The following is a 144,179-nucleotide window of genomic DNA, read 5'->3' as shown; positions in this document are numbered from 1 at the left end:
CTCCCTTTTCCTACACTCGAATTCCAGTCACCCATGACTATTAAATTTTCATCTCCCTTCACTACCTGAATAATTTCTTTTATTTCATCATACATTTCTTCAATTTCTTCGTCATCTGCAGAGCTAGTTGGCATATAAATTTGTAATACTGTAGTAGGTGTGGGCTTCGTATCTATCTTGGCCACAATAATGCGTTTACTATGCTGTTTGTAGTAGCTTACCCGCATTCCTATTTTCCTATTCATTATTAAACCTACTCCTGCATTACCCCTATTTGATTTTGTATTTATAACCCTGTAGTCACCTGACCACAAGTCTTGTTCCTCCTGCCACCGAACCTCACTAATTCCCACTATATCTAACTTCAACCTATCCATTTCCCTTTGTAATTTTCTAACCTACCTGCCCGATTAAGCGATCTGACATTCCACGCTCCGATCCGTAGATCGCCAGTTTTCTTTCTCCTAATAACGACATCCTCTTGAGTAGTCCCCGCCCGGAGATCCGAATGGGGGACTATTTTACCTCCGGAATATTTTACCCAAGAGGACGCCATCATCATTTAATCATACAGTAAAGCTGCATGCCCTCGGGAAAAATTACGGCTGTAGTTTCCCCTTGCTTTCAGCCGTTCGCAGTACCAGCACAGCAAGGCCGTTTTGGTTATTGTTACAAGGCCACATCAGTCAATCATCCAGACTGTTGCCCTTGCAACTACTGAAAAGGCTGCTGCCCCTCTTCAGGAACCACACGTTTGTCTGGCCTCTCAACAGATACCTCTCCGTTGTGGTTGCACCTACGGTTCGGCTATCTGTATCGCTGAGGCACGCAAGCCTCCCCACCAACGGCAAGGTCCATGGTTCATGGGGGGGGGGGGCCTTTTTTCAATGTATCCCAGGCATATTCGATAGCGTTCATGCCTGGAGAACATGCTGGCCACTCTTGTCGAGTGATGTCGTTATCCTGAAGGAAGTCATTCACAAGATGTGCATGATGGGGGCGCGAATTGTTGTCCCTGAAGACGAATGCCTCGCCAATATGATGCCGATATGGTTTGCACTATCTGTCGGAGAATGGTATTCACTTTATATACAGCCGTTACGGCGCCTTACATGACCATCAGCAGCGTACGTCGGCCCTCCACAATGCCATCCCAAAACAGGAGGGAACTTCCCCTTGCTGCACTCGCTGGACAGTGTCCCTAAGGCGTTCAGCCTGACGGGTTGCCTCTAAACACGTCTCTGACGATTACCTGGTTGAAGGCACACGCGACACTCATCGGTGAAGAGAACGTGATGCCATTTCTCAGCGGTCCATTCGATATGTTGTTGGGGGTCCATCTGGACCTCGCCATGGACGTCGGGAGTGAAGTTGGGTATCATGGAGCCTATCGCGCACAATTTTAGTGGTAACACGACATCCTGTGGCTGCACGAAAAGCATTATTCAACATGGTGGCGTTGCTTTCAGGTTACCTCCGAGACACAATCCATAGGTAGCGGTGATCCACTGCAGTAGTAGCCCTTGGGCAGCCTTAGCGAGGCATATCATCGACAGTTCCTGTCTCTCTGTATCTCCTCCATGTCCGAACAACACCGCTTTGGTTCACTCCGAGACGCCTGGACACTTCCCTTGTTGTGAGCCCGTCCTGGCACAAAGTAACAATGCGGACACGATCGAACCGTGGTACTATTGACCGTCTAGGCATGATTAAACTACAGACAACACGAGACGTGTACTTCCTTCCTGGTGGAATGACTGGAACTGATAGGCTGTCGGACCCCCTCCGTCTAATAGGCGCTGCTCATGCATGGTTTTTGCGTCTTTGGTCGGGGTTAGTGACACCTCTGAATAGTTAAAGGGACTGTGTCTGTGATACAATACCACCGTCAACGTCTGTCTTCAGGAGTTCTGGGTACCGGGGTGAAATATAACTTTTTTTATGTGTGTATGACGCTGAGCTTGCCACGTTGACAGTCTAAAACCCTCTGACACATGAGAACAGCATGTGCTGCTTGCGGTCGGGCATTATCTTGTTGAAAGATAATGTCACCGAGACTCTGAAGGAAGGAATATTGGGTTTAACGTCCCGTCATCATTTATTGCACTAATGAATAAAACAGTATGTAGCGAGATTATCATGGTTTCCGAATCTCAATTAATTTGGGTGAAGAGAAGCATCAACGGCGAGACAAACTTAGTAAGCAAATGCTTTTATAGACCATTTGTGTCAGGAGCTGGAGAGGTTGAACGATTCAGTAAAAACACAGGCTGTGATAGCTCCAGTGACATAAGTATTACAAGTAACGTTAACACAATATATAACATATATGTGTGTACGCTCTGCTTATAGTATTTAGTCCCCATTTGCTATTTCTGTTTTATTTGAACCTTTTGTAATTTTCAGTGTCTTAGAGCTTCCTTCTAATTAAGATAATTTTTTGCTATCGAACCTTAGGTCAAGGGATCGAATAAATCTGTCTTACGTTACTGGTTGGCTAATTTTTGCCACCCTGTCCAAAGCTATCGCTTCACAGTTGCAGTTTATAGCCATGTTCAAAATAATAGTATGGTAATTCACGGTTATAACGCTTTCTGAGGCGTTACTTTTAATGTTTGAAATGCATTAAAGAGGTCTGTGATAGCGTTTACTGCATATTTTATGGAATAGAAACTTTAAGATATCTCGGTTACATGCCAGTCTCGACGTCAAGAGATGATTCCCAGTACGTCACATCAGGCTGAAAGGGAAGAGATAGGGGGGGGGGGTTGTTGCAGGGGGGGGGGGGCTCCCTGGTTTGGCAGACAAGTAATTTTATGTTACTACATTAAGCAGCGTGATGAAACTAAGGTTGTTTTACTAGGCGGAAGAAAATTCTTGTGTTTTACTAACAGTAGACGTACGCCAATATAATCATAAACTTTCCCGGTTACTACTCGTGAAAAACAAACAACACTCGCAGGAAATGAGTCGGTAGATTTGTTGATTCTGACTAAAATGTAAACGGAATCCTACGCCAAAACAATCTGAAAACACCTGGTTTACTTAGTTGAACTGCTTCTGTTTATTGAGAGTGCACTTCACCCTGTTTGTTAAGAATCCACTGGTTCTAGAGTAGAGCGAATGTGGTGAACTTTATGAAGAAAAAATGGAACCCGCACTTCACATTACGTCTTTAGATCGACCCTTAGGACACGGTTCAAGGCACTCACGTGTGTGTATTTGTGAGCAGATACAGCTTAACTTGGAGCTTCTGTAAGGTCATTGGGCCATAATTATGCTTGAGGTATTTGGTAACCCTTTCCATGAGGTTTGCAAATCTTAACAAAATTGATAAGTAGAATTCCCCTTTGCTGATGCTGGAAAATATGCAATAAATCCATGAAGTGCAACATAAACATTCTCCGGCCACGACATATGCACTATGTGAATGTTTTGCACAACTTCGTCACAATGTCCACTGAAAGATCGTTAGATATCCAGAAGCGAATCAGTTTTCCCCCGTGCACTCTGCTAAACGTATACTTTCACGAGATGAGAATGTGGCGCTAATCCATTCATGACGATTATCATCATCTTGGCCCAAAATGTTTTTAGTAGAAACGCACAGATAAAACGTCACACTAAGTAAGTGATGTCTGACATACTACGTGGCCACGATATAGGACAACTTCGTCGGATCAGATGTTACGGAAAACGATCGTTTAAAACGGTTTTGACATAAGTATCCTCGAGGGGTGGTACACACATATTTTGGAATATGTTTGGATCTAACATATCACACCATTCTGAATACGAACACTCTGAGTATATTTTTTTCCTACATAAACGGGCACCAACCTCTGGATAGAGCAATCGGAAAGTAGGCCAAGCGACCTGACTGATTTGTATGTCAAGAATTTCTGCGATGTCATGGAAGCAGAGTTTTAATGGGGCTCCAGTTGGATACTTTCTGCTGGACTGGAATGTCGCCGGCCTACGCGACTTTCGCCTCTGTGCCTGTGGGACTCATATCTGCTGGTAGAGCTGCTAAGAAATCGCTGAGGTATTTCTCGTCGTTTCAATACTCTGACACCCCTGCCAAGAGTCAGAGCCCTTGAGACCACATGAGCTACTTGGCTCTCAGTTTAAATACGAGAGAACCAAACTACTTTAGGATGTTCTTGTCCATTATGTCTGTAGCCGTAGGTTTCGCGAATCGAATGGTCTCAACACCGCATCTACCATCACGTTACATCAAAATTTAACCTTCGGGCTGCGATGCCCATAGTCGATAGGGATGAAAGGATTATTTAAGCCTCCTATTCTAAAAGTGTGTTTGTTAGCCATTTCATCGACGAATCAAATGCGTAGAAGAAAAAAAAATCAGGAAGCACAGTTATATGGCAAATAAAGTTGGAAGAAGTTTGTCATTTAGCCAGATTTGCTGTTGGAGTTGCGGGAGAGATTAGATAAGAACTTGTTACATTGCTGTTATTTTTATTTATTTAATTCGGTGGCGTTTACTGTCAATTAAATATTTGTGAAGACTCAATCGTTCACGTGGAACATTAAAATTATGATGTTTTGTAATCTGCTGTCGCTACTTCTACCTTTAGTCATTTCCAACGACAATACCAAGCTTTAGCACTTGTCAAAATTCAAAACTTGGTGATCTGTGTACGTCGTGACTCATGTGGTGATGACATATACACGTGATTCATCATTTTAAATGACCCATTAAACGCGTTTCATGAGAGCCGTATCTTAGTTGCGTCTGTTGAGTGTAGGCTACTGTAATCGATATGTGTTTAGTATGGTGACACGTTTGTTTTGTGTGACGATCGTGATGTGAGGGAGGAGGTGTCGGCGTATAATATACTCCACCCGAATAGCGCCTAGGGTACTACAGGACTTAACGGATCACCACCAGAAGTGTCACGTGCTCTCACTCCGAAAGTCACTTGGGAGAAACCGGAATTTCTTCTACCAGCAGTTCTGATCACCACTGCACGGACATGAGTTTGCTACGAAAACGGGTTGGGAATACACATGAAAAATGGCTTGTGTTACTGAGACAAATCACGCCAGTGTTACGTGTAACTATGTGTTCAGGGAAGTTGTACAACCTATTCTTAATAAGAACTGTACTGAATGTAAGTAGTATCGTTCGTAGACAAGCATCCGAAAAATCAGACTTCACAAAGGGAGAGAATTACAAATAAACACATCCAGTAAATGCGTCATGAACACGACAATGCTTCCGATTCGGCTGGAAAATGGGCCTTCAGCTATGGACAATGAATGAAATCATCCCAAGATTTTCAAAGCCATTGCAGTTTACTTTTGACATTTCTGTCGATAGTGCTCTGTACCTTTCTTCGAATTCTAACACTTAATTCAGCAATAAACAATTATCAGAATTTCAGAAACTCAGATAGAGAATGGAATAGTAGTTAAGGCCGTTAAAAAGCCAATTACACATAATTTAAAGTAAATTTCAGTATATATCTTATTTTAATTTGACTGAGGTTTAGAGATGTGAGTTAGCAAAATTAATGACTGGCCCTAACAAAAGTAAAAAAAATGGCTCTGAGCACTATGGGACTTAACATCTATGGTCATCAGTCCCCTAGAACTTAGAACTACTTAAACCTAACTAATCTAAGGACAGCACACAACACCCAGTCATCACGAGGCAGAGAAAATCCCTGACCCCGCCGGGAATCGAACCCGGGAACCCGGGCGTGGGAAGCGAGAACGCTAAGGCACGACCACGAGCTGCGGACAACAAAAGCAGAAACTGTGCTGACATTTATAACAGGGTATTGGTGTTATAGCCGAATTCTTAAAATCTCGTTAGTTAGTAACTTCATTTCCGGCTCTCTCATGCATTTTCCCTGACCAATGAATCTGGATTTCATAACAATTGCAGCTATCAAAGGAGAAAATTACACTGATGCGAATTTGGCAGCTTACATAGCACATACACTGTATCCGTCGCTAAATTCTATTGTCATCGCTTTGATAATATCTTCCGCTGCAGCTACTGGAATAAAAGCATATTGCGGCTTAGTTAGTGAACCAAATGTCATTTTCTCCTGCTGACAGACTTCATCGCAGAGGACAGGCCCAGCAAACGTTTTGAATCAGATCAGTCAAAGATCACAGTCCTATGAACATTCAGTGTTTGCCCACTTGTCAGTTCAAGACATTGTAAACGTTCCGAGACAGAAGAAAGGTTTGTCGTAGGCTAGGAAATTTACAAGAGTAACGTGAATACAACTAGGTCTATTTTTAGCATTAAGAAGCCAGGAAATATGAGATCCGTCCAAAAAGAATGGAAGAAAGTTCTCCAGTCTGTGTGATGTCGATGTGTGATGTTTTGCAAGAACTCTTCCAGTGCTATATAGTCAGATGACTCAGTTCAAAGAAGTAGATGTGAGGAAGTCTACAAGCATTATAGGTGGTGGCTGAAGGGTGGCGCTTGTCTCCCCTAGTGCTTCCTTAACCAACAACAATCAAGTACACTCGTAGGCACCACTGAAGTATTTACGAGTTTCATGATTGACAAGGTGCCTTATAGGTTGTCAATAAATGATGTGTAGTACCTCTCCCTATGTATAAAACTTATTAGACAAGAGAACAGTAACCGCATCAGTTTCGTTTTCGTCTAGTGGTAAGTAGAGATGATTAATAAGTAATTAATGTTCCACAAGAGAAAGCTGTAATCATTTTGTAGTTTGCAGAGTTCAAGTCCTACCAGGGAAGCTGGGATAGTTCAGAACAGACTTGGACTGACAACCTCCAACTCGAAGGAGCGTATTATAATGAAAGCGGAAATGTATTAAGTGTAGTGGCAATGACTGACCGCCTATATCCAATGACTAGAGATTCCCCACGAACTTCGGAATTTATACAAAACCCCAAGAAGTTACTCTGTTCTTGAAGTTGTGAAGTCAGTATAAGATGAGAAGCATTACCGTTAACTTTTAAAAAGAAGTCATTTATTAACGACGCATTTCGACTCATTAGTGCTCATCATAATTGTAGGTAAAGCAGCAAACTCTATTTTGCATATAAATGTTTAGTATATTTTGCATTACACAAGGTGAAACTGTTTGAAACATCTAAGTTAGTTGGTTATTTAGTTAGTTACAAGTCCCATGGATCATATGAATAAATGTTGTATCGAAACGATGTGTAACAAGTCAATTTACAGGATACGCAAGCATGATTAGTGTTAACATTAATGAACATATGATCATTTTATTCCTACACCTAAAATTACTCTTAAAATAATCTTTCTTTTTGTTGGCTACCAGTTTTTAAACAGAAATTCGTCAATGGAATGGAAGCAGTTGTTCAGGAAAACTGATTTTGATTTAGGTTTTGAGACTTACTTCGTTACCTATCAGACTTTTTATATTATTGGACAAATCATCAATAATAATATTTATAGTTGCTTATTTAACTCTTCTCTGAGCCATTGACTACTTTAACAATGCCGTTGGCAGCTTTAACAATGGGTAATAAAGGTCATTATTCCATCTACTGCTGAAGATATGAACAACACTGTTCTTAAATTGTGGTGGATTATGTGTGAATAATTTCACTAGCGGAAATATGTGTTGTGAAGCGCAGTTAAAATGCCTAGCCTCTTGAAGAGATATCTACATGACGTTCCTGGGTGAACACCATTTCTTAGTCTTACTGCTCGCTTCTGGGCAATGAATACTTTCTTTCTAAGTGACGAGTTACCGCAAAAAATAATATTCCTTAGGACATTATTAAGTGGAGATATGCAAAATATGTTAACGAGGTTGACACGTTTGTTTCCAAGTTCAGCAATTACACAAGGAGCGAAAGTAACTGAACATAATTTTTTGAGAAGCTCAGAAATATCTTTCTACCAATTAACGTTTTCTCCAGTATGTAACTCCATAGATTTGGAGCATTCTACCCTACTTACTGCTATGTCAGTTGTTGTTATGACTTCATGTGTTGTACAGGACTGACTGTAGTGTTTTTTTTTAATTGTCAGTACATTTTTGGAGAACAACTTACAATTTTTTTAGAAAATATCGTTCCTTTCCTGTTGTTTCCTCTCTAATGGGATTTATTATGAATGTAGTTTCATCTGCAAAATGTACCAATTTTACAGGTTAAAAGTTAAGTGGGAGGTCTCGCATATGTAAGGATAAGAGTGGATACAAAATTGAACCCTGTGGGACTCCCTTTGCCATTTTGCCCCAGTCATCTTTCTGACATTATCTTAATTATTCAGCAGAACCTTTTGTATTCTGTTTGTCAAATACTCGTGTGATTCACACCAGATGTGGATATAAAGTCTTCAGTCTTATGAAACTACCAATTGTTTTAAGAGAATATCATGACCTAAACATTCGAAGGCCTTGTAAGAATGACAAAAGATATGAATTGGTGATACATTTTTATTTAAGCTTATACTATTTGATGAGTGACTGTATAAATAGCATTCCCAATTGAGCAAATTCTCAGGAATCCAAACTGTGGTGTGTTAAGAAAATTGTTCCCATTTACATGTGCAACTAATCTTGACTTCATTACATTTTGGAAAAACTTGTTAATAAGGAAACTGGACAATGGCTGTGAAAAATATAGTCTTATCCCTTTCTTATGAAGTGGTTTAATAATTGCATGTTTTAAACTAACTGAAAAAATTCCATGTGCCATTGATGCATTGCATATAACGCTAAGGACATTACTTGTTCAGTTGGAACAACTTTTTTTGGATTCTGTTTATTCCATCAAACCCACAAGAGTTTTTGTTCTTTAGAATTTGTATAATTGTACTAATTTCAATGAAGGACGTAGGTACTAGTTCTAGTTTCTTAAAGTTTTGTGGAATGACTTTTTAATACATTCTCTAGCTTCTCCACCTGGACTATTTAATCCTGTATTTGCTGCTACATTTAGAAAGAGATTGTTAAAAGTACTTGCAAATTGAGATTTATCAGTCACCACACTGTCATTTATTCATTTATACTTATATGAATACGGTGTCTGTTCTTTCGGGCATGTCCGGAAGAACAGACACCATTGATGACCTGCAGCCGTCTAGAACTAAATTAGAATTATATATTAATACCTTCAGCTGCTGACATGCGTGGATATATATGAACAGGGACAGGTGAAAATGTGTGCCGTGACCGGGACTCGAACCGTGGATCTCCTGCTTACGTGGCAGGTGCTCTATCCATATGAGCCACCAAGGGCACAGAGGATAGTGAGACTGTCGGGACTATCTCGCACACGCTCCCGCTAGAACCACATTCTCACCTTATATGTCCACACACTACAGTCATAGTGTCCTTACCCAACACACTCACTACTCGTGGACGCCATTCCTACCAAGTCCTGTAAGAGTTAAGGCCATATGTGCAGAAGAAGAAGGTCATGGCCGGTATTGCCAGAACTATATACTTAAGGCCGAAACCTAGGTTGTACTTGAATGAGCAATAAAACAGTCAAATGGCAGTGTATTCCTTTAAAGAATGTTGTATGACTGTTGTTCAGCAACATGAAACACTGTTTCCACCTTTTTCCATGTAAACTCTAACACCAAAAACAATCATGTCTATAATCACAGTATTTAACTTCTCCAGCGATGTGGTTTCCTAGTGCTCAGAGAGATACAGAACATCTACCCCTTCAAAATTTTCCACATTTTCTAGGAATGCAATAAGCTCGTCTATCTAATTTTGTAACCCTCCTTTTCTATGTTAACTCTAGACAAACGCTAATGAAGTTTATAATCCCGGTATTCAACTTCTTCAGCAGTTTATAATCCTGGTATTTAACCTCCTCGAGGAGCAGAAAAGTTCGTCTACCCAGTTTTTCAACCCCCTAATGTAGTGATAAAACAAATTTATTTTATTTTTCAGGAAATCGCACATCAAAGATATGAGATTGTTTCATTCAAAAGCAACCCGATCAGTTCTCTGTTTGCCGGCCGAAGTGGCCGCGCGGTTCTGGCGCTGCAGTCTGGAACCGAGCGACCGCTACGGTCGCAGGTTCGAATCCTGCCTCGGGCATGGATGTGTGTGATGTCCTTAGGTTAGTTAGGTTTAACTAGTTCTAAGTTCTAGGGGACTAATGACCTCAGCAGTTGAGTCCCATAGTGCTCAGAACCATTTAAAAAGTTCTCTGTTGACATGGCTATCAGCTGCGTTAACCCAGGGCTGGTCATGTCGCTGTAAAATGTCGGCAAACACCATAAGAGCGTGTGCTATTGTTGTTCCTATTTTCTACGGGTGACCCTTAACGCTATATTCTAAGTTGTTAGTCAGGGTGTTTCCTGCTCCTCTTACAATAAGTACCTTATCCTCACCACCAAAGACTCTACACGAGGCCCCTGTGTTCTCTGTCACCTGCCTAAGCTTGGCGCTTATGACGTAGTATTCTACGCCTAGCTTTTCCTGTAGCAATTGGCATCAAACCTCTCCCGTGACTCCTCCCTAATAGCATGATTCCTTTCTTTCTACTTGACTTTTCTACCGGCCTAGCCTTAAATTCGTTCCTACAAGTCTGCTGCATGCTATTTAGCTCAAACACTGGTTCTGGCTCTTCCCCTATTTCAGGTAACAAGCCAGTCTACAATATCTTTGAATGTCAAAACATTCTGAGAGCAACTAGTTTTATTTGGCTGACAACATATGTTCTTACAAAGATCGATTGTGCGAATCTAGCGTACTGTCCTTTCATAAGGAGCACATACACATCGAGTTATTTTGTATTCGTTCAGTATGCTTTTAAGCCTCTTTTTTAAAAATGTTCTACAAAGTAAAATTAGACTAAACACGGGCTCACAAAAGTGCTACAAGAGCCAAGATAGGTGCTCGACCAAAGCTGCAACTAGTAGACATGTACGCCTGAGTCACCAGCTTAGTCTTGTCAAAACATTAACACAACAACACGTCTGTTCACATTTCTATGGAGGGAGGAGTATGTTCTTTACCTAATGAAGACACTGGCAACACAACACCTTAGCTATAAACTAGCTATCTGTATAGCGTAAATAACATTTGTGTTTTCTGCATGCCTTGGTGTTTGATGATGAGGACTAGTGCTCGAAGTGCGTCACCAACAAATAAATGTAATAAGATCAATAACACTTAAATCTTGTGGCGGTTTGTAATACGTACATATATCCTTGGCTATACAGATATTCATGTCTTTATTTTATGCCAATTTTCCTCGTGAGCCATTCGGTAGATATTTATCACACTGCATTGTAAAAGTTCACGAATTCACTCATTAAGTTTACTCGTATTGCAACGCTTCTTTAAGAGAACGAAAATTAAAGGTAACGTGAATTTGTTAACAGCGAGACAAATTTCCGTAACCATAGTAGCGCAAAAAGAAACCGACGAATGAAAGCGAAATTTTTAGCACAAAGAAACTTTCTCTGTAAAAACGTCACACAAAGTTTCCTAACGGAGATAAAAGCATGTTAGGTTACATTTCGCCGGACTAAAGCATGTCAACAGAATGCAAAAACGCATAGTGCATCTCGCAGAGCCCTTCTTTCCTCCCAACAGCCTGCGTGCCACCCGCTAGCCACCAATTACCGCCTCACCTCTTTCTGCTGTACGGTAGTCGGAACAATGTCATTAATTTGGAAACGAAAAAGGAATTCTCGTCCTGCTCGTCTTTCATGGTCCCTTAATACCATTGTTTCTCTCGTCACTTTCTAGTAGAGAAGACAGATTTTGAGCTCGTTTCGAGACATTGTACGTTTGGTTCATTACGAAATATTAGGAAGAGTTCCTCTACATCACCGTTACCGGGACGCTTTTGCGTACAGAGTAGCATGTCGTCAGTTCCAAAAATACAATGAACACAACGATTCTGACATCGAATCTTCTCCAAGCCATAAAATATTTTATGTAACTCGGCCTCACAAAACAGGGAAAGCAGAAATGCGAGCTTCTATGTTAGGAGGGGGGCGTCTTCTGCAACTATAGACGGTTGATGGCAGGAACAACCGCTTCAGCAGCGAATTTTTTGGTTTCAAAAATCAATTTCTCTCACATAAGGCCAAGTATTCGCTTAGACATTGTTCAGCTGATTCGTCCTATCCTGATGATATGAGAATACGGCCTTTAATGAGTCGGAAATGGGTCGTGTTTTTCAATGAAGAAGTATTACGACCGAAGAAGCGTTATTGCCTTCCAGAAGTAAAGCTTGCATCAACTTGTAAGGGCTTTTAAACAAACGCTACCATCCCCATACAAGCAAAAACCTTATTCTTTCAAGCACAGACACTAATCATAATTTTAAGTAAGGTTGCACTTTTCAATAATTAATGGTATCCTCGTATTAAACGAATTGACTGTGTAGTCTATATAAAATTACACAAGAAAAAACACGTATTTACCATAAGTTTCGCAGTTTTCTTATTCTCAAGTTTCGGATATCAAGCGAATTTCCTTATTTTAATCTATCAAACGGGTTACTATAAAACATAGAACTATAAATACAAATGAAGTTATTATTCAAAATACATCTAAATGCTAACTTCATACAACACAGTAATAGGTAACATAAAATTTTAATGTTGCATAATATAACGCAGACTAAGATCAAATAAGTACTTACTCATTGCGCTGTATTGTCAATGTGGTATAGTATGCAACAATACAGTAGGCTGTTTCAGTAAATCTTACAGTATTTATGAATGGAGACTTCGGAGCAAGATACATAACTGACCAGTACATGGTTCCTTTTTTTTAATATTTCAAGTATCTGTTTTTTAAATTTACGTTTCTTTATTTCCTAACTGGCATATTTGGTTACCTGCAGAAAAAGTATGGTTGTTTACTAAACAATAGTGAGCAAGTTGAAGTTTGAATTGCGGAATTTCCAGTGTTTACGATGTACCCTCAGTCTGCAACACACCGATCACCCAAATTTTTTTGCCTAATTTTAAGCAGCATTACAGGCCATTTATCTCACTTATTCCACTTTTAATTAAGGGGAACTTCTGGGTAAATCTGTGAAATGAATTACTACAAATTGTATTTGACCTGGCTTCTTTGGCACAACGGCCTTTATTAACCCATTAGTGCCCGAATGCTACTTTTATTTGTTAATATTTTCAACTTTTATTACTTTTACCTTGTTTGTAACATTGAAAAAGAAACATGTCAGTTGAAAGAACTATGTTTATGTGCCTCATTTTAATAGACATACCGTATCATGCGTGTAATTCTAAGCGCTACTGAGGGCAAAACATACAGTTATGTGAAGAGTCTACACATGTTTGAACTGAAAGAAACAAATTAAACACGAGTCCAAATTACGAAACAAAATACATCAATTAGTTTGTATCATTAGCAACAGTACACTCACAATCCCATATTACACTTCCTGAATTGGGTACTAGCTAACATTTATAATGTATTACTGGCTACGTAGTGATCTCTTACAGTTTATTATAACACAGTGCCTTCTTTTGAGTACACTGTGAACCGTGACATCCAGTAACCAAATGGAAAGAGCCCAGTATCATGTACGGTTACAGATGTTCATCCTGTACTCGCTCACATATTGATCCATTCGATCACATCCACCACGTTCTTCTTTTGTTGCGATAGGCTGGAGGGAAAAGGTACTTTAGTAGGTGTCCTTGACGGCTGAGAATATCTTTGAACCTTAGTTAGTGGATCACACCAGTTGTATTTCATGCTGCAGAAACAACGGAGTCGTCAGGCCATTTATACAGGAAAAGATAATTTTCTTTTTGTATTTTCTTTCTGTGTCTCATGGTTCACTGTTACCTTTCTCTTTGGACGGAGGCAATTTTGGGGACACAGTTTTCTTACACAGTTGCGGTGCCATAAAAACCTTGTGCTCTGCAACCACGTATAATATGTACAAGGTTGTGCTGAGTACACATTGTGGATAACACGCTGGACTATCATCTGACCTAGTGCAAGCCGACCTTTGACTGTGGTCAGGTACGAGGGCAGTTCAATAAGTAATGCAACACATTTTTTTTCTGAAACAGGGGTTGTTTTATTCAGCATTGAAATACACCAGGTTATTCCCCAATCTTTTAGCTACACAACACTATCTTTCAACGTAATCTCCATTCAATGCTACGGCTTCACGCCACCTTGAAATGAGGGCCCGTATGCCTGCGCGGTACCATTCCACTGGTCGATGTCGGAGCCAACGTCGTACTGAATCAATAACTTCTTCATCATCCGCGTAGTGCGTCCCACGGATTGCGTCCTTCATTGGGCCAAACATATGGAAATCCGACGGTGCGAGATCGGGGCTGTAGGGTGCATGAGGAAGAACAGTCCACTGAAGTTTTGTGAGCTCCTCTCGGGTGCGAAGACTTGTGTGAGGTCTTGCGTTGTCATGAAGAAGGAGAAGTTTGTTCTGATTTTTGTGCCTACGAACACGCTGAAGTCGTTTCTTCAATTTCTGAAGAGTAGCACAATACACTTCAGAGTTGATCGTTTGACCATGGGGAAGGACATCGAACAGAATAACCCCTTCAGCGTCCCAGAAGACTGTAACCATGACTTTACCGGCTGAGGGTATGGCTTTAAACTTTTTCTTGGTAGGGGAGTGGGTGTGGCGCCACTCCATTGATTGCCGTTTTGTTTCAGTTTCGAAGTGATGAACCCATGTTTCATCGCCTGTAACAATCTTTGACAAGAAATTGTCACCCTCTGCCACATGACGAGCAAGCAATTCCGCACAGATGGTTCTCCTTTGCTCTTTATGGTGTTCGGTTAGACAACGAGGGACCCAGCGGGAACAAATCTTTGAATATCCCAACTGGTGAACAATTATGACAGCACTACCAACGGAGATGTCAAGTTGAGCACTGAGTTGTTTGATGGTGATCCGTCGGTCATCTCGAACGATTGTGTTCGCACGCTCCGCCATTGCAGGAGTCACAGCTGTGCACGGCCGGCCCGCACGCGGGAGATCAGACAGTCTTGCTTGACCTTGCGGCGATGATGACACACGCTTTGCCCAACGACTCACCGTGCTTTAGTCCACTGCCAGATCACCGTAGACATTCTGCAAGCGCATATGAATATCTGAGATGCCCTGGTTTTCTGCCAAAAGAAACTCGATCACTGCCCGTGGTTTGCAACGCACATCCGTTACAGACGCCATTTTAACAGCTCCGTACAGCGCTGCCACCTGTCGGAAGTCAATGAAACTATACGAGACGAAGCGGGAATGTTTGAAAATATTCCACAAGAAATTTCCGGTTTTTTCAACCGAAATTGGCCGAGAAAAAAAATGTGTTGCATTACTTATTGAACTGCCCTCGTACACACTCTTCGTTTGCGTCTCAGTTGTTGCGCTGCTTGCGAGTGAGCGGGCGTTTATTTACATCTGCGTAGCGGCCTGTTTCAGAGTCCAACTTCACGGACCACTATGGCGTTTCCTTGCCACCACGCCACAATTAAATTAACTTTTCCATTAGATCACGAACGACCGAAGGAGTATGAGGTCTAATGTTCTATACTAGATGAAATGCGTCTCCCGCCACGAGACAGTCTCTGAATACATTTTTCAGTACTTAGTACAAGTGTGTACATAAAGCTGGCGAATGAAGAGTTGTGCGCCGACGTTGTGCGGCGCCACGCTAACGATCTCCAGTTTCGATACCTTGACGGACTGTAGTGGTTGATCACGCTGGTTTTAGCCTCCAAAGGCTGCGGGTTTTCGAACTCTTATTGGAAGTACCATTGGACGCTATGGTGGCCCTTTTAAAACTTACGCAACGTTGTGAGCCACGTGGCTGAACGTGGAAGACGTACGAAACGTACCGTGTCCTCAATGGTGTCCGTCAGATAAAAACTGCACTACGGAAACAAGTGGCTTCCTACATGGTTAGTGCCTGCTGTGGGGCTGTCCTCATGTTCTACGGTCAGCCACGTACTTGTTTAGGCTGTGGCCAGGAAGGCCACGTCCATTCTGAATGCCTCCGACGACTGGTTCAGACGCCAATCGGAGATGTCGCTCCCGCGTCTAGGGCGGTGATGCCCGCTACGCCTCCTCTGAATTAGTTAGTTCCCGTGTAGGCTGCTCTCGACAACGCGATAGACGTTTCGCCTGTCTCTCCTGCACCCCTACCGGACACACTAAAAATGAACGAAAACCGTCAGCAGGCACAAGATGTCTATCCCGACCCCTTAGTTTTTCATAATGGTGCTGTACCTAGATCTGCCTTTCTGCCACCTAGCCACATGTCGAACGCTAGCCGCCCGCCATCCGACACGGATCAGCAAGTAAGGATGATTAGATTAGATTAGATTAATACTTGTTCCATAGATCATGAATACGACACTTCGTAATGATGTGCAACGGTCGCCGAGGAAACGGAAGAGACACGCCGTATCCTTTCTGATGACTACATCCATCGGATGTCTGCACAGGCTGACGACCCTGCAAGTGGTGGTACTCTGACGCCCTGCCACCTGGCGGCGCGACGTATTTCCCTGCCTCCATCTCAGGTCAGCGTCCACCTACGGACGCCGGCGTCTGATGCGGTTGCCTCCCTTCCTGTGTCCGATGCTATCTGTGGGCGCACCTCTGATAATCTTCCACTGAACAGGCCCGGTGACACGTCTGTCTCCTGGGCTGACGACGTTGATGCTGAGGATGGACATTCTGGAGGTGTACAGAACGATCGGGTCAGCTCCCTCCGGGTCACAGTGATGTGCCCTTCCGTGGGGGCCTAACAGGGAGTTTCCTGAGCTTGCCCCGTATTTGAGTCGCTTGTCCTCCTGTTGATGGCAGCTTTCCTGAATTATCCCATAGCCACGGTTATTGTCATCCGCCGGGAAAGCTTGAAGAGTCACAATGTCACCACTAGTCGCGTACATCACAAACTGACCAAACTCCATGACATGCTGTACGCTGCGGACGTTGATGTAGCTCTTCTTCAGGAGGTGCATGTTGCAACTTTCTGTGCTCCCCATGGTTTTCTCTCATGCATCTCCTGCTGGTATTGGGGTGGTGATCCTCTTGGGTGACGGTATCCTCGGTGATGCAGTTACCTATCTCAGAGAGGCCATAGGTATGGCTCTCGCGTTTAGTGGCGTCAGGACCGTCAATGTCTACGCGCCATCTGGTTCGGGTCGCCGCCGTAAACGTTCCACCCTCTGAGAGACAGCCAAGCCTCTCTTCCTGGGTCGGTAGGATGCATTGATCATGGGAGGGATTTCAACTGGACCCAGGCACCCAAAGACAACTACCACGCCACTGTCTGTGTGCGCCACTAGCGACAATTCTCCAGCACCTCAGCCTAGTGGATTCTTGGGAGCATATTCGTAGCGATTGCCTGGGGTTTACACATTTCACTAGCCATTCTTCCAGCCGACTCGATCGTGTTTACATTTATCGTGATGTGGTCAGTGGGGTGCAGGCTGCTGAAGTCTGGCCCACAGCGTTCTCTGACAATGACCAATATATCTGCTCCACCAATCTCTGCCGCCAGCCGCCAAAGGGTGCGGCGCGGCCCTGGGCTATGGCTACGATCTACCTTACTTCACCCGACAGCCGGCAGCTCTTTGAGACCAGCCGGCCGCTGTGGCCGAGCGGCTCAAGGCGCTGCAGTCCGGAACCGCGCTGCTGCTACGGTCGCAGGTTCGAATCCCACCTGGGGCATGTATGTTTGCGATGTCCTTAGGTTAGATAGGTTTAAGTAGCTCTACGTCTAGGGGACTGATGACCTCAGATATAAGTTCCATAGTAATCAAAACGGCCTTGCTGTGCTGGTACTGCGAACGGCTGAAAGCAAGGGGAAACTACAGCCGTAATTTTTCCCGAGGACATGCAGCTCTACTGTATGATTAAATGATGATGGCGTCCTCTTGGGTAAAATATTCCGGAGGTAAAACAGTCCCCCATTCGGATCTCCGGGCGGGGACTACTCAAGAGGACGTCGTTATCAGGAGAAAGAAAACTGGCGTTCTACGGATCGGAGCGTGGAATGTCAGATCACTTAATCGGGCAGGTAGGTTAGAAAATTTGAAAAGGGAAATGGATAGGTTAAAGTTAGATATAGTGGGAATTAGTGAAGTTCGGTGGCAGGAGGAACAAGACTTTTGGTCAGGTGATTACAGGGTTATAAATACAAAATCAAATAGGGGTAATGCAGGAGTAGGTTTAATAATGAATAAAAAAATAGGAGTGCGGGTTAGCTACTACAAACAGCATAGTGAACGCATTATTGTGGCCAAGATAGACACAAAGCCCATGCCTACTACAGTAGTACAAGTTTATATGCCAACTAGCTCTGCAGATGATGAAGAAATAGATGAAATGTATGACGAGATAAAAGAAATTATTCAGGTAGTGAAGGGAGACGAAAATTTAATAGTCATGGGTGACTGGAATTCGTCAGTAGGAAAAGGGAGAGAAGGAAACATAGTAGGTGAATATGGATTGGGGGGAAGGAATGAAAGAGGAAGCCGCCTTGTAGAATTTTGCAGAGAGCATAACTTAATCATAGCTAACACTTGGTTCAAGAATCATGAAAGGAGGCTGTAAACATGGAAGAAGCCAGGAGATACTGACAGGTTTCAGATAGATTATATAATGGTAAGACAGAGATTTAGGAACCAGGTTTTAAATTGTAAGACATTTCCTGGGGCAGATGTGGATTCTGACCACAATCTATTGGTTATGAACTGCAGAGTGAAACTGAAGAAACTGCAAAAAGGTGGGAATTTAAGGAGATGGGACCTGGATAAACTGAAAGAACCAGAGGTTGTAGAGAGTTTCAGGGAGAGCATAAGGGGACAATTGACAGGAATGGGGGAAAGAAATACAGTAGAAGAAGAATGGGTAGCTCTGAGGGATGAAGTGGTGAAGGCAGCAGACGATCAAGTAGGTAAAAAGACGAGGGCTAATAGAAATCCTTGGGTAACAGAAGAAATATTGAATTTAATTGATGAAAGGAGAAAATATAAAAATGCAGTAAATGAAGCAGGCAAAAAGGAATACAAACGTCTCAAAAATGAAATCGACAGGAAGTGCAAAATGGCTAAGCAGGGATGGCTAGAGGACAAATGTAAGGATGTAGAGGCTTGTCTCACTAGGGGTAAGATAGATACTGCCTACAGGAAAATTAAAGAGACCTTTGGAGAGAAGAGAACCACTTGTATGAATATCAAGAGCTCAGATGGAAACCCAGTTCTAAGCAAAGAAGGGAAGGCAGAAAGGTGGAAGGAGTATATAGAGGGTTTATACAAGGGAGATGTACTCGAGGACAATATTATGGAAATGGAAAAGGATGTAGATGAAGACGAAATGGGAGATAAGATACTGCGTGAAGAGTTTGACAGAGCACTGAAAGACCTGAGTCGAAACAAGGCCCCGGGAGTAGACAACATTCCACTAGAACTACTGATGGCCTCGGGAGAGCCAGTCCTGACAAAACTCTACCATCTAGTGAGCACGATGTATGAGACAGGTGAAATACCCTCAGACTTCAAGAAGAATATAATAATTCCAATCCCAAAGAAAGCAGGTGTTGACAGATGTGAAAATTACCGAACTATCAGTTTAATAAGTCACAGCTGCAAAATACTTACGCGAATTTTTTACAGAAGAATGGAAAAACTGGTAGAAGCCGACCTCGGGGAAGATCAGTTTGGATTCCGTAGAAATGTTGGAACACGTGAGGCAATACTAACCTTACGACTTATCTTGGAAGAAAGATTAAGAAAAGGCAAACCTACGTTTCTAGCATTTGTAGACTTACAGAAAGCTTTTGACAATGTTGACTGGAATACTCTCTTTCAAATTCTGAAGGTGGCAGGGGTAAAATACAGGGAGCGAAAGGCTATTTACAATTTGTACAGAAACCAGATGGCAGTTATAAGAGTCGAGGGGCATGAAAGGGAAGCAGTGGTTGGGAAAGGAGTGAGACAGGGTTGTAGCCTCTCCCCGATGTTATTCAATCTGTATATTGAGCAAGCAGTAAAGGAAACAAAAGAAAAGTTCGGAGTAGGTATTAAAATTCATGGAGAAGAAGTAAAAACTTTGAGGTTCGCCGATGACATTGTAATTCTGTCAGAGACAGCAAAGGACTTGGAAGAGCAGTTGAACGGAATGGACAATGTCTTGAAAGGAGGATATAAGATGAACATCAACAAAAGCAAAACGAGGATAATGGAATGTAGTCAAATTAAATCGGGTAATGCTGAGGGAATTAGATTAGGAAATGAGACACTTAAAGTAGTAAAGGAGTTTTGCTATTTAGGGAGTAAAATAACCGATGATGGTCGAAGAAGAGAGGATATAAAATGTAGACTGGCAATGGCAAGGAAAGCGTTTCTCAAGAAGAGAAATTTGTTAACATCGAGTATAGATTTAGGTGTCAGGAAGTCGTTTCTGAAAGTATTTGTATGGAGTGTAGCCATGTATGGAAGTGAGACATGGACGATAACTAGTTTGGACAAGAAGAGAATAGAAGCTTTCGAAATGTGGTGCTACAGAAGAATGCTGAAGATAAGGTGGGTAGATCACGTAACTAATGAGGAGGTATTGAATAGGATTGGGGAGAAGAGAAGTTTTGGCACAACTTGACTAAAAGAAGGGATCGGTTGGTAGGACATGTTTTGAGGCATCAAGGGATCACAAATTTAGCATTGGAGGGCAGCGTGGAGGGTAAAAATCGTAGAGGGAGACCAAGAGATCAATACACTAAGCAGATTCAGAAGGATGTAGGTTGCAGTAGGTACTGGGAGATGAAGAAGCTTGCACAGGATAGAGTAGCATGGAGAGCTGCATCAAACCAGTCTCAGGACTGAAGACCACAACAACAACAGTGCTTAGAGCCATTTGAACCATTTTTCTTCGAGACCACGTGGACAGCTTGTCGTCGACGACGTGGCGCCTATTAGTCTGCCCCGTCAAGGTGGTTGCTCCGTGCAAAGCCTGCTCTCCGGAAGGCCTTGTTTGGTTAAGGAGGGGAGGTTTCAGCGTGGCGACTCAGAAATTCTATCTTTCCATTCTCCGGTAATGTACTATGATGCAATATTCGCCAGAGCACCAGGAGATGGCGAATCGTGTCAAGGCACAGCTCACGTCCCTCCCTCGCCCTCGCCTTGAAGGAGTTCCTGTCAGTGCGCGCACACACGATGGTATAGTGCAAGAGCGTCCATCTATGAATCATGTCACACTAAAACGGAGAAATTTGAATAATATTTTTACGACTGATGAAGGGCGGCGTTTCGATACATAACGGGATATCGGGTCTGCCCTCCATGTACATTATGTTACGCTGTACTCTGAACAACATCACGATCCCGCCACCATTATGGCGATCTCCAGACTCTCCTTTGGCTCGGTTCCCGTGGTTGCGACGATGGGTCTGACTGCTAACGTCACGAAGTCCATGACCTAACGGCCTCCCACTGGAGTTTTATCGGACATTTCGTCCCTTCTGGCACCACTACGGACAGAAATCTGTCAGGACCTTACATCATCTTTCGTGTCTTTTTCACACGGTTTCCTCTATGGTTTCCTCATTCTCATCCACAAGCCTCTGGGTACCTCAGGAATAAGCGATTACCGCCACTTGATGTTACTGAACCGTGATAGAAAGATCTTTACCCGGATGTTGGCTGCGCGATGTATGCGGACAGCTCGGCAGGTGGGTTACCCCGATCAAACTTCATTGGGAGGTACCAATAACCTCCGCACTGCCCTCTGCCGCTATGAGGACATAATCGTTCTTGCTCACGCACGTCGTATGCCTGAATTTTGGCAGCTCTTGATTTCAGCCAGGCGTTCAATCGCATTGATCACAACTTCCTGTAAGGGATGCTCCGCAATATGCGTCGTATTGCGTCTCCTTCATGGAACTATACGTCTCGTGTAGTCTATAGTTGTCGTCTTACTCCTCCCGTCTCTCTTCGTCGATCAGTGCATCAAGGCTGCCCGCTCTCTGCACTGTTGTATGCATTTACCATAAAACCATTGCTGTGCGGCCTCCATCAGCGCCTCTCTGGGATGTCTCTCGGTGACCTTGCATCCAGTTGCACTACCTATGCAAACGAACTCGTCATCGTTCCTCGTAGCGGTGCTGAGGTCAGGGAGTCACTTCACTTACGGTGAAGCTTCCGGTAGTTGTCTTAAAGTCCGCAAATCCATAGCCATGGCTATAGGTGTGGGAGTTCTCGCGGACAGTGCTGCTCCTTTGTGTACAGCTGATACATTCCGATGCTTAGGACTCTATTTCACAAGTGATCTGCAGCGGACAATTGCCCTCAACTGCGGAAGTCTACTTTTCCAACTACGAGCTGGGCTCTTAGATCACCGTTTAAGAGCACTCTATCTTCTGCAACACACACAATACGTAAATTTATATTTGGCGTCACGTATTCCCACGAGGCACAGACACTTCATATTCCACTATTCATGCTAGCGGCATTTGGTTCGTTTGTTTGCCACGTCTTGCTATTCAAGATCAGGTACGAAACCCTCACTCTCCCGCGGTGCAGGGGCATTTTAGATCTGTATCATGTGTCTAACAGAACTGTAGCCTTTTTCACTGGCTCTCAAAAGACGTTGTTACGCCGTAGTCCTACGTGCCTTACCGGCCTATTTCTGGAGGCTCTTGCACCACACCATCTCGCGGCACCTATCCAATTTTCGGAAGTCCAGCCATCCTTCTTTTACTTCCGCCACATTTTCCTTGAACTGAGCTACGTTCTTACTGCGATACTGCCAGCTCAGTTGACATCACCAAGGCGATCTATGGTTTCCTTCAACAGCACAGGTCACCGAATGTGGTAGAGGGGAAGCTTCCCCACGTTGATTGGCGTGCCACTTGGCGATGGTTGTGCGCTTCGTATCTTGTCACTGATGTCCAGTCTGCATCGTACCTTACTGTCAATAGGAAGCAAGTATGCTGGTTACGCCTTCGCAGGATTCACCTGGCATACACCCCGTTGTGTGTTGACTGTGATATTATGGACACAGACGAACACCATCTGGTGTGCAGATCAGAGAGAGGTGTCTGGTTCTTCGTGCGACAGATGTTATCCCTGATACCCTGTACCACTCCTCATCAGATACCCACTCAACATCTCCTCTTTTCAGACGCGGAATACTTCCCGCAAGCAAAGACGAAATCTGTGAGGTGGATTTGTGGACACGCAGAACACTACTTGTTTGCTAATTGTGAGAAATGTGTTCTTGACTCTTGAGTGCCAGTGTGCGGTGGTCCGCAATCCAAAATACAGGGAATTTATCTCCAATTTCCTCTGCAGTGTCTTCCTTAAACCACCTCAAAGCTGGGGTGTTGCTGTCATAAAGAGTTGATCCCCGTTTCTTCCACACTTAGAACCAACACACACACTGGTAATAGGGATGTTCTTCTGAGTCTGACGTCTTGTTACACCCTCCTCCTCGCGTGACGCCGGTTTCCTGATACTCTTGGTGGTATTGATACCAAAAATAAACAAATATATAAATAAAATAAAAGAAGGACGAAGAAAAGAACTCAGTAGAAGAGATATGCTTCTCATTGAGGTACGATTACCAGACTGTATCGAATGATCATGCCTGTCATACCCCAGAATATAGACTATTCCTCCTGGGGCTCCATGCATGTGATTTTTGGAGTTTATAACTGCTGCTTGATTATTACAGCACACAAGTTTAGAGTCTCCAGTCATTTCTTTCAGTTAAAGTCTCTTCAGTAACTGTCTCATCCGTGCGATCTCTCTTGGTTAATCCCCCATTGACACATTCACCGCTTCCATTGTGCTCAGAGCATTTGCAGTCCAGTTCTTGCAGTACAGTGGATATCCTGCCGGTGTTGTCATATATCCGGCAATAGTTTTGTTATAATCTGTACAAGTAGCCCAAACAGTGTCGACGTATTTGATCAGCGAGATAATATTTGTGTTTGTAATATCTTGTAGCCTTCAGATATCATAGTACACTTTTTGCTGCATTTCAGCGATTCATGTTAAATTTTGTTTGGTGAAAGTCCTCTGTGAAACGTACAACAGTCCACCAATAAGCTCACGAAATGTAAGATTTTAACTTCATCATCAAAATACTCATCAAGGAAATCTGATTTCATTTCCATCGGACTCTAACCTCGGTTACCATTTTGAAGTTCGAATCTGTCAAGTAGCTGATTAATATATTGCCTCTGAGAACGATTACTTGCTTCATGTTCGCTGCTTTCAAGTTTCCTTCCTAGAATGTGTGACATTGTGCCCAAGTGCTTAATTTCAAATTAAATTTCTAGAAATGATTTCAGCTTTTACCTCATCTCCTCTTCTTTGAAGATGTAAAAACGCCATCTACATACACTAACAGAAAAGCTTTCCTTCCTTTTCACTTATGTGTATACACTCGGATCTAATTTTGAACACATACTAGTTTTTCTGGTGATTCCAGCATATCTACTTTGCCCAGTAAATACGTTTTGTTTAACTTGCAAACCAAACATTTTTGGCCCTTCTTGATGAAACCTTCTTCCAAGAACATGTATTCTATGCCTTCTATTTGTAGTCTACGCTTTCCACTTGGTCAAAGCAAGGACCTTGCCGTTGGTGGGGAGGCTTGCGTGCCGCAGCGATACAGATGGCCGTACCGTAGCTGCTACCACAACGGAGGGGTATCTGTTGAGAGGCCAGACAAACGTGTGGTTCCTGAAGAGGGGCAGCAGCCTTTTCAGTAGCTGCAGGGGCAACAGTCTGGCTGATTGACTGATCTGGCCTTGTAACACTAACCAAAACGGCCTTGCTGTGCTGGTACTGCGAACGGCTGAAAGCAAGGGGAAACTACAGCCGTAATTTTTCTCGACTGCATGAAGCTTTACTGTATGGTTAAATGATGATGGCGTCCTCTTGGGTAAAATATTCCGGAGGTAGAACAGTCACCCATTCGAATCTTCGGGCGGGGTCTACTCAAGAGGACGTCGTTATCAGGAGAAAGAAAACTGGCGTTCTACAGATCGGAGCTTGGTATGTCAGATCCCTAAATCGGGCAGGTAGGTTAGAAAATTTATAAAGGGAAGTAGACAGGTTAAAGTTAGATATAGTGGGAATTAGTGAAGTTCGGTGGCAGGAGGAACAAGACTTCTGGTCAGGTGAATCCAGGGTTATAAATACAAAATCAAATAGGGGTAATGCAGGAGTAGGTTTAATAATGACAAAAAAATTGGACTGCCGATAAACTACTAAAAACAGTGTGAACGCATTACTGTAACCAAGATGGACACGAAGCCCATGCCTACTACAGTAGTACAAGTTTATATGCCAACCAGCTCTGCAGATGATGAAGAAATTGATGAAATGTATGATGAGAGAAAAGAAATTTTTCAGGTAGTGAAGGGAGACGAAAATTTAATAGTCATGGGTGACTGGAACTCATGAGTAGGAAAAGGAAGAGAAGGAAACATAGTAGGTGAATATGTATTGGGGGTAAGAAATGAAAGAGGAAGCCGTCTGGTAGAATTTTGCACAAAGCATAACTTAATCATAGCTAACACTTGGTCCAAGCATCATAAAAGAAGGTTGTATACATGGAAGAATCCTGGAGATACTAGAAGGTATCAGATAGATTATATAATGGTAAGACATCGATTTGGGAACCAGGTTTTAGATTATAAGACATTTCCAGGGACAGATGTGGACTCTGACCACAATCTATTGGTTAAGAACTGTAGATTAAAACTGAAGAAACTGAAAAAAGGTGAGAATTTAAGGACATGGGACCTGGATAAACTGGCTAAATCAGAGGTTGTACAGAGCTTCAGGGAGAGCATAAGGGAACAATTGACAGGAATGGGGGAAAGAAATACAGTAAAAGAAGAAAGGGTAGCTTTGAGGGATGAAGTAGTGAAGGCAGCAGAAGATGAAGTAGGTAAAAAGACGAGGGCTAGTAGAAATCCTGGGGTAATAGAAGAAATATTGAATTTAATTGATGAAAGGAGAAATTATAAAAATGCAGTAAATGAAGCAGGTAAAAAGAAATATAAACGTCTCAAAAATGAGATCGACAGGAAGTTGAAAATGGCTAAGCACGGATAGCTAGAGGACAAATGTAAGGATGTAGAGGCTTATCTCACTAGGCGTAAGATAGATACTGCCTACATGAAAATTAAAGACACTTTTGGAGAAAAGAGAGCCACTTGTTTGAATACCAAGAGCTCAGATGGAAGCCCAGTTCTAAGCAAAGAAGGGTAAGCAGAAAGGCGGAAGGAGTATATAGAGGGTCTATACAAGGCGATGTACTTGAGGGCAATATTATGGAAATAGAAGAGGATGTAGATGAAGATGAAATGGGAGATATGATACTGGGTGAAGAGTTTGACAGAACACTGAAAGACCTAAGTCGAAACAAGGCTCCGGGATAGACAACATTCCATTAGAACTACTGACGGCCTTGTGGGAGCAAGTCCTGACAAGAGTCTACTATCTGGGGAGCAGGATGAATGAGACAGGCGAAATACCCTCAGACTTCAAGAAGAATATAATAATTTCAATCCCAAAGAAAGCGGTGTTGACAGATGTGAAAATTACCGAACTATCAGTTTAATAAGTCACAGCTGCAAAATACCATCGCGAATTCTTTACAAACGATTGGAAAAAGTGGTAGAAGCCGACCTCGGGGAAGATCAATTTGGATTGCATAGAAATATTGGAACACGTGAGGCAATACTGACCTTAGGACTTAGCTTAGGAGAAAGATTAAGGAAAGGCAAACCTACGTTTCTAGCATTTGTAGATTTAGAGAAAGCTTTTGACAATATTGACTGGAATAGTCTCTTTCAAATTCTAAAGGTGGCAGGGGTAAAATACAGGGAGCGAAAGGTTATTTACAATTTGTACATAGACCAGATGGCAGTTATAAGAGTCGAGGGGCATGAAAGGGAAGCAGTGGTTGGGAAGGGAGTGAGACAGGTTTGTAGCCTCTCCCCAATGTTATTCAATCTGTATATTGAGCAAACATTAAAGGAAACAAAATAAAAATTTGGACTAAGTATTAAAATCCATGGAGAAGAAATAGAAACTTTGAGGTTCGCTGATGACATTGTAATTCTGTCAGAGACAGTAAAGGATTTGGAAGAGCAGTTGAACGGAATGGTCAGTGTCTTGAAAGGAGCCTATAAGATGAACATCAACAAAAGTAAAACAAGGATAATGGAATGTAGTCGAATTAAGTAGGGTGATGCTGAGGGAATTAGATTAGGAAATGAGACACTTAAAGCAATAAAGGAGTTTTCCTATTTGGAGAACGAAATATCTGTTGATGGTCGAAGTAGAGTGGATATAAAATGTAGACTGGAAATGGCAAGGAAAGCGTTTCTAAAGAAGAGAAATTTGTTAACATGGAGTATAGATTTAAATGTCAGGAAGTCGTTTCTGAAAGTATTTGTATGGACTGTAGCAATGTATGGAAGTGAAACATAGTTTGGACAAGAAGAGAATAGAATGTTTCGAAATGTGGTGCTACAGAAGATTACTGAAGATTATATGGGTAGATTACTTAACAAATGAGCAGGTATTGAATAGAATTGGAAAGAAGAGGACTTTGTGGCTCAACTTGAAGAAAGGACCGATTGGTAGGACATGTTCTAAGGCATCAAGGATCACAAATTTATCATTGGAGGGCAGCGTGGAGAGTAAAAATTGTTGTGGGAGACCAAGAGATGAATACACTAAGCAGATTGAGAAGGATGCAGGCTGCAGTAAGTACTGGGAGTTGAAGAAGCTTGCACGGGATAGAGTAGCATGGAGAGCTGCATCAAACCAGTCTCAGGACTGAAGACCACAACAACAACAGCAAAGCAGTTTTGTAAATAGACGACCTTTAAAAATTTTCTCACCAATTGTCTCGTTCTTAAACACAAATCTGTTCTTTACAGGAACCACGGCAGACGGTTGCCCGAACAATTTCCAAGTATCAAAATTCTTAAGGCGTTATTTTCTTCTTTCATTGTAACTATCTATTCAGCTGCCGCGTCTGATTTAACTGCTTCATGATACGATAATCGTTCGTCATTGTTTCTTGAGCGTACAACGTTCGTTTCTGCTTCTTCAGAGTTAACTTTCCCTATGGAATGGGGTGCCATTCGGTAACACTTGCTTAACCCCAATTATTATTTCATTTATTCTTTCTTGGTCTGCAAATTTTTTGTGAAGTTTCGGCGCTTTCCTAAATTTCCTGATTTTGTTCAGTTAATAATTGACCTGGGATACCATAAAATTCCTTTCCGTGTTCAAATCGTCTTTTTACTTCGCTTTTCGTCTTCAGTACTTGGAATTGGTAATACTCGTTCACTGTACATTTCAGTAAATTCTTTCTGCTCTCTGTTTCCAGTTGAACATTTATCATTCAAAAATTCTTTGAACATACGTTCCCTACACTCCACTATCTGTTTCGTTCCTTTCGTACAGGTCCTGTATAGGCGGTCATATATTGGGTATCCAATACGAATGTCTTTCTCTGCGCTTGTGCAAAATTTAGAATATCATCTCCGCATGGATATGTCAACGGAAACTTCGTGTCCTATCACACGTAACCTGCGTGCAACAGGCTCCCCATCTGTCCACAATTCCTTTGGAGGTTTTTCGTTATTGTAGCTATTTGTAACACGATTTTGTTGTGGAAAATTTGAAACACGATTTCTTAAGTATGTCGCTTTCATATCAGCTTAACCAACAAACCCTTTCGTAATTCACTGACCTTGCTGTTTCCACTAACGTTCTATTGAGGCATTCAGCTATACCATTTCGCTGCGGTGAATATGTCACGGTAACGTTATGCCGAATTCCTTTATATTCACTCAATTGTGACCATTTCTCCAAAGAGTATTGTAGACCATCGGCAGTAGGGATTCTGTTCGTGTATTTACTGGTTTGGTGGTCCATTTGAATCTTCTATTTTCCGAATTTTTCAAATACATCATTATTTTTAAGAAGTACACAAATACTAATCTGTTTCCATCCTCCAAAGTACTAATTAAATATCTATTTCCTCCCAAACTTAGAATGTCAATATGTCCTATGAGATCACTGTGAACAAGTTCTACAGTGGTTTCTTGTTCTTTCGAATTTTGTAATACAGTTTTGTAAACGGAATTCGTATCGCTTTACCAGCCAAATACTCATCACACGGGTCTTATTTTTCACAGCCTATTTCTTTTTTGTCATACTGTTCATTTTACTCTTACTAACGTGCTTCACTCGTCGATGTCGCAAGTCTAATTATTTTGTGTTACATTAATTATTTCTCAATATCTTTATTTATCTTTCGTCGCCTGTACGTGGCATCGTATATATGTAATATATTAGTGTTAGTGAGCACTCTTCACGACTCGTCGTAGGCCTTACAACCATTCTTATTGAAAATAATCTGTCTATCGTTTCCAGTGAGCTGCCTCACGGATGTCGTGGTCGAATCTCAGGCACCAGTAGTATATTTTTAGGCACACATTCGTCACCTAATCATCGTTGTTAATTATCTTCACCCTTACTGCACCTTTCCCCATGGCTTGTGTTTTCCTTCTGTCATCAGCTAAAGTTATCTTTTCAACTGAAATATTTTCATTAACAACTGAAAAATAATTTTCATTTCGAACCATGTAATGAGTTGCTCCGGAACTCAATATCAGGCAATCACTGTTCAATGTAACTCTAGCAAACGCAGGTCTCATACAACATTTCGTTTCTTTTTCCTCTCTTTTAAATTTACTCTTTTCAGCGCAATTTCTCCGTAAGTGTCCGTTTTTGCGACTGTTTTAATAAACATAAGAATTTTTCCGTGCTACTTCTCTGTTCGTTTCTTCCTGTCCTTCATCACGTTGTTTCGTAAACTGTACTTTTCAACAACTTTGAATACCGATACCAACTTTAAGCGACATTGCAGAATGTTTATTATATTTATGACGTCTGACACCTTAATTGTATCACACTTAACATAATTATACGACAAACTGCACAGACCTGTAGCTAGTGCAACTGATTCGTCTGGAAGCCCACCTTGAATAGTCGTTGCTAGATCTCCATCATCAATTTCGTTACCAATTTCTGCTAGATCTGTCACAGTTTTATAAGCCATAGATAATTATCTCTAAATTCACAATTATTGATTTTCATCTCAGTTGCACAGTGTGGAATTTGCTATCATTTGGGGCGTATTGTTTTGAAGTTCTTTCCATACTCTTTTTGGGTTTCTCAAATTTCGTATATGAATTCGTTGTTAGTCGCATATGTAAAGTACAACGGTTACTAGCTCCTTACCATGACGTGATTTACATGTCTTTGTATCAGTGACTGAAGCACTTTCGAGAAGTTCTGTCTCGCGAGGCTCAGTCCACAACTCGGAATCTATTAGAAGCATTTTCGTTTGACACAACGGAGGAGCATAATTCACTCCACTTAGTTTTTCAGTGCAGTGATTGATCTCCGTCATCGCTGTATGTTTCAGAAATTGTATTACTGGTGTTAACAGAGTACGTTTACTTCTTCACACAATTCACGCACACACCTCAGCGTCAGTTAACTTTTTCCATACTCGTAGCACAAAAATAGTCGGTCGGTTTCGGCAGATGTTCCGTCTTTGCCATACATAAGATATATGTAAAAGCTTATTATGACCAAAGCAGTGCGTAAAACCACAGTTGGAAAAGGGTAAACAGCTGTCCCACAGGAGATGGTACTTTTTAAAAAATAAAAACTTCTTAGGCTGCATCAATCAGACACAGAAAGTACACTTATATTTAACACAACCAGGGCTACTGGATCTTCATTGTCTTTTTAAACAACAGCAATGTCGAAGATAATCCAGTAACAAGAAAAGAAACAAATAGAGGAGCTGCTGTAACCGGCTAATTACATTTAAGTGCAGTTGTGATCCTTGACGTCTTAAATTACAAATAATTAATGACTCGCTTAGGAATCATAATTTTGAGCTACGGTACCCCTCCCTGCGGAAGTTGCTGGGACCTCAGAAGCCTAGCGCCTGCCAGAGCCGGAACTGTGGTCGATTGATGAGCGTCTAAGCGGACGTAGCGGTTAATAACTGACGCAGTAATCAAGCACAGTCAGCGACAACACAGCGCCCCAGTCAGCACTCTCTCGCAGGGTTCTACTTAGCTGTCCCAAGTTGCAGGAGCGGCTGACAGCGTTAAAGCTGCAGCCAGCGTAAATTTCTCCCACAGTACCTGGTTCCAATAGAATGTAGGCTGGATATTATAATTACTATTTTATTCAAATTAGTACCTGCCCATACAGGCAAACACACACAGATCCACACACACAGACACACACACACACACATTAACATCTTGTCGGTTTCGATGGCCATTACCCCTCCATTCAATTACACTGCTTACAAAAGAAGAGAAACACATGGAAGACATTGTCGGATGTCACTGTAATCTACTGCACGTACACACCATCAGCGGGTATGTAAATTATTACAGCGCAAATGTTCTGTGAAAGGTGGATCCACCACCAGAATGCATTAGTGTTGTTTGTGTTACGTGTTATTTCCAGCCTGGTAGCTTATATAAGAGGCGTGGGGAGTATCAGACGTGGATTCGCTACTGGGTAGGGTACGGAGATGTCCTGTTCTCTAATGACGCAGCGCTATCAGTACCTGACCTGCTGATGAATGGCGTCGCATTGTGCCTAACGACGAATTGCGGCTCCGCACCACCACAGGTGATTATAGATGGCGAATGTGGTGGCGATCTGGAGACAGGTTCCATTCTTCCAATATTATCGAAAAGCACAGCTGTGTTACTCCTGGCCTCTTGGTGTGGGGAGCCCTCGGATGATGACTTCGAGCCACGGATGTGACAGTACAATGGTGCAATTCTTCAACAGGACGATGCGCGTCCACATATTCCACTTGTCTCTAAGACCTGCCTTTATGATGCTGAGATACGCCCGTGGTCAACATGATCCATAAATCTGTCCCTGATGAAACATGTGTAGGACCAAATCGGATATCAACTGCGTCCCAGTGACAACCAGTATTCATGAAATGAAAACCCATCCACAACTGTTGTGGGATCATCTTGTCTCAGAAGAGTACACATCTGCTTTGTGACACGCTTCCTAACCCAATCAGCACATGAATTCAGGCCAGTGTTAAGTCGGCTCTACTGCCAATTTCTTTGTAAATTTGTCTCGAGTTTGTAATCACTAAAATAATTTCAGTTACCCTGCCAGTTTGCGAAGTTTCTTTTCGTTTGCCCCTCCCCTCCCCCCCCCCCCCCCCAATACGGAGAGCTTCAACTTTTTTGTCAGCCCGCGCGGGATTAGCCGAGCGGTCGCAGGCGCTACAGTCATGGACTGTGCGCCTGGTCCCGCCAGAGGTTCGAATCCTCCCTCGGGCATGAGTGTGTGTGTTTGTCCTTAGGATAATTTAGGTTAAGTAGTGTGTAAGCTTAGGGACTGATGACCTCAGCAGTTAAGTCCCATAAGATTTCACGCACATTTGAACATTTTTGTCAGGCAATGCAAGATCAGTCAGAAAACTCCGGTTCCGATTAAGGTTTTAGGGAGGTTTCGGTCGGCTTTAAAACAAATGCCGGAACTGGTAACTTCCCTGTGGGTTAGAATACGCCTGAGGTATTCCTGCCTGTCTTAAGAGGCGGCTAAAAGGAGTCTCACACGTTTCGACTTTTATGTGATGGTCCCCTGTAGGTTTGACCTAAATTTTTCAAAATTTTTCCCGAAGAGCGAGCCAATTGGGGAAGGGCGCCTTGCATAGTGCCTCTTGTCGTTCTTCCATTGAAATCCTTAGCCCATTTTCTCGTGCTCACATTGCAGACCCACCCATGCTCCATCTCTTGGGCGAGGACACCTTCCTGGGTGCGTTTTCCACCATGCACTATGCAGTGTCACTTTCTGTGCCGACGATGACTATGGACTTTCTGCACCTCATATCCAGCCTTGTAGCCAGTCCGTTGTGGTGGTGCCACCATGTACCCTTTTGGTTGTAGCCCGCTGATACCACTGGGATCGCTCTGCTGTTCCCTGCGCCATTAGCTCCCCACGTATGCCAAGGAGTAGGTGCATTTCACCCTGGGGCTTCGGGACTCCTGGCAATGGCCATCCTGCCAGGTGGCCTTTGCTGTGGCTGGCTTCCACACTGGACATGAGGCGCAACTCACGCATCGGCTGCCCAGGTCGGGGCTAACGATTGCGGTTCGCATGAGATCCATTTTGTCTGATCTGGAGTCCTTCCCTTTACCACCTCCCATTCAGGTCCGTCCGCATATACCTCCATGGTGTACACCTAGGCCGCAGATTCATCTGGACCTTTCACATGACCCTTCAAATGGCTCTGAGCACTATGGGACTTAACATCTGAGGTCATCAGTCTCCCAGACTTAGAACTACTTAAACCTAACTAACCTAAGGACATCACACACATCCATGCCCGAGGTAGAATTGAAACCTGCGACCGTAGCAGCAGCTCGGGTCTGGACCGTATCTCCTAGAGCAGCTTGGCCACAGTTTCACATGACCCTAAGGACTCAGTTAATCCTGCCGCTCTCTGCTGTCATTTCCACTCGATTTTTGACATGTTCTGGGGCTCTGAAGTGGTTTACACCGATTGTTCGATGGCTGATGGTCGTGTTGGCTTCGCCTACGTCCACAGATGCTGAAACATCCCCTTAGAAAAATTAATGAATGACTGTGCTGATAAACCTCTTAAATTATTTGCTTTTCAAACAGGTGAGCAAAACTGAACGTACTCAGACATTACTCTCTTTACTTATTCTGATCAACACTAAAATGACACACAATATTTTTAGCGCAACGCAATCTGACTTTTAATAATCCCTACAAAAGAATGGCCATGACTAACAATAACCTATACCTTTCATGAATCGCTTACCTCACAAAAATCTTCGTTACTCAAACTACAGCAATACTGCGAGCGCCAATACTGCTAGCTAAATAAAAGATTCTAACTACTGAAGTCACTAACTACTGATAGGCCTAGTTAGCAAATGAAAGATTTTGATAAAGAACAAACAATGTATTTACCTTAATAGTGTTCAAAAGTCATATCAGTTCATGACATCCAGTCTTACAAATTTACTGTCTCTGATGGACACACGTCCAGATCATCCGCTCTCAAAACTCCGCCATATCTTTCCCCACATCCACCACTGCTGACGGCTCACCCCCAACTGCGCAACGCTACGCACTGTTAACAGCCAACTGCCCAATACTACAATAGCAAACAACAATGCAAACCAGCCACAGGCTGCACACAGCACAGCCAGTGATTTTCATACAGAGCGCTACGTGGCGTTACAAATAAAAAAAAAAACCTAAACAGCCTACTTACAATGCCATTTTGAACAACATTCCCGACGGTTGCAGTGTATTCTCTGCAGAGCTGGTGGCCATCTCTCGTGCACTTCAGTATATCCGTTCCTGCCCCAGGAAATCGTTTCTTCTGTGTACTGACTCCTTGAGCAACCTACAGGCTATCGACCTGTGCTACCCTAACCATCCTTTGGTAGCGTCTATCCAGCTGTTCACCTATTCCCTGGACCAGTCCCGTCGTTCAGTAGTGTTTGTATGGTCCCCAGGACACGTCGGCATCCCAGGCAACGAACTTGCTGACAGGCTGGCCAAACAGGCTACGCGGAAACCGCTTCTGGAGATGGGCATCTCTGAACTTCACCTGCGTTCTGACTTACGCCATAGAGTTTTTCGGCTTTGGGAGACGGAATGGCATAACAGCACACACAACAAACTGCGTATCATTAAGGAGACTGCGAAAGTGTGGAAGTCTTCGATGCGGACCTCTCGCAGTGAAACAGTTGTTCTCTGTCGGCTCCGCATTGGCCACGCTTGTCTGTCATTAAAGCGCCCGGTTGACAGTGGCCCATATTCTGGTGCACTGTCCCACTTTGACTGCCCAGCGACGAAATCTTGTGTTACTGAATTCGTTTCTGCTAATTTTATCTGACAACGCCCCATCGGCTGATTTAGTTTTACATTTTATTCGTGAGGGTGGGTTTTATAATTTGATCTATGTTTTAGCGCATGTCCTTTCACCCTCTGTGTCCTTCACTCTAGCGATTCTAGGGTGATTGTTTCAATGTGTTGCAGAGTGGCTGGCTTCTTATTTATTCTCACCGTCAGCCAGCCATGGTAATTTGCTTTGTTGTTTTAATCTCTTCATCCCGTTTCTTGTGTCTCTGTGGTTTTATTGTCCTCTTTTGTAGATTTATATATTTGTTGCCCTTCATCGTTATTGTGATTTTTCCTTTTATTTCGTTTTTAGTCGTCAGACACGTTCGTTCTATTATCACACTTCTATTACTTTATTCGGAACAAGGGACCGATGATCTCGTAGTCTGGTCCCTTTCCTCCTCGTTTAATCCAACCAACCAACCGGAACTGTCAAGCACCTCCCATCTGTTCGCAATTGTAGACTGATCTGCGTTACTACTAGTCACCTGGAACTGACTGGAAAGGGCTGCGACTCTATACTGAGCTGATTCTCAAATTGTTAGCACCACTACTTGAAGCAAGGAATTAAAAAAGAATTGCTCTACTGAAGCTGCAACCATGACATCACCTGTGGTCGAGAGTGAAACAGTTACACGTAGGCATGTCGAGTAGTTCCCTGACTTTAGCCTTAGACGAACAGTATATTTAAATGTTTCTGTTTGTGACCAAGGTTTTCCGTACATTTTCCTTGCTTGTAAAGCAGATACCATAAGTCGATACCGCTTCCAACATACTGCCTACAGGAATTCCCTCAGTACGACGGTTTGATTACTTGCTATTCATTGCAGTTACCTTTGGGTCAGATTTTCAATAGCCTCCTCTACCTTTCGGTGGAGAATGAAAAGCATGAAAAGCTGTCGTATGCTTGATGTAATGTCTATATGAGTTCTGAGAATATTACGAGAAACGAAATTTAAACGACACATTTGAGATGTGGTTGTCGACAAACAGGAAATGATTTCCATCTGATACTTGCTATTGCAGAGAAATCACAAACTGCCCGTCCCTGACTAATGAAGCATCTTCGTTACAGTGCAAGTGAAACTTAAAATCAACCAGTCATCAACCACAGCGGTACCTTCACGGGTACTTCGCTAGTACATGGTATAACACCCCTACCACTTTCACCGCTCTCTCTGCAACCGCCAATCCCATTTACTAATCTTGTGAGAAGTTATTACTGCATATTTGCATGTTTGCTATTTTTTTTCCTATAAGGGCGGCTTCCTGTTACGAGAAATGATCTATCTTTGCGCCTTTGACCAATATTGAATTCTAAACAATGGTAAACTAATACGTGGACTATGTATTGTTAAGGTAGTGCCAACAGAGCCTGTGAGGCAGGCAGGTATTGATAACGAAACACAAGCAGAAGACATACATGAGCCAGGAGTACATTGCTAATATATTTCCGACCATTAATTCCACATTTCGAAACAGTCAGTTTACAATCGGTATTATTGTGACTCATTAACATTAATAACATTCTTTCTCACATAACTCCAATGTAAAATAAGAACATCGCAAAAAAAAAACTGGGGAAATCGCAAAGGAACGTCACATTATGCAGTATTATAGATACAACACTTTATGAAATACAGTTCTAGTATCACAATCCACACAGCTCATGAAATGAACACAGAATTGTAGATCTACTGCAAAAAGTAACTGTCGTTTTGGCTAGAAAATATGAATAGCGTAGAAAATATGTATAGTAGTACACTTCGTTTATATTTGCTAGGAAATTTGTCATATACAGTGAATAAAAAGCTACTTTAGAACTTCCACGACAATTTTAAGTCAATATTTTTACTTATTTTGCCAGTGAAAAGGTACTACTGTACAAATTCAAGACACAGGTAAGGAATAAGTTACAGACAATATCCGGCCGCTGTGGCCGAGCGGTTCTAGGCGCTTCAGTTCAGAACCGCGCTGTTGCTACGGTCACAGGTTCGAATCCTGCCTCGGGCATGGATGTGTGTGATGTTCTTAGGTTAGTTAGGTTTAAGTAGTTCTCAGTCTAGGGGACTGATGACCTCAGATGTTATGTCCCATAGTGATTAGAGCCATTTTTGAACAGACAATAAGAGTTAACTTAATCAGAGCCTACCTACAGACCTGAAATAGAACAAAGTATTCCTTCACTTGAGTCTGATACTGATCTACGCTTTTAGGCGATTCGTTGCTTCAGATATCGTCCTTTCCATACCTTCTCCCGCGTATGACCTACACATAGTATCCTTTTAAACTGAATATCAGTTATTTATTTCAGTGCAGTGTCTTACAACATGCTATGGAGCTCGTTTAGTCTTTTCTTACGCCACTTAGGCAATAATATCGTCCATGCGAGGGTTTTTTGTTATTCTACTACCGCCAAACAAGCCTCCAAGGGCATTCTAACTGCCAGATAGCTGCTGTACACGTGTGTGTGTGTGTTTGTGTGTGTGCTGACTTGAAGTGCGTTCCCACCTTCCCTTCCACACTTTCTGTTGTGCCTTTGTGCCAGAGGTACACACTCCTGCTGTTTTTCCCTACCTGTCTACATCTACATCTACATCTACATCCATACTCCGCAAGCCACCTGACGGTGTGTGGCGGAGGGTACCCTGAGTACCTCTATCGGTTCTCCCTTCTATTCCAGTCTCGTATTGTTCGTGGAGAGAAGGATTGTCGGTATGCTTCTGTGTGGGCTCTAATCTCTCTGATTTTACCTCATGGTCTCTTCGCGAGATATACGTAGGAGGGAGCAATATACTGCTTGACTCTTCGGTGAAGGTATGTTCTCGTAACTTTAACACAAGCCCATACCGAGCTACTGAGCGTCTCTCCTGCAGAGTCTTCCACTGGAGTTTATCTATCATCTCCGTAACGCTTTCGCGATTACTAAATGATCCTGTAACGAAGCGCGCTGCTCTCCGTTGGATCTTCTCTATCTCTTCTATCAACCCTATCTGGTACTGATCCCACACTGCTGAGCAGTATTCAAGCAGTGGGCGAACAAGCGTACTGTAACCTACTTCCTTTGCTTTCCGATTGCATTTCCCTAGGATTCTTCCAATGAATTTCAGTCTGGCATCTGCTTTACCGACGATCAACTTTATATGATCATTCCATTTTAAATCACTCCTAATACGTACTCCCAGATAATTTATGGAATTAACTGCTTCCAGTTGCTGACCTGCTATTTTGTAGCTAAATGATAAGGGATCTATCTTTCTGTGTTTTCTCAGCACATTACACTTGTCTACATTGAGATTATATTGCCATTCCCTGCACCATGCGTCAATTCGCTGTAGATCCTCCTGCATTTCATTACAATTTTTCATTGGTACCTCTCGATACACCGCAGCATCATCTGCAAAAAGCCTCAGTGAACTTCCGATGTCATCCGCAAGGTCATTTATGTATATTGTGAATAGCAACGGTCCTATGACACTCCCCTGTGGCACACCTGAAATCACTCTTACTTCGGAAGACTTCTCTCCATTGAGAATGACATGCTGCCTTCTGTTATCTAGGAACTCTTCAATCCAATCACACAATTGGTCTGATAGTCCATATGCTCTTACTTTGTTCATTAAACGACTGTGGGGAACTGTATCGAACGCCTTGCGGAAGTCAAGAAACACGGCATCTACCCGGGAACGCGTGTCTATGGCCATCTGAGTCTCGTGGACGAATAGCACGAGCTGGGTTTCACACGATCGTCTTTTTCGAAACCCATGCTGATTCCTACAGAGTAGATTTCTAGACTCCTGAAAAGTCATTATACTCGAACATAATACTTGTTCTAAAATTCTACAACTGATCGACGTTAGAGATATAGGTCTATAGTTCTGCACATCTGTTCGGCGTCCCTTCTTGTAAACGGGTATGACCTGTGCCCTTTTCCAATCCTATCATTACATCTTTACTATAAATCGAACCCTATACATGGTAAACATCAGAAAGTATGTACAATGTACACATGACGTAGTGTGTCAGCGTTAAACTTGATAAATTTTTCTAATATGATTTATTAGCCAGTGATGCCTATGAAGTGTAAAACGTTATTTATGGTATCATTTCGTTCCCACTGAGATTGGGCAGTGTGGATTTTTTTTTGCAGTTGCAGTAGTCGCAGTTTGTGCCTGAGTAAAAGCTCCAGCCACAGGGGAGTGGGTCTGATTCAGACTGTGGTGTCAGAGAGAGGTAAGCTTCGGCCGCCGTCACCGCAGGCCGACAAAGCGACACGTCGGGACGCTTGGCGCCCGCCGACCCTCCGCCGAATGCCGGCGGCCTTTCTGCCCGCCCCCAACCCCGCCGCTCGCCGCGGTCCCACCCCGCCCCCACTGCCACCCCCGCACCGCCATCGTGCCACCCCCACTGCTTTTGATCCGAGCTGTCGGCTGCCGACTCGCCCGCGGATGCGTTCCGCTCTGCTACCCCTCAGCCCTGCAGCGATAACTGCTGCCCAACTCGATAAGGACTCAAGCCTCACTTCCCTCAACCCTCATCCCCCTCTGCCATCACCGCACGCTGTGCGATTTGCTGCGGCCGCAAGAATGGCAACCCTTGAGGGCGGCGCAGCTATCACGCAGTGGTGTACGCTCGAAAACACTTTGGTTGTGTTACTTCCTGAGGCACTCAAAATATCTTCCTCGTCACTCGCACACCTAATATCTCGATGGATTAAAGACAAATGGAAATACAAACACCATTTAACTCGAATTCACACAGTAGCACTTTATGAAACATTATTATTATTAACATAATAAAGAAAGAAATGCAGCATAAAAGACGTCAACACCTACAAACAAATATTTCTCCTACCAGAAGTCAAGAGTTCTTCATTTGTGTAACTATATTGCTCGTATGAGAAGACAGCGTCAGAATAGACATTCAATGTCAAATACATGCCCTGTCAAAGATGTAACTATAACACTGTAAATTTAAAAAAGGCATTTGACACTGTAAGTAGGCTGTTCAGGTTCTTATGTCGGTAACGCCACGTAGCGCACTATATAAAAATCACTGACTGTTCTGTGTGAAGTCTGTGGCTGTGTTGGAATATTCGCTACTGTAGTGTTGGACAGTTGAATGTGAACAGCGCGTAGCGTTGCGCAGTTGGAGCTGAGCGGCCAGCATTGGTGGATGTGGGAAGAGAGATGGCAGAATTTTGAGAGCGGACGATCTGGACGTGTGTCCATCAGAAAGAGTAATTTTGTAATACTGGATATCAAGAACACTACTAAGGTAAATACATTCTTTGTTCAAAAAAATGGTTCAAATGGCTGAGCACTATGGGACTCAACATCTATGGTCATCAGTCCCCTAGAACTTAGAACTACTTAAACCTAACTAACCTAAGTACATCACACAACACCCAGTCATCACGAGGCAGAGAAAATCCCTGACCCCGCCGGGAATCGAACCCGGGAACCCGGGCGTGGGAATTGAGAACGCTACCACACGACCACGAGGTGCGGACACATTCTTTGTTCTCCTTGAAAATCTTTCATTTGCTAACTATGCCTTTACTTTACTTTTCCGTGTCCAGATCAAATTTTATTTTTCCAATAGTTAGCCACCGCTACGGCTTTGTCGTTGGCTTGTAGCAGGTCACTAAAACTGCAGGGCTCCGGCAGTAGTCGGCATATGAGCAGGTGTGCCTCGTCTTGTACCTCTCCGCATCCGCAAGGAACGTCGTCATCGTTAGTCACCAGTCCCCACTTGCACAGATTAGTTTTGCATCTGGGTACCCCAGCCCTCAGCCTATTTAGTGTTCTCCACACTGTGTAAGGAAGTTTGTTTCCAGGTGCCATTTCCTCTTTTGCTATTATCTGCAGTGCGGTTTGTTCATTTTCCCATTTACGGACTCTATTATCTTCCTGTGAACCGTCAAGGATCTTGGTTCTTGCAATAAAGCTATTTCTAGACTTAAGCCTGAGTGACGTGCCCGTTCAGTGGGTGTCGAGAATCTGTTTCTTTCTTAGTTCTCTCAGCGTCTGCTGCCACCTGCCTTCTGATCTTGGGTGAGGCAATTCCAGCAAGTAGGTACAAATTACCCGTTGGTGTGGGTCTGAGGCAGCCTGTAACAATTCGCATTGTCTCATTTACACTTACATCAACCTGTTTAGCATGTGCAGATGCTTCCCATACTGGCGCTGCATAGTCTGCTGCAGAAATACAGAGAGCAAGTGCTGACGTTCTCAGTACTGATGGTTGAGCTCCCCATTCATAGTTTGTCAGCCTGCGGATGATGTTATTCCTGGAGCAGACTTCAGCCTTGGTGTTTTGGCAATGCTGCTTGAAGGAAAGCGTTCTGTCAAGTACAATCCCAAGGTATTTAGGTGTTGGACAGTGCTTTAGCTTCTTACCTTTCCATGTAACGTCGAGCTCAACTCCAGAATCTCTATTGCGCAGATGGAAAGCACATACTTGGGTTTTGCCAGGGTTTGGCTTGAGGTGATTGGCGTCGTAGTACTGAGCCAGTTCTTCAAGCGCTCTAGAGAGATTTCCAGATGTTGCATCAAAATTGGACCCCTGGACCACCACAGCTGTGTCATCAGCATATACGAACAGTCTTGCATCTTGAGGTATAGGTTGGTCATTAGTGTACACATTATAAAGGATGGGAGAAAGTACACTTCCTTGTGGTGAGCCATTCTTCTGCAGTCGCCATCTACTGTTCTTACCATTTAGGGAGACATAAAATCTTCAATTCTGCAGAAGACTACCAATAACCATCGTCAACCTACAGTCCCCTGTGAGGTGATATAATTTGCGCAATAGCTTTCTGTGGTTTACCGTGTCGTATGCAGCAGTAAGATCTATGAAAGCTGCTCCAGTTATTAATTTTTTTTCAAACCCATCTTCTATATGTTGCGTCAGATTAAGTATTTGCCCACAACAAGATCTTCCCGGTCTGAAACCGGCTTGTTCCTTTATGAGCTTTCCATCTACAGTTTCTGCCACCCGGTTGAGAATCATCCGCTCCAGTATCTTATAGAGATGGCATAGAAGTGACACTGGTCTGTAACTTTTGGGGTCCTTTAACTCCTTGCCAGGTTTTAGTAAAGCCACCACTCTCGCCTGTCGCCATAGCTTTGGAATATGCAGCTCTTTAATACAGGTGTTCATCATTTGTAGTAACCAGTTTCGAACTTTGGGCCCAAACTGTTTTATCTGCTCCGTTCTAAGGTCATCAGTTCCTGCGGCCTTATTCAGTTTCATACTCTGAATGACGTCTTCCAGTTCGGTTGCTGTGAATGAAGCATTGAGGAGTCCGTAATCTTTTTGTTCTTGGGGTATAACTCTTCCCCTTTCTCTTTTCCCTTTGGTTTTCCCATTCTTCAGAAGTTGGCTAGCAATCTGATTTGCTGTTACCCCGTTGTTCTTCTGCTGGTGGTCAGTTAGATCTACACTTAAGTTTTTCAGTAATTTCCATGCACGTCTGCTGTTTTGTTTCATGTCAAGATTCTCGACTAGTTTGCACCACCGTGATCTCTTATCCTCAGCAATAGCCTGCATTAGTTCCTCCCCAGCCTCCATCGTATCTTCGCTGAAGGGGTCCTGAGTGAAAAGCTTTTTGTACCTGTCAAGTAAGACCTTGCTGCTGGCGGTCAGACCCTGGATGTACTGGGTACGGCAGCCCCTTGGGATGTTTTTCCTTGAGATCCTTTTCACAAGATCGATAAATCTACCATATTCATCTGGTCGAGGAGGGATTTTCTCAATCTCTTCATCCAATTGCTCTTTAAATTTCTGCCAGTCTGCCTTTTTGAAATTAAATCGTCTTCGGAAAGGCACCTGCTCTGGTTTAACCATGGCATTCACAACACAAATGACGGGTCTGTGTTGTGTACTTGGGATAGGTTCTTCAACAAGCTTCATGCCCTGTGCTCCAACTTCCTACTCAAAAAGATGTTGTCAGGATTATATCCCCTTCTCCATCTTCTGCTGTTGAACGATGCTGGCTGTTTTGGGTCAAGAATGAGTTGTAGGTCATTAGTGTCAGCCCAGGATTCAAGCTGTACACCATTCTCATCAGTCTCATTATATCCCCATGCTTCACCATTGCAGTTGAAATCGCCCATGACTAAATTATTATGGTCATATGTAAAATTGTTTGGGTCATGGAAAACAAAGTCCACATCTGGTGGTTTGTACACAGACGTCACAGAGAACTTCTGAGCGCGAATGGTAAGTACTTCAATGTTATTTGCTTCTGTCATTGCGGCTGATGTTACGATGAGCCCGGGTCTGATGAAAATCGCACTCCCATACTTGTCGTGAGGTCTTTCAACGGCCAAATCCATTCCTGCTATTTTAGGTCTGTGGCTGGTGGCTCCCCGGTGTGTTTCCTGCACCGACAATACGTCGCATTTATGCTTATGGCACATGTCTGCTAATAAAACACTCTTATGACTAGAGAATCCCTCAATATTTATCGAGATCGTCACAAGGGGTGGTCTTGATAAAGGCCGTTGCATCTTGATGTTAATTTGGTTTTGGACTTTAACTTGATCTGGTGTTAGAAGGATTAGCCGGTGAAATTTTTCACCGTTTCCAGGGTACGCCCGATTGTGCATATCTTCAGTCTTTAGGCTCACGATCTTCTAGGAGGCTCCTTCTTTGTACCCCGCTAACTATGCCTATCAGTAGTTAGTGCCTTCAGTAGTTAGAATCTTTTATTTAGCTGGCGGTAGTGGCGTTCGCTGTATTGCAGTAGTTCGAGTAACGAAGATTTTTGCGAGGTAAGTGATTCATGAAAGGTATAGGTTATTTTTAGTCAGGGCCATTCTTTTGTAGTGATTTTTGAAAGTCAGATTGCGTTGCGCTAAAAATATTGTGTGTCAGTTTAGTGTTGATCAGAATAAGTAAAGAGTAATGTCTGAGTACGTTCAGTTTTGCTCAGCTGTTTGAAAATCAAATAACGTAGAAGTTTATCAGCACAGTAATTGATTTATTTTCCATAGGGGACGTTTTAACGCTTCTGATGTTGTACTGTAGATATAATACTACAATTAGGTGACCGAATTGAGAAATGTAATCCAAATCGCTTAGAGACAAAGCCTCAAAAGTAAAGCTCATAGGCTAGACATGTGTAAGACAAATGAGGACATGTCCCGAGACAAATGTATAAGAGAAAATCGTATGAATTTCGAATGAAAATTTAAGAAAATGCCAAGTACCACAAATAAAATTGTGAAATATTAGCAGTGTTTTGAAGCAAATGGGCTCCCATTCGTTGACGTCGTTACTATCTGAAAGTCTAAGAGACCCAGAGTATCAAGCCAATCTCATCAAACAGCCAGCCAGCAGATAATAGTTACTCTCTACAGAGAAGGCCAAATATTTTGCTGACACAAAACAGCACCAAAATTTTCACCAAGATCGGTTTAATAGAAACTGACTAAAAGTTCAAACATAGATATTTCACGAATTCATTTCTGCAAAACTGTCGTAAGTGAAAGTGTACACAAAATGGGAAAATCACATGCAATAGGAAACAATATTCTTGTGATTACCTGACATTGTCAGCTGTATTGGAGGTGATCTCAGAAGATAAACACGGTTTTTCTATTAATTGTTGCCGTTTATATGTCCAGACCGCACAAAAATGCGCAGTGGTTACTGGTCTCAGAAAAATTAAATGACCATATTCAGCCCATTTGTATAGAAACAAATTTTATAGTGCCAATCCATTTCGTCGACTGTTCACTAAAAGTTGTGGCCCATTAACTTGAACAGTCGACAAAAGAGATAGATCCTGCAAAAAGTTTTCCATACAAATCATCTGAAAATAGCGATTTAGAGTCGTTGAATCTAGCAGTATTGTGTAATTCTGCGCCATCTGGGAGAATAAACCTCTCTAAGAAGAACAGCGGTGTTCAGTAACAAACATTTAAAATAAAAAGAGCATATCAAGAAATGTAAATGTGATGAACTGTATACAGTAGTGAAACTGAAATGCCTCTACGCTAGTAAACACCTGACTTTTGAGTCTAGCTCAGACAAAATAAAAATACAAGGCACAAGAATTATGATGAATGTTTTAGGTTCAATGAGAAATAAAGCAGCGTGTACATAAATAATAAGATAATATATATAAATTGGAAGAAAAAATTTACAGAAATAGTGAGGAAAAGCGGAGTGGTATTTATTGAATAACTATAGGGGATGAATGACAGTAAGCTGACAATACAAATCTTCAAATGTTTCTGGGGACAAGACTTATCAACAAGAAGTTAAAAAGAGAAATACATAACATAAAGCAGAAGAAGGAATAGGAAGATATATTTTGAAAAGGAAAATCTCAAATTTAGAGGAATGTGAAGACATAACAGTAAGAGAACAGAGCGACGTGTTGAGGTGCAGAGTAAACTGGGTCGCGATGCGACGTACTGAGGTACTCAGACTGAGGCAGCTAGGTTGGCAGCGGCGGCCTATATGCACGCTGCACAAGGGGCGTTATCGGCGCGTAGCCTGGGGGCGTGTCGTGGTATTATCGTGTCATACGCGCGCCTAGTGCAGCGCCTGCTATACAATGCTTCCTAGTGCCAACAGATGTGCTGGCGAAGGCGTACTCAGCACACGAGGACGTTCAATAAGTAATGCAACACATTTTTTCCTATACACCGTATTATTCCCCACTCTTCCGGCTAAAAATCCTATTTTTCAACACAGTCCCCCTTCATTGCGACGCCCTTACGACTCCTTAGTGGGGTGTTGCGCATGCCAGCGTAACATCAGACAACTGGCTCATTAAGGGGCAACGTCATGTCACATCAGTAACTTCCCTATCGTCCACGCACAGCTTCCCGCTGAGCACATTGGGCCAAACTGATCCCGCGCTAGCCTATAATACACACATCAAAAAAAAGTTTTGCAGCACCCCGTTTCCCAGATCTCCTGAAGATAGACGTCGACTGTGGATATTGTATCACAGACAACCATGCATGAGCAGCGCCTATTAGACGAGGGGTCCGACTCCCTATCAGTTCCAGGAAGGAGGTAGACGGCTCGACTTGTATGTAGTTCAACCATACCGCAGTTCGATCGCGTCCGCATTGTTACTTCGTGCCAGGAAGGGCTCTCAATAAGGGAAGTGTCTAGGCGTTTTGGAGTGAACCAAAGCGATATTGTTCGGACATGCAGGAGAAACAGAGACAGGAACTGTGGATGACATGCCTCGCTCAGGCCGCCCGAGCGGTACTACTGCAGTCGATGACCAATACCTACTGCGGTAGCGTTCTCGCTTCCCACGCCCGGGTTCCCGGGTTCGATTCCCGGCGGGGTCAGGGATTTTCTCTGCCTCGTGATGGCTGGGTGTTGTGTGATGTCCTTAGGTTAGTTAGGTTTAAGTAGTTCTAAGTTCTAGGGGACTGATGACCATAGATGTTAAGTCCCATAGTGCTCAGAGCCATATATGAACCACCAATACCTACGGATCACGTCTCAGTAGAACCCTGGCAGCAACGTCACCATGTTGAATAATGCTTTTCTTGCAGCCACAGGACGTCGTGTTACGACTCAAACTATGCGCAATACGCTGTATGATGCGAAACGTCACTCCCGACGCCCACGGTGGGGTCCATATTTGCAACCACGACACCATGCAGCGCGGTACAGTTGGGCCCAGTCGCATGCCGAATGGTCCCCTCAGGATTGTTGTCACGTTCTCTTCACCGATGGGTGTCGCATATGCTTTCAACCAGACAATCGCTGGAGACGTGTTTGGAGGAAACCCGGTCAAGCTGAACGCCTTAGACACTGTCAAGCAAGTTGGCATTCTGGAGGGTTGAAGTACGCCGTTTGTGGTCATGGAAGGCGCCGTGCCGGCTGTACGATACGTATGCCTTCCTCCGACAGATAGTGCAACCATATCAGCAGCATATTGGCGAGGCATTCGTCTTCATGGACGACAATTCGCGCCACGATCGTGCATATCTCGTGAATTATTTCCTTCAGGATAACGACATCGCTCGACTAGAGTGGCCAGTATGTTCTCCAGACATGAACCCTATCGATCATGCCTGGGATAGATTGAAATGGGCTGTTTATAGACGACCCACCAACCACTCTGAGGAATCTATGCCGAATCGCAGTTTAGGAGTGGGACACTCTGGACCAACAGTGCCTTGATGAACTTGTGGATAGTATGCCACGACGATTACAGGCATGCATCAATGCAAGAGGAGGTGCTACTAGGTATTAGAGGTACCGGTGTGTACAGCAATCTGGACCACGACCTGTGAAGGTCTAGTTGTATGGTGGTACAACACGCATTGTGTGGTTTTCATGAACAATAAAAAGGGCAGAAATGATATTCATGGTGATCTCTATTCCAATTTTCTGTACAGGTTCCGGAACGCTCGTAACCTAGTTGATGCAAAATGGTTTTTTGATGAGTGTAAATGACAGGAAACTAAATGTAAGCAACTAAAGTCATCTCGTATTTGATACCTTCTGTGTTATAAATTGCATGCCATGAAGGTATATCGTTTCAACGCCACGGTCCATAGATGAGTTATGAAAAGTGCGTCGTTTTCGGTACAGTTCGTTACAGTTAAGTATCATGACATTTGTGGTTTCAGCCCTCAGACTTTGATTCATATAACTGCGTGATTTAGGGTAAATTGGAAGTATGGTATAACACAGTTAACTACGAATAGAAAGCAGATTCGCGTCCGACTATATGCTTACGATTCTTTTTCACCTCATGTTTTCTAAAAGATTCTGGATGTTTCTTATTAGTGTATCGGAAGTATGCGATGTTAATTATTATGGAACATGGACCAGTGAATTGAAAGATTGCTATCAACGTTATGGGTCGATTCCCTCGCACTTCGGTACAGTTTAAACTACACTGATTAAGGTGGACACAGCCCTTTGCAACATATGTCTGGAATATTCCCCTGGAAACTTTCCTCGACATGGATGTGTTTGACTATTGTTCTGACTTCCACAAGAAATTCGTCCACTACGTGCATTGGAAGGTTACCACTGACGCCTGCGACCTCGACCCTCGTCGCCTTGGCGAACCATGAAGAAAGACCTTCACTGACGTGTTTAGTCATCCGCTGAGAAACAGATTTCGTTCGCCTCAGGACACCTTATCTCACTGTCACCTGTCTGTTCCATGCGTCTGAAAACTTGTGACCCGCAAAAGTTATGATCTAATATGTAATTAAAATTATTAACATTTTATGATCTGACATGTAAATAAAAATGGTAACATTTTGTATGGTGATGACGAACACTGAGTCCAGAAGCAGCTAACAACAACACTACTGGCCATTGAAATTGCTACACCACGAAGATGACGTGCTACAGACGCGAAATTTAACCGACAGGAAGAAGAAGCTGTGATATGCGAATGATTAGCTTTTCAGAACATTCACACAAGGCTGGCGCCGTTGCCGACACCTACAACGTGCTGACATGAGGAATATTCCAACCGATTTCTCAAACACAAACAGCAGTTGACCGGCGTTGCCTGGTCAGACGTTGTTGTGATGCCTCGTGTAAGGAGGAGAAATGCGTACCATCACGTTTCCGGATTTGATAAAGGTCGGATTGTAGCCTGTGGCCATTGCGGTTTATCGTATCGCGACATTGCTGCTCGCGTTGGTCGAGATCCAATTACTGTTAGCAGAATATGGAATCGGTGGGCTCAGGAGGGTAATAGGGAACGCCGTGCTGGATCCCAATGGCCTCGTATCTCTAGCAGTCGAGATGACAGACATCTTATCCGCATGGCTGTAACGGATCCTGCAACCACGTCTCGATCACTGAGTCAACAGATGGGAAGTTTTCAAGACAACAACCATCTGCACGAACAGTTCGACAACGTTTGCAGCAGAATGGAGTATCAGCTCGGAGACCATGGCTGCGGTTACCCTTGACGCTGCATCACAGACAGGAGCGCTTGCGGTGGTGTACTCAACGACGAACCTGGGTGCACGAATGGCACAACGTAATTTTTGCGGATGAATCTAGGTTCTGTTTACAGCATCATGATGGTCGCATCCGTGTTTGGCGACATCACGGTGAATGCACATTGGAAGCGTGTATTCGTCATCGCCATACTGGCGTATCACCCGGCGTGATGGTTTGGGGTGCCATTGGTTACATGTCTCGGTCACCTCTTGTTCGCATTGACGGCACTTTGAACATTGGACGTTAGATTTCAGATGTGTTACGACCCGTGGCTCTACCCTTCATTGGATCCCTGCGAAACCCTACATTTAAGCAGGATAATGCACTACCGCATGTTGCAGGTCCTGTACTGGCCTTTCTGGATACAGAAAATGTTCGACTGCTGCCCTGGCCAGCACATTCTCCAGATCTCTCACCAAATGAAAACGTGTGGTCAACGGTGGCCGAGCAACTGGCTCGTCACAATACGCCATCTGCGGTATCGTGTTGAAGTTGCATGGGCACCTGTACACGCCATCCAATCTCTGTTTGTCTCAGCGCCCAGGCGTATCAAGGCCGTTATTACGGCCAGAGCTGGTTGTTCTGGGTACTGATTTCTCAGGATCTATGCACCCAATTTGCTTGAAAATATAATCCAATGTCAGTTATAGTATATTTGTCCAATGAATACCCGTTTATCATCTGCATTTCTTCTTGGTGTAGCAATTTTAATGGGCAGTAGTGCTCCGGTCTTTTATCACGATGTAGAGCACTTTCCGTGAGATGTAACAGGTGCTTTCAGAGCGTCCAGCAAGAAAACGGACATCACGTCTGGCTTAGCACTCCTGAAAATGGAGAAAGTAAAAGAGATAAGACCTATCATTTGCAAAATTACACCACTTATGAATTTAGCAGTACTCCTCGACATTCCTTCAAAATGGTTCAAATGGCTCTGAGCACTATGGGACTCAACATCTTAGGTCATAAGTCCCCTAGAACTTAGAACTACGTAAACCTAACCAACCTAAGGACATCACACACACCCATGCCCGAGGCAGGATTCGAACCTGCGACCGTAGCAGTCCCGCGGTTCCGGACTGCAGCGCCAGAACCGCTAGACCACCGCGGCCGGCTCGAAATTCCTTCAACTACTTTCTTGGCGGAAGTATAGTGATTCCCGAACGTTGGAGCAGACGTTTCCGCGTTTTCCACACGGTCGGAGTGACGCAGTGGCGGGGCGCTCTCGACGCTTCCTGCGGAAGAGCCGGGAGAGGTCTAGCCTGCAGGTCTCGCCTCCAGTTCCCAGCAGGCTGTGTGGCATGGCTGGGCTGTCGTGCGGCGTTTGTCATCCCTGAAAGCCGGGCGTGTGAGGTGCGACGCGTGCGGGATCAACGGCCCGGCGCCGCCCCTGCAATCGCCGGCGTGGGGCGACGAGCGCCGACTTACAGTTTCTGCGCCACCCTGCTCCATAACAAGCGCGGCAGCCGCTACTCTTCTCCACTCAACACTCCCCACAGCCTTTAGAACACCTTTGTTACAGTTGGACACATACCTTGGTATAGTAACAACTTTGGCAAAAGACAGGCGATTATGGTGTTTGTGACCTTGCGTCACATAAATATTTTTATCGGTTGTAAACAGTGAACAATATTGTGAAGTTTGAAGGGTGAACCAACACTTATCGTATTTTATGAACATAATTAGTATAAAAGTATACAGTTAATGTTCTTGAAACAACTGATATGCAGCGATAATTTAAAAGTAGCATCTTTATTTAATGTCTGTGAAGCTAAAAAAGGATCGTTAAGAGACGCGATTGTACGGCCGAGGAGGAACGACATACTTTATCGTACTCACACTGTTGGGTTTCGCGATAGGGAAGGCAGCCATTGAGCGACTACAAATATTTTATGTAAGTTATTCGGTATTCTGCTAAAATAAACTAATTGTTGTTATCACAAAAGAAATTTCTTTGTAATAGTTGCCACCTCATGTGGTTGCAGCGGCTAATTATTTTTAATAAGCATTTTTGTTAGTAATTTGCGCTGCAGGAAGCTCATCTTCCGATGCAGCCTCTCGTAGGCCATTACGCGCCGAAGTATTGATTTATTTTTCAAAGTGTTAACAGTAACTGTAAATGCGAAAGATTTCGTTGTAAGAAGCTTTCTAAATTGCAACAGAAAATTAATTTTCGTTTAAGTTCATTTTTTAAATTGCACAGTTTCCATCAGTTCATTAAGTTTTATCTTGACCGCTCCACGGCAACAATCGAAATTCTCTCGAGCCTTGCTTTGCAATCAATACATAGAAATTAACAAATTTACATTCAGTTCAGTTAACGGCACTATATTTTAGTCATGACGTCCAAAATCTAAAGTTGGTACATGAATAACAGTGGCCCTTCAAGAACCCGTTTCATATTTACTTATGAACGTAAGCAAAAGTGATAAGAAAAGATAGTATCCCTGAGAGAAAGAATCGTGCTCTAATAAAAGAAAAATTCACCTGAGATATACAGGATGAGTCACCTAACGTTACCGCTGGATATATTTCGTAAACCACATCAAATACTGACTTATCGAATCCACAGACCGAACGTGAGGAGAGGGGCTAGTGTAATTGGTTAATACAAACCATAAAAAAATGCACGGAAGTGTGTTTTTTAACACAAACCTACGTTTATTTAAATGGAACCCCGTTAGTTTTGTTAGCACATGTGAACATATAAACAAATACGTAATCAGTGCCGTTTGTTGCATTGTAAAATGTTAATTACATCCGGAGATATTGCAACCTAAAGTTGACACTTGAGTACCCCTCCTCCGCTGCTTGATCATGTGTATCGGAGAGCACCGAATTACGTAGGGATCCAAAGGTAACTGTGATGGACCTTCCGTGCATTTTTTTATGGTTTGTATTAACCATTTACACTAGCCCCTCTCCTCACGTTCGGTCTGTGGATTCGATTCGTCAGTATTTGATGGGGTTTACGAAATACATCCAGCGGTAATGTTAGGTGACTCAACCCTGTACATAAAAAAGTTATATATATATATATATATATATATATATATATATATATATATATATATATATATATATATATATATATAACGTAACATGTTCCATGAGTATCGACGAGGTGCGTTCAATAAGGAATGCAAAGCACTTTTTTTGTTCTCGACCAGTTTCTGTTGAAAAATTCGAAATTTGCTGTGGAACGTAATGGAATACTCCTGCTTCCCCCCCTGTACTTTAATGAACGTAACATGTTCCATGAGTGTCGACGAGGTGCGTTCAATAAGGAATGCAAACCACTTTTTTTGCTCTCGACCAGCTTCTGTTGAAAAGTTCGAAATTTGCTGTGGCACGTAATGGAATACTCCTGCTTCCTCCCCTGTACTTTAATGAAGTTCCTGTTGAAGGTGACGCTATACTTAATGTTCAAAATGGGATCTGAAACGAATGTACATTCCAGTCATAGAGCTGTCATTGAGTTTCTTATGACGGGTAACCAGAGCATCGTGCATATCCATAATCGCTGGCAAAATGTCAACGGAGACATGGCACTGAACAAAAGCATGTTGAGTCGCTCACCGAGACATCTGTCGTCATTGCAAGAAGGGTGCGCGAAGCTGCCTGATCTCCCTCGTGCCGGCCTGCCCTCACACAGCTGTGTGTGACCCCTGCAATGTTGGAACGTACGGACACTCTCATTAAAGCTGATCAATAGAACTGAACACCTCGCTGCACAACGGGATGTCTCTGTTGGTGTTATTCATTCATCCACCAGCTGGGCTACTCAAAGGTGTCTACCCACTGGGCTGCTCGCCGTCTAACAAAAGACAATGAAGTGCAACGGAGGACCATTCGTGCAGAACTGCTTGCGTGTTTCGAGGCTGATCGTGTCAATTTTTGGCCCGACATTGTCACAAGCGTTGAAACAAGGATTTATCACTGCGAACGGGAAACAAAACGTGGAGTGGAGCCACACTCCTCCGAAGATCAAAGTCATACTATAAGACGATAATGTCATGGCGATCGTTAGTCTGTTTAATGTCCTCCGTTATTCTGCAACGATCAGCTCTGAAGTGTTTATGCCGTATTCAGGAAATTGAGGAACTGACTTCAGCACGTTCGTCACCACAAAAATTCCAGCGAATTCCCCTCCTCCATCACAACGCAAGGCCTCAGACAAGTATACGCACCCGAAAGGAGCTCAGAAAACAACATTCGACTGTCTTTGCTCATCCACCTCACAGCCCAGAACTCGCACCTTCTGACTTCCATTTGTCTGGTTCAATGAACAATGCACTCTGCGGCCGGCTGCGGTGGCCTAGCGGTTCTAGGCGTTCAGTCCGGAGCCGCGCGACTGCTACGGTCGCAGGTTCGAATCCTGCCTCGGGCATGGATGTGTGTGATGTCCTTAGGTTAGTTAGGTTTAAGTAGTTCTAAGTTCTAGGGGACTGATGAACATAGATGTTAAGTCCCATAGTGCTCAGAGCCATTTGAACCAATGCACTCTGCGGGAAATAGTACGTCGATGATGCGGAGGTATTTATGCAGCAAGACAAACTACGGCAGAAACAAACCACGGCACGACAAACAGCGAAAACAAATAGTGACTGCCATTTGTGATACTGTTTTGAAGACTACAAGACTACACGCTACTCTTAATGGTCTCCCGCCCCCCCCCCCCCCTCCACCGCCTATTTGTTTGCAACGGATGCTAACTCACCTATTAGGCAGACCGGTGCGAGTTGTTGGTTTCGAGATGCATATTCCAGAGTAGCCGGAATCCATACAGCTGACAGCTGAGAAATCCTTAGAGACAATGGTCACAAAAAAAAGAAGTGACACAAATGAAGCTCAGAGTCCTGATGTACGATCAGTATAGGCCTATCCAGTATTTATCCACTGCAAAATATCATCGATCTACAACAAAGAAGAAAACGGGTGAAAAATCCGAGATTTTGTCCGAATCTCCGAACAAAAATGCATTCTTAGAAAAACAAGCTACACCAGACAAAACTAAGAATTTCGAGAGCTATTCGGGACTTAACAGTGCCATCATCTTCAGACACAACGAGATCCAAATCCAAGGAGCGCTCTAATGTTTTGAACTGTCGAGGTTGTGGTGCAGTCTTCAAGCAGCCAATCTCTGAAGATGGGATTAAGTTGATAATTGCTCCCAACGGTTTCAGGAAGAATGAACAAGTTACGAAGGACATGGTGGATTTTCTTGTAATTTATGTTTGAGCGTACTCTTTGACTACATGTCGCATTCTGTTCTGATAATAAATTATTGCTGTAACAGAAACTTCCGTCGGTTCTTTGTAGAACATCATTATAATAAGTGAAAAGTACCAGTATACTTTTGTTCAAAAGTGGTTCAAATGGCTCTGAGCACTATGGGACTTAACATCTATGGTCATCAGTCCCCTAGAACTTAGAACTACTTAAACCTAACTAACCAAAGGACAGCACACAACACCCAGTCATCACGAGGCAGAGAAAATTTCTCACCCCGCCGGGAATCGAACCCAGGAACCCGGATACTTTTGTTTCACAATATCTTAGAATATTGTAGAACAAAGGCAAACAGGTTCTTTTCATTTACTAAATTATTGGTGATTTATTTAGCTACCCATTCCTCTTCTACTGTATTTCTTTCCCCCATTCCTGTCAATTGTTCCCTTACGCTCTCCCTGAAACTCTGTACAACCTCTGGTTCTTTCAGTTTATCCAGGTCCCATCTCCTTAAATTCCCACCTTTTTGCAGTTTCTTCAGTTTTAATCTACAGGTCATAACCAATAGATTGTGGTCAGAGTCCACATCTGCCCCTGGAAATGTCTTACAATTTAAAACCTGGTTCCTAAATCTCTGTCTTACCATTATTTAATCTATCTGATACCTTTTAGTATCTCCAGGGTTCTTCCATGTATACAACCTTCTATCATGATTCTTAAACCAAGTGTTATCTATGATTAAGATGTGCTCTGTGCAAAATTCTACCAGACGGCTTCCTCTTTCATTTCTTAGCCCCAATCCATATTCACCTACTACGTTTCCTTCTCTCCCTTTTCCTACACTCGAATTCCAGTCACCCATGACTATTAAATTTTCGTCTCCCTTCACTATCTGAATAATTTCTTTTATTTCATCATACATTTCTTCAATTTCTTCGTCATCTGCAGAGCTAGTTGGCATATAAACTTTTACTACTGTAGTAGGTGTGGGCTTCGTATCTATCTTGGCCACAATAATGCGTTCACTATGCTGTTTGTAGTAGCTTACCCGCATTCCTATTTTCCTATTCATTATTAAACCTACTCCAGCATTACCCCTATTTGACTTTGTGTTGATAACCCTGTAGTCACCTGACTAGAAGTCTTGTTCCTCCTGCCACCGAACTTCACTAATTCCCACTATATCTAACTTTAACCTATCCATTTTCCTTTTTAAATTTTCTAACCTACCTACCCGATTAAGGGATCTGACATTCCACGCTCCGATCCGTAGAATGTCAGTTTTCTTTCTCATATTTAAATTGGGAACAGCAAAACCAAATTATCCACCTTGAAAGACGAGCACTTCATTCTCATTCACTACCCACGCATTTCATATTTTATTCTTTTAGTAGTGAAGCTGTTTTCCATCAGTGTGCTGTTGAATGCCTATTGATTAGTGAGACTGGATGGGCGCAGGATATTTCTCTTTGTTTATACAGTGAATTCAGCAGCCCCCCTGTAGCCATGGTGGCTCCATCTTTCCCGCCTCACCGTTGTTCTAGGAGAGGGGACGTGGTGAGGGGAGGGGGGAGGGGATGAGTTTGAATGCTTGATGGTGGCCAAAGTGGCCCCTAGTCTTAGTCTCTCAGGCTGTCGTACCAAATCTGAAATTTGACCTCTCACTGTTTTTTAACGCCACAAAGTAGCCTCCCAGAGAATTACGGGCCCTCGGATTGGCCGGTAAAGGAGCGCGCCAACGTTCGCTACCTAAAGCCCCCATCTTCCCTCTGGAAACAAGGAATCTTCGGTCAGTGCTAGTCTGTTTGTGCTAGTGACTGGAGGCGCAACGTCGAGATCCCGTATCGGTAAGCATGAGCGTTCTTTGAGAACTCCAGCTTAGTTGGTTACAATGTCGTGTGTTAGGAAATCCTTGCTTTAAAGGGTATTCGTAGTTTTAGTTTTCTTGCGATGTTTATCCAGTAAATCTACTTATTTGGCTCCATGCACTATGGGACTTAACAACTGAGGTCATCAGTCCCCTAGACTTAGAACTACTTAAACCTAACTAATCTAAGTACATCTAAACATCAATGCCCGAGGCAGGATTCAAACTGCGACCGTAGCAAAAGAGCGGTTCCGGGCTGAAGCGCCTAAAACCGCTCGGCCACAGTGGCCGGCCTTACGTATTTCTTTGTCATGCTGGGTTTGGTATCCGTCTTCTATCCGGCAGATCCGAGAAGTAGATTTTAGTTTATATTAGAGTACAGATCGTCACTCTCAAGGTTACATTTGCGCCTTCTGCATTCTTCCTTTTTTTCCCTGCGATATGCGAGTGGTATTAAAATTCTTTAAACTGAAACCTTTGTGACATGGGCTTTATCCTCTGTATTAGACAACGTGATAACGTGGCGAGCCGCTGGCTTTGCGTAATTTGATCCTCTTTCCTGAGAGGTAAGTTATTATCATGGACAATGATAAGTTTTACTTGGTTCCTGGGTGGGAGGCCGCTGCGGTGTCCTCTTATCCTAATACTCAGCACTTGTTGTGTTTAGACTACAGCAGTGAAGGTTGCTTGCTAATGACTTCATTCTCTCACTAAGAAGTAACATAACTTATAGCCACGACGACCAGGTTCTCCGTTCCCTTGTCCGCCATCCTTTTGTTTCCTCCTCATTGTGGAAAAGGCAAGCTGCGGGATTAATTCCCTCCCCCCCCCCCCCCCCCCCTTCCACCAATCCCTATGAGATCATGTTTAACGCTATCAAAGCGAGTCAGAATAACGAGGTTAGCATTTTGCACTTGTAAAGGATTCAGTTTCTCTTCTTTTGTTAATTTTTTTTTTTTTTTGTTTGTCGTCAGTCTACTGACTGGTTTGTTGCGGCCCGCCACGAATTCCTTTCCTGTGCTAACCTCTTCATCTCAGAGTAGCACTTGCAACCTACGTCCTCAATTATTTGCTTGACGTATTCCAATCTCTGTCTTCCTCTACAGTTTTTGCCCTCTACAGCTCCCTCTAGTACCATGGAAGTCATTGCCTCATGTCTTAGCAGATGTCCTATCATCCTGTCCCTTCTCCTTATCAGTGTTTTCCACATATTCCTTTCCTTTCCGATTCTGCGTAGAGACCTCCTCATTCCTTACCTTATCAGTCCATCTAATTTTCAACATTCGTCTATAGCACCACATCTCAAATGCTTCGATTCTCTTCTGTTCCTGTTTTCCCACAGTCCATGTTTCACTACCAAACAATGCTGTACTCCAGACGTACATCCTCGGAAATTTCTTCCTCAAATTAAGGCCGGTATTTGATATTAGTAGACTTCTCTTGGCCAGAAATGCCTTTTTTGCCATAGCGAGTCTGCTTTTGATGTCCTCCTTGCTCCGTCCGTCATTGGTTATTTTACTACCTAGGTAGCAGAATTCCTTAACTTCATTGACTTCGTGACCATCAATCCTGATGTCAAGTTTCTCGCTGTTCTCATTTCTACTACTTCTCATTACCTTCGTCTTTCTCCGATTTACTCTCAAACCATACTGTGTACTCATTAGACTGTTCATTCCGTTCAGCAGATCATTTAATTCTTCTTCACTTTCACTCAGGATAGCAATGTCGTCAGCGAATCGTATCACTGATATCCTTTCACCTTGTATTTTATTTCTACTCCTGAACCTTTCTTTTATTTCCATCTTTGCTTCCTCGATGTACAGATTGAAGAGTAGGAGCGAAAGGCTACAGCCTTGTCTTACCCCCTTCTTAATACGAGCACTTCGTTCTTGATCGTCCACTCTTATTATTCCCTCTTGCTTGTTGTACATATTGTATATGACCCGTCTCTCCCTATAGCTTACCTTTACTTTTTTCAGAATCTCGAACAGCTTGCACCATTTTATATTGTCGAACGCTTTTTCCAGGTCGACAAATCCTATGAAAGTGTCCTGATTTTTCTTTAGTCTTACTTCCAATATTAGCCGTAACGTCAGAATTGCCTCTCTCGTCCCTTTACTTTTCCTAAAGCCAAACTGATCGTCACCTAGCGCATTCTCCATTTTCTTTTCCATTCTTCTGTATATTATTCTTGTAAGCAGCTTCGATGCATGAGCTGTTAAGCTGATTGTTAATAAAGACTCAATATTAATGTAAATCTACCTTTTTTAAATCATTACAAATTCACCATTTCACATGAAAATAGCTTGCAATCCACTATAAAATCCTTCTGGATACAAGGTAATTAATTAATTAATTAATTAATTAATAATGTGGGCAGTCTAAGTAGCGTAGTGCGGATTTTGCGTCTCTTCCTGTTAGCTTCAAGTTGGTTTATGCAGAACCGTTTCGGTCATTGCACTTCCACTAATCGTCAAATCAAGATCTTCCCCTTTAGAGCAAGAAAGAGGTCATGGCTTACTGTTGGTCACGAATAAAATTCCACTCGATAGGGTGAAAGTAAGATGCTTTTTTCTGAATAGGTGGCAATGATTGTTAGAGTTACTAAATTGGGATTACTTTTATGGGAGTAATTTTCCATGGTTAGATGACTATGACCAAGATACTAAGCCGAAAAAGCTTTGTCTATTCAGTAGTTGGTTACAAGATCTTTTATCAGTTCCCATACCAATAGGGAAGTTGAGACACCGCTTTTAACCTTCACGTGTTTAGAGATCAAAAATACCTCAAGGTATAACTAAAATGTGTATCCATAAGCCACTAAATGAAATGAAATAAAATGATAGTATGGCATTATTGGCCGGGAGGCCCCATTCGGGTTCGGCCGCCAAGTGCAAATTTCAGTCGACGCCACATTGGGCGACTTGCGTGTCGATGATGAGGATGAAATGATGAGGACAACACAACACCCAGTCCTCGAGGAGAGAAATCGGGAATCGAACCCGTGCCCGCTGCATGGGAGGCAAGCTCGTTACCACTAGGCTTAGCAGGTGGACACAAAATACATTCATTCTTACACACACGTGTGAAACGTGCACCATGGAAAAATAGTGACAACCACAAGATATTCAACAAATGTGCTACGCAAAATGTTTAGAGCTGTGAAGAAACATTTCTGTGCAGAATAGTAAATTTAAAATACACAGGGTGATTCAAAAGGAATACCACAACTTTAAAAATGTGTATTTAATGAAAGAAACATAATATAACCTTCTGTTGTACATCATTACAAAGAGTATTTAAAAAGGTTTTTTTTTTCACTCAGAGATGTTCAATATGGCCCCCTCCAGACACACGAGCAATATCAACCCGATACTCCAACTCATTCCACACTCTCTGTAGCATATCAGGCGTAACAGTTTGGATAGCTGCTGTTATTTCTCGTTTCAAATCATCAATGGTGGCTGGGAGAGGTGGCCGAAACACCATATCCTTAACACGCTGAACAACTGTCGTCGATTCACTTCTGCCGTACTCAATAACACAAATAGCTTTCTGTTGAGCGGTCGCCATCTTAGCATCAACTGACGCTGACGCCTAGTCAGTAGCGCCTCAAGCGAACAAATGTACAACTAAATGAAACTTTATAGCTCCCTTAATACGCCGACAGATAGTGCTTAGCTCTGCCTTTTGTCGTTGCAGAGTTTTAAATTCCTAAAGTTGTGGTATTCTTTTTGAATCACCCTGTATATATTATCTACATCAGAAACCTGAGAATACAGCGGAAATAAAAGTATTAAATGAAATAGATATCCACTAACATCATAAGACTACAGTGTCATTGATACATTAGATTCTTCAGAATGCTCGCATTCGGGAGGACGACGGTTCTATCCCGCGTCCAGCCATCCTGATTAAGATTTTCCGTGATTTCCCTAGATCATTTCAGCAAATGCCGGGATGGTTCCTTTGAAAGGGCACGGCCAATTTCCTTCCCCATCCTTCCCTAATCCGAGCTTGTGCTCCGTCTCTAATGACCCCGTTGTCGATGGGACGATAAACAATAATCTCCTCGTCCTTTTCAGAATCAAAAATACCAAATCTTTCAAGAACAACATCAAAAACTTTTTAAGATTATCTATACGTAGAAGAAGCAATGACAGAAATAAGAAAGATTCAAAAGTGGGATATAAATTCAAGATGAAAGGATATCAATGATAAAACTCAAAGATGACATTGCTGTCGTCAGTGAAAGTGAAGATTTATAGGACCTGTTCAACGGATTGAACAGTTTAATGAGTAGATTATGTATTAGGAGTAAATCGAGGAAAGACGAAAGTAATGAGGAGTAGCAGATATGACAACAACCATGGACTTAATATTAGAGTTGGAGATCTTGATGTGGACAAATTTAAGGAATTCTGCCAGCTAGACAGAAAATTAACCCATGATGGACGGAGCGAGGAGGACATACAAAGCACAATAGCACTGGCATAAAGGGTATTCATGCCAAGAGAAGCTCACATCAAATACAGATCTTAATTTGAGGAATGGTAGTGAAACATGAATTGTGGTAAAATCAGAAGAGAAGAGAATCGAAGAATTTGAGATCTGATCCCACAAAAGAATGTTGAAAAGTAGGTGAACTGATAACATAAGGAATAAGGAGGTTCTATGCGGACATGGCAAGGAAAAGAAAAATGGAGAACACTGACAAGAAGAAGGGATAAGGTTACAGGACATCAAATGGTTCAAATGGCTCTGAGCACTATGGGACTTAACTGCTGAGGTCATCAGTCCTCTAGAACTTAGAACTACTTAAACCTAACTAACCTAAGGCAGGATTCGAACCTGCGACCGTAGCGGTCGCGCGGTCCCTGACTGAAGCGCCTAGAACCGCTCGGCCACCCAGGCCGACGACAGGACTTCAGTTCATATGAAAAATTACGAGGTACGCCATGGTTTAGAGTTCACAATTAAGTGTACATCACTCTATAACTTTCTGTGTGAGTCATTTCAAAGATCGGAGAAAGGCAGTGTTCATCCACTGAGATAATTCATAGTAAAGCAGTACTGTGTTCGTTTTAACCTTAGGACTCACGACAGCCTTTTCGTATTTCGCCTTTTAAGGCAACACTGTTTTATTATTATTTTATGAAAATGGTTTACATGTTTTAGTGCAAATATTTGATTGTCACATATTTCGCGGATAATAAAATTGTCTCTCGACAAAACGTGCTGTAGACCTGGCAGGAGAGGGAACTAGTTTGGTCACATGCCTAGGTACAGCCTCATTTCACTTCAAAGAAAGGCGCGCCGTTACCTGACATTGTAAACACGGAAAGCGAACCTGGAAAATGACTACCCTAACACCCGTGGCGACAATTTGATAACATCATTTGACTTACTGACAATGAGACAGATATGAGAGTGACTGTCCTCACAGTGGTGATGAAAATCGCAAGAAAAGTCAAATTTTTTTGCTGTGGGACTGCAGCTTTGATAAACGTATTATACATGATGATTTCCCCTGACGGCTTTTCGGAATTATTTTTACTGCTTTATTGACCGGAAGTGGATAGGCAATACAATGGGTGTGGAGCTGAGTTGTTACCATCAGGAGGCCATTATTCGCAGCCCTAGATGGGGTAGCAGTGAAGCTGTGAGTGGATGAGTAGTAATCTGACGTATCAACATGAAAACAGCATCGTTAACATATCCACTTATCTGTTAGATAACTATAACAATAGTGACGATAGCGAAGCAAACGTCATCTGGAAGCAAGTGTTAGGCGGCCTGTGAAGAGATACAGCAGTAGCCGGCGGCGTGCAGCGTCATACAACTGATGGAGTGTCGATGGCAGTGACTCGCCATCTAGACTGAACGCAGCAGCAAGCTACAGCCTGCAGTGCAGACTGCACAAGACGTCGGCGCACAGAATCAAGCCGTTCACCAATCGTAGATGATATGCCTCACAGCAGCAATAGTGTCTGCCTACATGAGCAGAGGCAGGCAGCAAGGAGTCTGCCCGCAGAAGTTACGTCCGCTGAATGATTGCACTGCGCCGCGCTCCAGGACGGCAAGCCAGCAACGTCAGAAGTTTGCCCGCAGGGAGCCCACCGACCGGAGGGTGCAAAGTCAGCAGCGGTGGACTCAGTGTGCATGGTAGAGCCACAGCTATCAATAATGGATTCTGGAGACGGTGACGTGTTGATCTATGTCCATATAGAAGCACAGAACATTGCATTTCGTCTTTGGAGCTGGTGGCTGACAGACTGTGACGCCTATGGCCAGAAATTACGAGTGTTCATACGGACTTAGCTCAACCTCGTGTAGTTACAGCGTAGGTTTCTTTCACACAAGGCGTAATAGAAACCTGTTTCGGACGCGAAGCAATCAGTTCAGCCAAGCTACAACAGCTCTGCCTTTCTGCTTGCCTGTAGCCCCTATGCTTTGCTGTAGCAGATGGTACCTCTTTCGAAGTCATAGTGTTTCATAGCATACCCATCAGTGTGGCTGGAATGCTAGCGCCACTGTTTGCTTGTTGTTTATACTTTCATTTTTATGTTCATCAATCGGTAAAAACGGAACCCTTATTACAGCGCTTTGGTGTCCATCTGTCTGTCTATGTGAGTATACCAACAACTGAAAAGCAATTTTCTCAGGAAGAAGCAAACGTATCACCCTGAAATTTATGTCAGTTACTAAGGCCAGCGATTCCTACCAGTTGTAAGAAATTGAACCTTCTAAGTCACTATAATCGAAATACATGGCCGCTTATATCACGTGTTTTGATGCTCACATACTCACTCATCAAAACATATATGGTAGTTCCCGTTGACCTAGAATAATGAAGTTCGACAGGAAGCAAGATTTCACAACACAAGGAAAGGTAAAAAAGGGAAAATTGTGAATTTTTAATTATATCAGTCGGTTTTTTTATTTGTATCCAACTGTTTGTCTATCCGTCCATTGGTTAAGACCACTTTCCCTCTTAAATAGTAAGAGCATCAAGATGAAATTTATGACACGTTCTAAGGTCTATGGTCCCTTGGTGTTTTAATGAATGTAAGCTTCCAGGTAAATGCAGTCGAAGAATACGAAGATCTATGACACATACACTCTTGGAAATGGAAAAAAGAACACATTGACACCGGTGTGTCAGACCCACCATACTTGCTCCGGACACTGCGAGAGGGCTGTACAAGCAATGATCACACGCACGGCACAGCGGACACACCAGGAACCGCGGTGTTGGCCGTCGAATGGCGCTAGCTGCGCAGCATTTGTGCACCACCGCCGTCAGTGTCAGCCAGTTTGCCGTGGCATACGGAGCTCCATCGCAGTCTTTAACACTGGTAGCATGCCGCGACAGCGTGGACGTGAACCGTATGTGCAGTTGACGGACTTTGAGCGAGGGCGTATAGTGGGCATGCGGGAGGCCGGGTGGACGTACCGCCGAATTGCTCAACACGTGGGGCGTGAGGTCTCCACAGTACATCGATGTTGTCGCCAGTGGTCGGCGGAAGGTGCACGTGCCCGTCGACCTGGGACCGGACCGCAGCGACGCACGGATGCACGCCAAGACCGTAGGATCCTACGCAGTGCCGTAGGGGACCGCACCGCCACTTCCCAGCAAATTAGGGACACTGTTGCTCCTGGGGTATCGGCGAGGACCATTCGCAACCGTCTCCATGAAGCTGGGCTACGGTCCCGCACACCGTTAGGCCGTCTTCCGCTCACGCCCCAACATCGTGCAGCCCGCCTCCAGTGGTGTCGCGACAGGCGTGAATGGAGGGACGAATGGAGACGTTCGTCTTCAGCGATGAGAGTCGCATCTGCCTTGGTGCCAATGATGGTCGTATGCGTGTTTGGCGCCGTGCAGGTGAGCGCCACAATCAGGACTGCATACGACCGAGGCACACAGGGCCAACACCCGGCATCATGGTGTGGGGAGCGATCTCCTACACTGGCCGTACACCACTAGTGAGCGTCGAGGGGACACTGAATAGTGCACGGTACATCCAAACCGTCATCGAACCCATCGTTCTACCATTCCTAGACAGGCAAGGGAACTTGCTGTTCCAACAGGACAATGCACGTCCGCATGTATCCCGTGCCACCCAACGTGCTCTAGAAGGTGTAAGTCAACTACCCTGGCCAGCAAGATCTCCGGATCTGTCCCCCATTGAGCATGTTTGGGACTGGATGAAGCGTCGTCTCACGCGGTCTGCACGTCCAGCACGAACGCCGGTTCAACTGAGGCGCCAGGTGGAAATGACATGGCAAGTCGTTTCACAGGACTACATCCAGCATCTCTACGATCGTCTCCATGAGAGAATAGCAGCCTGCATTGCTGCGAAAGGTGGATATACACTGTACTAGTGCCGACATTGTGCATGCTCTGTTGCCTGTGTCTATGTGCCTGTGGTTCTGTCAGTGTGGTCATATGATGTATCTGACCCCAGGAATGTGTCAATAAAGTTTCCCCTTCCTGGGACAATGAATTCACGGTGTTCTTATTTCAATTTCCAGGAGTGTATTTTGATACACGAAAATTCACACTTCAAAACAAATGGAGCGCTTCCCTTTGGCCTAGACTCATGAAATTTCACAAGAGGCAAAATTTCACACTGCAAGTAGAGAAAATAAGTCGGGAAATTATTCGTTTTAAATCATATGACACGAAAAAATATTTCTTTTATCATTGTTTATCGACTTTAGGCTTTAAATTAAACCATTTTCGGTAATTTGGAACTCCCGGGACCGATATCTCGCCGGTGTAAACATCGATAACAGGCATAAATCTTCGAAATTCTCTACTCCGGGGTGGATGGACTTACTATGTACATAGTTAAGTTACGAAATACACTCCTGGAAATGGAAAAAAGAACACATTGACACCGGTGTGTCAGACCCACCATACTTGCTCCGGACACTGCGAGAGGGCTGTACAAGCAATGATCACACGCACGGCACAGCGGACACACCAGGAACCGCGGTGTTGGCCGTCGAATGGCGCTAGCTGCGCAGCATTTGTGCACCGCCGCCGTCAGTGTCAGCCAGTTTGCCGTGGCATACGGAGCTCCATCGCAGTCTTTAACACTGGTAGCATGCCGCGACAGCGTGGACGTGAACCGTATGTGCAGTTGACGGACTTTGAGCGAGGGCGTATAGTGGGCATGCGGGAGGCCGGGTGGACGTACCGCCGAATTGCTCAACACGTGGGGCGTGAGGTCTCCACAGTACATCGATGTTGTCGCCAGTGGTCGGCGGAAGGTGCACGTGCCCGTCGACCTGGGACCGGACCGCAGCGACGCACGGATGCACGCCAAGACCGTAGGATCCTACGCAGTGCCGTAGGGGACCGCACCGCCACTTCCCAGCAAATTAGGGACACTGTTGCTCCTGGGGTATCGGCGAGGACAATTCGCAACCGTCTCCATGAAGCTGGGCTACGGTCCCGCACACCGTTAGGCCGTCTTCCGCTCACGCCCCAACATCGTGCAGCCTGCCTCCAGTGGTGTCGCGACAGGCGTGAATGGAGGGACGAATGGAGACGTGTCGTCTTCAGCGATGAGAGTCGCTTCTGCCTTGGTGCCAATGATGGTCGTATGCGTGTTTGGCGCCGTGCAGGTGAGCGCCACAATCAGGACTGCATACGACCGAGGCACACAGGGCCAACACCCGGCATCATGGTGTGGGGAGCGATCTCCTACACTGGCCGTACACCACTGGTGATCGTCGAGGGGACACTGAATAGTGCACGGTACATCCAAACCGTCATCGAACCCATCGTTCTACCATTCCTAGACCGGCAAGGGAACTTGCTGTTCCAACAGGACAATGCACGTCCGCATGTATCCCGTGCCACCCAACGTGCTCTAGAAGGTGTAAGTCAACTACCCTGGCCAGCAAGATCTCCGGATCTGTCCCCTATTGAGCATGTTTGGGACTGGATGAAGCGTCGTCTCACGCGGTCTGCACGTCCAGCACGAACGCTGGTCCAACAGAGGCTCCAGGTGGAAGTGGCATGGCAAGCCGTTCCACAGGACTACATCCAGCATCTCTACGATCGTCTCCATGGGAGAATAGCAGCCTGCATTGCTGCGAAAGGTGGATATACACCGTACTAGTGCCGACATTGTGCATGCTCTGTTGCCTGTGTCTATGTGCCTGTGGTTCTGTCAGTGTGATCATGTGATGTATCTGACCCCAGGAATGTGTCAATAAAGTTTCCCCTTCCTGGGACAATGAATTCACGGTGTTCTTATTTCAATTTCCAGGAGTGTACATCCATCAAAAAGAGTTTTGCATCACCTCGATTCCTAGAGTTCAGAAACCTGTACAGAAAACTGGAATATAGATCAAAATAAACATCATTTCCTCCCTCTTTAATGCTCATGAAAACCAAACAATGAATGTTGTTCCACCACACAGCGAGACGAGAGGGGGTAGTCCAGATTGCTGTACGCACTAGTACCTCTAATACCTACAAGCACGACCTCTTGCATTGATGCACGCCTGTACTCGTCGTGGCATACTATCCACAAGTTCATCAAGGCACTGTATGTCCAGATTGTCCCACTCCTCAACGGCGATTCGGCGTAGATCCCTCAGAGTGGTTGATAGGTCACGTCGTCCCTAAAGCCATTTTCAGTCCATCCCAGGCATGTTCGATAGGCTTCATGTCTACGGAACATGCTGGCCACTCTAGTCGAGCGATGCCGCTATCTTGAAGGAAGTAATTCACAGGATGTGCACGATGTGGGAGCGAAATATCGTGCATGAACACGGTTGCCTCGCCAGTATGTTGCCGATATGGTTGCACTATCTGTCGGAGGATGACATTCACGTATAGTAAAGCCGTTACGGCGCCTTCCATGACCACCAGTGGCGTACGTCGGCCCTACATAATGCCACGCCAAAACAGGAGGGAACCTCCACCTTGCTACACTCGCTGGACAGTGTGTCTAAGGCGTTTAGCCTAACCGGATGCCTCCAAACACGTTTCTGGCGATTGTCTGGTTGAAGGCATATGCGACGCTCATCTGTGAAGAGAGCGTGGTGCCAATCCTGAGCAGTCCATTCATCATGTTGTTTGGTCCATCTGTACCGCGCTGCATGATGTCGTGGTTGCAAAGATGAACTTCGCCATTGACGTCGGGAGTGAAGCTGCGCATCTTGCCGCCTATTGCGCACAGTTTGAGTAGTAACACGACATACTATGGTGGCACGAATAGCATTATTCAACATGGTGGCGTTGCTGTCAGGGTTCCTCCGAGCCATAATCCGTAGGTTGCGGTCATCCACTGCAGTAGTAGTCCTTTGGCGGCCTGAGCTTTGGTTCACTCCGAGACGCCGGGACACTTCCCTTGTTGCGAGCCCTTCCCGGCACTGGCCGCGGACGCGATCGAACCTCGGTATTGCCCGTCTAGGCATGGTTGAACTACAGACAACACGAGCCGTGCACCTCCTTCCTGGTGGAATGACTGGAACTGATCGTCTGTCGGACCCCCTCTGTCTACTAGGCATTGCTCATGCATGGTTGTTTACATCTTAGGGCGGTTTAGTGACATCCCTGAACAGTCAAAGCGACTGTGTCTGTTATACAATATGCATAGTGTCCGCCCCCGGTAGCTGAGTGGTAGTGTGGACTAACGTACACCAGCCCTTACTCCCTACGAACGTCCGGGTACTGCGGCATCACGTAGTCAACAGGAAATTTGCCACGAAGCAGTGACAGCACAACATTAGCTTGTCAGAATCCCCTCTTTGTCTCCTTTGCCAGCAACTGGAGACTGATGAACACCGTCTGACATGCGCCTCTTCGCAAGATGTATGGCGCTTCCTGCAACAAATCATTGCATGCTATCTCCCGTCGCAACCAGACATAATCGAACCTCGAATGTTCCTATACCCGGAGGACAAACATTTTCCCGCCGCCAAATGTCATGCTATTACGTGAGTCAAAGGGGGGGGGGTGCCGCTTATCTCTTTCTTGAAGGACGTAAATCCCGCCTCGACTACTGGACCTATTTACGAACAGCCCCTGCAGCTCTTGAAAACACGCCACGTTACCGAACATTATTTGCTAACTATCTTCGAGGGGTCTTTGTTAGACATCCCCTAAGTTGGGTGGTGCCTGGAGCAGAGGGCACCTTCCCCTCCTCCCCCGGCGGTGTCTGAGTTCAAGCCGCCTACGATCAATTATACTTCTGACCTCCGCAGATGGGAGAGCGCGTCACAGATTTGGCAGATTTTATTTCTTTTGCTTTTCCCTTTTCTTTTTCTTTACCCGGAATATAAATACAGGGTTTTATAAAAAGGTACGGCCAAACTTTCAGGAAACATTACTCACACACAAAGAAAGAAAATATGTTATGAGGACATGTGTCCGGAAACGCTTACTTTCCATGTTAGAGCTCATTTTATTACTTCTCTTCAAATCACATTAATCATGGAATGGAAACACACAGCAACAGAACGTACCAGCGTGACTTGAAACACTTTGTTACAGGAAATGCTCAAAATGTCCTCCGTTAGTGAGGATACATGCATCCACCCTAAGTCGCATGGAATCCCTGATGCGCTGATACAGCCCTGGAGAATGGCGTATTGTATCACAGCCGTCCACAATACGAGCACGAAGAGTCTCTACATTTGGTACCGGGGTTGCGTAGACAAGAGCTTTCAAATGCCCCCATAAAAGAAAGTCAAGAGGGTTGAGGGCAGGAGAGCGTGGAGGCCATGGAATTGGTCCGTCTCTACCAATCCATCGGTCACCGTGTCTGTTGTTGAGAAGCGTACGAACACTTCGACTGAAATGTGCAGGAGCTCCATCGTGCGTGAACCACATGTTGTGTCTTACTTGGACGGCCGGAGTGGCCTAGCGGTTCTAGGCGCTACAGTCTGGAACCGCGCGACCGCTACGATCGCAGGTTCGAATCCTGCCTCGGGCATGGATGTGTGTGATGTCCTTAGGTTAGTTAGGTTTAATTAGTTCTAAGTTCTAGGCGACTGATGACCTCCGAAGTTAAGTCGCATAGTGCTCAGAGCCGTGTCGTACTTGTAAAGGCACATGTTCTAGCAGCACAGGTAGAGTTTCCCGTATGAAATCATGATAACGTGTTCCATTGAGCGTAGGAGGAAGAACATGGGGCCCAATCAAGACATCACCAACACTGCCTGCCGAAACGTTCACAGAAAATCTGTGTTGATGACGTGATTGCACAATTGCGTGCGGATTCTCGTCAGCCCACACATGTTGATTGTGAAAATTTACAATTTGATCACGTTGGAATGAAGCCTCATCCGTAATGAGAACATTTGCACTGAAATGAGGATTGACACATTGTTGGATGAACCATTTGCAGAAGTGTACCCGTGGAGGCCAATCTGCTGCTGATAGTGCCTGTACACGTTGTACATGGTACGGAAACAACTAGTTCTCCCGTAGCACTCTCCATACAGTGACGTGGTCAACGTTACCTTGTACAGCAGCAACTTCTCTGACGCTGACATTAGGGTTATCGTCCACTCCACGAAGAATTGCATCGTCCATTGCAGGTGTCCTCGTCGTTCTAGGTCTTGCCCAGTCGCGAGTCATAGGTTAGAATATTCCCTGCTCCCTAAGACGCCGATCAATTGCTTCGAACGTCTTCCTGTCGGGACACCTTAGTTCTGGAAATCTGTCCCGATACAAACGTACTGCGCCACGGCTATTGCCCCGTGCTAATCCATACATCAAATGGGCATCTGCCAACTCCGCATTTGTAAACATTGTACTGACTGCAAAACCACGTTCGTGATGAACACTAACCTGTTGATGCTACGTACTGACTGTAGAGCAATGAGTCGCATGTCAACACAAGTACCGAAGTCCACATTACCTTCCTTCAATTGGGCCAACTGGCGGTGAATCGAGGAAGTACAGTACATACTGCCGAAACTAAAATGAGCTCTAACATGGAAATTAAGCGTTTCTGGAGGTATGTCCACATAACATCTCTTTATTTGTGTGTGAGGAATGTTTCCTGAAAGTTTGTCCGTACCTTTTTGTAACACCCTATATATTTCTCTTTCGCCGATGTGTTCATATAATTTCATGATAATAGTGAATATTACAAAAACACAATGCAAATAAATAAATAACAACGCCTTCCACACTGTGGCCAGGCCTCGGTTTTGGACCCCTGCCCACTTTGCCCACAGAGCCCTCACTGGTCCACTACCTCACAAAAATAAACAAAAACAAAAAATATAAAAAAAAAGAAAACAAAAAAAAGTGGTCAGCGCGACAGAATGTCAATCCTAAGGGCCCAGATATCGATTCCCGGCAGGATCGGAGATTTTCTCTGCTCAGAGATTGGGTGTTATACTGTTCTAATCATCATCATTTCATCCCATCGACGCGCAAGTCACCGAAGTGGCGTCAAATCTAAAGACGACCACCCGGCGAACGGTCTACCCTAAGGGAGGCCCTAGTCACACGACATTTACATTTTTACAATACGCACAGTCAACGTCTATCTTCAGGAGTTCCGGGAACTGGGGAGATGCAAAAGTTCTTTTGACGTGTATTTGATTAGGTAAACATCGGCAACTACAGCAAACATATCCGCTTCACTTGCCAGTCATTTATTTAGTTTATTCTGCGACCGGTTTCGAAGCCTAGTGCTTCATCTTCAGCTACCGCCAAATGATTATAATAAAATAAATGTCTGCTTCAAATGGCTCTGAGCACTATGGGACTTAACATCTGTGGTCATCAGTGCCCTAGAACTTAGAACTACTTAAACCTAACTAACCTAAGGACATCACACACATCAATGACCGAGGCAGGATTCGAACCTGCGACCGTAGCGGTCGCGCGGTTCCGGACTGAGCACCTAGAACCGCGAGACCACCGTGGCCGGCATAAATGTGTGGCGGTCGGGCCAGTCACTCATGGGAGATCACACCCAAAGCAAAGAAACGCGTGTGAGCGTAGGAGCAGCAAACACAGCGTCCGCCCAGACACCATGGCATGGAAATGGCCAACCCAGCTGGTCGTTGTGACTGCTGAACCTAAGCTCCCATGCATGTATTTGACGTGGGTGTGCTCTCCATAGCCGGCCGAAGTGGCCGTGCGGTTCTGGCGCTGCAGTCTGGAACCGCGAGACCGCTACGGTCGCAGGTTCGAATCCTGCCTCGGGCATGGATGTGTGTGATGTCCTTAGGTTAGTTAGGTTTAACTAGTTCTAAGTTCTAGGGGACTAATTGTAGTGGGCTGACAAGGCAGCCAGTCCACAGTGACGGGTAGCCGAAAGGGCACACGTACACACACGCCGACTGGCGCGAAGTCTGGAACAGGATTCGTAATGAATGTGATAAAGAAAAGAACGTAGCTACTAGAACACTTAACTTTTATATCGTCCTTTGGTATACAGCATTCTTGATGATACAAGTGAGACTATCTTGAGATACATGCAATGGTACAAATGGCGCCTTGCTAGGTCGTAGCCATTAACTTAGCTGAAGGCTATTCTAACTGTCTCTCGGCAAATGAGAGAAAGGCTTCGTCAGTGTAGTCGCTAGCAACGTCGTCGTACAACTGGGGCGAGTGCTCGTACGTCTCTCTAGACCTGCCGTGTGGTGGCGCTCGGTCTGCGAAAACACAGTGGCGACACGCGGGTCCGACATGTACTAATGGACCGCGGCCGATTTAAACTACCACCTAGCAAGTGTGGTGTCTGGCGGTTACATCACATTAATGACCTCAGCAGTTGAGTCCCATAGTGCTCAGAGCCATTTGAACCATTTTTGCTCTCCATAACTGACTGACCCGACCTCCACACACAGATAGTCTCAGAATTATTTCGTGGGTCCTGAAGATGAAAAGTTTCAGGTTCGAAACAGGTCGTGGAATAAATTAAGAAAAATACTAGCAACGTAAGCCGATTTTTATTCTATAAATAATTAAGTTTGTACAGAACTCTCAGGCGCGAGTCCACCTTGTGCCTCACCAATCCATTGTTTTCATGTCTAGTTTCACAGAAAAAAATTTAAGAACCAGACTTCATGGTCATGGAACGAGTCAAGTGTAATAAAGCAAGAACGTAACAAACTTGGGCGAGAGCTGCAGATGCAAGCGCTTCAGCAATGCAGGCGTTCCTTCGCCCCGGGTGGATCTCCGCCGCCAGGGGAGCGCCTGTGTCTGCCCGCAGGAGACACCCTGAGCCCCCTGGGACGGCGATTACCGGCTATTGATTTGCGATAGGCCATTAAGACGATGAAAGTCGGCCCGGGGTGGCGCTGCGCGGTTCGTTTTATCGCAGCGCCAGCTCCTCCGCCTCCGGCAGCGCCGCCGGCGGCGGCGGCGGCGGCGGCGGCGGCGGAGCCTACTTTTAAATTCTCTTTGGCAATTTGAGGGCGAACGAGCGAATATCTGAGCGGCGAGAGAGCGATACGCAGGTCTGGTCGCCGCGTGGCTCTCGCCGATTCCTCGGGGAACAGCGGAATGCACAGCAGCGAATGACGTCTACCCCCGTTCCCCTTTCCCTCTGGGTTGTACGTTCCTGGAGATGATGGAATCCACGTGGAGCAGGCGCCGTATCCGCCATGTGTAGGAAAAGTACTCCTCCAAATACTTGGCTGTAGAACAGACCAGTGGACACGGGGGCTCTTGTAGCCCCAGAAATCAAGAAATCCTAGAGATGGCATGTTGTAAGTCTCCTCCTCCACACTCCACTCCGCTTTGGCCTGGTGCAGTAGCAGCGGTTCAGTGTTGCAAAAAAATAGGAAACAGCCTGTTGCAAGTGTTTCATTAATAATGACGCTTTTCGGCGGTTAGCGCATTTTCAGCTTGTCTGTAATTGGTTACAACATTGTTATGTAAGAGCGAACGTATCTATCATCAGTCACAAGGAAAACCGAGATAATGGTGAGAAGTAAAGTGATTCACTTGTCTTGAACTGTGGAGACCGTATTAGTTACTTTAAAAAACCACTGATGCGAAACCGTTGAAGCGAAAATCTGATTCGTCAAATGTGGACAAAAACCTGAAATAGCAAGTGTAACTTAAAAAGAACATAAACAGTCTCAACAGCAAGAAAATTTATTTTTATGATTGCCGATTTCGGTCAGTTACTCACCATCTTCAGGCAGCATGTTATGTTGGTAGGCGCTGGCAGAGAATGGAGCAGTCGTTACGAACTCCACGAACATCAGCTTCTCACGTTCATAGAGTTCCTAATGCCTGTTCCGCTCTTTGCTACCACCTACCATCATGGAATGACGTCTGAAGATGGTCTGTAACTGACAGAAACCGGTAACCATAAAAGTAAAGGTTTCTTGCGGTCGGGACTGTTTCAAATGGCTCAAATGGTTTTGAGCACTATGGAACTTAACATCTGAGGTCATCAGTCCCCTAGAACTTAGAATTACTTAAACCTAACTTACCTAAGGACATCACACACATCCATGGCCACGGCAGAATTCGAACCTGCGACCGTAGCGGTTGCGCGGTTCCGGACTGAAGCCCCTAGAACTGCAGTTTATATTCATTTTAAAGTACAAAAAGAAACTGCTGATCTCCACGAGAGACGTTCTCAAAAATTAGCAAGCGCAGTTCTTTAAGATAAAGGTGTAAAACTGCAGTACTAACAATAAATTAACTAAACGCAAGCGCAGGATTCCGAACCGAGAAAGCACCTCACCAAGGCATGGCAATATGCGGAGCGAAGACAGGTTAACGACTACAGCCGTATGTCACAGTGATAAACAAATACTGCTCTAGACAACATCTATGCTGAAGCGAGAGGGCTGCACAGTGGGTTGACCTGAGAACGTAACCTAGTGAAAGCGCCGAGTGGTGGCGCTAATAATGAAAAGGGTCGGCTCCGAGCACTATGCGACTTAACTTCTGAGGTCATCAGTCCCCTAGAACTTAGAACTAATTAAACATAACTAACCTAAGGACATCACACACATCCATGCCCGAGGCAGGATTCGAACCTGCGACCGTAGCGGTCGTGCAGTTCCAGACTGTAGCGCCTTTAACCGCTCGGCCACTCCGGCCGGCTAATGAAAAGGGGATTCAAATAAAACAAGTACGGAACAGAGCCAGTAACAATGACGGGATGTAATAACATACTATTAAAAATTTAATAGTAGACGAACTAATAGTAACATAGGAAATAATTATTCCAGTGTACTGCCAACTATTGAGATGGACCGAAATAATATTTTGAATGGCAGGAAGAAGGGGAGGATGGGGGCCATGAGAGAATATAGATGGTAAACATATGGAGGGGGGGGGGGAAGGTATAAAACAATGGTTTAACAGTACTGGGGTAATGGGAAAACCGGACATGAAACTACGGTAGTAGGAGACAAAAAGCTGCAAAAATGAGTAGCTGATACAATAGTCTCGAAAAATGAAGAGAGAAAATTACCTAAAATTTGTCAAACTTGACATTCTGTTATCATAGGAAATTTGGTTCTGAGTGGCCAACTGTTCATAAAAGCTTCAGTTTTCCGAACGCATGACTAATAATTGCGTGGGACGAGGGCCTCCCGTCGGGTAGACCGCTCGCCTGGTGCAAGTCTTTCGATTTGACGCCACTCCGGCAACTTGCGCGTCGATGGGGATGATATGATGATGATTAGGACAACACAACACCCAGTCCCTGAGCGGAGAAAAATCTCCGACCCAGCCGGGAATCGAACCCGGGCCCGTAGGATTGACAGTCCGTCGCGCTGACCACTCAGCTACCGGGGGCGGACTTCGAACGCATAAAAAATTTCGTTACGTCGAACTCCTCCAATACGGTTTACTTTTTCCCTTCATATGCTACAGGGTCTGGAGAGAAACGAGAGTCGGTTGACTGTGACCACCAGGTGTAAGATGTTCAACGAAAGTAGAATTATTTTTTATAGCGCTCTTTTCAGCGAGAAGGTGCTCGGGAAACCTTATTTTAGCGTTGAGGCCTGTTTTTCCAGTATCTGTTGGAGGACAATGAGTACAGATGGGTCTATATACTTCTGAATTGGAAAAGAAATATTTGACTAATAGTTCACAGTGAATGAGTTGATATTGAATTCGATCACGGGTATAAAAGGAGAATTAAACAACATGGCGTTTGAGGAAGTCTGCGAGTCTGTAAGATATGTCATCGACAAAAGCGAAGATGGTATAGATTTACATAGAAGGGGTACTTTCGAGCACCAGCTGTGTTATTAACTTAGGCTGATTTCAAATGGAATAGGTTGTGTGGTGTCACCGCCAGACACCACACTTGCTAGGTGGTAGCTTTAAATCGGCTGCCGGCCATTAGTACATGTCGGACCCGCGTGTCGCCACTGTCTGTGATCGCAGACCGAGCGCCACCACACGGCAGGTCTCGAGAGACGGACTAGCACTCGCCCCAGTTGTACGGACGACGTAGCTAGCGATGCACACTGTCGAAGCCTCGCTCATTTGCAGAGCAGATAGAATAGCCTTCAGCTAAGTCCATGGCTACGACCTAGCAAGGCGCCATTAGCCTTACATAGCAATTGATACTTATCGTATAAAGCATGTCTCATCAAAAAACGATGTATACAACAAGGATGGATTAAAGTTAAGTATTCCAAAAGCTACATACTTTTCTTTATAGCATTCATTACGTATCCTGTTTCAAACCTGACGCCATCCTTCGTGTGTTTATAACGTGCATTGCGGTCCCCTCAAATCACACTGTGTCGGCACTTCTGTCGACACATCAGGTTGAATACTAACTTTACACTAATCATTGGACTGGACGATGTAGTTCGACTTAACTAACTGGAAAACCTACAACAAGCGATGTAATCACATACGCGCCGCCTTGTCATCCCGCCACAGGTAAACATATTTTTTTCTCATCAGTTACTGATCGGACACTCATTGTTACTTTAAGCCCTAAACGTTAGAGTTCGAATTATGTAACTTATAATATACACTAAAGAGCCAAAAACTGGTACACCTGCCTAATATCGCATAGGGCCCCCGCGAGCCCGTAGAAGTGCCGCAACACAACGTGGCATGGACGCTACTAAAGTCTGAATTAGTGCTGGAGGCAATTGACACCATGAATCTTGCAGGGCCGTCCATAAATCAGTAGCAGTAGGAGGTGGAGGAGATCTGTTCTGAACAGCACGTTGCAAGGCATTCCAGATATGCTCAATAATGTTTATGTCTGGGGAGTTTGGTGGTCTGCGGAAGGGTTTAAACTAAGAAGTGTGTTCCTGGAGCCACTCTGTAACAATTCCGGACGCGTGATGTGTCGCATTGTCCTGTTAGAATTGCACAAGTCCGTCAGAATGCACAAGGGACATGAATGGATGAATCTCCGTTGATCCATTATGGACAGTGGGGCAGCGGCTTGCATGTACTTCTTGATGCAATAATTTACCAACAGCCGTAGGTACTGTAAAAATTTATTTTATTTTATGTGTTACCTGGCCACCAAGAGCTGTTGCATAACGATTTGATTCACGGATCCAGTTATATGCCTCCTTCCGTGTATAGCGATTTAACGACTATGACGTGTGGGGCCTGAAGATTGCATCAATGTAATGACGAAACTGGTAGCACATAGAAGTTCATAAAATAAAGTAAATTTCTAAAATACATACGTCTGTTGGTAAATTATTGCATCAAGAAGACGAATGGGAGAAGGGGATCAGACAGGATGCTTTGGAACATGTCACCTGTCAAAGACGTATCTTGACGTATTAGGGGTCCCATATCACTCCAACTGCGCACGCCCTTCGCCTACAGAGCCTCCACCAGTTTGAACAGTGAACTGCTGACATGTAGAGGCAATGGATTAACGAGATTGTCTCTATAACTCTACACGTCCTACCGTCCGATGCAATTTGAAACGACACTCGTCCGACCAGACAACATGTTTCCAGTCATCAACAGTCCAATGTCGGTGTTGACGAGCTCAGGCGAGGCGTAAAGCTATGTGTCGTGTAGTCATCAAGGGTACACGAGTGGGCCTACGGCTCCGAACGCCCATATCGATGATGTTTCGTTTAATGGTTCGCACGCTCACACTTGTTGACGACCCAGCACTGATATCTGAGCAATTTGCGGAAGGGTAGCACTTCCGTCACGTTGAGCGATTTCCTTCAGTTGTCGTTGGTCCTGTTCTTGTAGGATATTTCAAAATGGCTCAAATGGCTCTGAGCACTATGGGACTCAACTGCTGAGGTCATTAGTCCCCTAGAACTTAGAACTAGTTAAACCTAACTAACCTAAGGACATCACAAACATCCATGCCCGAGGCAGGATTCGAACCTGCGACCGTAGCGGTTTTGCGGTTCCAGACTGCAGCGCCTTTAACCGCACGGCCACTTCGGCCGGCTGTAGGATCTTTCTCAGGTCGCAGTGATGTTGGAGACTCAATGTTTACCGGATTCCTGATATTCACGGTATACTCGTGAGTGGTCGCACAGGAAAAACCCCCTCATCGCTACCTCGGAGATGCTGTGCCCATCGCTCATGCGCCGACTACAACACCACGTTCAAACTCACTTACATCTTGATAACCTGCCATTGTAGCAGCAGTAACCTATCTAACAACAGCTCCAGACACTTGTTGCCTTATACAGGCGTTGCCGACCGCAGCGCCGTATTCTGCCAGTTTACGTATCTCTGTGTTTGAATACGCATGCCTATAACAGATTGTTTGGCGTTTCAGTGTCTATTGCCCACTTCAACGGTTACAGTCATAATTTAGTAGGTAGGTTGTTTCATTTCCAGCCGGCCGAAATGTATAACACAGCTGGCATCCGGAGTGTTCCTTCTGAATGCATCTGTATCACTTTACTCTTGCCGGTGACATATGTTACACATTGGTCAACCTCCTCAAAGGCCGTAATGTTAAAATCTTTTCTACCGGTGATCGAATACAGTCCCAACTCATTCACAATGAGCCCCCCCCCCCCCCTCAACGATTTATTTTCCAACTCAGAAGTCTCTAGACTCACTCGTGGCCAACGTCCTCGTTCATATATTGGATATTACTCCAGTTATCACAGACATCTTCACCCTGTCTCTTGTCAGTAGTACATATCCTACTGAGTGGAAGCAAAGTTTAATTCAACCTATACCCAAGACTGACAACCCTAAGTCGCCAGGTGACTACAGGCCGATCAGCATACTTCCTGCAATATCTAAAGCCCTAGAATACATCGTCCATGAACAGCTGACGGATTACCTCAAAACTCATAACATCCACGACAAATATCAGTCAGGCTTTCGAAAGCACCATAGTACAGCAACTGCATTAATCAAAGTAACTGATGACATCAAACATGCTATGGACAGACGTGAAGCTACCATCCTAACACTGCTTGACTTTAGCAAGGCTTTTGATACAGTTGACTTTGATATATTACTAATTAAAATGAAGCAGCTGAATTTCTCAAACAGCGCAATACACTGGTTCGACAGCTACCTCAAAAACAGAAGTCAACAAGTCATTTGTGGGTCGGAAAAGTCATCAAGGAAAAACATGCCCTCTGGAGTTCCCCAAGGCTCCGTCCTTGGTCCATTACTCTTCTCACTGTACATTAATGATATTTCTTCAGTGATTCACTCCTGCAACTACCATCTATATGCCGACGACATCCAACTGTACATAAGTGCAAGCCCCAAGAACATTGCTGACGCAGTAGCGAGTATGAACGCAGATCTTTGCTCTGTTTCTCGATTGGCACAGAACCTAGGTCTGAAACTAAACCCCAAGAAATCCCAGGTCATACTTATATCTCATCCACAGTTCATCAGTCGGTACTTTCGCGAAACAGTCCCTCAAATACTCCTCAATGGTACCCAACTACCATACCAAAAACCAGTAAAAGACCTTGGAATGATCTTGGATGAACACCTAAACTGGGAAGAACAAACAGTCACAGCTTGCCGGAAATCGCTCTCCTCCCTACATGCAATTCAAAAATTTAGAATAATATTTCCAACCCATGTTAAACAAAAATTAGTCCAAACACTAGTCTTGCCTAATCTTTACTACTGTGATGTAGTTCAACACGGCACAAATAGTGAAAATTCGAGATGCCTCGAGCTAGTGATGAATGCTTGCGTTAGATACGTATGCAATATACGGTTGTATGATCATATCAGTCCTTCATACTCCCAGCTAGGTTGGATACGCCCACATAAGGCACGCGATCTCCACACGATGTGCTTACTTCATCGATTTCTTAGCCACTGGTGCCCCCAATACCTGTCTTCTCACATTAAACACCTCTCATCATTCCACAAGCGCAATACCAGATTGGATACGTCTAGCATCTTGGCTGTACCTTTATATAACACAAAATCTTTCTCCGTGTCATTCTCCATCTCAGCCATACGACTATGGAACGCGCTCCCCTGTGATCTGCGTCTTATCCAAAACCACTCAGCATTCAAGAGGGAACTCAAGACTTACATATTAGGGACGGTATAGCCACCATTGTTGTGCCCCTCTCATCTGTTTCTTTCTCCTCTTCATCATAGCTTCGAATTTTACCATTCTATTTCTCTTCCTCTAACCTATCTACCTCTTCTATATCTCTTTCACCCCATTCCACCGTCTTATGTCTCTGCTTGATGAGAATAACTCACAAGCTGCAAGAATATAACGAGAAAATTCCCAACTAGCAATAGGACTGACATTCATAAAAGAAAAATATGTTTACTTTCATATACATAGTCATTATTATTATTATTATTATTATTGATTGTTATAATTATTTTTTGATTGTTACAATTATCATTGTACTCCTTTTATAATCTCTATTTTTTTCGTTAACATTAATACTGTATAACATGTTATATGTCCTTAATGTTCTGTAGAAACTGAAATTTGTTGAATCTGAGTATGCCTGGTTAGATGTAAGAGAGGGCCTGAAGGCCCTAATCTTGCCAGGTAAAATAAATGCATAAATAAATAAATAAATAAAAAGGTCGCGAGGATAAAAGATTTTGAGAGCACCTCCTCACTAAAAAGGGCGCTTTAAGAAATTATTTTCCTTTTGCTGAAATCCTTGCGGCTAGTGACCATTTAAACCGACTATCGATTCTGTCCTGATCCTACACGTAGTATCTGAAAGGAAAACTTCCCCCGTTTGAAAGAGTTTTTTTTTCCAGGCAGTCGGAAAATTTAAGCTTAAATGACCAATTCGTCATTAGAAACCAAATTTACCATATCAAATACACAGTGATACCCAACACAATATCAAAAGATGAACACAGAACTAAATTCAGAATTAGTTTTTATTTGTCTAAATTCGAGAAAATAGAAAATAAGAAAATATGTTGGCTGACAGACTACCAAAATACCATAGAAATCAAGTGCAGATAATAGGAAACTAGAATTACACTAATCTCTGTAAGCAGGTGTAACTTAAAAGCCCAATACGTGCAGAAGAAGACGATGATAAATCTTCCTGCTTCACTAATTTTTAAATGCCAGCTTCTATAGGGGTAAAGTAAAAAAAAAAAGATAACGTAAGTGAGATACGGAGACGTAGTCAGACAGGGAATGGAAATTTGTTTGCACGTGGATGTATTATTTAGCGCAACTGGTGTTATCTCTGGAGTCCCTTACGACTCTGGGGGCCAGAGAAGTGGAGTGTGTTCTCATGGCTCCCCCCTGTGTGTCGTGGCTGAGCAGTGACTCAGCGAAGCAAGTGTCTCCTCCTTGATGTCACCAGGGATTAGGCCGGAGAGCGACCACGGCCGGCCAATCCCGCGTGGAATATTGTCGCCGCATTTTACGACTCTCGCCACCTGCGTCTGGGCCTCAATAATGGAGGACTCGTGCTGCAGCAGGTGTTCCCGGCCCTGGCCGTATCTCCGACTGGCGGACCGAGCAAATATAGATGAGCTGGCCACGGCGCGGACACCACAGCAGATTCCGCTTTCACGCCCCCCTGTGCTGACGTCTCCTTGGTGCTGTCTTTCGATCGGTAGGTGGCCTGCGCGCGAAATGGCTTTGTGTGTGCGTGCGAGTGCGTGTGCGTGTCTCCAGGAATGGCTGGTCCGGTCAGCTACTGTATAATTCAATGCGGGACCCGAGTCACACACGTTCTGTTCGTGTCAGGATTCTTGCGCAAAAAACCAGAAGATAGGGACATCTAACAGCGTTAGAAAACCAGAGTCTCTAGTGTCTTTATTTTGTGTTTCTCGTCGTTACTTAAGTGGTAACTCTCCGTTTGAGCTAATTACAAGGGAGACATCCGTGTTGCTATAATAAATATTTTAAATATACCGAGTGATCAAAAAGTCAGTATAAATTTGAAAACTGAATAAATCACGGAATAATGTAGATAAAGAGATACAAATTGACACACATGATTGGAATGACATGGGGTTTTACTAGAAACAAAAAAAAAATAAAAAATACAAAAGTTCAAGTCGGATGTTGTCTTTCAAAATCCCTAGAGATGTAGGTCGATCACGATACACTTGCGACTTCAGGTAACCCCAAAGTCAATAATCGCATGGATTGAGGTCTGGGGACCAAGCATGACGAAAGTGGCGGCTGAGCACACGATCATCACCAAACGACGCGCGCAAGAGATCTTTCACGCGTCTAGCAATAATGGGTGGAGCGCCGTCCTGCATGAACATCGTACGTTCCAGCAGGTGTTTATCAGCCAGGCTGGGAATGATGCGATTCTGTAACATATCGGCGTACCTCTCACCCGTCACGGTAGCAGATACAAAACCAGAATCACGCATATCCTCGAAGAAAAAAGGCCTGATAACGGTAGATGTGGTAAATCCAACCCATAACGTGACCTTCTCGTTGTGCAATGGAGTTTCCACGACAGTTCTAGAATTTTCGGTAGCCCAAATCCTGCAGTTGTGGGCGTTGACAGACCCTCGGAGCGTGAAATGAGCTTCGTCGGTCCACAACACGTTACTCAACCAATTGTCATCTTCCGCCATCTTTTGAAACACCCACACCGCAAATGCCCTCCGCTTCTCGAAATCGCCAGGTAACAGTTCATGATGCCGATGGATTTTGTACGGATAGCATCGGAGGGCACGCCTCAGTGCCAACCAAACAGTAGTGTATGGAATATCTGTGCGACGTACGACTGCACGAACGCTTCCCCGTGCATAGATAAACCCGCTAGATTCTCCATTTCTTCCTGAACTGTCTCAGCAGCATTACGCCTTGTGCTCGGTCGGCCACTACGGGGTCTGTCGTCTAAACAAGCGGCGCCGCCGGCCGGAGTGGCCGAGAGGTTCTAGGCGCTACAGGCTGGAACCGCGCGACCGCTACGGTTGCAGGTTCGAATCCAGCCTCGGGCATGGATGTGTGTGATGTCCTTAGGTTAGTTAGGTTTAAGTAGTTCTAAGTTCTAGGGGACTGATGACCTCAGAAGTTAAGTACCATACTGCTCAGAGCCATTGGAACCATTTTGAACCAACCCGCGGCTTCGAACTTCGAAATCATTCTCGCCACAGCTGCATTTGTCAACGGACATTCTGATAATACAGCTTCACTAAAAGCGTCTTTTCAGGTAATGTCAACATGCTGCGACTGCTGGCCCATCTGATTCTCTCTCTTTTTTTTCCTTTATTGGTATTTTAATACCTGAACAATCAGGTAGGCTGTCTGCGGCATGCTACGCCGCTCTTCAGCCATAGTGTTGACAATAACAGTACACAGAATGGAGAATTAGAATGAACATATTGACGGGCAAAAAAATAGTGGTCACAGATACACAAAAAACACGGAGCCGTTCACACTCGACGATAACGACACTGAAAACACGTTGACACGGCGCACATAACACTGATGAATCCGACGGCACAAGTGAACGTAGAAGCGTGACGGCGGACACTAAAAACATAAAACGACGTCACACACACGAGAAACAGATGGCGATGACCTCCGGCGCGCGAAAGTCCACGTGGCGTGTGCGAGTCCGGGGACCTGCCAAGAGGGGAAGAAGGGTGAGGGGGGTGGAGAGGGTGGAGAGGGGAGAACAAAGATGCCAATGGCTGAGGAGATGGGAGGAGGAGTAGAGGGACAGGGGAGGGGAGGCCCAGGGGAGGAGTGGGGAGAAAGGGAGGAGGGAGGGAGGGTGCCCAAAGGAACAGACACAGGAAGAGGGTGGGAGGATCAAAGTTGGTAGGAGGGATAGTTGGAGGGGAGGAGGACATCATCAGGGAGGGGGAGCTGGCGGAAGCCACTTTGGGAGAGGGTAAGGAGGGTGGAGAGATGGAGACCGGGTGGGACGTGGGAATACAGGCACGGCAGCGGGCGGGGGTGGGAGAGCATGGGTGTGACAAGCGGATGAGGAGGATCGAGTTTGCGGGAGGTGTACAGGATCCATATCCTTTTAAGGAAAAGGAGGAGGTGGGGGAAGGGGATGAGATCATAAAGGATCCGCGTGGGGGAGGGGAGATGAATGCAATAGGTGAGGTGGAGAGCATGGCGTTCAAGGATTTGTAGGGATTTATAATAGGTAGGGGGGGGGGCGGAGATCCAGGCCGGATGGGCGTAACAAAGGATAGGGCGGATAAGGGACTGATAGGTGTGGAGGATGGTGGAGGGGTCCAGACCCCACGTACGGCCGGAAATGAGCTTGAGGAGACGGAGTCGGGAGCGTGCCTTGGCTTGGATTGTCCAGAGATGTCTGATTCTCTCTCTCATTACAGCTTCTTTTATACACGATTGTCATGCGCAGTCACTGACGTTTTGCTGTCCAGCGCCATGTGTCGAACATTTTGTCAACTTTGTTTTTTGGGGGTCTAATAAAACCCCATGTGATTCCAAGCATGTGTGTAAATTTTTACCTCTCTATCTACATTATTCCGTGGTTTATAAAGTTTTCAAATTTATACTGAATTTTTGATCAACCAATATTTAAAAGGCATGCCCAATAGCATCTATATGTGCACCAGTGTTTTGATACACGAGATGACTAATTCCTAAAAGTGGAGACTGACAAGGTCGAAATACACTATAATAGAAGCGAAAACGTTCCAGCAAACATGACTTCGCGGTCGAGTCCTTTGAGCGATTGAACGATAAATGCCGATGTGTAGTTACAAGCGGATACTAATTACAGTATGATATATTCTGCTCCTTAAGACGTAAATTTTTCGATCAAGTCCTCATCTGTCTGGGCTCAAATTTCGTCCATGGCCTATCTTTAAAAGAGACAAGATGATGATGATGATGATGATGATGATGGTTTGTGCGGCGCTCGACATCGAGTTCCCAGTCTTTCTAGTTCCAATCTCGCCACTTCCCAAATGACGATGAGATGATGAGGACAACACAAACCCCCAGTCCCCGGGCGGAGTGCCGGCCGGAGTGGCCGTGCGGTTCTAGGCGCTACAGTCTGGAACCGAGCGACCGCTACAGTCGCAGGTTCGAATCCTGCCTCGGGCATGGATGTATGTGATGTCCTTAGGTTAGTTAGGTTTAATTAGTTCTAAGTTCTAGGCGACTGATGACCACAGAAGTTAATTCGCATAGTCCTCAGAGTCCAACCCTGGCGGAGTAATCGCCGACCGGGCAGGAAATCGAACCCGCGACCTCGTGATCCAGAGGTAGTAACGGTAGCCACTAGACCTTGAGCTGCGAACTTTACAACAAATGCATTTCTACATCAGCGCATTAAATGTTACAATTTACTGTATCTCTTAAAGGAGGTGTCACTCCGTCTGTTCTCGCATATGCATGCAATACTGCACACTGCAGTGAGTTGTGAATTCTTTGAAACGGGTGATCGTGGTGGTAAAGTTCGTCGGCCTACTTGACGTTCCCTCTTCGACCATATTCTCGCCTTAGATGTAGTGTTACGGCACTAATAATATATGCAGGTGTTCTATCACATTTATCAAAGTTATGAGAGGCAATATCCTCAAGCGATTTTTGAAAATAAAGCGCCGAAACCGAAGCTCGTCTATCAAATTTTCTTGAAAGGACGCCTGCTAAGATGAGACGATCATCTGGTAATTCAGCAACGTATTCAATTAGGAACATTGCTGGCGTTGTGACTCATTAACAGCACAGTGGTTTTGTTAAGTCTGCGCTCAATCAGACGAGAACTTAACAGAAACGTGCTCTGAAATGGGGATCTTACGAGAGGAAGTTGGGTTTTTGAGGCGACTATTTATTTGAGGATGATCCAGAGGGACAAAATGGTTCAAATGGCTCTGAGCACTATGGGACTCAACATCTGTGGTCATAACTCCCCTAGAACTTAGAACTACTTAAATCTAACTTACCTAAGGGCATCACACACATCCATGCCCGAGGCAGGATTCGAACCTCCGACCGTAGCAGTCGCGCGGTTCCATCCAGAGGGACAGAAACATGTCATGTAATTCAAAATATGCAACTGAGACTGAATATGAAGTGCAGGACGTAGGTTGTAAGTGCTACTCTGAGATCAAGAGGTTGGCACGGGAGAGGAATTCGTGGCGGGCCGCATCACAATAGGGACAATAGGGACAAAATGAAGATATGTTCACTGGTTGAGAACTGATGTGAAGTTATTTCAGTGTTTACAAAATCACTTCAAATTTACAAAGAATTTGGCAGCGAAAACTTTGGCAATAAAGAGTTTGCCAGTATGAGCTCACTTATCGGTATGATGTTCCACATCATCGGAACTGGATGGCTCACTGATTCGAATGGGAAAGGTGTCATAAAACCCTTGCATTCTCTCCGGAGGCAAGCTGGTTCGCAACTGTTGCAACTCAACATGACGCAGTCAGTTCGTAGAGACACGAGGGATGTTTACCCTCTTCCATCCCGAAACCATAGTACTATCAGAACGAACATAGGTAAGCAAAGAACCAAAGAAAACCGGAAATCTTTCACAAAACTGGGGATACTTAGCCTTGAGATGAATGAATCAGATGTTGAGGATCTGCTAGAAGAAAAAGGTTGATGAAGCAGTACCTGGGGTACGAAAACCTTCCAACAACTTGCGAGCTAACATCTCAAAGACGTTCAGGCTGACACGCGGTTCCCTTCCATCGACATGTCTTGGCTCAAAGTCGTCTATGGGTTGAACCGCACGTGTCGCATTACACGCCCTAAATTAGACACTTGTGACTTACTTGTCTGGCTGATGGCAGGTCTGCGAAATACCAAGTTAATATAACGTATAACAACAGTAATAATAACATCGGGAGCTAAATTAGCGGCGCATAAATGATGTAGGTTACTCAGTTTCCGGCCGTTGTGGCTGAGCGGTTCTAGGCGCTTCAGTCCGGAACCGCGCGACTGCTAGGTTCGCAGGTTCGAATCCTGCCTCGGGCATGGATGTGTGTGATGTCCTTAGGTTAGTTAGGTTTAAGTAGTTCTAAGTTCTAGGGGACTGATGACCTCAGATGTTATGTCCCATACTGCTCACAGCCATTTGAACCATTTGAACCAAATTAAATGAAACAACAAGTTCACTGTTACCAGTCACCGTTTTATTTATTTCCACGACGCGTTTCGAAGGTTTAAACCTCCATCATCGGGTGGATTTACATTTGATCAAAGAGTGTAATGTATGTATGATTTTACTGTTGTAGCCAATATGATCATTGTAATTATAGTCTGTAACATTTCACCTAATTGTTATCAATAAGTATGAAGTTTAAGCCATTTTAACATTTCACCTGATTGTATAAACGAGTACGAATGTTTGCTGTTTTAACTTGTCAGAATTTGATTTATATACCAGCTAAAGGACACACATATATATTTGACACCTCAAAACAAACACCCCTAAATGCTTAAAGCAATTATTCTGTAATAATATTGTTATGATGTATATTCTTTGCACTTTGCGATTATGTCTTCACTTCTGCTATACGAACCTTGCACCCAGCTGATTCCAGACGCCATATTTGTTTACAAATGTGGCAGTATACAAGTGATGTGTTACGACAGCAAAAGGAACCTGTGATCACTGAAGGTACTGTAGTTTACTTATTTAATGTTTACCACTAGAAATCAGTTTAATTTTTCGTCAAAAGTAATCCTAAACCATATTCTGAAATAGCGTCTCGTTTCTCCACTAGGCAGTGCCAAAAGTTCCTCCAAAAATCGTAACACAACACACACACAAATGTAATACTTACTAATGTAAATCCACCCGATGATGGGGGTTTAAACCTTCGAAACGCGTCGTGGAAATAAATAAAACGGTGACTGGTAACAGAGAACTTGTTGTTTCATTTAATGGCAGTAACAGTCACGGTAAAGCCTAAACTAAAAATGTTCGCATTTAAAACATTTGAACCAAGATTGCGATTTGGTTAGAGTAATGCTTATTCAAGTAGCAAACTAACACCGAAAGTGTTCGTATTTAGAATTACTGTTACACTCGAGCGCATATCCATTTGACACAGTTCGATCATTCACAATCTCATCGCGAAAGGCAAGTGCGATACTCCACCTCGTCATTGACACGAAAATGTAGAGTTCACACTAGGCGCACGGCTGCTCACCGCTCAGAGACTAAGTCCACAGATACCACACAACGCACAATTTTCTAAGTCGTCCCACTTCCTAGCTGCCTAAAGACCGACCGTCCGCTTTCGCGTCTGCATCCGAACTGTACCCTTTGGTGTCTCCAGCCGAACTGTCCGCTTTCGCGTCTGCACCAGCACTGTCCCACTGCCCGTCCCCGGCTGCGCTTCCCTCGCGCCGAACGTCCTCGCTCAACTGACTAGGGCAGTTCCCTTTCTTGAAGCCATCCTTCTGATTGGCTACAGCTTATTCTACATTATTTTACAATCCAACATATTTAAATGATCAAAACTTGACCACTTTCACGTTGTAAATAAAGTAACGATAATTTTCATTACATAATGAACGTTAAATTATTCTGCATAAAACAATACAATTTCCTTCTTACCTTTGAATATCACTGCAAGTGGCCTAGCACCAATGTGCTTTCTGATAAATAAATAAAGAACAAAAGTAATTCTAATGCAGTAAATTTTACAACAAATTTTCTATTACCTAATGACTCAATAAGGTGTCATGATGTCATCGTTCAATGTGTTTTGTGAGGAGGAAATGATGATCTAATGCTTAACCGAAAATACTGATAAATAAAATTTAATGTATCTTTTATACAAATAAAGTTACAGAGTTGATATTTACAACATTTGTCATTTTATTGATGAGCTTCAATATGAATTGTCGTTCGTTAACATCGACTAAAGCATTCAGATCTTAGGATTCACGCTTTGTTACAAAACTTGTTAATTTCAGTCTAACAGTAAACCGTAAACTATTATAGATATGATCAATATTCATGTTTTATTGGGATCACCATGAAAATTTATGAAGGATGGTAGATTACTACAGAATCAAATAGTTTTCATAAATGTTTCCTTTTATGGCCCATCTTAGGTCCGCCATATTAAACACTTCTACATCTCCTTGGCCACAAACGCCTTCTGCTTGGTTTCCCTATGACGTAGGTTCTTGTCTGTCTCACTCGCACAGTACAGCACTTAGGCATCAATAGACAATAGACACCTGTGAGTTTCTCCATCTCATGGCGTATCTGCGCTCCTTGTGGCGTACGGTCCTGGACGACAGGGTTCGTTTCACAATTCCTGAAGGCTGACTCTTTCGGCTATATACTTAAACGAAAGTGAAATGCTCGTTAACTCACAAACTATAGATAGGAAGAGATTATCTCTAATTAGTAATAAAATTTTTGTAACGTAATCGTTTTATTCGGAAAGCTATCTACAACCGGTCAACAGAAAAACTGTGCTGAATGTGAGAAGTAGAGTGGTTCACTTGCCTTGAACAGTGGAGACTGCATTGGTCATATTAATGATGGTGCTGAAGCAAAAACCACACTCACCAAATATGGAAATAAGAAAGTCTGAAACGGCGAGTGAAGTTCTGTAATATAAGGCCGCAAAAATTTCATTATTAACAACAAATTAATGGCGCCGATGCGCAGAATAAGGAAACAAAAAAGACACTCCTCAAACCCTGGCAGTATGCTGTGCCAAGACAGATTAACGTCTTAGCGATGTATCAAAGTGCTAAAATGTATCACAGACAATGTTATGTTGAAGCGACTTTGCGCTCAGTAGAGTGACCTGAGAACGAAACTTCGTGAAAGCATCTAATGGCGGCGCTGATAGTAAAACGGGGATTGAAATAAAATGGAGGTCAAACTGATCCAATCAAACTCGACAAGATGGAACAATATGATTTCAGAATTTAAATGTGGGCAAACGAGTAACAACAGTGAACTGCCGACTATTTACATGGACCGAAATATCGTTTTGAACGACAGAAAGAATTGGGGTGGGAGGGGTGGGGGGGTGGGGGGAGTTTCGGCGTGGTAAGGATAGCAGGTGGTAAATATTTTGAGGGAAGGGGAGGAAGAAGGGAAAAACCAACGGTTTAAAAGTATTGGGGTAATAGGAAAAACGAATAAGAAGCCACTCTTGGCAGGAAACAAAAGCCGCAAAACTGAAGAGCTGAGCTAATTGTCACGAAAAAAAGAAGAGAGAAAACTTCCTGAAGACTGATACTAATACTAAATACAATTCAGCTTTTAGTTCCATGTTCATGTTTTGATATTGTGTTGTTTATCATTTGTATCTGGCAAATCCTAGTTCCACTCTCCGCATTCTTTATGTATATTTTCTTTTCATTATGTTATCCAGGTTTCGTTTACGTACATTATAATTAGAAGCTATTCAGAACTCCGGTAGTATGTCTCTCCTTACCTTCGTTCTTAAAAATAGAATGATATAACAATGACTGAAGTTACATTTCTGTGTCTTGGTATGAAAGTCAGATTCGTCTCCATGTGATATATTTCATCCTAAGCATTCAAAATGTGTTATCTCCTCTACTACTTATTCATTTACAACAATTTTGCACCTAATTCCGCTTTCCTCATAAGCGTTCGTCACATTTATGTACAGACATTTGAAAGCACTGGTGATAAACCACACCCTTATCTTAAACCAAGGTTTCGATTATCTTTTCCTGTAAGACACATATATGTTGCTCTTCATACACAGATTTTACGTCTCACGATAAATGCTTACGGTAATCCCAGTAGCTAAGCAACTGGAAAATATATTTATATATTGTTTTAATCGCACTCTCTATTGTAGTGGTTCTTCAGCGATCCAGCCCGCATCTCGTGGTCGTGCGGTAGCGTTCTCGCTTCCCACGCCCGGGTTCCCGGGTTAGATTCCCGGCGGGGTCAGGGATTTTCTCTGCCTCATGATGGCTGGGTGTTGTGTGCTGTCCTTAGCTTAGTTAGTTAAGTTTAAGTAGTTGTGAGTCCTAGGGGACTGATGACCATAGATGTTAAGCCCCATAGTGCTCAGAGGCATTTGAACCATTCTTCAGCGGTCCCCTATAGGTAAACAATTTTCTCGTGACTTTCTTGTTAAACTAGCTGTATCAGTGGCTGTTGAGCGTAAACCGACTGAAGATAAACCAACAACAATTAAATGTCTCGAATTTGGCACAGATTGAATGAAGGAAAAGCAGGTAATAGGGAAACAAATACGTCAAGACAAATATTTGTACTGCTACATGTACTGTCAAAGGGACAAGGACGTAATATTTGACATGTACCTCTCTGATACCAATCCCGGCTTGGAGACGAATAATAGATAATCATTCCATATTGACCTCTGAATGCTGTTGTGTGATGAGTCTCATGGCGCTTCGAGTGAGTGGGGGACAAATTGTACATTAATTATTCTGTATGGGTCGCTGAATGCAGGTGCATGAAGCGTTACAAATGTCCATCAAGCAGCTAATTGCACTGTCGCCCTCCACTGAGAAGCGACACCTCCAATCTCGTGTAGGTAACCATCTTTGTGCAACACTTCGCCAGGCCCAGCTGGGCTGTCGCAAATTTAATAAGTAGCTGATAATCGCCGCTTGGCGTCTCTGTGTATTTCCACCAATCATTTCGAAGAATCCGTCAGTGAAACATACATGCGACAGCTCAGTGGCGAGAGACTTCTGAAAACTCGTAACAGCCCTTTTTGTGTTAACAGTCCTTTGTAATTCTTTAGTTTCCTTTCTTCAAATCCCTGAGTTATAGCTGGTGTTTTATTTACAAAAATGAAATATGCGAGTCCCCATTAGCATATGGTCGAATCCAGAGTTCCCGTTTAACACTTTTGTCGTTGTTTCCCTAGAATTGCATATCTTCAGGTCCATTTTATATCTCAAGTGATCTTAAATTTATAAGTTACAAACAAAAAAAACTTCGTGTAATGTTTCTTTATTATTGTTTAGTAGAGAAACAGTAACATGAGTACGATGCATTGAAACAAAATTTTTCCTCAGTCTTGCGACCCTCATATAAGGTAAAAAAATACAGCGTCATCTTCGAAACACTCACATCTATAGCGGTCAAGGAGTCTGCTATCTAGAAACAAGAATATTGTGTCAGGATTACCACCAAAACTAACCAAGTGCCCACCTTAAGACGATTGTTCTGCATTTACATCTACACTTACATTAGTTCTCCACAAGCCATCTGACCGGATGTAGCGGTACCATTAAGTCATAGGTCCTACCCTATTCCACTCACAATGGCGTGTGGGAAGAATCATTGTCGGTAAACCGCTGTAGTATCTCTAATTTCTCTAATATTTTCATCGTGACGACATGTATGTGCCAAAGTAGCTTACTTTGTCGAAATTTCAACAGTAAGCCCCTCCCTGATGCACAGTACCCCTCTTCTAGCGTCTGCCACTCAGTTTGTTGAGCATCTGTGTAAAGCACTAGCTTAGATTAAACGATCTCGGGTAGAAAACCATCTCTCTTCGTGGGATATTCTCTTTCTCGTCTATCAGTACTACCTGGTAAGGGCTCCAGACTGGTGAATAACACTGGACCGTCGGTCGTACAAGCGCCTTGAAAGGCACTTCTTTCATGGATGAGTTACATTTCCTGAAGCTTCTTCCTATGAATCTTAATGTGGCTACTATTTCTTTTAAGTGCTCATTTCACTTAAGATCGGTCCTGAAGGAACCTCTTCTGGATTTTAGTTTCTGTCAGCCAAGAACAAGAACCCAGGACACAGCCACGAAGAGCAAAAAGGAGAACAAGTACCATGGCGCCATACTGTCAGGAAACTCAGTAGTCATACAGCCAATAGCCAAAATTGACGTGTTTCTCACTCGTATTGAGCCCTGCAAATCAGCTACCCCGTACGTCCATGAAATATTACTGAAAGCTTAAATTCATATGTAAGGAATGTGAATGGAGGTGAAAGTAGAGGGCACTTTCGCCAACTAAGTAGCTGATGTGTCAATTTATAATCTATAGTAATAAGAAAACTGTGAAACCATCTCGAAAACTATTAGACGAATTTTCGTGGCGATTTTCATAGGTAAGTAAATTTGGGACAACATGTAGGCTTTATTTCATCAAAATCGATATACGGAAGAACAGGGTATCGTGATTTAAGGTTTCATCTAGAATCGTCTGCTCAGATTAGTGTTCGGATGTTTGACCATCATGGCGTAGTACATTTACGAACCAATAGATGGTGCTGTTAGTTTTATAATGCATAAAATAACCAATACATTGCGCTGTTAGTTACTTTAACCCAATAAAAAAATTATTTTCGGGAGTTTATGTGAATGGCAGAATTAATCACCATGGTATTATCTTTGCAAATACACACTTACGCAAAGTATACTTGGCTACAACATACGGTTTTAATGATTTCAGTTTGTGTATTAAAAATTTAACGACATTCTTTTGCTTCTTTCGATAGGCTTTATTTATTGTCTTTGCTATGCAAAATATATTTTTAAGTTTTGTTTGTGATTTGGGTGCCTATTCATAATATTTTAGTTTGTTCTGTTTGCAAATAAAATGCCTAGAAAACGGTCAAACCTTTCTGAATAGCCAGGACGAGTAACGGACTAGGATATGTGGCTACAAGAATTGAATGAAAATCTTGAAGCTCAAGTAAATCTGGGATTAACTTGTTTATTGGGAATTCCTTCTGAAAGCGAGACTTGACGTAACTGTGATCCAGAGTGCCATGCATTGTCTCACTCCTAAGAACCTTCGACTCACAACGCTTAATGTTACTTCTCTCCCAAGTATAATCGTAAAGCGGAAATTCTGATGGAAAATAGTGCGAGTGAGAGAGATTATGTGCCTCGAACCACGCCTATTCCTAACAAATTAACATTTTACTTTGAACGTGTACAATTTCAGGTGAGCTTATGTTATGCCATGGTCAAAAATAATGCACACGGCCTCATGCTGCGTGTTACGAATATGTATCTTCGTATCAGTTGCTTTTCGCGCAACTAGCTGAACGTGGATCCTTCAGTGTTAGCGAATCAAATGAGCTCTTAGTTAATGTACTCAGTAATGCTACCTCAAACGTTGTGTACAAAGAAACTTTGTAAGGCAAAAATAAATTCCATACGTAAATAAATTCCTTACCAACAAAGACTCGGGCTTTATAAATCAAAACTAAATTGCCTACGTAAATAAATTCCATACCTACAAAGACTCAGGAACAGCTGTAAATACCCGGGAAATGCCGAGTATTTTAGCTTGTAGTGCAAGGCTATTCAAAAAGAAGCATCAGATTCAAATATTTATTGCTGCCTAACTACAAAAGATACGAACCGAACACAATTGAAATGATCCTGGAAAGAGAAAAGTTCAAATTTTTATTCACACTATGTGAGCACTATTTCTTACGCGACAAATATCAAAACGGTGGCTCATTTCCTGCCACACATGAAGTAGCTGGTCTCTCATAATGAACCCTGAGCATCAACAATGCCATGTCGCAGAGTTTCAAGATGTCAGACATACTGGGGTTAAGAACGCCGGTCTCTTACGTTGCCCACAGACAAAAGTCACAAGGTGAGGTTTGAAGATATGAGAAGCCACGGTCGATGTTCATCTTCTACTACTTTTCTTCCTAGATAAACATCCCAGAACTCACACCTTGTGACTTTTATCTGTAGGGTCACATAAAAGAACGCGTTTTGGTTCCCCCTATACCTGAGACTCTTGAAAGTCCGTGACATCGCATTACTGAAGATGTGAATTTGATAACGAGAGACCAGCTGCCTCGTGTGTGGCAGGAAATGAGCCAACGTTTTGATATTTATCGTCTAACTCGTGGTCCTCACTCTGAGTGCATAAAAATTTGAAGTGTTCTCTTTCCAGAAACGTTAGAATTGTGTTTATAGCTTTTGTAATTTGGAAGCGATAAATGAGTCAAATTTGTGCCTCCTTTCGGAATAGATCTATATTTAATATAACTCAAGGTTAGCAGTTGAGTTATAGACATTATCATTAAACTGCGTCACAGGGATGGCTTCATCATGTGTCACTCATTCCCAACTGTGTTTGATAATTTACTACTTATTTTAATATTTTAGTTTTAGCATTTGAAAGAGAGCATCGCAGGTGCTACCTCCCAAATCAGGCTCTGGAAGGGGAATGCTACAGTTCGTATGGAAATTTCTGCAAATAGAACAAGGCAATACAATTTGTACCACGGAAAATTTTTGTTGGGATCTGCCCCTTATCTTTTCCCACGTCCCTCTACCCCCCAAATACAGTATCCGCCCAACGACGAAGCACACGTGGTTTGGGAGGACGCCTGTCGCAGATGCGCTGGACACACAGCGCCTGCTGGGTCAGAGGGCAGCGAAGTCCAGACAGGGCGTTATTTTTTCATTTCCGCTGTTGTGGTTCCAGGTGCTCTGTGACAGCGTCAACAGCAGTCGATCATTATCGAGTTACCACGCCGTTAACAGCGGCGGCGCTGCCAGCAGGTAGCCCCATAAATTGTCGTGGCCGCCATAAATAATGCCCGGACGTGCCGCGGGCGGCCGGACAGCGCCGGCAACAGGCGACGACCGACCGACGCAGTAGCAGCCAACGTGTTCCTGCATTCCGCCTCGTCCGTCTCCTGTCCGAGCCGCGTCGCTTCGGATATTCACTGCCCTTGGACGAAATCCAAAAACCAATGCCACAGAACTAACAGGCGATTCGAAATTTTTTGTAGGCTGACAAGTTTTTATGTCAGCTGGTTTCACAGTTTCAAATTTAGAATCCAATTAAAATTAATTGTAATAAAAGACGTTCAGTTTCACCATTACTTACATTTCTGTTCCTCTCGTAAAACACACTACTTGAGGATTACATGATCAGTAGAACGGTTGAGACACTTCTACTGAAATGTGAAAAAAAGATATGGTTCAAATGGCTCTGAGCACTATGCGACTTAACCTCTGAGGTCGTAAGTCGCCTAGAACTTAGAACTAATTAAACCTGACTAACCTAAGGACATCACTCACATCCATGCCCGAGGCAGGATTCGAACCTGCGACCGTAGCGGTCGCTCGGTTCCAGACTGTAGCGCCTAGGACCGCACGGCCACTCTGACCGGCAAATGTGCAAAAACTCTGTGTAAATTAGAGTACACCAAGCAAAGATTTTATTCAAAAGATCCATATTGAGGAGTCCCTCAGAGAGTAGAACACGTTTGTTAACTGACGGCAGTATACTCAAAAACATTACACCTACATTTACGCTATTTACATGCTAATAATAACAGCTCTTACAAGTGATATGTTTTTAGGTTAGTTAGTGTATCCAAGCATACGAGGCAAGAGACAGCCATTGATGTTTATTTTTCCCTGGGCAGCTGGTCAAGTATTCTTTATTTCCACCTGGTCAACCAGTTAGGTGATAAACCTGGGATGCATGGACGAAAAACGGTTAGTCTATACTTAATGGGGCAACGGCCTTTCCGCAGTGGATACAACGGTTCCCGTGAGATCACCGAAGTTAAGCGCTGTCGGGCGTGGCCGGCACTTGGATGGGTGACCACCCGGGCCGCCATGCGTTGTTGCCATTTTTCGGGGTGCACTCAGCCTCGTGATGCCAATTGAGGAGCTACTCGACCGAATAGTAGCGGCTCCGGTCATAGAAAACCATCATAACGACCGGGAGAGCGGTGTGCTGACCACACGCCCCTCCTATCCGCATCCTCCACTGAGGATGAAACGGCGGTCGGATGGTCCCGATGGGCCACTTGTGGCCTGAAGACGGAGTGCTATACTTAATGGCGTAGACCACGTCACTCTGATTTTGTGACGTGTAGGTGGTAAGACAAAAACGACCAACACACTACAGTGTGTACATGTACAGGATGGTCCATTGATAGGGGCCAAATATCTCACGAAGTAAGCATGAAACGAAAAAACTACAAAGAACGAATCTCGTCTAGCTTGAAGGGGGAAACGAGATGGCGCTATGGTTGGCCCGCTAGATGGCGTTCCCATAGGTCAAACGGATATCAACTGCGTTTTCTTAAATACGAACCCACATTTTCTATTACATATTCGTGTAGTACGTAAAGAAATATGAATGTTTTAGATTTACCACTTTTTTCGCTTTGTGATGGACGGCGGTGTAATAGTCACAAACGTATAAGTACTTGGTATCACGTAGCATTCCTCCAGTACGGACGGTATTTACTTCGTGATACCCGTGTTAAAGTGGACCGTTTACCAATTTCGGAAAAGGCCAATATCGTGTTGATGTATGGCTATTGTGATCAAAATTCCAAACTGGCGGGTGCTATGTATGCTGCTTGGTATCCAGGACGACATCATGCAAGTGTCCGCACCGTTCACCGGATAGTTACGTTATTTAAGGAAACAGAAAGTGTTCAGCCACATGTGAAACGTCAACCACGACCTACAACAAATGATGATGCCCAAGTAGGTTACGGAAGGTGAACTACTCGCTTTCGAGAGGAATGTCGTTACCCGTATTGCCAAATGCATTGAGGTTGACGGACATCATTTTGAACAGTTATTGCATTAATGTGGCATTTACAGGTAATCACGCATTAACAACATGCGTTCTCGGAATTGATAAGTTCACAAAGGTACATGTATCATATTAGAACAACCGAAATAAAATGTTCAAACGTACCGACGTTCTGTATTTTAATTTAAAAAACCTACCTGTTACCAACTGTTCGTCTAAAATTGTGAGCCATATATTTGTAACTATTACAGCGCCATCTATCACAAAGCGAAAAAAGTGGTCCAACTAAAACATTCGTATTTCTTTACGTACTACACAAATATGTAATAAAAAATGGGGGTTCCTATTTTAAAAAAACGCAGTTAATATCCGTTTGATCTATGGCAGCGCCATATAGCGGGCGAACCATAGCGCCATCTGGTTTCCCCTTTCAAGCTGGACAAGTTTCTTTCTTTGTAGTTTTTTCGTTTGACGCTTATTTCGTGAGGTATTTGGCCCTGTCACTATCAATGGACCATACGCTGTATAAAAGTATCTGCATTTATAGAACTCACAGAACTCGTATATAGGGTGAGTCACTTAACATTACCGCTGGATATATTTCGTATACCACATCAAATACTGACGAATCGATTCCACAGACCGAACGTGAGGAGAGGGGCTAGTGTAATTGGTTAATACAAACCATACAAAAATGCACGGAAGTATGTTTTTTAACACAAACCTACGTTTTTTTAAATGGAACCCCGTCAGTTTTGTTAGCACATCTGAACATATAAACAAATACGTAATCAGTGCCGTTTGTTGCATTGTAAAATGTTAATTACATCCGGATATATTGTAACCTAAAGTTGACGCTTCAGTACCACTCCTCCGCTGTTCGATCGTGTGTATCGGAGAGCATCGAATTACGTAGGGATCCAAAGGGAGCGGTGATGGACCTTAGGTACAGAAGAGACTGGAACAGCACATTACGTCCACATGCTAACAACTTTTTATTGGTCTTTTTCACTGACGCACATGTACATTACCATTAGGGGTGAGGTACACGTACACACGTGGTTTCCGTTTTCAATTACGGAGTGGAATAAAGTGTGTCCCGACATGTCAGGCCAATAGATATCAATGTGGTGGCCATCATTTGCTGCACACAATTGCAATCTCTGGCGTAATAAATGTCGTACACGCCGCAGTACATCTGGTGTAATGTCGCCGCAGGCTGCCACAATACATTGTTTCATATCCTCTGGGGTTGTAGGCACATCACGGTACACATTCTCCTTTAACGTACCCCACAGACATAAGTCCAGAGGTGTAAGATCAGGAGAACGGGCTGGCCAATTTACGCGTCCTCCACGTCCTATGAAACGCCCGTCGAACATTCTGTCAAGGGTAAGCCTAGTGTTAATTGCGGAATGTGCAGGTGCACCATCATGCTGATACCACATACGTCGACGTGTTTCCAGTAAGACATTTTCGAGCAACGTTGGCAGATCATTCTGTAAAATCGCGATGTATGTTGCAGCTGTTTGGGCCCCCGCAATGAAGTGAGGACCAATGAGGTGGTCGCCAATGATTCCGCAGCATACATTTACAGTCCACGGTCGCTGTCGCTCTACCTGTCTGAGCCAGCGAGGATTGTCCACGGACCAGTAATGCATGTTTCGTAGATTCACTGCCCCGTGGGTTTTGAAACCCGCTTCATCGGTAAACAGGTAGAACTGCAACGCATTCTCTGTTAATGCCCATTGACAGATTTGCACTCGATGATTAAAGTAATCATCATGTAATTGCTGATGTAGCGACACATGAAACGGGTGAAAGCGGTGACGATGCAGTATGCGCATGACACAACATTGACTCAGTCCACCGGCTCTCGCAATGTCCCGTGTACTCATGTGTGGGTTCATGCCAACAGCAGCTAACACACCAACTGCACCCGCTTCTCCTGTGACGGGCCTGTTACGGACCCGTTTGCGTGCTACGACCATACCTGTTGCATACAGTTGGCGGTAGATGTTTTGCAATGTGCGGCACATTGGATGCTCTCTGTCCGGGTACCGTTCTGCATACACCCTGCAGGCTTCAGCTGCATTTCGTCGACACTCGCCATAGATGAGTATCATCTCCGCCTTTTCAGAGATCGAATACACCATGGTCACAGTTCCTACAACACTACACTATCACAGACTTCTGGTAACACGGTGTACTACAATTGGTCTGCGTGCGGAGACGAATGCAGAATAACAATAGCAGCAAGCGGTACATGCGGACACTGCGACAGCTAGACCAAACCACAACAGTGCACTACAGCCACACTCGTAAACACGGTCGTCATCGTAAACATGTCCCTGCAGATGATGCTCGCCGACCGTGGCCCGTGTTTGTTACAACACTCAACTGAACGTCGGAGGTTTCAAGCGTCAACTTTAGATTACAATATCTCCGGATGTAATTAACTTTTTACAATGCAACAAATGGCACTGATTACGTATTTGCTTATATGTTCAGATGTGCTAACAAAACTAACGGGGTTCCATTTAAAAAAAACGTAGGTTTGTGTTAAAAAAGGTACTTCCGTGCATTTTTTTATGGTTTGTATTAAACACACTAGCCCCTCTCCTCACGTTCGGTCTGTGGAATCGGTTCGTCAGTATTTGATGTGGTTTACGAAATATATCCAGCGGTAACGTTAGGTGACTCACCCCGTATATAGCTACTGGAAAGCCTCGTCAGATACGAGGGATTCAGGGATATGACAGGAACGATGATTTGAAGCAAAAAATTCTAGTAAACGTGCGCTATAAAATACATATTGTAAAACCTATGAGCATATCATCTTCGATACTGTGAAACAAATGTGTTCTACTGCAATGTCTTTGCTTTCCGCAGTCTGAGAAATGGTACTATGGACAAGAAAAAAATCCAGTAAACATTGTCTCTAATGTGCATACCATAAGAACTATGAGTTGTGCAGTAGAAGTGTTCCACAGTAGCGGAGATGCACAAGTACTTTTAGCTCTTAAGAATGCAATTTAAAGCCCTCGTTTACCTGACATTTCTGGCTCAAAATATGGAATGCCAAAAGCTTGAAGAAGAGGAGATTTGTTTCGCAGTATCGAAGACGAAGGAGTGCTCATAGCTCTTAAGGTATCGGTTCTAGACCCCACGTTTATTGGACATTTTTGCTTCAAATGATTATTCTGATCATATCCCTGAAAATTGACCATCCCTCATTGGACACCCACTTCTGCGTATCCATTCTAAGAGTCTTAAGGTGTATTTCCTCTGGTGTTTCGGGGGATATTTGCGGTTTAGTTTTTCAAACGTACAGCTGAAATCATCCCGAACAAATTCTGCTCATCATGTCTTTCATATAAGGTCCAGTGTCTACGAAAAGCATCAGTTTCTTTGACATTACGAACCAAATGATCTTTAAAACGGAATATTCTGTGCCCATTAGAATAGGTTGATGTGTTATACATATAGACACAAAGAAATTTCAGAGAAATTGGGTGATTTGATCAGGAGAAGTAGTTTCACAAATTGAGCAAGTCAAATGTGCGTTGATCCGCCTCTGCATCTGGCCCTTATGCAAGCGGATATTCAGCTTGCTGTATATTGACAGAGATGCTGGATGTCTTCCAGAGGGCTGTCGTGCCCAGTTGTGTTCAACCTGATTGTCACCCGCCATACGGCGCAAGCGCAACAACCAGTAGTGATGTTCCTGGGTGCCATTTCATTCCATAGCTGGACCCCTTTGGCTGTCATCCGCGGCACCCTTTACAACACAGTGGAACGCTGACGATATTCCACTCCCAGTTTGCTGCCCTTCACGACAAGCCATCTCAGGCTTGCATTCCAGCAAGATAACTCTCGCCCGCCCCCACATGGTGAGGGTTTCCGGTGCTTGTCTTTATGCCTGCCAAATCCTACCTCGTGCAGCAAGGTCGCCGGATCTCTCGCCGGTCTAGAACGTTAGGAGCATTATAGTCAGGGTACACAAATCAGCTTGGAATGCGTACGATGTAACGGTCGAATTAGTCAAATCTGGTACGATACTGCTTAACAGGACATCCAAAAACTCTGCCAATCGATGCCAAGCCAAATAGCTGCTTGCATAAGGGACAGAGGTGGAGTAAGTTGTTATTAACTTCATCAGTTTAGGAAGCACTTTCTCTTGAATAATTAGTCCATTTTTCGGAAATTGTAATCATATGTATGTCTGTACAACTACGTCACTTCTGCCGATTTCTGTCCCATTCAGATAATTGTTTTGTGATGCGTCGTTTTGGTACAAAGGGAACCCTGCTCAGAATGAAATCAAACTTGAACAGCACCACTATTGACCCAGGGGTATAGTCGTGGAACAAAAATTTAAAAAAACGATAAAAAATTTTACAGCAGATGCGCGATACACGGATGTTCCTCAGTGTGTTCCCAAAACGCCCATCATGATTGTCTCTACGAAGGATCTCGGGCTGAAAGGTCTTTCACAAGAACGTTGACTGTATGCCAGTAGCCCTGCAGGAGTTCGGGACGCTAAAAGACATGAACAAAGGCATTGACCTGAAGTCCGCGATGGGTTTGGAGAAAATGATTACAAAATTCGAAAATGCAGGTTCTTTTGGAGTGGGATGTGGCAGATGGAGAAAAACAGCTGATCCGATTTTTGTAGAAAATCTGGCCACAGCATTACAGATCGGATCGAGCGGTGGTGGGCAAACATGCAGTGCATGGAGAAAGAGCCTGCGGGCATTGTGCATAAAATCCTATGAACCATCTTGCATTGCTATCCATCCCAAATCACCGACTTTCAGTAGTTGCTCCCTGCTGACCTGTCACCTGCAAGCAGGACATACGTTTACTCTGTAATTTCTTTCTGACAATGAATGTCCATGGAACATCCTGTGGACAGACAAAGCCCATTTCCATTCCAAGGACATGTCCATACGCAGCACTGCAGAATACATCATCATCATCAGTTTTCTGCTATATTAGCAGGTCCTTTGCCTCTCCATTTTCTGCGATCCATTGCTTCCTTCTTAAGGCTGCTGTATGTTTTAGCGTCATCCAGTATCTGGAATCTCTTCATCCTCGCTTCCTTTTCCCTTCTACATAGCCTTCTAAAACTGTTTTTATCAGTCCGTCATTCTTTCTTCATATATGCCCAATTCAATTTCTTTTGCTTCCAGCGTTTTCTTTTCTTTGTTCGAGCGTTCTCGCTTCTGAAGGGCGGGGTCCCAGTTCCAGTTGACGGCGGGGTCAGCGATTTTCACTTGCCTCCAGATGAATGAGTGTTGTTGTGTCGTCTTTATGTTCGTTATTCAACCACATTACGGTCGGAGGAAGGCAACAGCAAACCACCTCCATTAGTACCTAGTACGGCGGTGCGGGTCTTTCGCGTCGTTCGTTTCTTCTGCAGAATACAGGCAACGGAAAATCCGGACCCACATTAACCAGTGCCACTTCATTTTGCAAAGGTGACTGTCTGGTGTTGGTTCGTTATCGCAGGGTCATATTTTTCGATAGATGAGTCCTGCGCGTTCTGTTACCTGTACTGTTACTGGCAAACTCTGTGGAGTCTTCAATAGTGTGCATGTGTGAATAGGATCATTTTCATCCACGACGGAGCTCCTCTGCACCATGTACAGCCAGTGAAGTGGCTGTACAGAGACATTTCGGAAATACCAGTTGTCAGCCGTTATTCCCCGACAGCCCGGCTGTCAAGAGGGCGGGATATTAATCTCAGTGACTTCTGGCTGTTGGGCTATCCGAAAGACGTTTCGTTGAGTGCATCAATTACGAACGTAACTAAACCGAAGGCATGCATTGCGCAACGCATTCTGAACGTGATCCCGACACATTGCCTTGTATAGATTCATGTTCATTACGTACACATAGAATGTGTGTTATGCCATGTAGTTACTTGTTAATTCATCCACATATGATTTACACATCGACATCGGATGGATACGTCATCTTAATTGACAAGGGAACTAAATTTAAAAGATTATAACTAATTGATGGGTGCAGAAATATTGTCTGAAGTTGGACTAGATTAACATGATGTGTTGTTAATTAATTGTCTCACATCTTGGTCACAGGCCACACAATGCAACAATACACACTACATTACAGACCGTACTTAAGACGCACGCACACAAGCACACAAGCACTCACACACACACACACATACACACACACACACACACACACACACACACACACACACACACACACACACATAAACAAACACTGTAAGCTCGCATTTCGACGATACTTCCGCCATTCTGATAATCTCTTCGTAAAATTGCGTTTCCTGTCTGAAATAGCTGAGTCAAGGTCCCAGTAGTAATCCGGCGTGTATTTCAATACGATTTTATGTACTGTGATGTGGTGGTGGGTTTAGTAAATTATTTTGTTAATGCACTGTGCATTGCAACAATAACAATTCTTAGGGTGCAGGTAATATGTCAAAACGGCAACTGTTAAAAAATCTGCATAAAATATTTTACTTTTCTTCCTTTAGTATAATTTTAGATTGATCCTTCGACCTTTTTTACAAATGCTTAGAAAGACCCTGTAGACATAAGGTCAAAGAATCAAAGAGGAAGTACGCTAGGCCGTTGGTACCATTGGGCAAGACAAGGCAGCAGCCTACGACGGCAAAATGTTAGAGGCGGCAAAGCGGCAAAAAAATTAAGTACAAATCGAACAGCGAAAAAATTGAGCAGATGAGGAGAAAAAATGAAATACACGAAAAATTTAAAACGCCAAATTATTTTGAAAAGCATACGGAACAGTTAGTCTTTACTTACCCTGACAGAAGTAAACGCATTGCCTCCACCTACCTCTAACATAAAACAGCCGCTGCTAATGCCTTTGCCTTAGTGTTCAACGACCACCGTGAGAACTCATTCCAGGGAAGGGTAAAAGCCAGTGTCTTTAGACAAACGCTGCGTCCATGCCTCTCCAGGGTTCGAATCCAGACATATCGCGGAGGTATGATTAGAAGCCAGTCGCACCACAAGGCATCGCATCGTTTATTTATATATTCTCAATAATGTTGATTCTGAAAAGGATAAGATTTATTCCTTCTGCTAAAAATATTCCAATTACAACAGAAACGAAATAACTCCACAATTATTCAGATGACCTAGTTTGATGATTTGGCCTGTCTCCCATCAGTATATAGCACAATTTCTAAATTGAGGGAAAAATTCATTCGCATTTAGTCAATTTTCTTGCCATTAAATAAAATAAGTAATGATGGCAAATTCGGTTGCAATGGTATACTCCGTTGAGTTCCAGTATAAAATGTTCAGCACAATCTTCTATATCAATTATTTTGTGAAATTTAAAACACCGAGGAAAAAGTTAAAAATCGAGGACATTTGTTGTTCTCAAACAAATTTAAAGGGACTGAGGACAAAGTATGAAAAGTGAACACTTTCCGCAGACAGTGAGAACATGTAGTCACAATAATTTAATGACTGAAAGCACAATGGAAAAAAAATGGCTCTGAGCACTATGGGACTTAACTTCTGAGGTCATCAGTCCCCTAGAACTTAGAACTACTCAAACATAACCAACCTAAGGACAGCACACACATCCATGCCCGAGGCAGGATTCGAACCTGCGACCGTAGCGGTCGCGTGGTTCCAGACTCTAGCGCCTACAACCGCTCGGTCACTGCGGCTGGCGCACAATGAAAGATTTTTCATTGATGTCCCGTTGGATTTTGGTAGTGGCGGAGGGGTGGGGGGAAGGAATGTCGAAGAGACAGATGTCAGTAAAAAAGAGGGAGCGCTATTTTTCAGTTCGCGCCTAGGGCGGCAAAACACTTAGAAACAGCTCTCGAAGCAGTATCAAAGAGAACGTTTTCACTGTTAATGCCACCTGTTTTTTCTAAGTTCAAGTCCACATCTATTTATTAATTAATTCTTTGTTTAGCAAGAGCCTTATTTCAAAATTACATTGTTTGAATTTCACAAAATAGCAAAAGTTTAATGAAAGAGGATTTCGTTCCACAGTAGAATACGGGATCTTAATCAAGTAAATGAACACCAAGTACAGACGCTTTCATTTTTCCATTTTCTTAATGAGTCAGAATATCTAATTATTAGTAGACGATGTAAATCGAATGGGCATAATTCCTGCATTCTTCATTCCTATTATTTCATGAAGTCTAATTTCGAAGGAATGCGCCGAACAGGGAACTTTTGCGCACGGGCGACCCTAAAGACAATGCAGTAGTTTCGAGAAATCCACGCCCAGCATCGCCAGCTTATGTAAGAAGAAGTGAGCGAGGAGCAGCGGTACTAAAACAACCAGCTGGGTGTCAGAAACAGGGGGACCTGATGTAGAGATTCTAGGAACCCATTGTGCAGTATCCGAGGATTGTTCTAGGAACTGCCGCATCTTTCTCTGGTGGCGTCACCTTCCAATTTGTGTGTGACGTGCAGACAGTTTGCCATTACGGCAGGTGTTTGCTAACGTTGAAGCCAGTTGGCAAACAGAGTAAGAGGTTTCTCAAAACTTATCATTGTTTCAAAATAAAACGTACTCTTCTCACCTGTGTGCATTTCACATTGTATACAACGCAGAGCTTTCAGATATTTAGAATTATCGCCTCCATCTAACACTGAAATTAACGTAGTCGATATTCGTCAACTGTTAACATTACGCTGTAAAGTTCTTCCCTCTTAATCTATGTCATAGCTTACATTGAGTCCGCATCGCGTGTGGGAAGTAATTACTTCTTTCATGAAGTCAATTCGTAATTACGAATGATGACTACCATCAACTGTAGGATGGAATTTTGTTCGTTGTATTTGGTAGTAGCGGACGTCACATGACATCCATTGAAGTTCGTTGTTGATGCTTTCACTCAGTATTTTTTTTATTTTTTTATTTTTATTTCAGAGACCAGTCAGCTCTCCAACCGAACACGCTGAGCTATCGTGCTGGCAATAATTTGGCTATGCATGCACGACTCACGGCCACACCAAAACTTCCATATGTCGTCAACCATGCGTCGGCGACCTGTCCTCGTACATCCATTATTCATATTCCCGGACAGGTCAGACGTTGTACTTGAAAATCATTTGCGCGGTATTGGCAGATAAATATGATATTGCAGTCCTGTGTTTTTCAGATAACGATGCAAAGTTTGGACATGCATGCACGTCCAAAGGAACTTTGCATCGTAATCAGAATAACACAGGACTGCAATATCGTAATTACTTATGGCCGAGGTGCTGTGTAAGACTAGTGAGTTCAATAATACTAAATTCAGAACAGTTTAACAAAGATAAACTGACACGTCTTTGGCGTGTTATAAACAATGCGCTTCCAGCGGTTTCATTCATGTCATTAACACGATATCATCTTGACAAACACTAACATGCAGTCTAATGCAGTTACTCATTACGAAATACTTTTGAATATTATATCTGTTTAAATGGTATTAAAAATTCATGATCGGCACAAGCTTATACCAATGGTCTTGTGTGCCTCAGAAAAGTCGAAATGGTAACGAAATCAAGCATAACTATTTCCTACTTACGTCACAAAGGCTACCTTCTCCGTAACAAGTCACTTCATTTCCTACTGTAAGCTATATTTTTTATTTTTAACACATGACTGTGTTTAAAAACTGTAACAGCTTACGAATACATGGAAATCCTAATAAAAATGCTTATCTCATGTAAGTTAAGTAAGAAAAATGTAAAAAGAGGATAAATGTTATTTATCGGTACAATTAATTTGTTTACAAACATAGTTTCTTCTTCTAATGTATATTGCTTTTTCCCCTACTTTTGGTTCACTGCGTCTGTATATTATCCTATTCCACGTTTGCCAATGTTATTTCCAGTATGCTGACAAATAATCTTTTTAATGTTACCGATTCCCCTTGGTTATCCAGTAGCACATTTCCACGCAAATAACAAAGCTGGTATAATTAACAACCCCTCATAAATTAATTATGTAACTGTGGTAATGTCCCAGTAACGACGCTGCATTGTTGTGTGTGTGTATGTGTGTGTGTGTAGAAGGAAACACTCAGGTTGCAGGTAGAAGTAGGTTGTCTGTCGTGTAGTTGGTTTCGGATATACTTATCAATAGGGAAAGTCTATTCCTGGTCCCTCTCGAGTTGTGGAAACCACAGCAAGTGAATAGGCGAAGAGGGGAATCAATTAATCAAACTAACCCACATGAGAGGTAATTATCTGTTCACTACGTGTTATATTGTGGAGCTTTTGGTTTGTTGTAAGGGTATTTTTAACAACCCTGTATTATCTGGATTCAACGTGAAATGCATGTATTTTGAGGGTCGTATTTGCCCATACAGTCTCCCAGTTGGAGGCTCGTTGCTTGTGTTTGACACTGTTGAGCTGTGTATCCTGTTTCCAATCACTCTCAAAATTTCATCTTATGCCTCTCTAGGGTATCAGCGTGTATGTAACTGGCTTAGAGTTAGATTTCTCCAATATGTTTTGATTTGGAGTTAATTTTATTAATGTCGATCTGGCGATGCATTCTTGCTGGGAGCACTGTTTGGAAAAGCTTTGTTGTGATACTGCCTGTACGTTCGTTCAGCAGTTTTATAATTCTCTTGGGCAGCAACGCAATTAATTTTCTGTTGATGTGAACCTATTCAAGTCCGCCACACTCCAGTTTGGCTAGCATGTCATATGGCACCTTGAATATGCTTCCCCTGCATATGTATCTCCTAGTTAGAAACAATATCCTGCTGTCTTCCATTTTTGGAATGGGAAGAAACTCAGCGCAACAATTCATAAGTGCTAATGATTCTAATTTTTTTTTTCAGTTAGGTTCACGACGCGCCGGTAATTTTCCGTAATTGCCCCTTGAAAATTGTTTATGACGGATCTCCAATTTTTTTTGCTGTCATACTTCGTTGGAACCTGTCTAAAATGGCTTACAGCGTCATTTAATTGTCCACAGTTTGTATCAACGATATGTCTAGGTTGCTGAATACACTAATGTTTACTATTTTGCATTTGTTGTCACTGAATTCTGCCGAAGACGCGACACTATTTTTGTCAGTGTCTCATTTCATGAGAGTTATCACGTCTTCATTTCTTACTAGGACAGCAACATCTTCAGCATACGCTGTCAACAGGAAAACAAGCGTAGAGAGTAGATATCCATGGCACAGAGTGAAAATGTTAAAGGATATTGTTATCATCCAATAAATTTTACCCTAGCAGATCTTCCAGTAATCATATTCGAACGTAGTACACTCTCTTCCAGACTGAAGAGCCATATTGTTATTATTCTTTTCTCTTTTCGTCCTCTCGTTCTTTCCTATACATATATGTACAGGGTGGTCCATTGATCGTGACCAGGCCAGATATCTCACGAAATAAGCGTCAAACGAAAAAACTACCAATCACAAAACTCGTCTAGCTTGAAGGGGGAAACCAGATGGCGCAATGGTTGGCCTGTTATATGGCGCTGCCATAGGTCAGACGGGTGTCAACTGCGTTTTTTTAAAATAGGAACCTCCATTTTTATTACATATTCGTGTAGTACTTAAAGAAATATAAATGTTTTAGTTGGACCACTTTTTTCGCTTTGAGATAGATGGCTCTGTAATAGTTACAAACGTACAAGGTTATTTATTTATTTATTTATATATTTATTATTCCGTGGGACCAAATTAAGGAGAAGTCTCCATGGTTATGGAACGACTCAATACATGAAATTAAAACACGATAGTAGAAACAGAGAAAATGAAATATAAGAAACATATTCAGGCAGCAAGTCGTAAGTTTAAATAAAGAAAATGAACGATGTAACACTGGAATTTGCTTAATTTTTCAGCTCTTCCAGGAGCTCCTCGACAGAGTGGAAGGAGTGAGCCATGAGGAAACTCTTCAGTTTAGATTTAAAGTGTTTGGGCTACTGCTAAGATTTTTGAGTTCTTGTGGCAGCTTATTGAAAATGGGTGAAGCAGAATACTGCTCTCCTTTCTGCACAAGAGTCAAGGAAGTGCATTCCACATGCAGATTTGATTTCTGCCTAGTATTAACTGAGTGAAAGCTGCTAGCTCTTGGAAATAAGCTAATATTGCTAACAACAAACGGCATTTAACAAAATATATATTGTGAGGGCAATGTCAGAATTCCGAGACTATTGAATAGGGGTCGACAAGAGGTTCTCGAACATACACCACATATAGCTCGAACAGCCCGCTTTTGAGCCAAAAATACACTTTTTGAATCAGAAGAATTACCCCAAAAAATAATACCATATGACATAAGTGTATAAAAATATGCGAAGTAGACTACTTTTCGTGTTGAACTGTCACTTATTTCAGATACTGTTCTAATGGTAAATAAAACAACATTTAATTTCTGAACAAGACCCTGAACATGAGCTTTCCAGCTTACTAACCATCCGAACGCCTAGGCACTTGAACTGATCCGTCTCTCTTATAATATGCCCATTCTGTCTGATCAGAATATCGGTTCTTAATGAATTGTGAGTCTTACTGTGATTTAACATCAAATTATTTTTTACAAGCCACGAACTTATTTCATGAACTACATTATTTGATACTGTTTCAATATGACATACAAGATTCTTGATTACCAAGCTGGTGTCATCAGCAAACAGAAATATTTTTGAATCATCTGTAATACTAGAAGGCATAAAATTTATATAAATAAGAAACAGCAGTGGACCCAGCACCGACCTTTGGGGAACGCCCCACTTAACAGTGCCCCATTGAGACTGAAAATCACTGCAACTCTCAATATTACGGAGAATTACATTCTGCTTTCTGTTCTTAAACGTAACATTCCGCCAGTGCCGACGGTATATTGGTTGTTCCAATGTGATACATGTACCTTTGTGAACTTATTTCTGAGAACGCATACTGTTACAGCGTGATTACCTGTAAATACCACATTAATGCAATAAATGCTCAAAATGATGTCCGTCAACTTCAAGACTCTGGCAGTACGTGTAACGACATTCCTCTCAACAGCCAGTAGTTCGCCTTCCGTAATGTTCGCACATGCATTGACAATGCGCAGACGCATGTTGTCAGACGTTGTCGGTGGATCACTATAGCAAATATCCTTCAACTTTCCCCACAGAAAGAAATCCGAGGATGTCAGATCTGGTGAACCCGCGGACCATGTTATGCTGCTTCGACGACCAATCCACCTGTCATGAAATATGTTATTCAATACCACTTCAACCGCACGCGAGCTGTGTGCAGGACATCCATAATGTTGGAAGTACATCACCATTCTGTCATGTAGTGAAACATCTTGTAGTAACATCGGTAGAATATTACGTAGGAAATTAGCATACATTGCACCATTTAGATCGCCATCGACAAAATGGGGGCCAGTTATCGTTCCTCCCATAATGCCGCACCATACATTAACCCGCCAAGGTCGCTGATGTTCCACTTGTCGCAGTCATCGTGAATTTTCCGTTGTCCGTTAGTGCATATTATGCCGGTTTACGTTATCGCTGTTAGTGAATGACGCTTCGTCGCTAAATAGAACGCGTGCAAAAAATCTGTCATCGTCCCGTAATTTCTCTTGTGCTCAGTGGCCGAACTGTACACGACGTTCAAAGTCGTCGTCATGCAATTCCTTGTGCATAGAAATATGGTACGGGTTCAATCGATGTTGGTGTAGCATGCTCAACAACGACGTTTTTGAGATACCCGATTCTCGCGCAATTTGTCTGCTACTGATGTGCGGATTAGCCGCTACAGCAGCTAAAACACCTACTTGGGCAGCATCATTTGCTGCAGGTCGTGGTTGACGTCTTACATGTGGTTGAACACTTCCAGTTTCCTTAAATAACTTAACTCTCCGGCTAACGGTCCGGACACTTGGATGATGTCGTCCAGGATACCGAGCAGCATACATAGCACACGCCCGTTGGGCATTTTGACCACAATAGCCATACATCAACACGATATCGACCTTTTCCGCAATTGGTAAACGGTCCATTTTAACATGGGCAATGTATCACGAAGCGTAGTCCGCACTGACGGAATGTTGCGTGATACCACGTACTTATACGTTTGTGACTATTACAGCACCATCTGTCACAAAGATGCTGAATATACGTGTTAAAATTTGAAGGTTTGTTTATATTAGTGCCAGTTAAAGTTCACCGAGAATATGAGTACTTTCCAACTTTTTTCATTTATTCTTTCGAGATTTTCCTTTTAATTATTTAAGCAGCAGATTTTTTTATTAGGATTTCCAATATATATTACATTTCTTTTCCCCCCGCCACTATTGGAAGCCCGCTTTCACCATTAATCTCATTACATATTGATGGTCGACAATATAAAATTCATCAATAATACAGCGCATTTGATTGAACAACTACTGAAATGACGTCTCAAATTTCCGAAGCAGCTGACATTATAGTCCTTCTAGGAACGCAAATATATTAATTTTTGACTACCTTTTCAAGCAGCGGGGCTATCCTGCTATTAATAGCTATGGCGACATTTTTGTAGCCAAAATTGGAAATTGGAACGTTAAGATCATATGGGACCAAACTGCTGAGATCATTGGTCCCTATGTTTACACACTACTTAATCTAACTAAAACTAACTTACGCTAAGGACGACACACACACCCATGCCAAAAGGAGGACTCGAAACTCCGACGGAGGTAGCCACGCGGACCATAACCGGATGCCCTTAGACCACGCGGCTACCCCGCGCAGCAGAGTTTTTAGCTAAAGTTCAGCAATGTAATGGGCTGAAGGTTTTCAAACTTTTCTGAACGCTATTCGTAATGAGAACAATTCTGACCTCTTTCATGTCCTTAGGCACAGTCCCGACACTAACTCTGTCTTTCAAATAGCAGTAAAAGTAGTTCCTATCATATCCCAGAATTTGTGACAAAGCTATTTCGGAATCCGTCCAGTCCTGGAGATTCTTGTGCAGATGATTTAACAATGAATTCTAGTACTTCATCTACGCTGAAGTCAGCTAAAATTCTTTACTGTCCTCTTCAATGACTTTTCTGTTTACCTGACGTGTGCCTTCAGTTATCAAATCCTTATCGGCTTCACTCCCCGAGTACAGCTTTTTGCCGTGTATTTCACTCACGATCTCGTTTTGTGAGGGAGTCTATTTCCGTCCAGTGTTTACAGCTCGTCTATGATAGTACGTTTGTGGTTGGTTTGATTTTTGATGAGGTGATACATGGAAGCTGTCTCGACTTTTACTATCCAGCTTGCTTTGGATCTGATCATCTAGACCATGTAACTGTTGCCTCTTGATGGTGATGAGTTTTGTCTTAATTATCTTTACGTCTTGCATGTGCCAGTTTCTAAAATTGAGTTTTTCGTTCAGTTCTGTAAGGATGGTGAAGTAAAATACCACGGTTTCCTTCACTTCATTGATTTTATGAGTTCTGTGAGTTATTAGACACGTTCGTAACCGTCTTTTAACAAGCCTAGTCCACCATTTGGCTTTGACGTGAAGTTGTCGAGTGAACGTAGGCAGTAATTCAGTTCTGACAACATCGTGCATGTCATCTAGGTGGGAGTAGTAATATCCACTAGCCTCAGTCTCCTTTTCCAGCCTGTTTGCTAGGTTTAGCGTTACAGTGATCTGAAAATGGAGCGAGAATGACCGCTGTAGTGAGTACTTGCCGAATGTTCATGTACTAGCTGTTACGTTCGTTCGATCGATTCCGTAGAGCGAAGTGTACCGCGGAAAAACGTATATTTAACAGTTTTGGGGTGTTTTAATTAGTTTACCTGCATCCCTCAGCTGGAAGTTTTGACAATGCCCTGTGATTCTTTGTAACAGCTGAAAGTCGGTTTCTGGTCTTTCGCATAGCGTACACAGTTACAGCACAGATTAGGCAACCACTGTCACAATATATCACACTATTTCCTACGTCAGTAGGAGAGTTCCCGACAAACATTAACTTTAAAACTCACTTTTGCTCGTTAATGAACACCAACTGCCAAAATATATACCTGTGCATTGTTAACAGGAGCTAGATAACGCACTCTTATTCGAAAATTCGATGTGTTGCAGAAAACAGTCTAACAAACCAGTACTACTAACGTAAAGACAGGACCCGGGGTTTGATATAGGATGGGTATCGCTGCGTTTAAACATTTCTTAAGCTACTTTTAGTTCTCACAGCAGTGGCATGAATACTAGAACTTGGCTGTTTATTTATTTTATTTATTTATTTATTTATTGTTCCGTGGGACCAAATTAAGTAGAAGTCTCCATGGTCATGGAATGAGTCAATACATGAAATTATAACACGATAGTAGAAACAGATAAAATGAAATATAAGGAACATATTCAGGCAGCAAGTCGTAAGTTTAAATAAAGAAAATCAACAACTGAACACAGGAATTTGCTTAATTTTTCAGCTCTTCCAGGAGCTCCTCGACAGAAGGAGTGAGCCATGAGGAAACTCTTCAGTTCAGACATAAAAGTATTTGGGCTACTGCTATGATTTTTAAGTTCTTGGGGTAGCTTATTGAAAATGGTTGAAGCAGAATACCGCACTCCTTCCTGCACAAAAGTTAAGGAAGTGTCTTGAAAACTTGTGAAAACAGTTACTAATTTTGGTCATATCACTACTAGCGAAACACGTTTGTTTGAAACAATCATTAGATACGTCTTCCGATTCACAGAGGCCTTCAATGTATTCTTTCCCCGTATCCGCTCTCTCCTCTGCAATTAACAGTGCAATTCCCATTCCACGCTTAATGTTACCAGCCTTGATTTTAATTTCACCGAAGGTTGTTTTGACTTTTCTACACATTGAGTCAGTCCTTCCGACAGTAATTTGGATTACACACACATGGCTCTGAGCACTATGGGACTTAACATCTGAGGTCATCAGTCCCCTAGAACTTAGAACTACTTACACCTAAGGACATCACACACATCCATGCCCGAGGCAGGATTCGAACCTGCGACCGTAGCGGTCGCGCGGTTCCAGACTGAAGCGCCTAGAAACGCTCGGCCACAGCGGCCGGCGATAGCAATTTCCTCCCTTCTTTTCATACGGCCATTTCGCCTTAGCTTCGCTACACTTCCTATTTATTTCATTCCTAACTGATTAACTTAAGCAGAAGATACAAACAAAGCATTCTTAATACAGGGTGTATCACAATATTTGCATCAAACATCTAAGGTACAGATTTCGTCATAGGGAAGAAATTCCGTCAGAGACAAAAAATTGCTTGTGAATCCCGACAACGATAGGCGTCTTTCTTTAGTGAATTGGCCAGCCCTGATACAAGATTTCACCGAACTTGCAGTTGTGCCACATAGTATACTACCTATCCCAGTAACTTGATGGCGATTTTCGACAAATAAATCTTAAGAATGAGTGCCTCTGAGTGGAGAAAGAAGTGTTATGAGCCAATGGAGGACTTTAATTTTGGTGGACCTAAGTCCTTTCACGTGGAGCAGATGACTGCATTATAGACACCACATGCTGCTTGCGTATCTGACGAGTGCCTACGAACCGCCAGTTAAGGAGAATGCGCAATAATAATAGACACAGAACTACAACGATAGCAAAGCCAAATAAGTGCGAAAAGTAACACACAATCAGCTTAACATCTCATGCATCCATGCCGTTGAGAATAATGACATAAAGAAGAAAGGAGTGGAAAACTGAGGATCTATTACATGACGATCAATTTGGTTGCATGAAAGATAAAAGCACAAGAGAAGCAGTTCTGTCGCGCTTGATAATAGAGGCAAGGTTGAAGAAAAATCAAAATTCTCATAGGATTTATCGACCTAGAAAAAATGTTCAACATTGTAAAATGGTGCAAGATGTTCCAAATTCTCAGAAATAAGGCATAGAGAATGGCGGGTAACATATAGTATGTACAAGAACCAAGAGGGAACAAGACTGGAAGACCAAGAACGAAGTGATCGGATTGAAATGAGTGTAAGACAAAGACGAAGTCTTTCGTCCCTACTGTTCAATCTCTACATCGAACACTCATGGCGGGAATGAAAGAAAGGTTCAAGAGTTGGAGAAAATGTAAAGGTAAAAGTATATCACTGATGAGATTTGCGGATGACATTGGTATACTCAATGAAAGTGTATAATAATTAAAGAGTCACTTGAACTGAATGAAACGTCTAATGTTTACAGAATATAGATTGAGATAAAACCGGAAGAAGACAAAAATAATCAGAAATATCAGAAATGAGAATGACGAGAAGCTTTACATAAAAACTGGTAATCACAAAGTAAACGAAGTTAAGCTCTGATATCTTGGAAGGAAAATAGCCCACAAAGGACGAAGCAAGGCCGACACAAAAGTGAATCTAGTAGATGCGAAGAATGGTATGCCAGGCCATGAGATGTCTACTGGTATCAAGCATAGGGGAGAAATTTTCGAGTATCTACGTTTGAGCATATCTTGTATGGTAGTCACTCACGGGCAGTGGAAAAGCGGAATAGAAGAGAAGTGCTTCGGATGTACAAAAGAATGATGAAAAATTAGGTAGTCTGATAAGATATAGAATGCGGAGGTTCTCCACAGAATCAGCGAAGACGGGAACGTATAGGAAACACTGACAAGAAGAATGGACAGCGTGATAGGACATGTGTTACTGTATCGGGGTATAACGTCCTTGGTACTAGAGAGCGCTGAAGAGGGTAAAAAGTGTAAGGAAGAGAGAGATTAGAATACGTCCAACAAATAACTGAGGACGTAGGACACATGCGCTTCTCCGAGGTGAAGAAGTTAGCGCAGGAGAGAAAGTCGTGACAGGTCGCATCAAACCATTCAGACTACGGGTAACTTAACAAAATAATAAATAAATACATACATCAATAAAGAATAAAAAGAAGAATAGAAGCCTAGCGTCGGCGATAAAAGTCAGCAAATATTTTGTTCTTTTACACATGTTGTTGCCTATGAGGTGGTCTACACGTTTGATGCAAAGTCTTTGAAACACCGTGTATATGGGTTTAACGTCTGTAAATACAAAGATCTCTCTTCTGGCATTCACTTAACGTGACATTTTTGATATGCAATTCGCTTGATAAACTGAACATTATAGAGGGTGACGCGATATGATAATTTTTTTGATGTCTATGAGCAGCCACAGCAATCGTACTTAAAATTTTAAGAAAAGAAGCAATTCAGACTGCCATTGAAAACAAATAATTATTACAATTTGAGGTGTTCTTCTGTTAAAAATTCTATAATTAAAAGCAAAAATAATTAATTATTGTGATTCTGACACCTTTCTTTTGTTGAAAGCAGAGGAATGAAGTTATAATGAGAGCATTTATTAGAATTTGTATACACACACAGCAATCACTTTACGCTGCACTAGAGTTTATTTAAAATTCGTGGTATTAATCTTCGTGTGGGTAATGCCATCGCATTAACCGCTATAAACTACGCTGTCAAAAACCTGTGTTCAAAATACAGCGCTCGGCATGGGATAACCGTCTATCACACAATTTTTCCACAAATTTATTCCAGATTAAAGGGAGCCAGGAGAGACGTCTAAACAATATTAACATACAGTCCCGAAATTATAAGGCTTTATGAAAAACTGGGTTTAAAACTTAGGAAGAGCAGTCGTGTAATGGCGGTATTACCTTATTAAAAATTCTGGATTACATTCATTAGACAAAAGGCATTTTTAACACCGCCGAGCGGTTAAAAGACCGATGACAATGGCGCCGTCTCTTTGTACTCTCGGAAGAGTCCCTCATTTCCGCGGCTATAAAATGTTTCGCACCCTTAATTAAACTTCAGAGACGGGCCACGAGTCATGAATAAATTCGCGCTCACGGCCGCAAAGGATGCTGGCGCCGCGGTGTCGGCACGCTGGCTCGTCACAGCTTGGCAATTTGTCTGACTGTCCCAAGTTTACCCCGTTCCGTGACCAGTCAGCCGCCTAGTTAAATGCAGAGCCGCGGCGCCTTACACAAAGAAGGGAAAGGGGCACGTGGCGAAAATCCTGTCCCCAAACTTTCCTAACAAGTACGTACTTGAACAATAGAATATCTCCACTACATATTTTTTGGGACCTTTCCAAGGGGTCTTACTGCGTAAATCATCTTACTTCGGAGAAAAATCCTTTTATGGAATTGATGACGATACACACAAATGGGCTTGAATCGTAATAATAAACAAAAAACACAGCGCTGGGCTGAATAACTCAAACAATAATCCTACGGTATAAAATTTTTGTGACTGGTAAGAAATCACAAAGGAATTGCCTCTGGGCTCATCTTTTGTCCAATACTGTTCCTTAAACATGAGAATGACCGTCGACTTAACATACAACAAGCATAATTGGTATTTTTGCTGACGATATTAATATTTTAGTAAATCCCATATGAGAGAAAGGAACAGAAAAGATTGTTGATATGTTTCATATAATAATCAAGTGGTCCTGTATTTGAGAAAACACATTGTATTAGTTCTTCACAACATATAAAATCATACAAAAAACTGATAAAGATAATGAAACACGGCAGAATACTCCAAATTTTTGGGTCTGCATATGGATGAAAACTTGAACTTGAAAAGATATATTACCGTGCTTCTTAATCAAATACAATTCTGTTACCTTTGATCTTTCTGAAATTGCAGGTTTTGGAAACAAACAAATCAACCATGTTATCGTATTTCTACTCAATGTCCTATATATATTTACTTGATAATTTAAAATGCACTAGTGAGAGTTACGTGAAAATTTCTCTTCTGCGACGGTAATTATAATGCTGAATATAATTTTGTTGTAAAAAGTAATTTTACCTCTTAAAGTGGTAATATACCATTAGCTAACACATTAAAATGCTCGGACTACCATCGTACGCCAAAGTTTTGACTACAAACTAATGTAGAAATCCTACACGCTAATAATACATCACAAAGCCCTCACTACCTTGGGGAACGTGGAGGTTACATACCTATGCCACCATCCACACCTAAAAAACTTAGGTTTCACACATTCTCTGCTACGCTAGTGTTGTACAGATTTTCACTCCAGCAAAAATTCTGTCACTCTCTGCTATTCATCGAACGCTATGCTCTTCTCTTTGCTTTCCGCATCCGACTACCCCCTGCCATGTCGTCCTCTCCTATGACACCTGAGCATCTCAGTCTGGCACATACATTGAAAGTCCTTAATTACACTCTCTGATCAAAGGTATCCGTACACCCGCATGTAATGAGGAATTGAGCACTATATAGGTGGAGTGACGAAAGGCGTAATAGCCTTTTTGTTTTGTGAACGGTTACACTTATCGAAACGCGATATTCAACAGATGCTAGAGAGTCGAAGGGCACTTATGTTATTTTTTTGGTTACTATTCTTAGCTCTGGTATCAACTAAGACGTAGAAGTAGGTACGATTTTTAAAATGGAAAGTTATACTCTTTATAAATGCATTCGATAGCTATTGAGAAGACAATAATAGGAACCAGCGTTTGTTATTGTTGACATTAAAGTACAAAAGTTCGAGAATGTCCTAGGATTTGCACGATGGCTGGAAACGGTTCACCAATGTGCAAAGGTTTTTCTGATGATTTGACAGAAGTTACATTACAATAAACTTTTTAATTTACTTATCTTTTCTTGTAGAGCTGGATCCAGTTGTTCTTGTCTAGGCGTCTGATTCTTGAAGCTGAAATTCTCACATTGTAGGTTCTCATGGTTCAACTAATCTCAATAATTTTGAAGAATGTCGTTGCAGAACATTTGTTTTTACGTTAATTTATTTTGTCGTAGTTTGACATATCACAGAGTCTTTTGAATTTTCACATTAACAAAGACGAAATCACATTGTTTGCTCAAAAAACAAAAATACGTCCGATCACATTAGAGGCAAGCTTACTACTACCTTCTCTCTGCGGTAATAACAGTATTGCAAAGGGTTTACAATTTTTTTTTTTGACAAATGAATGTCTATTAGTTTCGAGTATTATTTCGTACATTAACGCAGAAACATAATAAACAGAGCTGGACTACGTAGTTAACAACAGATATTATAAGTTTGTCAAATATTTCGTGATTTCACATTAAAAAAACAAAAACAATTTTAACTCTACATTCAGAATTAGTGCCTATCGATTGTCACATCGAAAACAAAGTAATTTCTCTTCATAAATTTTAGCTTGAAATATAACATAATGTGTATAAAATTATATGAAACGTTTCAGAACAACAGATGAGATAATATTGACCTGTCAATACTTTGAAAAATGTTACTCATATCGACTACTGCCGATGATGAAAAGTAATGCCAGAGGAGGATGTACCTTTACAAGGTGGAAACACAGTCAAGCAGGCGCCTCAGACCAGGCTGCGTAGTTTTACACCGTAAGGTAGGCCTGTGCCACGAGAATAAAGCTTTATTTCCCTTTGAACCAAATTGCCACCTATATGCAGGTATATGGAAATACGAAATACGCTAGAATCTAGCGTATCACAAAGGGATTAGGGCAACTATTTCACATTTGTGCATCCTCCCAGGCTTAAGTGAGCTGAAAAAGAGAAATCAATTGTTCATTCTTCAAAAATAAAGGGGTCTTATACGCTGCGAAAAGCAACTACTTTATTAAATATGTAAGTGTTAGAAGGAAGATTTGAGCTACCTTTCCTGTGCTTCTTAGAGGTAAAATTCACTGCTGGCCACCGTAAATGCAACACCCTGAAGGAAGCATCCGAATCAAGTGAAATTTACACCATGGGTTTGCAGCGATGAGATATGCAACTGATTAGAATTTCAGCGCAGACGCACATCACGCGCGCCTGTGGCGCCACCTCATAGCGCCATTTAAGCCTTGGCGATTTCGACGAGTGTACGTTCGGCACGTGTGTTGACCCTGTGGTTGTTTCACAAGACGATCAGTTATGCCTAGTAGACAACAGCGAACATCTTTTGATCAAGTATCAGAGTTCGACAGAGGAAGGATAGTGGCTTACCGAGATTGTGGATTATCATACAGAGAAATCGCTAGTCGTGTTGGACGAAACCAAACAATTGTAATGCGGATATGTGACCGTTGGATGCAGGAGGGTACGACGGACCGACGTGGTCGATCGCATTCACCTCGGTGCACCACTGCACGTGCTGATAGGCAAATTGTGCGCATGGCAGTGACGGATCGCTCAGTGACATCCCGAACCATAGCACAGCACATTGCGTCTGTAACGCATCATCCAGTGTCTGCGCGTACCATTCGACGCCGTTTACAGCAGAGTGGTCTGTCCGCGAGACGTCCATTGCTTGGTCTACAATTGACACACAACCACAGACGTCTCCGTCGCCAATGGTGTGATGACAGACGGATGTGGACGGCAGAATGGAATGACGTTGTCTTTACTGACGAGGCACGCTTCTGTCTGCAGCACCACAATGGTCGGATTCGAGTGTGAAGACACCGTGGAGAGAGGATGCTGGACAGCTGCATTATGCACCGGCACACTGGTATTGCACCGGGTATTATGGTATGGGGCGGTAATGGATATTACTCTCGCACGCCTCTAGTACGCATTGCCGGTGCTTTAAATAGCCGGCGCTATATATCCGAGGTGCTGGAGCCAGTTGTCCTTCCTTACCTTCAGGGCTCGGCCACAGCCATATTTCAACAGGATAATGCGCGACCACACGTGGCACGCATTGTCCAAAGGTTCTTCGTCAATAACCAGATTGAATTCCTTCCCTGGCCGGCTCGCTCTCCGGATCTTTCGCCGATAGAAAACATGTGGTCCATGGTTGCTCAACTAGTGACCCAGATTACATCCCCAGCTGCCACACTGGATGATCTTTGGCAACGCGTGGAAGCTGCTTGGGCTGCTGTACCCCAGGAACACATCCAACGTCTCTTTGTCTCAATGCCGAGACGTGTGGCAGCGGTGATATCCAACAATGGCGGCTACTCTGGCTACTGATTCTGGCAGGAACCACATGTCACAGACGTCTATAAACGTAATCATTTGATACTTGGTCAACATGTTATCTACAAAATAAATCTTGTTGTGCTACCTCTTGTCTTTCTTGGTGTTGCATTTACGGTGGCCAGCAGTGTACATACTGTCTGACAACTGTCTCTACCTACACTGCTCTAAATTACATCACATGGTATACATTCCTTGAACCAAACATTTTATTAAAAATGCCTTGGTGACCACCTGTACACTGCGAAATAAATACTCTTCTGAATAAAACGTCGTTTCATGCTAAAAGTATGCGCGTAATGACAGTGTTACCAGCTACGTGCTACACAGACAGAAAACTTACTTGTAACATTGTACACACGTAATTGTAATAAAGAAGTTATTAACCGAAAGAACGATGAACAGATGTACTTGCAGTGGATGATATAATAGAGCCTTCTCCGGCGGTTTGACGACACATATCGTCTCACATAGTGTGACCTTCGTCTTAGACAGCATCTTTGAGTGCTCCCCAAAGAAAGAAATCAAAAGGAGTCACATCGGGGAAATTCGCAAGCCATTTGGCGACAGAATTTCGTCCTATACAACGTCCAAGAAAATTCTCATTCAGTATTTCCTTCGAAACATGGGAACAGTGAGATGAAAATTGTCGTATTGCAGCCACGTGCATTGTCGAATATCTAGTGGTTCCTCTTGAGGACTTTCGTTGGAAAGGGTGCGTATGAATGACTATTTAGAACGCCTGAGATGAGGTAAGCTCCCACAATGTAATTTTCTGTGATGCCGCACGCTCGTTGATGTTGTACCTGACGAAACCAGTGTCAATTTTCGGTTGGTAAACGTTGCTTCGTGAGTGAAGCGCACACCTTTGAAAAACATAGGGTCGTCTCTCAGCTGCTGAAGGACAAAACGATAAAATTTTGTACGACGTTCGCAATGTCGATCCTCGAGTGCCTGATGTAGTGCCAGATGATACGGATAGAAATTGTGTCGTTGGAGACCTGCTAATGGCACTCACATGCCAGATTCCACATTCTTTGGCAATATGCCTGGTACCTCCATGCGGATTCATGAGTGTCGCACTAAGGAAAGCTTCTTCGAGTCCTCTGTCAGTCGCAGGCTTCTTTCTTGTCCTCTTTTGGACGTTCAAGCAGCCTGTCCGCAATAGCGTATTAATAATTCGTGCAATTGCCTGGCGCGTCGGATATTGGCGATGAGGACAGATGGCTCTGTCCCACTGTACTGTTCTTACGGCATTTCTTTTAAATTCACCATATAAAAGAAGTATGTTGAACTTCTCATTCGTGTACACGGCTGCACGCAATCAATGTTGAAGCAAATATGAGCGGCCTGCAGTGCAGACAAGTAAACAGGCAAATGCGTTGACATTCTGACAGAGTGTAGCACGAAGTTCTGCTCGGTTGTGTTTCCACCGCTGACGTCGATTACGGCCACTGTGCTATCAAGTTCATGGAGGGCGCTGATGACCTCGATGTTGAGCGCCCATAAACCCCAACACACACACACCTCAAGTTCATGGACATTTCACGAACTCTCTTATGGCTGGTTTCAAGCACAACATTAACACACGCTGTATCACTGTTATGGTCTTCTCAACAGCTATCGAATGCAGTTATAAAAAGTGTTCTGTTCCATTTAAGGAGACGTAACTACTTCAGTAATTTCGTTGATGCCAGCGCTCAGAACGACAGCCAAACAAAAAACCACGTGCTTTTTGATGCTTTAATGTTTACCGAAAACCATGTTTCGGTATGTGTAGCCGTTCATAAAATAAAATGGGCGTTGCATCTTACGTTAGTCACATTGTACACAGGGCCATTCAAAAAGAAGCAATAGATTTCAAACTTTTATTGCTTCTAAACTATAAAAGATAGAAATACAATTCATAAGTTTGTGGAAAGAGAAAAGTTCAATTCTTTATCAATTCAATTTGAGCAGCATGTGTTACGTGACAAATGACAAAACGGTGGTTCATTTCTTGCCACACACGAAGCAGCTGTCTCTTGCTATCAAATTCAAAACTGCTTTGGTGGTTTGAAAGCAATAAAAGTTTGAAATCTGTTCCTTCGTTTTGCATAGCCCTTACAACGAGAGCTAGTGTTAAAGGGTGTGAGGAGTGCTACATTTTCAGTAGGAAATAGTAACAGAAGTGTGGTATCGACGTTGGATACCACACTTGTTAGGGGTTGCAGTTATCGACCGCGATCCGTATTACACTCCTGGAAATGGAAAAAAGAACACATTGACACCAGTGTGTCAGACCCACCATACTTGCTCCGGACACTGCGAGAGGGCTGTACAAGCAATGATCACACGCACGGCACAGCGGACACATCAGGAACCGCGGAGTTGGCCGTCGAATGGCGCTAGATGCGCAGCATTTGTGCACCGCCGCCGTCAGTGTCAGCCAGTTTGCCGTGGCATACGGAGCTCCATCGCAGTCTTTAACACTGGTAGCATGCCGCGACAGCGTGGACGTGAACCGTATGTGCAGTTGACGGACTTTGAGCGAGGGCGTATAGTGGGCATGCGGGAGGCCGGGTGGACGTATCGCCGAATTGCTCAACACGTGGGGCGTGAGGTCTCCACAGTACATCGATGTTGTCGCCAGTGGTCGGCGGAAGGTGCACGTGCCCGTCGACCTGGGACCGGACCGCAGCGACGCAAGGATGCACGCCAAGACCGTAGGATCCTACGCAGTGCCGTAGGGGACCGCACCGCCACTTCCCAGCAAATTAGGGACACTGTTGCTCCTGGGGTATCGGCGAGGACCATTCGCAACCGTCTCCATGAAGCTGGGCTACGGTCCCGCACACCGTTAGGCCGTCTTCCGCTCACGCCCCAACATCGTGCAGCCCGCCTCCAGTGGTGTCGCGACAGGCGTGAATGGAGGGACGAATGGAGACGTGTCGTCTTCAGCGATGAGAGTCGCTTCTGCCTTGGTGCCAATGATGGTCGTATGCGTGTTTGGCGCCGTGCAGGTGAGCGCCACAATCAGGACTGCATACGACCGAGGCACACAGGGCCAACACCCGGCATCATGGTGTGGGGAGCGATCTCCTACGCTGGCCGTACACCACTGGTGATCGTCGAGGGGACACTGAATAGTGCACGGTACATCCAAACCGTCATCGAACCCATCGTTCTACCATTCCTAGACCGGCAAGGGAACTTGCTGTTCCAACAGGACAATGCACGTCCGCATGTATCTCGTGCCACCCAACGTGCTCTAGAAGGTGTAAGTCAACTACCCTGGCCAGCAAGATCTCCGGATCTGTCCCCCATTGAGCATGTTTGGGACTGGATGAAGCGTCGTCTCACGCGGTCTGCACGTCCAGCACGAACGCTGGTCCAACTGAGGCGCCAAGTGGAAATGGCATGGCAAGCCGTTCCACAGGACTACATCCAGCATCTCTACGATCGTCTCCATGGGAGAATAGCAGCCTGCATTGCTGCGAAAGGTGGATATACACTGTACTAGTGCCGACATTGTGCATGCTCTGTTGCCTGTGTCTATGTGCCTGTGGTTCTGTCAGTGTGATCATGTGATGTATCTGACCCCAGGAATGTGTCAATAAAGTTTCCCCTTCCTGGGACAATGAATTCACGGTGTTCTTATTTCAATTTCCAGGAGTGTAGTATCGTTGGACCCGCGAGTCGCAACCAGCGATGCTAGCGCCGCTTACTTCGGAGAAAAATCCTTTTATGGAATTGATGACGATACACACAAATGGGCTTGAATCGTAATAATAAACAAAAAACACAGCGCTGGGCTGAATAACTCAAACAATAATCCTACGGTATAAAATTTTTGTGACTGGTAAGAAATCACAAAGGAATTGCCTCTGGGCTCATCTTTTGTCCAATACTGTTCCTTAAACATGAGAATGACCGTCGACTTAACATACAACAAGCATAATTGGTATTTTTGCTGACGATATTAATATTTTAGTAAATCCCATATGAGAGAAAGGAACAGAAAAGATTGTTGATATGTTTCATATAATAATCAAGTGGTCCTGTATTTGAGAAAACACATTGTATTAGTTCTTCACAACATATAAAATCATACAAAAAACTGATAAAGATAATGAAACACGGCAGAATACTCCAAATTTTTGGGTCTGCATATGGATGAAAACTTGAACTTGAAAAGATATATTACCGTGCTTCTTAATCAAATACAATTCTGTTACCTTTGATCTTTCTGAAATTGCAGGTTTTGGAAACAAACAAATCAACCATGTTATCGTATTTCTACTCAATGTCCTATATATATTTACTTGATAATTTAAAATGCACTAGTGAGAGTTACGTGAAAATTTCTCTTCTGCGACGGTAATTATAATGCTGAATATAATTTTGTTGTAAAAAGTAATTTTACCTCTTAAAGTGGTAATATACCATTAGCTAACACATTAAAATGCTCGGACTACCATCGTACGCCAAAGTTTTGACTACAAACTAATGTAGAAATCCTACACGCTAATAATACATCACAAAGCCCTCACTACCTTGGGGAACGTGGAGGTTACATACCTATGCCACCATCCACACCTAAAAAACTTAGGTTTCACACATTCTCTGCTACGCTAGTGTTGTACAGATTTTCACTCCAGCAAAAATTCTGTCACTCTCTGCTATTCATCGAACGCTATGCTCTTCTCTTTGCTTTCCGCATCCGACTACCCCCTGCCATGTCGTCCTCTCCTATGACACCTGAGCATCTCAGTCTGGCACATACATTGAAAGTCCTTAATTACACTCTCTGATCAAAGGTATCCGTACACCCGCATGTAATGAGGAATTGAGCACTATATAGGTGGAGTGACGAAAGGCGTAATAGCCTTTTTGTTTTGTGAACGGTTACACTTATCGAAACGCGATATTCAACAGATGCTAGAGAGTCGAAGGGCACTTATGTTATTTTTTTGGTTACTATTCTTAGCTCTGGTATCAACTAAGACGTAGAAGTAGGTACGATTTTTAAAATGGAAAGTTATACTCTTTATAAATGCATTCGATAGCTATTGAGAAGACAATAATAGGAACCAGCGTTTGTTATTGTTGACATTAAAGTACAAAAGTTCGAGAATGTCCTAGGATTTGCACGATGGCTGGAAACGGTTCACCAATGTGCAAAGGTTTTTCTGATGATTTGACAGAAGTTACATTACAATTAACTTTTTAATTTACTTATCTTTTCTTGTAGAGCTGGATCCAGTTGTTCTTGTCTAGGCGTCTGATTCTTGAAGCTGAAATTCTCACATTGTAGGTTCTCATGGTTCAACTAATCTCAATAATTTTGAAGAATGTCGTTGCAGAACATTTGTTTTTACGTTAATTTATTTTGTCGTAGTTTGACATATCACAGAGTCTTTTGAATTTTCACATTAACAAAGACGAAATCACATTGTTTGCTCAAAAAACAAAAATACGTCCGATCACATTAGAGGCAAGCTTACTACTACCTTCTCTCTGCGGTAATAACAGTATTGCAAAGGGTTTACAATTTTTTTTGTGACAAATGAATGTCTATTAGTTTCGAGTATTATTTCGTACATTAACGCAGAAACATAATAAACAGAGCTGGACTACGTAATTAACAACAGATATTATAAGTTTGTCAAATATTTCGTGATTTCACATTAAAAAAACAAAAACAATTTTAACTCTACATTCAGAATTAGTGCCTATCGATTGTCACATCGAAAACAAAGTAATTTCTCTTCATAAATTTTAGCTTGAAATATAACATAATGTGTATAAAATTATATGAAACGTTTCAGAACAACAGATGAGATAATATTGACCTGTCAATACTTTGAAAAATGTTACTCATATCGACTACTGCCGATGATGAAAAGTAATGCCAGAGGAGGATGTACCTTTACAAGGTGGAAACACAGTCAAGCAGGCGCCTCAGACCAGGCTGCGTAGTTTTACACCGTAAGGTAGGCCTGTGCCACGAGAATAAAGCTTTATTTCCCTTTGAACCAAATTGCCACCTATATGCAGGTATATGGAAATACGAAATACGCTAGAATCTAGCGTATCACAAAGGGATTAGGGCAACTATTTCACATTTGTGCATCCTCCCAGGCTTAAGTGAGCTGAAAAAGAGAAATCAATTGTTCATTCTTCAAAAATAAAGGGGTCTTATACGCTGCGAAAAGCAACTACTTTATTAAATATGTAAGTGTTAGAAGGAAGATTTGAGCTACCTTTCCTGTGCTTCTTAGAGGTAAAATTCACTGCTGGCCACCGTAAATGCAACACCCTGAAGGAAGCATCCGAATCAAGTGAAATTTACACCATGGGTTTGCAGCGATGAGATATGCAACTGATTAGAATTTCAGCGCAGACGCACATCACGCGCGCCTGTGGCGCCACCTCATAGCGCCATTTAAGCCTTGGCGATTTCGACGAGTGTACGTTCGGCACGTGTGTTTACCCTGTGGTTGTTTCACAAGACGATCAGTTATGCCTAGTAGACAACAGCGAACATCTTTTGATCAAGTATCAGAGTTCGACAGAGGAAGGATAGTGGCTTACCGAGATTGTGGATTATCATACAGAGAAATCGCTAGTCGTGTTGGACGAAACCAAACAATTGTAATGCGGATATGTGACCGTTGGATGCAGGAGGGTACGACGGACCGACGTGGTCGATCGCATTCACCTCGGTGCACCACTGCACGTGCTGATAGGCAAATTGTGCGCATGGCAGTGACGGATCGCTCAGTGACATCCCGAACCATAGCACAGCACATTGCGTCTGTAACGCATCATCCAGTGTCTGCGCGTACCATTCGACGCCGTTTACAGCAGAGTGGTCTGTCCGCGAGACGTCCATTGCTTGGTCTACAATTGACACACAACCACAGACGTCTCCGTCGCCAATGGTGTGATGACAGACGGATGTGGACGGCAGAATGGAATGACGTTGTCTTTACTGACGAGGCACGCTTCTGTCTGCAGCACCACAATGGTCGGATTCGAGTGTGAAGACACCGTGGAGAGAGGATGCTGGACAGCTGCATTATGCACCGCCACACTGGTATTGCACCGGGTATTATGGTATGGGGCGGTAATGGATATTACTCTCGCACGCCTCTAGTACGCATTGCCGGTGCTTTAAATAGCCGGCGCTATATATCCGAGGTGCTGGAGCCAGTTGTCCTTCCTTACCTTCAGGGCTCGGCCACAGCCATATTTCAACAGGATAATGCGCGACCACACGTGGCACGCATTGTCCAAAGGTTCTTCGTCAATAACCAGATTGAATTCCTTCCCTGGCCGGCTCGCTCTCCGGATCTTTCGCCGATAGAAAACATGTGGTCCATGGTTGCTCAACTAGTGACCCAGATTACATCCCCAGCTGCCACACTGGATGATCTTTGGCAACGCGTGGAAGCTGCTTGGGCTGCTGTACCCCAGGAACACATCCAACGTCTCTTTGTCTCAATGCCGAGACGTGTGGCAGCGGTGATATCCAACAATGGCGGCTACTCTGGCTACTGATTCTGGCAGGAACCACATGTCACAGACGTCTATAAACGTAATCATTTGATACTTGGTCAACATGTTATCTACAAAATAAATCTTGTTGTGCTACCTCTTGTCTTTCTTGGTGTTGCATTTACGGTGGCCAGCAGTGTACATACTGTCTGACAACTGTCTCTACCTACACTGCTCTAAATTACATCACATGGTATACATTCCTTGAACCAAACATTTTATTAAAAATGCCTTGGTGACCACCTGTACACTGCGAAATAAATACTCTTCTGAATAAAACGTCGTTTCATGCTAAAAGTAAGCGCGTAATGACAGTGTTACCAGCTACGTGCTACACAGACAGAAAACTTACTTGTAACATTGTACACACGTAATTGTAATAAAGAAGTTATTAACCGAAAGAACGATGAACAGATGTACTTGCAGTGGATGATATAATAGAGCCTTCTCCGGCGGTTTGACGACACATATCGTCTCACATAGTGTGACCTTCGTCTTAGACAGCATCTTTGAGTGCTCCCCAAAGAAAGAAATCAAAAGGAGTCACATCGGGGAAATTCGCAAGCCATTTGGCGACAGAATTTCGTCCTATACAACGTCCAAGAAAATTCTCGTTCAGTATTTCCTTCGAAACATGGGAACAGTGAGATGAAAATTGTCGTATTGCAGCCACGTGCATTGTCGAATATCTAGTGGTTCCTCTTCAGGACTTTCGTTGGAAAGGGTGCGTTTGAATGACTATTTAGAACGCCTGAGATGAGGTAAGCTCCCTCAATGTAATTTTCTGTGATGCCGCACGCTCGTTGATGTTGTACCTGACGAAACCAGTGTCAATTTTCGGTTGGTAAACGTTGCTTCGTGAGTGAAGCGCACATCTTTGAAAAACATAGGGTCGTCTCTCAGCTGCTGAAGGACAAAACGATAAAATTTTGTACGACGTTCGCAATGTCGATCCTCGAGTGCCTGATGTAGTGCCAGATGATACGGATAGAAATTGTGTCGTTGGAGACCTGCTAATGGCACTCACATGCCAGATTCCACATTCTTTGGCAATATTCCTGGTACCTCCATGCGGATTCATGAGTGTCGCAATAAGGAAAGCTTCTTCGAGTCCTCTGTCAGTCGCAGGCTTCTTTCTTGTCCTCTTTTGGACGTTCAAGCAGCCTGTCCGCAATAGCGTATTAATAATTCGTGCAATTGCCTGGCGCGTCGGATATTGGCGATGAGGACAGATGGCTCTATCCCACTGTACTGTTATTACGGCATTTCTTTTAAATTCACCATATAAAAGAAGTATGTTGAACTTCTCATTCGTGTACACGGCTGCACGCAATCAATGTTGAAGCAGATATGAGCGGCCTGCAGTGCAGACAAGTAAACAGGCAAATGCGTTGACATTCTGACAGAGTGTAGCACGAAGTTCTGCTCGGTTGTGTTTCCACCGCTGACGTCGATTACGGCCACTGTGCTTTCAAGTTCATGGAGGGCGCTGATGACCTCGATGTTGAGCGCCCATAAACCCCAACACACACACACCTCAAGTTCATGGACATTTCACGAACTCTCTTATGGCTGGTTTCAAGCACAACATTAACACACGCTGTATCACTGTTATGGTCTTCTCAACAGCTATCGAATGCAGTTATAAAAAGTATTCTGTTCCATTTAAGGAGACGTAACTACTTCAGTAATTTCGTTGATGCCAGCGCTAAGAACGTTAGCCAAACAAAAAACCACGTGCTTTTTGATGCTTTAATGTTTACCGAAAACCATGTTTCGGTATGTGTAGCCGTTCATAAAATAAAATGGGCGTTGCATCTTACGTTAGTCACATTGTACACAGGGCCATTCAAAAAGAAGCAATAGATTTCAAACTTTTATTGCTTCTAAACTATAAAAGATAGAAATACAAATCATAAGTTTGTGGAAAGAGAAAAGTTCAATTCTTTATCAATTCAATTTGAGCAGCATGTGTTACGTGACAAATGACAAAACGGTGGTTCATTACTTGCCACACACGAAGCAGCTGTCTCTTGCTATCAAATTCAAAACTGCTTTGGTGGTTTGAAAGCAATAAAAGTTTGAAATCTGTTCCTTCGTTTTGCATAGCCCTTGCAACGAGAGCTAGTGTTAAAGGATGTGAGGAGTGCTACATTTTCAGTAGGAAATAGTAACAGAAGTGTGGTATCGACGTTGGATACCACACTTGTTAGGGGTTGCAGTTATCGACCGCGATCCGTATTACACTCCTGGAAATGGAAAAAAGAACACATTGACACCAGTGTGTCAGACCCACCATACTTGCTCAGGACACTGCGAGAGGGCTGTACAAGCAATGATCACACGCACGGCACAGCGGACACATCAGGAACCGCGGAGTTGGCCGTCGAATGGCGCTAGATGCGCAGCATTTGTGCACCGCCGCCGTCAGTGTCAGCCAGTTTGCCGTGGCATACGGAGCTCCATCGCAGTCTTTAACACTGGTAGCATGCCGCGACAGCGTGGACGTGAACCGTATGTGCAGTTGACGGACTTTGAGCGAGGGCGTATAGTGGGCATGCGGGAGGCCAGGTGGACGTACCGCCGAATTGCTCAACACGTGGGGCGTGAGGTCTCCACAGTACATCGATGTTGTCGCCAGTGGTCGGCGGAAGGTGCACGTGCCCGTCGACCTGGGACCGGACCGCAGCGACGCAAGGATGCACGCCAAGACCGTAGGATCCTACGCAGTGCCGTAGGGGACCGCACCGCCACTTCCCAGCAAATTAGGGACACTGTTGCTCCTGGGGTATCGGCGAGGACCATTCGCAACCGTCTCCATGAAGCTGGGCTACGGTCCCGCACACCGTTAGGCCGTCTTCCGCTCACGCCCCAACATCGTGCAGCCCGCCTCCAGTGGTGTCGCGACAGGCGTGAATGGAGGGACGAATGGAGACGTGTCGTCTTCAGCGATGAGAGTCGCTTCTGCCTTGGTGCCAATGATGGTCGTATGCGTGTTTGGCGCCGTGCAGGTGAGCGCCACAATCAGGACTGCATACGACCGAGGCACACAGGGCCAACACCCGGCATCATGGTGTGGGGAGCGATCTCCTACGCTGGCCGTACACCACTGGTGATCGTCGAGGGGACACTGAATAGTGCACGGTACATCCAAACCGTCATCGAACCCATCGTTCTACCATTCCTAGACCGGCAAGGGAACTTGCTGTTCCAACAGGACAATGCACGTCCGCATGTATCTCGTGCCACCCAACGTGCTCTAGAAGGTGTAAGTCAACTACCCTGGCCAGCAAGATCTCCGGATCTGTCCCCCATTGAGCATGTTTGGGACTGGATGAAGCGTCGTCTCACGCGGTCTGCACGTCCAGCACGAACGCTGGTCCAACTGAGGCGCCAAGTGGAAATGGCATGGCAAGCCGTTCCACAGGACTACATCCAGCATCTCTACGATCGTCTCCATGGGAGAATAGCAGCCTGCATTGCTGCGAAAGGTGGATATACACTGTACTAGTGCCGACATTGTGCATGCTCTGTTGCCTGTGTCTATGTGCCTGTGGTTCTGTCAGTGTGATCATGTGATGTATCTGACCCCAGGAATGTGTCAATAAAGTTTCCCCTTCCTGGGACAATGAATTCACGGTGTTCTTATTTCAATTTCCAGGAGTGTAGTATCGTTGGACCCGCGAGTCGCAACCAGCGATGCTAGCGCCGCTTCGCGGCTTGTATCGAGTTTCTAGCGAGCTCTCGTCCACCCTTGCTCGGGACTTCAATTAGTAAAGTAGCATAGCCTACAGCTGATAGGAAGGAACTTCTAACAAGGCGCTTAGCAACATATGGCCCAAGTGAGGCTTCAATAGCTATCTAATTATATGTCTGCAGCCATGAAGAACCCTGCACAACCAGTTATTTTTTACCAACGCCTTCTAATTACACTACTGGCCATTAAAATTGCTACACCAAGAAGAAATGCACGTGATAAACGGGTATTCATTGGACAAATATAATATACTAGAACTGACATGTGATTACATTTTCACGCAATTTGGGTGCATAGATCCTGAGAAGAATGGAAAAGAAAATTGAGAATGCGCTAGGTGACGATCAGTTTGCCATTAGGAAAAGTAAAGGGACGAGAGAGGCAATTCTGACGTTACGGCTAATAATGGAAGCAAGGCTACAGAAAAATCAAGACACTTTCATAGAATTTGTCGAGCTGGAAAAAGCGTTCGACAATATAAAATGTTGCAAGCTGTTCGAGATTCTGAAAAAAGTAGGGGTAAGCTGTAGGGAGAGACGGGTGATTTGTCGAGCTGGAAAAAGCGTTCGACAATATAAAATGTTGCAAGCTGTTCGAGATTCTGAAAAAAGTAGGGGTAAGCTGTAGGGAGAGACGGGTCATGTACAATATGTACAACAACCAAGAGGGAATAATAAGAGTGGACGATCAAGAACGAAGTGCTCGTATTAAGAAGGGTGTAAGACAAGGATGTAGCCTTTCGCCCCTACTCTTCAATCTGTACATCGAGGAAGCAATGATGGAAATAAAAGAAAGGTTCAGGAGTGGAATTAAAATACAAGGTGAAAGGATATCAATGATACGATTCGCTGATGACATTGCTATCCTGAGTGAAAGTGAAGAAGAATTAAATGATCTGCTGAACGGAATGAACAGTCTAATGAGTACACAGTATCGTTTGAGAGTAATCGGAGAAAGACGAAGGTAATGAGAAGGAGTAGAAATAAGGACAACGAGAAACTTAACATCAGGATTGATGGACACGAAGTCAATGAAGTTACGGAATTCTGCTACCTAGGCAGTAAAATAAACAATGACAGACGGACCAAGGAGGACATCAAAAGCAGACTCGCTATGGCAAAAAAGGCATTTCTGGCCAAGAGAAGTCTACTAATATCAAATACTGGCCTTAATTTTAGGAAGAAATTTCTGAGGATGTACGTCTGGAGTACAGCATTGTATGGTAGTGAAACATGGACTGTGGGAAAACCGGAACAGAAGACAATCGAAGCATTTGAGATATGGTGCTATAGACGAATGTTGAAAACTAGGTGGACTGATAAGGTAAGGAATGAGGAGGTTCTACGCAGAATCGGAGAGGAAAGGAATATGTGGAAAACACTGATAAGGAGAAGGGACAGGATGATAGGACATCTGCAAAGACATGAGGGAATGACTTCCATGGTACTAGAGGGAGCTGTAGAGGGCAAGAACTGTAGAGGAAACAGAGATTGGAATACGTTAAGCAAATAATTGAGGACGTAGGTTGCAAGTGCTACTCTGAGATGAAGAGCTTAGCACAGGAAAGGAATTCGTGGCGGGCCGCATCAAACCAGTTAGTAGACTCATGACCAAAACAAATAAAGATCTTGAGAAATGAATACCCAGAACAACCACCTCTGGCCGTAATAACGGCCTTGACACGTCTGGGCATTGAGTTAAACAGAGCTTGGATGTCGTGTACAGATACAGCTGCCCACGCAGCTTCAACACGATACCACAGTTCATCAAGAGTAGTGACTGGCGTATTGTGACGAGCCAGCTGCTGGGTCTCCATTGACCAGACGTTTTCAATTGGTGAGAGATCTGGAGAATGTGCTGGCCAGGGCAGCAGTCGAACATTTCTGTATCCAGAAAGGCCCGTACAGGACCTGCAATACGCGGTCGTGCATTATCCTGCTGAAATGTAGGGTTTCACAGGGATCGAATAAAGGGTAGAGCCACGGGTCGTAACACATCTGAAATCTAACGTCCAATGTTCAAAGTGCCATCAATGCGAACAAGAGGTTGTAATATCCCCACGGAAAATTACCCTCTACCACGCACTAATTAATAATGATTAATCAAATCATCCATATTTATTTACGTTTGAAAAGTATCTGATCAGATTTTCTAGTAAGATATGCGCCGACAGCTCGTCGACGCCAAGGTAGTTTTCTAGTACGTTTATTCTCTGGAACAACAGAGGGAGAGATATGTATGCTCCATGGTTATTATAGTTGGGATAGAGAGAGAGAGAGAGAACGGAACTTTTTCCAAAATCGGATTGTTAAAGAAGTTTTTGGGTACTCTTCTTCGCATTAAAGCGAACAAGGGAAATTTGTGCCGCTAGTGGGAGATATAAAGAAATAATAAACCTGTGAAAATAAATCTCTTGAGATTTAAAATACCAGAAAACGGAAGCTGTACAACAAAGGATTTAATATAAACCGTTCATCTGAAATCAGGTTTGTGAACATTTTATTACAGAGTGAATGAAGAATGAGTTCTCTGTATGAATCATTGATGATTGTCTGGGCCTGTAATTAATTGGGAAGTTTCAGCTGTGACGAAGAGAACCTGCAATCTATGACTTTTACAAATCGTCCAAAAAGGCTTCGTCCACATCTGAAATATTAGATCTGTCGTAAATTGAACGAATTGTTCAAACGATCGATTTTCCCAACTGAATGCAGCGCTTAATAATAATAACAAACGTAAAGATCTTTTCTAGCAAAACTGCCGCTGAATATTAAGACGAGGGGCTCTACCAGAGATTCGACGAGGCTGATCTCAAGTAATATATATCTTTATTGTACACAGATAAATTATAGAGAAAGAGAGAGAGAGAGAGTGAATGTAATTCTAGAAATTACTTAGAATCCTCCAGTAGTATAATTGTTTGTCTGTCCTTTTACGGATCAGCCAATCATAAGACACGAAGCCCTGACTTTACTGTACTGATTCAGGTGTGAGCGTGAAGGAGCGATAAAGACGACAGATACACTTCTGTACCGACAAACATTACACGAAGTTAGCGGCAAGCTGCATTCAACACACAAAGACTTTCATCAGCAACAAAACATCACAAAACAATAATAAGAAGATCAGTTTTAATTAGAATGGCCAATCCGTGACAGGACACGTTTTTGGACGTTGTTAAAATAATTTTGTTCTTTGTTTCATGTGAACGACGATGCTGGAAGTAGACGTAGATTTGAACATTGACTAATTGTGTTCATACCAGCCAGACGTAGTTTGACCTGCCCTAGTTGCAGATCTATAATTTTTTTTACTAAAGCTTGCTTGTATGCTGGAAGTAGACGTAGATTTGAACATTGACTAATTGTGTTCATACCAGACGTAGTTTGACCCGCCCTAGTTGCATTTAAATATATAAGTAATATATGAAACTGTTATTGTGTGGAGGGAAGATCTATAATTTTTTTTACTAAAGCTTGCTTGTATGCTGGAAGTAGACGTAGATTTGAACATTGACTAATTGTGTTCATACCAGACGTAGTTTGACCCGCCCTAGTTGCATTTAAATATATAAGTAATATATGAAACTGTTATTGTGTGGAGGGAGATATATATAAATCTTGACTGTAGAACATTTATATGGTTTTAACTAGGGCAATGTTTAAGATGAGTCAAGCAGAGCAGAGCAACACGCAACAGCCTTCAGCTGTGAGCACCGACGATAATGAGGTAGTAAGAAGTGTTGTAGAACCGATCGCTACAGATAGCGCAATAGAACGCCCGGTAGACACGGCTGGAGATGTAACAGCAGGGATGCAACATGGATTAGATCCATTAGTAATTATAATGAGACAGATGCAAATGATAACCGAGAGTATGAATAATATGAAAACCGATATTAACGCGAGATTAGCCTCAGTTACTGAAGGGCAAAACCAATTGAATACAAAATTAGCTTCAGTCACTGAAGGGCAGGAAAATTTGAAAGCTGAGATTAAGCAGCACTTACAGGCCAGTTTTTCCGAATTAGAGCAGCGGATAGAGGAAAAGACAAAGGAACTAAAAGATCAGGCCGAAGAGACGGAACGAAAATTAACTGCACAAATAGAATTGGTTAAAGCTCAATGTGAGGAATCTACTCAACGTGTACGTGTAGAAATGAAGGAGTATGTGGCCATTAAGATAGATACCGTACGCGAACAGGTGGAAATGGTTCCGCAGTTAGTACAAAAGCAAGATGCCATGTCATGTGCAATTGCGCAACTTCCTGAATTGGCACGTACGCAGACGAACCTAAAGGAAAGTGTGGAACATCTGACAGAACGTCAAGACGTTATTGACCACCAGATTAATGTATTAACGGGTAAATTATCCGAAATCACATTAGAAAACAAAAGGCTAATGTGTGAAAACGTTGAGCAAAATGCTAAAGCAGCATTCCAGAGTCTACGCGCCAAACACGAAGAGAATTTGTTTGCGAAAGGACTTGAGGAAGTGCGACAGCAGTTAGGTGATGATCTCGAGCATTGGAAACAAACGATCGAAGAATCGATACGCGTTTCACAACAAGGCTCAGAACAAATGAATACAGGTCGACAGCAGAAGTGGTCAGCGACTATAGACCCAGTTACTGCACATTCGCACACAATACCGACATATGTAAGTAACTCGAATATCAAATTGCCACGAGCTAGTTGTTCGCGTGATGTCCTAGCGGATGGAGATTACGAAAGCCTTTGTCATGCCGAAGAAAAAATGATAAAGCATCGGCAATTTCAGATTTTTAACACTGACAAAAGGGGGGTCCATCCGATTGTTTTTATTCGAAGTTTTAGAGGAGTGCTACCCAGAAATTGGTCGGAGTGGCAGAAGATCAGTTTCGTTACTGGGTATATACAAGGTTCGGGGGCGATCTGGGCCTCGGACATGACTTATGTTTGCTCTACGTATGAAGATTTTGAAAAAGCGTTTTTAGCGAAATTCTGGTCAGAAGGAGTACAGGAACGCCTAAGGCAGGAGGTGCTCTACCCCGAGCCTTTCTCTTTTTCGAAGGGAAGCCTTAGGAAATATTTTGAAAAATATATAAATAAAACAAGATATTGGGACAGACCTATGCCTTTGCCAGACATAATAAACATACTTAAGGCAAGATTACCAACTAGCATCCGGAATCAATTAATTTACGGCAACGATAAAGACCTGGAGTCGTTCCTCACGACGTTAGATCATATAGACATTATAGAAGAGAACAGCCAGAAAGCACGTAATAGCAGATTCCAATATAGGGAGATAGAACCTCCGGCTAATGGTAGGCAAGGGAACGCACAGAGATCGATAAATAATGGAGAAACTCATCAAAATCTCAACAATAATACCGGTAATAGTCTTGCGAGGGGCTATCCAAGGAATAACAGGAATGGGAAAAGATACAATCCCGTATGGGGAAACGAAAGGAATTTTAGACCGCAAGCTTGGAACAATAACGGTAATAGAAAGTGGAATCAACCGGGGGGAATAAACTCAAACAACCAACATCAGTGGGGACAGACATCTACGAATCAACCGGTAATTACCGAAGTGACGGACGATGTCAACCACCAGGCGAATCAAAATCCAACAAACTTGTAAGGACCCACTCGTGCCCCGGAGGAGCGGTCAACAATAGGTTGAGGGGCAACAGGATATGTGTACCCATGCTGACGTATAATGATGGAAGATTACTGGCAGATGAATTGACCGAAGACTTAGAACCCCAAGATGAGGATAAGGAACAGGTGGCAGTAGCCGAAGTGCAAGTGATTTTGGAGACTGTACCTATAGTGGCGGTTTTAGACACAGCTGCAACCACAAATGTTATTTCAGAGGCTCTATTCAACAAGATCAGAAATATAAGAAGAGTACCAATTTTTCCAGTTCAAAATTGCAAAATAATAGGCGCCGTTGGGGCTCGATCGGCGAATGTAAAAGTGCAGTCACTACTTAGTGTAGAAGTAGGAAATGTAGCAATATTAAGCACATTCCTTGTTGTGAAAAATTTGGTGGTAGACTGCATTATCGGAGTCGACAGCCTACGTCAATACGGATGCAGAATAGATTTTAAAACAGGAAAAATTTGGTTAAATATAAATAAAATAGAAATTGAGTTGGACTTGTTGAAAAAGGAAGGCCTTACCAGAAAATATAATAGTGGGATCAGTGTGCAAGTAATCAGGACTGCACAGAATTCTAAACGGCACGTAAATAATGAGTTCCAAGCCAAAGGAGATTTCGGTCAATTAGTGTATGAGAAGTTAAATGAATCTGACTGCATCATTGAAGATCAGAAGAAGCAGCTCAAAGAATTATTATTAATGTATGAAAACGTGTTTGATGAAAGGCCAGGAGTGATTAAAGGATACATATGCCATCTTTACGTTAAGCCACACGAAACATATTGTCGAACTTTCTATCCTGTTCCCTGGAGGTTAAAGGCTCAAGTTCAAAAAGAAATAGATCGCATGTTGAAATGGGGTTTGATCGAACCCTCTACAAGCCCATACTGCTCCCCATTGTTGGTAGTGCCAAAAGCAAATGGAACTGTGAGACTGGTACTCGACGCCCGGGAAATAAACAAAATCATAATTCCAGTGAGGACACATCCAGAAAACATAGACGAACTGATACAACGGTTCCAGGATGTCCAGTATTTGACGAGCATCGATTTGCGGAGTTCTTATTGGCAAGTCAAGCTGGATGAGGTATCAAGGAAATATACAGCTTTCATTTATGCAGGAAGAAGTTACCAATTTAATGTAGTTCCTTTCGGACTCAACATTAGTGCTGGAATCTTTATAGCAGCGCTAGATTATGCATTAGGCCCAGAACTAAGAAGCAGGATAACAGTATTTGTGGATGACATGCTTATTGCATCGAAGACATGGGAGGAGCATATCACCTTACTGAGTCGGGTATTGGACGTGTTCAAAACCATGGGAATAACTGCTAACCTACAGAAATCCCATTTTGCACTGAATAGAATCAAGTTCCTGGGGCATATGATTGACGCAAAGGGAATTTTACCGACCAAGGAGAAGCTAATTGCGATTAGTAAGTTTCCAACACCAAGAACTAGGAGGCAATTAAAAGGGTTTATGGGTCTTGCCTCATTTTTTAGAAGATTTATAACGAATCAGGCCATGAATGCGGCAGCTCTAAATAGTTTGCTGAAGAAGGATGTGCCATGGCTCTGGACATTAGAGTGTCAAGAAGCCTTTGAAGAGATAAAGAAGCAATTAGTAAACGCACCGCTTTTGTACCATCCGGACATGCAAGAGGAATTCTACTTGTCAACAGATTCGTCAAATGTGGGTCTTGGAGCGTGCCTTTTCCAAGTACGCAAGATAAATGGACAGCTTACCTTTTGTCCTATTGCGTTTGCTAGTCGTGTTTTGTCCAACTGTGAGCGAACGTATACGACGACAGAATTAGAGGCTCTTGCGGTCGTCTGGGGATTTAAAAAATTTCATTATTATTTATATGGGTCGAATACTATCGTATATTGCGATCACCAATCATTAACATTTTTACAAACGTGTAAACTGTTACACCCCTGACTTGCTAGATGGACTCTCGCTGTGCAACAATACCAATTTAAGATTGTACATGTCTCAGGGCAGCAAAACATTATTGCTGACGCTCTATCAAGGTCACCACAGGGTTTAACCAAAGAGATTGAAGTAAATAATTACTCAGAATTCCCTGTATTGCTGCTGCAGGAAAATCCCTTTAAGACGTACTATGTCAATCTGTGTGTTCATATGGCCCAGTTACAGAAAAAGGATGCTCAATGGGGAAGTGTCATTCAAAGGGTACAACAGCAACCTTCGGATCAAATCACAAATTATTATAAGTTGGTAAACGGCGTATTATTTTTCCGCTGTGGAAGGACAAACAAAGTCCGTTGGTGTGTTTGTATACCGGAGGCACAAATAGAGAAACTGGTATGGTTCACTCATTTAACCTGGGGACATTTTGGTGCGACAAAATGTGCAGACAAGATAAGTGGATACTGTTATTTTCCCAACATAAAGCGCAGAGTGCGTGAGATCTTAAAGAGGTGCATAATATGTCAAAAAACAAAGCCAGATTCAAAAGGGACTAAGCACCCATTATGCTCTATATTAGTACAAGAACCAAAAGGATTAATTTCGTGCGATCTGTGTGGACCGTTACCGACTTCAAGAGGTGGTATTAAATATGTGTTAGCATTTCTTGATGTGTGCACGAAATACGTAAAGCTATACCCAATAAAGACGGCTACAGCCAAAGTAATTGTATTAAGATTGATAAGAGATTATATTCCACATGTTGGTACACCAAAGGCGATCATAACTGACAATGCTAAAATATTCACGGGACTCCGGTGGAAGCAGACTTTGTCTCAAATCGGTGTGAAACACATATTAACATCATTTTACCACCCACAAGGCAATTTGGTGGAGAGGATTTTTAGAGAATTCAATCGATTTATGAGGACGTATTGCCATAATAAGCAAACTGCGTGGGCAAATTATGTGGAAGAGTTTGAGCAAATATACAATAACATGCCCCACTCCTCAACTGGATATACACCTCGTGAATTGATGTTCGAAGCAAAAGAGGAAAACTTCTGGACAGACCATATCCCCAAAACTCAGGAAACTGAGATGCCTTGGGAAGAAAAAATAAGACAAGCTATCATAAATATGACGAGAAAGGCTGATCAAAGAAAACAACGATATGACAAGTTGATCAAGAGGGTACAAACATACCATGTCGGAGAGAAGGTGCTAGTAAAACGACATACCAAATCATCCGTAATAAAGAAAAGTATAAAGAAATGGGAGTTACTATATACTGGACCGTACCTTATCCTACAAATTCCGAATCCTGGAGCTTATCTATTAGCATACCCGGGATCGAACAAAATAAAAGGGTTATTTCCTCATAACGACTTAAAAAGATATAATGAAGAATAGAAGATAGGGAGGAATGATGTTCCGAGTGCCAGAGATGAACACTCGTAAAAAATATAACCATAAACTGTGTGTGTGTAGTGTTAAAAACATTTAAAATGAAATAGTTAATCAATGACATAGAATATAGAAATAGTGACTAATTATTATTATTGGATGTTGTAAAAAGGATAGTGGAGATAGGCTTCACCTGTGGTTTGAGTGAACATAGGACTTTAGCTTTGCTAATGTGATCAAGATGTATAAAGTATCTGACTGACCTGCGAGAAAAATGAAATGTTTCCCGCAAAAGGACGCTGAATAATCAAAAAAAGGTTCAAAGTGAATATTCAGATATAATCTCATGTGAACGCTTAGATGTATAAACGTGTGAAGGGATGTGTTGTGGTAGTGAATCGTGAGTGACAGTTAACGCCGCAAAGACAATTTCCCGCGCAAAACAGTTGACGTCGGCGCGAGAATTAAAATCGATAGAGACGTCACAGATATGCTTTATAAGAGACTCGCACCAAGCGCGAGAATAAACTCATTCAGGTTGAACTTTAAAAGGAATAAGTGTCACAATTAGGAGTTAAGAGTTTTTAAAATTATTAATATTTATAGAATTAATAGTTGTTAAATGGTTTGTGTTCGTTTGGGAATTCTGTTTGAAAAATCCAGTTCCATAGATGCGCATGGATGAACGCAGTATGAATCAGAGAGAAAATGAAAGAAGCGAATCCGCATTCCTCAATGCTAATAAATTTTACAATTCAGCACTAAAGCGAAGAATATATGTGTTTAGAATAAAAAGTTTTGAGGATAGCTAAAGTATATGACTTCTTAAGGAAATATGGATGATGTCTGGGTATAAAATGAACTACACTTTCCATTATTCGATGATTTGAATCCAAAATCTATAGTAAGTTACATGAATCCTTTAAATTACGAAGGACAAATCAGTCATAGAAAATCTGTTAAAGCGTTTGGACTTATAAGTACCAGTGGGGAGGCAAAGTCAAAAGGAGTATTCAAACGAAAGTAAATCGTATGATGCTTTTGGCAACATCATTAATTAAGAGTTAAATTCATTGAAGTACGTCGTAACAAAAAGGATCCATGAAGCCATAAGGATTTTGCTTTCAAAAAGGAGAATCTTGGACGGTGCAACCTAATCAGTTCTCTTACAGGAAGAGTTTCCTTTTTGTTCACTGCTAATTCTTTTGGGAATGAATGTTGCATGTCAATTCGAGTATCCCGGTTCCTTCTACTCTTCCCATTGTGGGCCGCGTAGAAGATCTACTACAAAGGGGGCCGCGTAGAAGACCGACTAGAAATGTGGACGTCGGGGACATGCAAGACCCGGGGGAGTTTAGCACCGCAAGATATTGTACTAGGAGCAAGATTGTAAAACGCAAATTCACGTTATTTATTGTAAAAAGTTTTTTGCTAGAGGCACAAACTACCTTTTTCCAAATTGTGAGACAAATTGATCCCTATCTTTTCTTTAAAGACAAATGTCAAAATTAATTTTGTTCTTCTATAGGCTTTCCTATCTCCTATGTATCGTAGGCTGGGGGTCTAAGCTTAAGAGGTTTTCCAAGGTTTCCCTGCTTAAGAAAGTTCCCGAATGGGTAGACCCTGACAACAGTTCATGAAAGATCATCTTCCTTGGTTGTGCACAGCAAACATAACACCGAGATGCACGTAAAAGCAATACAGCCGCGGTACCTGTCTCTTCATTTCTTCTGTTTTCCACATTTCTTTTCTTCGTCTGTCTCAAACATAATATTCTTTTTCAGTCGGAGGACTGACAATCATCACTTCCGGGTTATCCACATTCATAGATAGCTCGCGAAGTGTGTTCGGTGAATCAAAATTGAGCTCACAAACTTCGCTCGCTGCGAGGGGCATTGTAATATCCCCACGGAAAATTACCCTCTACCACGCACTAATTAATAATGATTAATCAAATCATCCATATTTATTTACGTTTGAAAAGTATCTGATCAGATTTTCTAGTAAGATATGCGCCGACAGCTCGTCGACGCCAAGGTAGTTTTCTAGTACGTTTATTCTCTGGAACAACAGAGGGAGAGATATGTATGCTCCATGGTTATTATAGTTGGGATAGAGAGAGAGAGAGAACGGAACTTTTTCCAAAATCGGATTGTTAAAGAAGTTTTTGGGTACTCTTCTTCGCATTAAAGCGAACAAGGGAAATTTGTGCCGCTAGTGGGAGATATAAAGAAATAATAAACCTGTGAAAATAAATCTCTTGAGATTTAAAATACCAGAAAACGGAAGCTGTACAACAAAGGATTTAATATAAACCGTTCATCTGAAATCAGGTTTGTGAACATTTTATTACAGAGTGAATGAAGAATGAGTTCTCTGTATGAATCATTGATGATTGTCTGGGCCTGTAATTAATTGGGAAGTTTCAGCTGTGACGAAGAGAACCTGCAATCTATGACTTTTACAAATCGTCCAAAAAGGCTTCGTCCACATCTGAAATATTAGATCTGTCGTAAATTGAACGAATTGTTCAAACGATCGATTTTCCCAACTGAATGCAGCGCTTAATAATAATAACAAACGTAAAGATCTTTTCTAGCAAAACTGCCGCTGAATATTAAGACGAGGGGCTCTACCAGAGATTCGACGAGGCTGATCTCAAGTAATATATATCTTTATTGTACACAGATAAATTATAGAGAAAGAGAGAGAGAGAGAGTGAATGTAATTCTAGAAATTACTTAGAATCCTCCAGTAGTATAATTGTTTGTCTGTCCTTTTACGGATCAGCCAATCATAAGACACGAAGCCCTGACTTTACTGTACTGATTCAGGTGTGAGCGTGAAGGAGCGATAAAGACGACAGATACACTTCTGTACCGACAAACATTACACGAAGTTAGCGGCAAGCTGCATTCAACACACAAAGACTTTCATCAGCAACAAAACATCACAAAACAATAATAAGAAAGAGTTTTAATTAGAAGGTGACCGAGACATGTAACCAATGGCACCCCAAACCAT

At 43.2% G+C, this 144,179-nt stretch overlaps 1 pseudogene; it reads left to right on the top strand.

Moving 5' to 3' along the window:
• The first annotated feature begins 95,864 nt into the window (after positions 1-95,864).
• LOC126212811 (5S ribosomal RNA) lies at positions 95,865-95,982 on the top strand (annotated as a pseudogene).
• Positions 95,983-144,179: the final 48,197 nt, after the last annotated feature.

This window comes from Schistocerca nitens, chromosome 1, assembly GCF_023898315.1.
Source record: "Schistocerca nitens isolate TAMUIC-IGC-003100 chromosome 1, iqSchNite1.1, whole genome shotgun sequence".
Taxonomy (NCBI): domain Eukaryota; kingdom Metazoa; phylum Arthropoda; class Insecta; order Orthoptera; family Acrididae; genus Schistocerca; species Schistocerca nitens.
Note: the sequence above shows the minus strand (reverse complement) of the source record. Positions and strands in the feature narration are given on the sequence as shown.